At 43.7% G+C, this 144,179-nt stretch overlaps 1 non-coding gene across 1 annotated transcript; it reads left to right on the top strand.

Moving 5' to 3' along the window:
* The first annotated feature begins 27,031 nt into the window (after nt 1-27,031).
* Trnas-gcu (transfer RNA serine (anticodon GCU)) lies at nt 27,032-27,113 on the top strand. The gene has a single exon. It is a non-coding gene; the product is annotated as a tRNA-Ser (tRNA).
* Nucleotides 27,114-144,179: the final 117,066 nt, after the last annotated feature.

Raw genomic sequence — 144,179 nt, 5'->3', positions numbered from 1 at the left:
AGTAATGGCAAAGAATCATTCTTTTCTTTTCTTGTTCCTTCCATTACTAACTGATAAATCAGAATTGCTTATGTAATACTTCTACCTACTGTGAAGTGGAACTGTTCTACACTCTTAAAGTAAGAATAATTGCAGAATGTGGTGCCACACAACGTGGCACTAAACAAAATTGGCGCTAATAGCATAGGCACATAGGGAACACACACGACACAGATCTGTAAGTCCACGGTATTGGTGATAAGTTGAGAAAACCGTACCGAAACACATGTGCTAGAAAACACCGCTGTTTCCTGCGCAAGTACCCCGACATCAATAGGGGAGACGATCACCATGCACACGTACACAGGCCACACAACGGGTTGGCATACTCTGGATCAGGTGGTAGAGCAGCTGCTGGGGTATAGCCTTCCATTCTTGCACCAGTGCCTGTCGGAGCTCCTGAAGTGTCCTAGGGGTTTGAAGACGTGCAGCGATACGTCGACCGAGAGCATCCCAGACGTGCTCGATGGGGTATCTGATATCTTCTGTTTCAAGGTACTCCTCCACGATGGCAGCTCGGTGGGGCCCTATGGTATCATCCATCAGGAGGAAGGTGGGACCCACTGCACCCATGAAAAGGCGGACATACTGGTGCAAAATGACGTCCCGATACATCTGACCTGTTACAGTTCGTCTGTCAAAGACATGCAGGAGTGTACGTACACCAATCATAATCCCACCCCACACCATCAAACCACGACCTCCATACAGGCCCCTTTCAAGGACATTAAGGGGGTTGGTATCTGGTTCCTGGTTCACGTCAGATGAAAACCCGGCGAGAATCACTATTTAGACTATACCTGTACTCATCCGTAAACATAACCTGAGACCACTGTTCTAATGACTATGTACTGTGTTCTTGACACCAGGCTTTACGGACTCTCCTGTGACCAGTGGTCAGTGGAATGCACCTTGCAGGTCTCCGGGCGAATAAACCATGTCTGTTCAGTCGTCTGTAGACTGTGTGTCTGGAGACAACTGTTCCAGTGGCTGGGGTAAGGTCCAGAGCAAGGCTAGCTGCAGTACTCCGTGGCCGTCTGCGGGCACTGATGGCGAGATATCGGTCTTCTTTTGGTGTTGTACACTGTGACGTCCTGTACTGTAACGCTTGGACACGTTTCCTGTCTGCCGGAATCGTTGCCATAATCTTGAGATCACACTTTGTGGCACACGGAGGGCCCGTGCTACGACCTGCTGAGTTTGACCAGCCTTCGGTCGCCCTAGTATTCTACCCCTCATAACGTCATCAATATGTGTTCTTTGAGCCATTTTCAACACACAGTCACTATTAGCACGTCTGACAACGTCTGCTCACTCAATCGCTGCACCGTACTCTGACATGCACCAACACACCTCTGCGTATGTGGACCGCTGCCAGCGCCACCGAGCGACGACCGCCGGTCAAATGCACCGCATGGTCATACCCCGAGGTGATTTAAACCCGCAAACCGCCCACCAGAGCGTTCTTTCTCCATGTATCAGCATCGTCCTTAATTTATGAGCATGACTGTAGTTGCAGTACGTGTGTAACTTCTGCTTTACCGTATGTAATGTAGACAGTAATCTACATGCGTGAAATGACAGACTGCTGACACGTCTGAAACTTATCCGTTCGCCAACCTTCAAATTGACGGTGGGACTCATTGGTAGTGTGTACCCAGCGGTTGAGCTTCGTAAGGCGCTCAGGAACTCTCTCTGACAGCCCCACACCACACGCGGCATCCGGCCGGCGCCTGGTCGCTTGACGTCAGAGGTCTGCCGCTCGCTCCGTTTTGCGGCTCCGCTGGTATTCCGTGTTTCTTTGGCGACCGCACTCTGCTTTCACCCGCTCCTCTCCTCTCCTCTCTCCACTCCTCTCACTGCTGACGTACGCCGCCCGCATCCGCCGTCGCCCACATGACCGACGCAGGGGAAGAGTTGCCCTTCTACTCCGTACTGAATGGTACCACTTGTTGCCCATGGTGGCGCTTTACTTGCCTATCGGTACAGAGTGCTAGATGCGAATCTGGGGAACCCGTACAACCAGATCATGCTGTATTACTGGCAGCAATGCTGAACTGTGAAATTTTGCTGTGCGAACTTAATTAACACTGCCAACAAAATATCCTACAGGAAACAATTGTTAACATTACAGGTATTAAATACATTTACCAAACACACTTACGAGCCAAAACATAAAGACTATCTACTTACACTGAGATGACAAAGCCGGCCGGAGTGGCCAAGCGGTTCTAGGCGCTGCAGCCTGGAACCGTTCGACCGCTACGGTCGCAGGTTCGAATCCTGCCTCGGGCATGGACGTGTGTGATTTCCTTAGGTTAGTTAGGTTTAAGTAGTTCTAAGTTCTAGGGGACTGATGACCTCAGAAGTTAAGTCCCATAGTGCTCAGAGCCATTTGAACCTTTTTGAGATGACAAAAGTTTTGGGAAAGCGATATGTACGCACACAGATGGCGGTAGTGTAGCGTGCACAAGGTATAAAAGAGAAGAGCATTAGTGGAGCTGCAACTTGTACTCAGGCGATTCATGTAAAAAGGTTTCCGACGTTCACTACTGGCTATTAAAACTGCTACAACAAGAAAAAATGCAGATGATAAACGGGTATTCATTGAACAACTATATTATACTAGAACTGATATGTGATTACATTTTCACGCAATTTGGGTGCATAGATCCTGAGAAATCAGTACCCAGCACAACCACCTCTGGCCGTAATAATGACCTTGATACGCCTGGGCATTGAGTCAAATAGAGCTTGGATGGCGTGTACAGGTACAGCTGCCCATGCAGCTTCAACACGATACCACAGTTCATCAAGAGTAGTGACTGGCGTATTGTGACGAGCCAGTTGCTCGGCCACCATTGACCAGACGTTTTCAGTTGGTGAGAGATCTGGAGAATGTGCTGGCCAGGGCAGCAGTCGAACATTTTCTTTATCCAGAAAGGCCCGTACAGGACCTGCAACATGCGGTCGTGCATTATCCTGCTGAAATTTAGGGTATCGCAGGGATCGAATGAAGGGTAGAGCCACGGGTCGTAACACATCTGAAATGTAACGTCCACTGTTCAAAGCGCCGTCAATGCGAACAAGACGTGACCGAGACGTGTAGCCAATGTCACCCCATCCCATCACGCCGGGTGATACGCCAGTATGACGATGACGAATACAAGCTTCCAGTGTGCGTTCACCGCGATGTCGCCAAAAACGGATGCGACCATCATGATGCTCTAAACAGCTGGATTCATCCGAAAAAATGACGTTTTGCCATTCGTGCACCCAGGTTCGTGGTTGAGTACACCATCGCAGGCGCTCCTGTCTGTGATGCAGCGTCAAGGGTAACCGCAACCATGGTCTCCGAGCTGATAATCCATGCTGCTGCAAACGTCGTCGAACTGTTCATGCAGATGGTTGTCTTGCAAACGTCCCCATCTGTTGACTCAGGGATCGAGACGTGGCTGCTCGATCCGTTACAGCCATGCGGATAAGATGGCTGTCATCTCGACTGCTAGCGATACGAGGCCGTTGGGATCCAGCACGGCGTTTCGTATTACCCTCCTGAACCCACCGATTACATATTCTGCTAACAGTCATTGGATCTCGACCAACGCTAGCAGCAATGTCGCGATACGGTAAACCGCAATCACGATAGGCTAAAATCCGACCTTTATCAAAGTCGGAAACGTGATGGTACGCATTTCTTCTCCTTACACGAGGCATCACAACAACATTTCACTTGGCAACGCCGGTCAACTGCTGTTTGTGTACGAGAAATCGGTTGGAAACTTTCCCCATGTCAGCACGTTGTAGGTGTCGCCACCGGGGCCAACCTTGTGTGAATGCTCTGTAAAGCTAATTATTGGCATATCACAGCATCTTCTTCCTGTCGGTTACATTTCGCGTCTGTAGCACATCATCTTCGTGGTGTAGCAATTTTAGTGGCCAGCAGTGTAATTATGGCCGCACGACGGGAATTAACAAACTTTGAACGCGAAATAGTAGCTGGAGCTAAAGGCATGGGACATTCCATTTAAGAATTAGTTAAGTGATTCAATATTCCGAGATCTTCAGTGTCAAGAGCGTGCCGAGGATGCCAAATTTAAGGCATTACCTCTCACCAAGGAAAACGCAGTGGCCAGCCACAGTAGCATTTGCGTAGAGTGGTCCGTGTCAACATACAAGCAACACTGCGTGAAATAACCGCAGAAATCTATATGGGACGTACGACGAACGTATCGTTAGTACAGTGTGGTGAAATTTGGCATTAATGGGGTATGGCAGCAGACGTCCGACGCGAGCACCTTTGCTGACAGCATGACATCGTCCACGGCGCCTCCCCTGGGCTCGTGATCGTATTGGTTGGACACTATACGAGTGGAAAACCGTAGCGTGGTCGGATGAGTCCCCATTTCAGCTGGTAAGAGCTTATGATAGGGTTCGCGCAGGCCTCTTGAAGCCTTGGACTCAAGTTGTCAACAAGGCACCGTGCAAGCTCGTGGTCGCTCCATAACGGAATGGGCTCTGTTTACATGGAATGGACTGGATCTTCTGGTCCAGCTGAATTGATCGTTGACTGGTAACGTTAAGTTCGAGTACTTGGAGACAATTTGTTGTAGCTATTCATGGACTTAGTGTTCCCAAACAACGACCGAATTTTTATGGATGATAAGGCGCCCTGTCACTGGGCCAGACAATTTGAGCGAATGATTTGGCCACCGAGACCGTCCAACACGAATCCCATCGAACATTCATGGGACATAATTGAGAGGTCAGTTTGTCCACAAAACATGCACTGGCAACACTTTTAAAATTATCAATGGCTATAGAGGCAGCATGGCTTGGTATTTCTGCATGAGACTTCCAACGAGCTGTTGAGACCATGCCACATCAAACTGCTGCATTTCGCCGGGCAAAACGAGGTGCGACCCGTTATTAGGAGGTATCCCATGACTTTTGTCACCTCAGCGTAAGAGCGTGTTAGTTCACATTCGGCACGCAACGCAGCAGTGATTCTGCGTGGGAAGGACTCGGGAAGATCTTGGTACGTTTTCCGAGTCATGTTGCGCCATATGTCAACACACAGGTCACGCAGTACCCGTATATTGTGAGCGCAGCTGGTGCTCGATAACGCTCAAAGTGTATTCCGTCAGTCTCAGAGCAGGCGAATTTGGTGGTCAAGACATCAACGTGAGTTAACTATCACGTTCTTCAAGCCACTGTAATGCGATTATGGTTATGTGACACTTACATTCTTCTGCTGAAATGTGACACCGCCGTCGAGGAAGACCTTAATCGTGAAGGAATACTGGTGGTTCGCAACAATGTTCACGTAGTCCACAACTATCATCGTACCTTCGATTGGTACTACAAGTTCTATATGGGAGCCCAGGTTAACGTGCCCAATAGAATAATACTATCTCCACCGGCCTGCGTCCATAGCTCCGTGCATGTCTCGAGGGGGCATTCGCCTTGATGACGGCAATATGCGAACACGACCATCAATCTAATGCTACGATCACAGTGGCACCGACATCGGTGTATTCCGCCGACCACCGATATCGGCCGATCTTTTCAAATTAAGTACGCCATTACATGCACGGTCATAATGCAGCAGATCTCATCACCCAAACGTACACACTTCGGATGAGAATAGGTGAAATACAAATCTGTCTTCTGCAGTCGAATCGGCCGATGTTCTCAGATACGAAATATTGACTGCGAGAAACTGTTAATTAGTCCAAGAAAGAAGGAGTATGTGCCATATTGAGCATGAAAAATATCATAATAGAGATGCAGCTAGGAATCTATGGAATGAAATTGCCGTTTTATTGGAAACCAATAGCAGGCAAAATCTTTATCGGAAATTTTAGACGTATATTACAGTTTCAAAAAAAATTTGTTCAGTTGAGAAGCCTGGCGTGCCTTACGCTTACAGTTACTGCAGTGGATCCTTTTTTGGGTTTTGGGCGGGCAGTAGCTGTCTACGAAGTATCATTACTGCTCACTGGTATTTTTATGCCGGCAAGTTGGTGATAATTTTATATATGGTAGTTTGCAAATGTCGTGTATGTGTTTCCAGTTTCTGTGCTCTAGGTGTTCAGAGTATCTTATTCTAACTTTGTACAGTATTCTTTTTGTAAGCAAAGACCGCCTTCTCTTGCTGCAATGTATTTTACTTCTCCCAGATGTGTTTCGCCTTTTTCACTTTAAGGCATCATCCATGGGATCTAGAATGATACAGTTTTGTTTTGATATGTGTTATTTGTAGATTACAAAACAGGTCGCGCCTCGTTTTTTATGTAAAGAGAACTCTAAGTAATCATCATTGACGATGCCTGAAAGTGAAAAAGGCAAAACTCTAGTAGTGGGACTACACCAATGCCACCCCACATTCCATTGTTGCCAAATTTATTCAAGATAGCGACGATGACGTCATCCAAGATGGCGTCGTGTAGACTTGTCAACAGCACATCAGGTCATCCAAGATTGCGGATTTTGGCGGGGAGTTTGAATTTTGGCGGGAACATAGGACAATTGGGCTACCTCCACTAACCTAATCCTCCAGAAAAAAATTGGCGCGAAATTCAAATTCCAGCAGGTTAATGTGTTACACCACGAAATGGCGGGAAAATATACCAATTGGCCTACCTCCACTAACCTAACCCCCACCTCCTAGAAAATGGCAGGAAGTTCAAATTCCAACAGGATAATGCACCACACCACTCTTATCTCTACTAAGCAAAGTAAATCGTAGGAAAATAGCTCACTTGGTCTACCTCCACTAACCCAAACACCCGACCGCCACCTCTTCCCACGAACTGGCACCAACTTTTAATTTTTTCGGTAAACAAAATTCAATTCCCACACGTCTACTAAGCTAACAAAATGGCGCGAAAGAAAAGACACTTCACTAACCTCAGTCGCCAGACTGCCACTACCTCCTAAGAATTTGTGGGAAAAGGACTTGGACATAATACTTTATTTAAACAATTCCATACATGTGTGTTCACCACAAGGTCAGGACTCCAACTGACTTAATACACTACGCCACCACCAGCGTGCGCTCTCATACGTGACATAATCCAAGATGGCGACACCCAGTGTATTCACCACGGGGTCTGGACTCCAACTGACTTAGTGCATATCGTCGCCACCAGAGAGCGCCACCGTGACGTCATCCAAGATGACGACCGTGACGTCAATCAAGATGGCTGCACCCAGTGTTCCCACCACATGGTGTAAGATTGTAAACTTGGCCTACCTCCACTAACCTAACCGCCCCCCCCCCCCCAAGAAAAATGGCGGTAAGTTCACATTCCAGCACGATAATGGCGGGGAAACCGGACTTGTCTTTATTATTATTTAAACAATATCATGCAGGTGTATCCGCCATGAGGTCTGAAGTTTAAAAAAAAATGGTTCAAATTGCTCTGAGCACTATGGGACTTAACATCTGTGGTCATCAGTCCCCTAGAACTTAGAACTACTTAAACCTTACTAACCTAAGGACATCACACACATCCATGCCCAAGTCAGGATTCGAACCTGCGACTGTAGTGGTCGCGCGGTTCCAGACTGAAGCACCTAGAACCGCTCGGCCACACCGGCCGAGGGAAGATAGGCCAATTGGGCTACGTCCACTAACCTCACCCGCCATAAAAAAAATTGGTCACAAGTACGAATTCCAACACGATAATCGGCCACACCTACGAAAAAATTGTCTGAAATAGGTCAATTGGATCACATCCACTAACCTAAGTCCACTTCATCCTACGAATTCTCGCCAAGTTTGAATTTTGCCTGTCACTTATGTTTTCGCTGCTAAGCTATGAAAATCGCGTCAAATAAAGTACACTTGTACTAACCTAAGTCACCTCCTGTCGATTGGCGGGAAAAGGACTAAAGTCTTTATTTCAAACAGTACAGTCATCACTTATGCTCCAACAGACTTGGTACACATCTTCGAGATGGCAACCCTCAGTGTGCTCACCACTAGGTCCAGACTCCAACTGACTTAGTTCAAATCGTTGCCAGCAGAGGAGGCTATCCCTGGCGCCACCGGTCAGCAGTAGCCCCCGCGCATGCCACTGGTCCAGCGGCCGCTCACGTCACAGCTCTCGGTAGGACGGCGCCAAAGTTGTTTGCTGGAGAGCGGAATCTGCCCTGACGTCACACAACCGCCACTCCACCACGTGGCTTACTCGACAAAGAACGCTCTCCCTAAGTTAACTGACTCAAGATCGTCTGCTCTCTCTCTCTCTCTCTCTCTCTCTCTCTCTCGCGCGCGCGCGTTTAACCAACACCGACTCAAAGGAAGGCCTCGGCGCTTGTTCGTGACGTCACGTCAGCTAGGCACGGCGAACGCCAGGTCTGTTGCAGGCATACTCATAATGGTGGTGTCTCCCTTTCTGACACAGGAAAATGTGAAACTATTGGCGATAGTTGACCAACACACATTGTTCTGAGAGATTTCTGCAGTCAATCAATTGTGCAATTCATAACACTTCTTAACAAATAGTGTAGTCCTGAATTTAAATTTCCACCTGTTTTAAGGACTGGCATACAAAATCAACTTCATGGTCCATGGTTCTCCATGGTACTGCTTTACTTTATTTGTAAATCTGAGAAAGTTACGTTTGTACTGGGTTGCTTTTAAAAGAAACTGTGAACATATTGGTGTTCTTCTTTAGGTATCTTGTTTGACTACGGGGTGAGGAGCACTGAATGTTAATGAAATATCTTGCGATTGTACGCGTTGGGGGAGGGGGTAGGGGACAGAAGAAGAGGAAAAAGAGAGATACTTGTTTTATCAAATAAAATATTTTTATCTTATAAAGTTTCTCCTTTCAGCTGCAAGAGGGAATATTTATCTTTTCTAATGCGCATGTTTAAAAAAGTTTAAGCTCAGCAGTATTTTCGATGTATGAAGCTATTTTGTTTCCTGTTTAGAATTCCTTTCGTTGAAAGCGACTGTAATCTAATGACTGGCAACAGTTGGACATTTACACATGAAAATTAGTTCACATTTCCAGTGACGATGTCAAACGAAAATAAATAAATAAATAAAAGAAACGAGTTAATTGTTAGGGGGTTGGGGTAAGTTTCGATAGGAAAATGCATCAAGTAAATATAGTTACTTGAATGTAAAATTTCCGAAGCTTGCAATGGGGCAAAGGATCTTCTCATACTGATCTACGTTTGTTTCGACAGGATTCAGTAATACAGAGCTATGATCTTCATTTGTAGTTTTACCATAGTAAGAAAATCTTTCTTCTAAATAAAACTGCAGAATCTAAAACAATACCAAACATTTTGTCCAAAAATAAGAGATTTGTAGTGATAAGCACGCCCAGGCGTTTCCGCGTGCAACAGACCTGGCGTTCGACGTGCCTAGCTGACGTGACGTCACCAACAAGCGCCGAGGCCCTCCTTTGAGTTGGTGTTGGTTTATAACCGGACACGCGCCGCGCCGCCGCCCCGGGGGCGTCCGACCGCTGACGTCACACACCGTCGATCACCCCCTCCATACACGCGATGGACATAGTCTTCTGTAAATACGCTAACTCCCACATCGCTCATCTAACCTATCAATTACCTAAGTACTTAATTGCATTTCAATTTTAATTATATTAAATAATTCAATTTACAATTTCATGTAAGTGTGAAAAGGCGTTCAATTATCTAATTTCAACTACCTTTCAAGGCCCAGACCACCACCTCTTCCTAGGAACCAGCGCCGAGTTTGAATTCTGGCAGTAAAGAAAGGTCACTTGCGCTTTCTCTACCAACCTGAGAAAATTGTTGGAAAGAAAGGCATCGGTGTAGTCCCACTACTAACGCTACTGGGATAAAGAAAATACAGTGCAGCAAGAAAAGGCGGTTTTTGTGTGCAAAATAAGTATTTCTGTGCTTGGTGCGCAGGATGGCCACGCAAAGAAACTCATCTAACCTTTATTTCACACTTATGCTGTATGACAGTCATTGAAGGTTAATTAACATATGTCGATTCTGTTGAATTTGTGTGAAGTTGGGCAGAGTGTTTGTGATTTTGATTTTCGCTGTCACCATGAGTCATTTCGAGTATGTAATAGAATGTTCCAGTTCCAAAGAAAGCATGTGCTGACAGGTGTGAATATTACCGAATTATCAATTTAATAGCCGGCCGAAGTGGCCGTGCGGTTAAAGGCGCTGCAGTCTGGAACCGCAGGACCGCTACGGTCGCAGGTTCGAATCCTGCCTCGGGCATGGATGTTTGTGATGTCCTTAGGTTAGTTAGGTTTAACTAGTTCTAAGTTCTAGGGGACTAATGACCTCAGCAGTTGAGTCCCATAGTGCTCAGAGCCATTTGAACCATCAATTTAATAAGTCCCAGTTGCAAAATAGTAACACGAATTCCTTACAGAAGAATGGAAAAACTGGTAGAAGCCGACCTCGGGAAGATCACTTTGTATTCCGGATAAATATAGGGACACGTGAGGCAATACTTACACTACGACTTATCTCAGAAGTTAGGTTAAAGAAAGGCAAACCTACGTTTAGAGATTTGTACACCTAGAGAAAGCTTTTGACAATGTTGATTGGAATACTTCGAAATTCTGAAGGTAGCAGGGATAAAACACAGGGACCTAAAGTTTGCTGACAACTTTTGCGAAAACCTGATGGTATTTGTAGGAGTCGACGGGCGTGAGAGGGAAGCAGTGGCTGTGTTGGGAGTGAGACATGGCAGCAACTCATCTCCGATGTTATTCAGTCTGTACAGTGAGAAAGCAGTAAAGGAAACCAAACAAAAATCTGGGGGATGAATTAAAGTTCAAGCAACAGAAATAAAAATTTTGAGGTTTGCCGATGACACTGTAATTCTATCAGAGGCAGCAAATGACTGGGAAGAGGAATTAAACAGAATGGACATTGTCCTGAAACGAGTATATAAGATGAACATCAACAAAAGCAAGACAAGGGTAATGGAATGTAGTCGAATTAAATCACGTAATGCTGAGGGAACTAGTTAGGAAACGAGACACTAAAAGCAGTAGATGAGTTCTGTTATTCGGGCAGCAAAATAACTGATGATTGCCGAAGTAGAGAGGATATAAAATGTAGACCAGCAATGGCAAGAATAGAGTTTCTGAAGAAGAGAAATTTGTTAACATCGAATACAGATTTAGGTTTCAGGAAGTCTTTGCTGAAAGTATTAGTATGGAGTGTAGCCATGTATGGAATTGAAACATGGACGATAAACAGTTTAGACAAGGAGAGAACAGAAACTTTTGAAACGTAGTGCCACAGAAGAATGCTGATGATTAGATGGGTTGATCACGTAACCAATGAGGAGGTACTGGATAGAACTGGGGAGGAAAGAAATTGGTAGCACAGTCTGAGTAGAAGAAAGGATCGGTTGGTAGGACACAGTCTGAGACATCAAGGGACCACCAATTTAGTACTGAAGGGAAGTGTGTGTGTGTGTGTGTGTGTGTGTGTGTGTGTGTGTGTGTGGGCGGGGGCTCGTAGAGGGAGAACAAAAGATGAATACAGTAAGCGCCTGCACCAAAGAAGTCTTCGGACTGAAGACCACGGCAACAACAACAATAGAATGTTTCTCTCTCTATCTCATATATTCATAAAGCTTGTCTCATTATTCCAGTAACTAAGGGAAGAGTTTACATTACTCGCCAAGTTGATTTCCTGACATTTGCATGCATTCGGCCTCTTTTTAACAGCGAAAGCTGGAATGCAGCACTCGTATCCAAACATAGAGGCGTCATGGCAACCAACCCGTCCCATGACGTTAAAATACTGGGTGTTTCAAAAAGATACACGTAATACAAAGTATTATTTTGTCCAAACTATCGATCGCTGCGCCTCGGCTCTGCTTTTGGAGAAACAAATACATAGTCTGGTTTATATTAACAGCCGCTAGATGTCAGTTGTCTTCCGTTTTGCTTGGTAAGCGTCTTATGTTCAAAATGGCTACTCCACAGCAGAAATCATTTTGTGTTCTCGAGTTTTCGAAGTGCAATTCCGTGATTACAGTGCAAAGACGTTTCACATTGAGGTATCAAATTGATCCTCCGAATGGGTGGAACATTTGCAGATGGTATCGTCATTTCTAGATACAGGACGTGTATGCAAAGGAAAGAGTCCTGGCCGCCCTCGTGTTCCTGAAGTAAATGCTGCACGAATTCAAACTGCTTTCCAAAGTAGTCCTTCAAAATCAACTCGTCGTACCATTCGGGAGTTACAACTGCCTACAATAGCAATATGGCGTGTTTTGGGACGTCGGTTGGTTATGAAGCCGTACAAGTTACAGTTGTTACAAGCTCTGCGTACTGATGACAAACGCAAACGTGAGGCATTTTGTAACGAGATTCTTGATGCTGTTGACAATGATAACACTTTGGCACAACGCATCGTGTTCAGTGATGAAGCGACTTTCCATGTTAGTGGTCAGGTTAACAAACTCAGTATCCGAATTTGAGTCTTACAGAATCAACATGCAGCCATTGAACATTTAGGAGATTCACCCAAAGTCGATGTGTTTTGTGCGATATACCGATCATCTGTTTGCGGCCCATTCTTCTTTGACGGAAACGCGATTAACGGTCAATAGTATCTCGCTATGTTACAAAAATGATTGTTTCCGAGGCTGCACGAATACAACTTCATTTTCAACAAGCCGGAGCACGCCCTCACTGGAGTCGCCAAGTGCGTGAATATCTGAATGAAACTCTACCGAACCACTGGATTGGTCGTCAAGGAGCTGGCGACTTAACATGTCTCAGCGGGGCTCCACGGTCACGGGATTTGACACCCTCTGACTTCTTCCTGTGGGTTTCGTTAAAGGCAACGTTTATGTACCACCACTCCCACAGAACCTGGAAGAGTTGAAGAACCCGATCCGTACTGCCATAACATCAGAGTGACGAAGGAAATCCTTGCCCGAGTATGGGAGGAATTTGAGTATCGATGTGATATTGTTCGTGTCGCTGATGGAGGAAATATTAAACATCCGTAATGTGAGCTTGAGAGGTTCGTAAATATGTGTGTAAAGTTTCATGTTCGTATGTCTTAAAGTTTAATAAATATATGCATTCGAAATACGTTTTGAAACACCCTGTGTATTGCTTCCACCCAGATAGAATAGATTCTAACGTAATCTAAGCAAATCTTCCAGAGCCCGCCAAAAGCTAAAGGAAATGGGACGCACTGTGACTAATCTGTCGGTCGATGTTATCTGGCGGTGCCGCTCTGAACACAGCCTAATCAAGCCAGAGGCGTGATTCATCCGAGCAAAAGGCCCTCTTCCACTGATCCAAGCTCCAATATCGGTAATCCCGCGCCCACTACAATCATGATTGACGATTTCGTTGGGCCAGCATGGAAACGCGTAGCGGTGATGTGCTGCGGAGCACCATGTTCAACAATATGCGTTGAGCAGTGTGCTCAGAAACACATGTGCCTGCACCAGCATTGTGCTCCGTCATCAGATCTGCCACAGATCACCACCTACATCTACATCTACATGGATACTCTGCAAATCACGTTTACGTTCCTGGCAGAGGGTGCATCGAGCCACCTTCACAATAATTCTCTATTATTCCAATAGCGTACAGCGCGTGGAAAAAAAAAAGACACCTACATCTTTCCACGTGATCTCTGACTTCCCTTATTTTATTATGATGATTGTTCCTCCCTATGTAGGTCAGATTCAGATAAATATTTTCGTATTTGCAGGAGAAATTTTGTGATAGAAATTCACCACATTGAAAAATACTTTTGTTTTAATGATGTCCAATCCAAATCCCATATCATTTGAGTGAGACTCTCCTCCCTATTTCGCAATAACACAAAGCGTGCTGCCCTTTTTTGAACTCCGTCAGTTCTATGTGGTAAGGATCTCACAACATGCAACAATATTCTAAAAGAGGATGGACACGCATAGTGTAGGCAGTCTCCTTAGTAGATCTGTTACATTTTCTAAGTGTCCTGCCAATAAAACGCACTCTTTGGTTGGCCTTCCCCACAACATATTGTATGTGTTCTTTCCAATTTAAGTTGTTCATAATTGTAATTCGATGTTTTCTAAATCCGTGTTGATTGTGTGTCAATAAATCATTCTATTTGAGGTAATACAATATGTGTTCCAAAATCCTGCTCCATATCGACATTAATGATATGGACCTGTAATTTAATGGATCACTCTTTCCACCCTTTCTTGAATATTGGTGTGACCTGTGCAGCTTTCCTACCCTGCTTTACAGAGCGAGCAAGCCTCCGACCTCTACGTTCGGTGATGAGGCTTGGACATCCACCGTCTTGTAGCCTACTCGTGGTTCTTCGACCACTTTCCATATTTGCTAACGACAATACCACGCTAACATCCCGCCAGCTTCGCCGTTTCCGAGGTGCTCGTTCCCAAGCGCCGATCTATAACAGTCTGCCCTTTGTCGAAGTCGCTTATGTCAATGTTTTTCCTCATCTGCGCTCCATATCGTAGCTGGAATGATTCCCCATTCGTTTCTACTTCGTTTATACACTTTCCTTTTCGCATCAGGTCCGCACGTCACCAAATGGAATCACTGTCGTGTTAGGCCGCTGTCAGTGTATATTTTTCGTTACCGTTTGTAACTGGAACTGATACATTGTACCGTTGGTATAGGCAGACTCAGTTGGGACGTAGTAAGTTGTGTGCACTACAATAATGTTTGTCTACACTGTGTTCCTTAAACATCAACTGACAGCCAACAAGGGGCGCAGTGACCCGAGCTATTGAAACTGTTAAACGAAGTAGAACAAAATCAACGAAATGAGTCTCGCGAATACTATACACATTTCTAAAAGAGGATACAAGAATATACGCCTCCCCCCCCCCCCAATATTTCTTTTCAAAGGAAGCATGGAATCTTATAAACATCAAACAAAGAAAACTGTGGAATCCCTACTGAATACTTTAAGAGTCTTCTAACTTATGAAAAACCGAATAATCCAATTAGAAGTAATAAATCAAGGGATCAAAACTGGCCGTCTCCACTCTCTAGGACTGCACTAAGATGAAACACACTATCCTCAGACTGAAAAAAAACATCGAAACGCTGCTGTAGAAAGCTCCATAATAACATAATTGTGGAAGCTACCGCCTAAAGAAGAAATAGCTATTTTACATAAAACCGTGATCAACACATGAGAGGAAAAGAACTGTAAGATGACTAGAAATCAGCCTTGATTTATCCTCTGAATAATAGTGTAAACGTTAAGGACATGAATAATTATCGAGGAACATCATTAATCTCAGAAACATACAGGATCCTGTCCCTATGCATCTTAAAACGTCTAGAACAATAAACGTAGTATAAACAGCGGAAATAACAATAAGGATTCCGAACCTTTCGGTCAGTAGTAACCAAATACTAAATGGTTCAAATGGCTCTGAGCACTATGGGACTTAACATCTTAGGTCATCAGTCCCCCAGAACTTAGAACTACTTAAACCTAACAAACCTAAGGACATCACACACTTCCATGCCCGAGTCAGGATTCGAACCTTCGACCATAGCAGTCGCGCGGTTCCGGACTGAAGCGCCTGGAACCTCTCGGCCACCCCGGCCGGCAGACCAAATACTAACTCTGAAGTCATTATTAACACGTTATTTTGCATGGAGAAGACAAAATGTATCTAACATCGGAAGATTCTAAAAAGGTATATGACTTCATTAACTGTGATTTGCTAATTAATATACTGGCATATATGGTACATTACTGGGAATTGTAAGAACAGCCTTGAGTAATACCCAGTCCAAAGTAAAACTGAAAAGATATTTCTCTACGCCCTTTTGAAATCAGAACAGGAGTTTGATTGGGAAATGGACTTCCGGCAATCTTGTTCAACTGTATCGAAAAAATGTAATACAAAAAAGGCGCAAGGAATTAAGGATTGGGACTAAGAAGAGTGGTGTGCAAATAGATTGTTCATATTTTGCGGATTATGCAGCCACAATGGCAGAAGATATTGAAACAGAACAAATTAAAGCACCGAAAAATAAGTCTAGCGTAACGTCAAATAACAACAGCCCAATTAAACAGATGTTTGAAACAGTAAAATGTGTTAATAACTTTGGACGAATGGATCACAGCTAATGGGATAGGTGTCTCGAGGTGAGAGAAAAAAAAATTGAAATAGTTTTCTGAGCTACATTAAAAGTTTATGACAAAAATGATTTTCCATAACTACTGTTAGAAAACCAGTGCGTCTATATGTCTCTGAGAGTCTTATCCCCATTGACTGTTGTTTACTAACTCAGTTAGAAAGAAAAGAGAGAAAGATTTCACATAGTGTGCTGGGTTCAAATTGTAAAAACGGGATCTACTTAAAAAATCAAAACAAGAAATATATTTTAAAACCCAATAAATTAGGCACACAACGGGAAATGCAGAGTTCTGTTTTATGGCCACGCAAGAACAATGAACCATTTTCAGATGGTAGAAACGCATTTTTAACACGTTTGTCTCGGAAGCTAAAAGGGGAATATGATGGTACTCAAACATCAAAAACGATCTAGAAGGAATGGATATATAACCCGAAAGAGCAAAACCGACGCAATTTCGGAAAACTTTAAATGCAAGCATTAAAAAATAATACATGAGGAAATGAAAGCATGCCAGAGAACAGTAAAACTGGAATAGTATCTCTTATATGTAAGAAAAGTTATTACGTGAGAATTACAAAGGCATAACATAATTGAGTAGCATCTACAAGACATTCAGAGAGGTCCCTGAATGAAAGGATAATAGTGAGGTGAAAATATCTTTGGAGAATACCAATGTTTTAGGTTAAACAGAGGCGCTTCGGACCAATTGCATGTCATTAGGCAAATAACAGAAAATATTTATGAATATTATGCAGACCTCCACTACATTATTACATAGACTTCCTCCCATATGTTGGTTTTAAAAGGTTTTTGATAGTGTTAAAAGGCGAGCAGTGTACAAGGTACAGAAAGAACTGAGCATCTGTTACAAATGAATAAGATTAGTTGTGTTCACAAGAGAGAATAAGAAGGTAATAGGTGACCGTGAATAGCAAGATAATCAAGAGCTCTGACTTTACTGCTTAAGTAAAAGTACCCAATTTAAATTAGCACTGCACGGCCTGACACAGATAATAGGCAAGACAGGTACAATAACGATGACATCTAGTTGCACAAATCCAAGTGCAGACGGTACTGCAATTATGGCAAAAGATTTAAACATCTTGAAAGAAATATATGAAGTAGAGGAACCAGAAGGAGCAAAAATTAACGCATTGCAAATGAAGATAAGACAAAAATATCTAAATAAGATGTAGAATCATCAGTCGTCGTAAAATTTTAATTTATATGAACAGATAACCGTTTTTCCCTTCTTAACACTGATGACTGTGAATTATAAAGTTTATTTTGGTATTAAGATCATCGAGATCCTTCAGAGTACAAAGGTACCTCATTTCCTAAAAGTATATCATACTGTCAAATTCTCAGGTCAGCAGAACACCTCATGACCTGAAGGCCGCTAACATAATTCATTGGTGTCAGCTAATTCAAGTACCTAGATGGGCTTTCAACCACTGAAAATAACAGGAAATAATGTGTTAGTGGAAGGATAAAATCAGCAAACAGAGACTATTTTGCAAACTTGCAATCACAGTATTTAAGAACTCTTTAATTATGAGAACAACAAACTGAGAAGTACAAAATTCCCATGTGTGTAAGCAGTTTTTATTTGTGGTGGTGTTGTTAAGTTCCTATGGGACCAAACTGCTGAGGTAATCGGTCCCTAGGCTTACACACTATTTACTCTAACTGAAAATAACTTACGCTAAGGACAAAACACACACCCATGCCCGAGGAAGGTTCAAATGGTTCAAATGGCTCTGAGCACTATGGGACTTAACATCTGAGGCCATCAGTCCCCTAGAACTTAGAACTACTTAAACCTAACTAACCTAAGGACATTACACACATCCATGCCCGAGGCAGGATTCGAACCTGCGACCGGATCGGTCGCGCGGTTCCAGACTGTAGCGCCTAGAACTACTCGGCCACCCCGGCCGGCGCCCGAGGAAGGACTCGAACCGCCGACGGGGGGAGCCGCGCGAACCGTGGCAAGGCGCCCTAAACTGCGGCTACCCCGCGCGACAGCAGTTTTTACGTATGGGTAATAAGTGTGGGCAACAGCAGAATCGGACACACACAACCTACAAAAATTTAATCAGAAAATTCTCCAAGAAGTGTATGGGATTGTGAGAGGCAGAGATTTGTTGAATAAAATAAAACTACAGATATTACACCAGCTTAAACAGAATAAAGCTATAGATATTACGGAACATACGTGAGTTGATACATATGAAGACGGTAACACATGAAAGGATGCCGGAGAGAATAATGAAATAAAGATTGAGTCCCACCAGACGGAAGAGACAGCCAAGACCAAGATCGAGGGGCAATATGTTGACCAATCTTACCGCAGTGAAGGTGAATAAGAGAGAACAGATATGCATGGGGGTATATTACTGAGGAGACCATATCACACAAGAAGAAAAAGAAGAAGAAAGCTGAAAGACATTTGGATTTGATAAATTCGAGACGGAAATGATTTAACAAATACAACTTTTTACGAATGTGTGTGTGTGTGTGTGTGTGTGTGTGTGTGTGTGTGTGTGTGTGTGTGTGAGAGTGTGAGTGTGTGTGTGTGTGTGTGTGTGTGTGTGTGTGTGTGTGTGTGTGAATTCATAAGGGACCCAACTGCTGAGGTCATCGGCCCCTAGACTTACACACTATTTACACTAACTTATGTTAAAAACAACACACACACCCATGCCCGAGGGAGGACTCGAGCATCCGAAGAGAGGGGCCAAGCAGTCCGTGGCATGGCACCTCAAACCGCGCGGCCATTCCGCGCGGCTCAACTTCTTACGAATTTGAGGAGGGGAACAGGAAAGCAGAAAAGCGAAAGACTGAACTATTAGATGACCCGAAGGAAGGTGGGAAATACATCAAACTTTAAAAAGGAAGAAACAGACCGCAAGAATCATAGGCAAAAAGGACCTCTCCAAGGCTTTCAGTGATACGACATGTAAGGGTGGCTGGGCTATTTAAGATTCTCTACTGACAAAAGAAATTTTTGAATCGGCAATTAAAATGTATTTCCAAGTATCTATCGGGGTTTTATTCCGTCCAGGCAGAGAGAGTATTTTCGGAAAGGAGTCTCCTATGAGGATGGTCTCGGAAGAGCTCACGTTGCGTGCCTGGCAGCACACATGTTTACGTACGTCGCACCACCGTCAGCAGCAATGCAAGCCGCAGGAACTCGGGACGAGGAAGCGCAGCTTGCGTTATCCAATTCGCTGATGCGCAGTCCGTGTTTAGAATTCCCGCTGCCTCTGCTGTCGCACTTTCACTGCCCGGCGTGGCGCAAAACTGAGTCGGGCCTGCCGGACGTTATCTTGCCGCACCTCAGCGTTCTCGACTCATCTTTCGCTCTGTGCAGGACTTAACTCAAGAAGGTCTCAGTCTTCCCAGTTTGGTGACGTCTGGTGACGATAGGAACGTTGTGCGGCGAGGGCAGAGAAATGTCTTGGTAAAGCTGTCAGGAGCTTTCAACACCACGACAATGGAACCACTCTGCATGGCTTCTGGAACCTTCCCTATCGACAAAACCATTCGGTTTCGGGCTGCATTGTACTGGCTGAGGAGGGGTAAACGGGATAAGATAATCGAGATTACCAGACGGGACATCACCGAGAAGCACCAACTCGGTAAATGGCAGGTGGGTACCTGGCAAAGGGAATGGGAATCAAGTGATAGGGGCTGTAGGGTGTATCATTTCTTTGCGAACATCAGGGAGAGTATGAGACTGAGCCAAATCAATCCCAGGCAGGGTACGTGTGGTGTGCGTACTGTAAGACCTTCGGTACACACACCATCAGATTACTTGACTTGTCGCTCTAACGAAGTAGGCGAGGGTCAGCAATATGTCTCGTGGTCTTATCGTGGCGTGTTTATCTTCTGCCGTTCGGTCAGACGATAGAAATGCCACTTGCACGCTTAGAGTAGCAGATTGACAGTGACCAACTTTAAACAGAACTTGATTACTTTTCACATACATTTATTGAAATAATAAAAATCATAGACATTACGTAACTTGATTCTGGATGCTGTTTACAATTGACAATCTGAAGTTCCTTTGGTCTTGGTACGTTAATCTTATTCTCACATATCTCTGATACTTGACAAAGTGTCTATTCATTTCTCTTCATGGCTATGTACAGAAATATGGTAATCTTATTAGGCTCAGACTGAAACTTGACTATAGACTGGTACAGACAAATGCAGACTAATGCAGACTGGTACAGATTAATGCATACTGTCTAATCGGAAGTCTGTACACTCGTTATAATACCTCGAGCGTTCAGGTGTGACTGCGCGAGTGTGATCCGCGAGGAGAAAAGGTTCAACGTTTGCAGCAATCTCATTGGCTACGTTACATATTAATACGCGGATCGGCGGAAGCAGAATTTGGTCCGCCTCTAAGACAGCGCCATCTCGTAGTGCAGAGACGGACGAGCGCTGCGCATGCGCTGTTGTGCTTAGCGGGGCGCGCTCTAGTGGGAAAGTTGTGTACACGCTGACTACGCGGAACTATGTACACAACAGTACGGTTCACTTTCTGACAGGTTACGGCTCTTACCCCGCGCCCTTACAAAAATGGTTCAAATGGCTCTGAGCACTATGGGACTTAACACCTGAAGTCATCAGTCCCCTAGAACTTAGAACTACTTAAACGTAACTAAGGACATCATACACATCCATGCCCAAGGCAGGATTAGAACCTGCGACCGTAGCAGGCGCATGGTCCCGGACTGAAGTGCCTAGAACCTCTCGGCCACAACGGCCGGCACGCCCTTATAGTGCGAGCGATATTTGTACCTGTGGGGAACATGGATGACCAATACAGAGCAGAACACCAGACACCAACGCAGAACAACAATGACATGATACAGGCAATAAGAGGCAAAGACCAGTGGGAAATAATAAATAAAATCGCTGATGATGTCTCAAGGGCATTACATGATAGATACAGACAGACATGGCCGTACAACAGAACACTTCAACACACACGAAGCACATAAGACAGCAGTTCCAATTCCTACACCAACACGGACAGCAGTACCGAAACACACACTCACTCAAACTGTGAACACTTTCACCAACACAACAACCTTACACAACATCTAGAATAATTAAACTGTATTAGAATAATAAGTGCAATGCAGTCAACCCTGTAAACCTGTTCTAGCTTAATTATAAACAGCAGGCATATCCACTCCGCGGTCATTATACCGCTGTTGGGATGTAACACTTGCAACTGAACACTCGGTATATAAGCAACATAATAGATTAAATTCAACACACATAACATAGGAACGGAAGAAATAACATACCTTACACTCACATACCACAGCGCTTTCCACAATGCACAAGATAGTTATTGTGTTTTTGTAAGCAGTGATCAAAAATATTAATCCGTAAATTAAACTGTAGTGAACGGGGACTGCAAGGCTCGAAGTAGTTCCGAGGCTTTCAGACCAGGCTGGCTCAGATAGAGTAACATTTCTCTCTATCTTTCTATCCAAGTCTTTCCTATCCTCTATCATCATATCTTCTTAAATTTTGAATTTTTTTTCTTTTCTTTTCCTTCCATTTCTAATCTGCTTTTAATTCATTATTACTTCCATTGTATTGCTGAAAATAGTAAGTACTGTTTGTAACATGGAATATGTTTTGTAATCTACGGGAAAAGCTGTTAAGTGAATGACCTGTTGTAAAATGTAAGGCAACAGGTCTCTAAATGATTCAAATGGCTCTAAGCACTATGGGACTTAACATCTGAGGCCATCAGTCCCTTAGACTTAGAATTACTTAAACCTAACTAACCTAAGGACATCACACACATCCATGGCCGAGGCAGGATTCGAACCTGCGACCGTAGCAGCAGCGCGGTTCCGGACTGAAGCGCCCAGAACCGCTCGGCCACAGCGGCCGGCGGTCTCTAAATGTGCAATAAATAAATTTCATAATTGAGTGGTAACGTAAGAAGGTTGCGCTTCCAGGAGCAGAGAATCTTTCTACCTCGATATTTGTCATTATTAGGTTTCCGTACCTCAGTTGTAGAAACGGAACACGTATAGCATCGCTTTCTTGTCCTTCCGTCCGTCTGTCTGTCTGTCCAATTGTTAAGACCCCTTTTTCTCAGCGGCGTTGTGGGCGTATCAAGTTGAAATTTATGTCACATGCTAAAGTCTGCGGTCCATTGGAGCTGTGAAACATTTAAGTTTCTAAGCCAACTCTATCAGACGAGACGACCACTTGTGTCACAGATTTTAAGGCCCAGAAACTCACTCATCAAAACCTTTAGGGCACTTTCCGTTGACCTAGAATCATGAAATTTGGCAAGAAGCAACCTTTCACAGTAGAAGTAAAGAAAAAATCCGAAAATTGTTCATTTTTGAGTTCATCACACAAAAATATGTTTTGTCAATTTCTTATCCATGTGTCTGTCTTTCCGTTGTGTTAGACCCCCTTAGTCTCAGGAATGAGTAGGCGTATCAGGTTCAGATTTCTATCATGTACTAAAGTCTACTCTTCCTTGGCGGTGTAAGACGTTTAAGCTCCTAAGTTAGTGAAATCACAACATATGGCCATTTACGTCACACATAATAATATTCGCGAACTCTCTCATCAAAACCTGTAGGTAGTCTCCGTTTAACTACACATGAAATTTGGTAAGAAGCAAGGTTTCACAGTCCAAGTAAAGTAAATAATCCGAAAACTGTAAATTTGTAATTACATCACGAACAAATATCTTTTTGACATCAGGACTTACATTCCATTCATCGTCCATCGAAATCATAATAGGAAAATATTAAGATATGCGTACATGAATTATAAGTTGTAACCAAGTGTTATCAGTAAATTTTAAAAAAATATATTAAATTTTCTGTTTCTGCAACTATAAATAGAAGTCTCATGTTCGATTTTTTTGTGTGTATTGGCTAGTCTCCGAAACTACGAGTACTGAGGGATTTCGAAACGTCTTGGAATTTCCGGACCGAGTGAGATGGTGCAGTGGTTAGCACACTGGACTCGCATTCGGGAGGACGACGGTTCACACCCGTGTTCGGCCATCGAGTTTAGGTTCTCCCCGATTTCCCTAAATGCAGGCAAATGTCGGGATGGTTCCTTTGGAAGGGCACGACCGATTTCTTTCCCCATTCATGACATAATCCGAGCTTGTGTTCCGCCGAAACTTTTGTGAACCTTCTGGCAGAGACGTCATGTAGATCGGCCTTGGATAGAAGAGTAAAAAAAATGGTTCAAATGGCTATGAGCACTACGCGACTTAACTTCTGAGGTCATCAGTCGCCTAGAACTTAGAATTAATAAAACCTAACTAACCTAAGGACATCACACACATCCATGCCCGAGGCAGGGTTCGAACCTGCGACCGTAGCGGTCGCTCGGCTGCAGACAGAAGCGCCTAGAACCGCTCGGTCACCACGGCCGGCTAGCAGAGTAAGAGCAGGAGTCAGGGTAAGAGGTTTTCCGCAATTTCAAGTGGCTGTAGGCAACCTAAGAAAACATAATATGCGTCCTGCTCTTCCCCACGAAAACAGAACGGAGATCCTATGATGTACAACCCGTGCAGATGTTTCTGAAAATGTTCGTGTTTAAATTAAGTCAAGCGATTGAGGCACTTAGGGTACTAAATTTGGATGGGATTTAGTGAACTGAAAAATCATCGGGTGATTTATTACCTAGTTCGTGTCTTTCTCTTGTTACCATGTTCCACACCAGTCTGTATTCTATCTAGCCACTAAATAGTACAGGTCCGTAACTTATACCAGCCGGACGAAATAGACAGATGCAAAGATTAGCAATTATAAATAAACGAAAACCATCACTGATTCTGCGTATTAGGGATCCGACAGTTTGTTGGTAGGTTTGTAGAGGTATGTGGCATTAGGTTTCTACGCACGGATCATATAATACGTGTAAATAACGAGCCGCAGACTTTCGTACGCAGTGAAGGCGTCCGATAGCGACCCAGACGGATTCCGTAGGATTTACATCAGGCGAATTTGGTCGCCGAGACACCAACCTGAATTCACTACAATGCTCCTCAAATCACTGTAGCACGTCTCTGGCTCCGAGACAAGACAATTATACTGTTGAAAGATGACATCGTCGTCGGCGAAGATATCAAGCATGAAGCGATGCAAGCGGTTCGCAGCTGTCACCATGTCTTCGATTGCTACCACAGGTCCCACGCAGGCGCAAGAGAATGTCTCCCATAGCAGAATACTGCTCCCACCAGATTGCGTCCCTGGCGCACTGCGCGTCTCGAGCCGCCGTTCACATCGATGACGGCGTTCGTGGAGACGACCATTCGAAGAGCCGATGCGTTTCCATTGATCGACGGTCGTATCCGATGGTCCCGTGCCCACTGTAATCGTAATTATGATGTTGTTGGGTGAATATGTGAACACATAGGGGTGGTCTGCCGCGGAGCTCCATGTTCAACAATGTGCGACGAACAGTGTGCTCCGAAACACTTGAGCGTGCACCAGCGTTGTGCTCTGTCGGCAGACACGCCCCAGATCACCACCTATCCTACTTTACAGAGCAGACTAGACGAAACCCACGTTCTGTGAAGAGTCGTGGCCGTCCAATCATTTAGCGCCTAGTAGTACTTTCACTGTCTTTCTACCTCATTCCGTAGATGCTCAGACAGTAGCACGTGAACATTCGGCCAGCTTCGCCATTTTCGAGATACTCGTTCACAGACTCTGCGTAATAGTAATCTGCCCTTCATCAAAGTCGCTTCTTTCAAAGAATTGCCCCATTGGCAGCCCATATCTTCACTAGGCTGAACCCCCGTCCGTGTCTCCTCCACTTACTTGCTTTTGTTGGCGCGTCAGGTGCCCGCAAAGCCACCACGCGGCATCCAATGTCACGGTGGGCGGTAGTGTTCTGTTTTGGCGTATCAGTGTATATTTTTACGTTGGTTAGTACCTCCGAGTACATGCAGTAAGAGCAAGCCACTAATATTTATTTTCCTCTGGGCAGCTGGTCAGTTCTTGAAGTGTGGATGCGTGGACGCAAAACGGTTAGTCTATACTGACAGATGTAGTCCACTTAGCGGAGCAGCTACTATCGTGCACAAAACATCAGTTAGTAAATCATGTGACGTGTTTGCGAAAGACTCTAAGACAACTGATACACTTCACTGAGTCGGTTGGTTGGTTGGTTTGGGGTTGGGGACCAAACAGAGAGGTCATCGGCCCCATCGGCTTACCGAAGGATGGGGAAGGAAATCGGCCGTGCCCTTTCAAAGGATCCATCCGTCATTTGCCTGCAGCGATTTAGGGAAATCACGGAAAATCTAAATGAAGATGGCCGGACGTGGGTTTGACCTGTCGTCCTCCCGAATGCGAGTCCAGAGTGCTAACCACTGCACCACTTCGCTCGGTCTTCGCTGGGTATATATTAAGGTACCAATGATCACAATAATTGCAGTTATACCCACAAAACTCTGTACATTAGAAACGGTAACGGCTCTACAACACTCCCTTGAGGTGCTTCCTATATTATCTTTCATTTCTTGGTTATGCATCGTAGTGGCTGATGGGAACGCGGCCATATATGACTAGGAATTATACATAAAATAGTTTCAGTCTGCAAGGATCATTTATAATTTTTTTTTTTGTTACGTAATCGATTTCGAGAATTCCATTCCCATCTTCACATCCACCTGTGCACAGTTCCCATTCCCTGTCGTGGAATATACTCTCATGCTCATAAATTAACGATAATTGCAGAATGTGGTGCCACACAACGTGGCACTACACAGAACTGGCGCTAATAGCATAGGCACATAGGGAATACACACGACACAGATCCGAAAGTCCACGGTGTTGGTGATAAGTAGAGAAAACCGTCCCGAAACTCATGTGCTACAAGATGCCACTGTTTCCTGCGCATGTACCGCGACATCAATATGGGATATGATCACCATGCACACGTACACAGGCCGCACAACGGGTTGGGATAATCTGGATCAGGTGGTAGAGCAGCTGCTGGGGTGTAGCCTCTCATTCTTGCACCATTGCCTGTCGGAGCTCCTGAAGTGTTGGAGGGGTTTGAAGACGTGCAGCGATACGTCGACCGAGAGCATCCCAGACGTGCTCGATGGGGCTTAGGTCTGGAGAACAGGCAGGCCATTCAATTCGCCTGATATCTTCTGTTTCAAGGTACTCCTCCACGATGGCAGCTCGGTGGGGCCGTCCGTCATCATCCATCAGGAGGAAGGTGGGACCCACTGCATCCCCGAAAAGGCGGATGTTGTGGACTGGCAAGACAGCCAATCCACTGTGATGGGTAGCCGAAAGGCAAGCGTTTAAGCTCACGCAGGATGGCGTGAGGTCTGGAAAAGGTCAAGGTCTTATAGTAGCAAAAATAGTACGTAGCTTCTGGAATACTTAACTTTAATCCATAATTGGTGAACATCGGTCTGACGGTACATGCATCACAAGATAAATAGCAATTGATAATGGCGCCTTGCTAGGTCGTAGCAAATGACGTAGCTGAAGGCTATGCTAACTATCGCCTCGGCAAATGAGAGCGTAATTTGTCAGTGAACCATCGCTAGCAAAGTCGGCTGTACAACTGGGGCGAGTGCTAGGAAGTCTCTCTAGACCTGCCGTGTGGCGGCGCTCGGTCTGCAATCACTGATAGTGGCGACACGCGGGTCCGACGTATACTAACGGACCGCGGCCGATTTAAAGGCTACCACCTAGCAAGTGTGGTGTCTGGCGGTGACACCACATTCCTCCCCCGCAAATCGGCGAACGGTTGTGGCATAAGGCTTCCGCCCGCCGTGGAGAGGACCCCATGTTGACGTATGCGACGAGGTGGCCGAGTGGTTAAGGCAGTGGATTGCTAATCCAATGTGCTGTGCACGCGTGGGTTCGAATCCCATCCTCGTCGCCAACTGTTGTGGACTGGCAAGACAGCCAATCCACTGTGACGGGTAACCGAAAGGCACGCGTTTAAGCTCACGCAGGATGGCGTGAGGTCTGGAACAGGTCAAGGTCTTATAGTAGCAAAAATAGTACGTAGCTTCTGGAATACTTAACTTTGATCCATAATTGGTGAACATCGGTCTGACGGTACATGCATCACAAGATAAATAGCAATTGATAATGGCGCCTTGCTAGGTCGTAGCAAATGACGTAGCTGAAGGCTATGCTAACTATCGTCTCGGCAAATGAGAGCGTAATTTGTCAGTGAACCAGCGCTAGCAAAGTCGGCTGTACAACTGGGGCGAGTGCTAGGAAGTCTCTCTAGACCTGCCGTGTGGCGGCGCTCGGTCTGCAATCACTGATAGTGGCGACACGCGGGTCCGACGTATACTAACGGACCGCGGCCGATTTAAAGGCTACCACCTAGCAGGTGTGGTGTCTGGCGGTGACACCACAGCGGACGTGGTGCAAAATGACGTCCCGATACACCTGACCTGTTGCAGTTCCTCTGTCAAAGACATGCAGGGGTGTACGCGCACAAAACATAATCCCACCCCATACCATCAAACCACGACCTCCATACAGGTCCCTTTCAAGGACATTAAGGGGTTGGTATCACTGGTCAGACTATACCTGGACTCGTCCGTGAACTTAACCTGGGACCACTGTTCCAATGACCATGTACTGTGATCTTGACACCAGGCTTTACGCGCTCTGCTGTGACCAGGGGTCAGAGAAATGCACCTTGCACGTCTCCGGGCGAACAAACCATGTTTGTTCAGTTGTCTGTAGACTGTGTGTCTGGAGACAACAGTTCCAGTGGCCGCGGCAAGATCCCGAGCAAGGCTACCTGCAGTACTCCGTGGCCGTCTGCGGGTACTGATGGTGAGATATCGGTCTTCTTGTGGTGTTGTACATTGTGAACGTCCCGTACTGTAGCGCCTGGACACGTTTCCTGTCTGCTAGAATCGTTGCCATAATCTTGAGACCACACTTGTGGCACACGGAGGACCGTGCTCCTACCTGCTGTGTTTGACCAGCCTCCAGTCGCCCTAGTATTCTACCCCTCATAACGTCATCAATATGTGTTCTTTGAGCCATTTTCAACACACAGTCACCACTAGCACGTATGAAAACGTCTGCACACTTACTCGCTGCACCGTACTCTGTCACGCACCAACACTCCTCTGTGTATGTGGACTGCCGCCAGGGCCACCGTGCGACGACCGCAGGTCAAATGCACCGCATACCCCGAGGTGATTTCAACCCGCTAACCGCCCACCAGAGCGTTGTTTCACCATGTACAGCATTATCATTAATTTATGAGCATGAGTGTATATAAGGGACGATCAGAAAGTTTCCGTTTGAAGGTGTTGCTGCAGCGTGTATGCAACGTAGCGTGACGCCGATGCCGGTATATAACCACCCACAAGGTGTTAATGTGGCATTCGTGTCCTTCCGATGTGCGTGCGGTTAAATCGGAAACGTTAGCTGTGGCGACGTAATTACCAATGCTTCCTAACAGGACGAATGTGCTGTTATTCTTTTCTTGTCTGACGAACGACAACACCGGCAGACATGCTTAGGAGAATAAAGAATTTGTATTAGGCAGTATGTTTGTCGAAAACCACCGTGTGCTTCATGATAACGCGCTTCCACATAACGCAAATGCCATAAAGCAGAAGCTGCAACTCAAGTAGGAGACACTGGGGCAACTGCCATACAGTCTTGATCTCTCCTCAAGCCTTAAAAAAGGCACTGAATGGTTGACGATTCCTGTCGCACGAGAATGCGCAGCAGACAGTTAAGAACTTCTTCACTCAGCAGGCCACGGTCTTTTACCAGGTGGATATCTGCAACCGGGTTCGTCGGTGCTAGGATTGCCTCAGTGCTCATGGCGACGCTCCGTGGTTGGCACACCGCTTCTGCACTGTATGGCTTTTCCAACGGAAACTTTTTGATCCCCCCTTATATATCTTGAGCATACTAGAGATGGGCAAAGTCGTTCATCCTTGGGAACTAGTTCACTGGTGATCGCTCTTTTTTTAGAACCATTCTTTTTACTCGTTCACCATTCATCATCATCATCATCTTGGACAGTTTCCAGCCACTGGCTGGGTCTGTCGGGAACACAAGCCTCTCCATCGTGTTCTGTCTTTCCACCATTCCCCCTCTTCCACCTTCGTCCAGTTCTCTCCTCTTCTCGTCACACATTCCTTCACTCCCTTCACCCATATATCTCTTGGTCTTCCTCTGGGCCTCTTCCCCTCCAGTTGCAGATCAAACATCCTCTTTGGAATTCTTCCCTCATCCATTCTCTTCATGTGTCCATACCACTGCAGTCTTGATTTTTCTATCCTGTCCTGTACTGGTTCCTCCTTTAGTCTTTCCCTCACATACACATTTCGCAATCTGTCTCGTCTTGTTACACTCAACCTGGTCCTCTGGAACTTCATTTCACTAGCCTGTATTCTACTTTTGTCGCTTTTGTGCATTACCCATGTCTCACTTCCGTATGCCAATATGGGGACAAAGTAGGTTCGGTATATAATTCCCTTGGATTTCTGTGGCACCTCCTTGCTCCAAATAAGCCCCCTAATGCATTTGTAGAACTGCCCTGCTTTTCTGCAACTTTCATTTATTTCCATTGCGTTTCCCCCCTTACTTTCAATCATGCTTCCCAGGTACTTGAAGTTCTCTACCACTTGTAGTTTTTTCCCTCCACAAGTTATATCCACATTTGGCCTATTCTTCTTCCTTGTTGCGACAATTATTTCACTTTTCTTTGCAGAGAAATGCATTCCATATTGTGCTGCCGTTGCCTCCCATACATCTAACTGCTCTTGCACCTCCTTCTCGCAATTTCCCCATAACATCAGGTCATCGGCAAAAAGCACTGCTTTCATTTTATGATCTCCAATTGCATCTGATACTTGCTGTAGGATTTCATCCATAACAACAATAAACAATAAAGGCGAATGTGCACTTCCCTGTCGCAGCCCATTTTCCAGCTTGAACCATGCAGTATGTTCCCTCCCCACTTTCACACAACTCTCACTTCCCTCATACATTTTTCTGACTTTTCGTGTTATCTCTTCATCTATCCCTTTTGCGTTCAGAACATCCCAGAGCTTGTCCCTACAGATACCGTCATACGCCTTCTCAATATCTAAAAAGGCCATGATTAAGTCCTTCCCGTACTCATAGTGCCTTTCCTGCAGTTGCCTTACCGCAAATATGAGGTCCGTTGTTGATCTTCCCGGTCTGAAACCATACTGCTCCTCTTCCAGTCTTCTTTCAATACTGCTTCTTATTCTCTTCTCCAGGATCTTTTCATAGATTTTTCCACAGTGCCATAGCAGGGTGATTCCTCTGTAGCTCTCACATCTCTTTTTATCCCCTTTCTTGAAGATCGGGACTATAATTCCTTTCTTCCAATCCTCAGGAATTCTGTTCTCCTTCCACACCACCCTCAGCACTCTGTATAGCCACTGGGTTCCTACTTCTCCTGCTGCTCGTATCATATCCACTGTTACTTCGTCCCAACCTGGTGCCTTGCCCCCTTTCATCCTCTTTATGGCTTCTTCCACTTCATTCCAAATTAGATCATCAATTTCCCCACTATTATAATCGTCTGCTGCCTTAGGCTCTCCATCGCTGTTAGTTACCCGCTTGGCGGCATTCAACAGTTCTTCAAAGTACTCCTTCCAAATCTTTTTGAGCTCATGCATTTCCTTCACAACTCTTCCATTATTATCCATGATCCTCAGGCACTCGCTTCTGTCGTTCCTCTTATTTCTTACCATGGTGTAAAGTACTTTTTTGTTCCCTTCACTGTCCTCTTCTAGCATTCTTGTCCATTTTTCCATCCACTTCTTCTTCTCCGCCCTTACTATGGTCTGTGGCGCTCTTGCTTTCCTTATATTTTACCCTAGCTTCCTCTGTTCGGGTCTGGAACCATTCTCTGAAGGCTTTGTTCTTTCGAAGTACTGCCTCTTTACATATGTTGTTCCACCATGGGGTTTCCTTACTTCTCCTCTTTGTGCTAGTTCACCATTCATTGTTCTTGATATATAGTTCTCATGAAAAACTGAAAATTAGTAGCATAGGTGACTGAAGATGGAAAGCACCAAGAGTGGGCACTTGCTCCCCCTTGAAGTACAGAGTTTTTATTCGTAACGTAATTCTGACACACTTGTAATTTTAGCGATTTTGCAAAACATCTCACTTAGCCAAATGTAGCGTTATGTGGGTGATCGCAGTGAAATAGTATAAGATGGCACACGAGAAACCGGCCCCGAATACAGCCCGTTAGCCAATTACGCATGATTTGTTGACCGCTACGAGCAGAACAGATAAACATGTATTAATTAGGCATTGAAGAAATAAAAATAAGCTATTGCAAATAACTTCGAAACAATAGATGACGACTGGTAAGCAGTCTAGTACTCAGAGCCGATTTTTCGTGCGCCACCCTGTATCACTGAAACAATATTGTAGGAGTTATCATATTCTCTTTGCAAAATGTGACACCATACACTCGATTATGAAGCGCGGGCTTCGTTCGGTCGTAAGTCGGTCTGCGTTCCATAGCAATGAACATGCTCTTTTACCTTGGATCAAAAAAGACGGAAAATGGCCACTCGTGTGTGCCGTGCCGACGTCCTTTGCATATCTAATAACAGAATATTGCATTTTTACAAATATTTCTTCTGCTGTTTATCGAAATAGTGATTAAGCTGATACGCCGTTTTGTTGCCTGAAAATATGTATGTATTACATACCACGTAATTTTTATGTAATTTGTGTAATTATAAAATACAGGGTTATTACAAATGATTGAAGCGATTTCACAGCTCTACAATAACTTTATTATTTGAGATATTTTCACAATGCTTTGCACACACATACAAAAACTCAAAAAGTTTTTTTAGGCATTCACAAGTGTTCGATATGTGCCCCTTTAGTGATTCGACAGACATCAAGCCGATAATCAAGTTCCTCCCACACACGGCGCAGCATGTCCCCATCAATGAGTTCGAAAGCATCGTTGATGCGAGCTCGCAGTTCTGGCACGTTTCTTGGTAGAGGAGGTTTAAACACTGAATCTTTCACATAACCCCACAGAAAGAAATCGCATGAGGTTAAGTCGGGAGAGCGTGGAGGCCATGACATGAATTGCTGATCATGATCTCCACCACGACCGATCCATCGGTTTTCAAATCTCCTGTTTAAGAAATGCCGAACATCATGACGGAAGTGCGGTGGAGCACCATCCTGTTGAAAGATTAAGTCGGCGCTGTCGGTCTCCAGTTGTGGCATGAGCCAATGTTCCAGCATGTCCAGGTACACGTGTCCTGTAACGTTTTTTTTTTGCAGAAGAAAAAGGGGCCGTAAACTTTAAACCGTGAGATTGCACAAAACACGTTAACTTTTGGTGAATTGCGAATTTGCTGCACGAATGCGTGAGGATTCTCTATCGCCCAGGTTCGCACATTGTGTCTGTTCACTTCACCATTAAGAAAAAATGTTGCTTCATCACTGAAAACAAGTTTCGCACTGAACGCATCCATGAGCTGTTGCAACCGCGCCTAAAATTCAAAGCGTTTGACTTTGTCATCGGGTGTCAGGGCTTGTAGCAATTGTAAACGGTAGGGTTTCTGCTTTAGCCTTTTCCGTAAGATTTTCCAAACCATCGGCTGTGGTACGTTTAGCTCCCTGCTTGCTTTATTCGTCGACTTCCGCGGGCTACGCGTGAAACTTGCCCGCACGCGTTCAACCGTTTCTTCGCTCACTGCAGGCCGACCCGTTGATTTCCCCTTACAGAGGCATCCAGAAGCTTTAAACTGCGCATACCATCGCCGAATGGAGTTAGCAGTTGGTGGATCTTTGTTGAACTTCGTCCTGAAGTGTCGTTGCACTGTTATGACTGACTGATGTGAGTGCATTTCAAGCACGACATACGCTTTCTCGGCTCCTGTCGCCATTTTGTCTCACTGCGCTCTGGCGGCAGAAACCTGAAGTGCGGCTTCAGCCGAACAAAACTTTATGAGTTTTCCTACGTATCTGTAGTGTGTCGTGACCATATGTAAATGAATGGAGCTACAGGCAATTTATGAAATCGCTTCAATCATTTGTAATAGCCCTGTACATTTTAATTGCCGTTCGGGGACGCTGAATAGAATACGAAAAGAACCAGAAGTTCAGAGTTCAAAAAAGGTCTGAAACAGATCTAGAATGGGCGTGCGAAACGAACAGCAACAACTCGATACTGAACTATGAGCAGACGGCAGTGAAACTGCGACGAGTGGCCGCGCGAAGAAGGACGAGTCCGGCCGAGCGAGACCGAGACAGAGACAGAGGGTAACGGGACCGAGGCTGGAACGAGACCGGCCGGCGTGCCGTTCGGGAACGAGACCGACCGTATCCTGTTCTCGGGAACTGTAAGTAGAAAGTCGCGACCGAAGTGAACTATGTAAGACCGTTCCTTAGAATTCGTTCCTCGCTCGTTCCGTTCATCTTGGTGAACCGTTCCTTTGGACCCGTCAGTTCGTGAACGACCCATCTCTAGAGCATACACCGTAGTGGACGGTGGGAACACAGCCGTATATGATAAGGTATACAGCGGTATTCCTTGTTGATGTTAAAAACTTTCGGGGATGATAGAGAAGGGTAACTGTATCAAAAACGTCCACATCTGCTGTAAAATTCATACCTTCAGAGCTATGAGCACTCCTTCATCTTCGATACTGTGAAACATATCTCTTCTGCGGCAAGCTATCTGATTTCCATATTTTGAGAGGTGGTAATGGGTACCAAAACAAGAAAAAATGTCCAGTAAATATTGGCTATTAAATGCATACCTTTAGAGCTATGAGCACTTGTTCATCTTCGTTGCTATGGAACACATTTCTTCTACTGGTCAAGTGCTCATGGTTGTTAAGGTATGCGTTTTATAGCGGTCGTTTACTAGGTATTTTTTCTTGTTTTGGTCATGCGAACTCCTCCTAAAATACGGAAACAAAGAACCTGCGGTAGAAGAGATTTGTGTCACAGTATCCAAGATGAAGAAATGCTCATATCCCTCAACGTATGCATTTTATAGTCTATGTTTCTTTCTTCTTTCGTTTCGCTCTATTTGGGGTACGTTGGATCGTCTTTTTTTTTTTTTTTTTTTTTTTTTTTTTTTTTTTTTTTTTTTTTTTTTTTTTGTTCTTTTCTCGGAGCCCAGTATTTCTTCATTCTTTCTGATCTTCTTTTCCTCTCTTCTTCCGAGATGAAGTGTTTGGGTTATTGTGTAGATTTGTCTTGGAACCGTATATTTTCATCCTTAGTTATGAATTTACCTGTTCGATCGATTAGTGATTTTTCTGAAACCTTTAATTCTAGTAGGTCTTTCTCAGTTTCTTTAAACCAGTTGGGTTTTGTTTTGCGGTTACAGAAAAAGTCGAAGACCTGTTTGGTTAATTTGTTAGAGTTCATTCTGAGAAGATGCCTATAAAAATTTATCCTTCTTTTTCGCATTGTATCTGAAAGTTTTACTATTTTCTTGTAGAGTTACATTTTTGATCCTACGACTTCCCTTAAAATTTTTCTTTCTTTTATCTCAAGTTTCTCTATTTGACCTTTGAAGTTCATGTTTAGTGTTTCTGCTACTTACAGTGCTTCTGGCTTAATCACTGTCTTGTAATGTGTAAGTTTGGACCCCAGTGAAAGGGAGTTTCTGTTGTACGCATCTTTTGTTAGTTGCAAGGGCATGTTTATTAGACTTTTAATATATTTATCCTTCTCCGTCATCCCTGGAAGTTTGTAACGTCATCACGGAATATCCCTGTACGTGCATTTCATACCAGGAAATGGGAACTGCGCACGGGTGCATCTGAAGATGGGAATGGAACTCCCGAAATCGCTCACGTAATAAAAAAATCAGAGGCTCATACGTGGCTCACTGGCTCTCGTTCTCCCTACACAACATTGGCGAGTGGAACAGCGACTGGGGGGAAACGACAGCGGTAGAAAAAAGTACCCTCCGCTAAGCGCCGTAAGTTGGCTTCCGCTGTATATATGTTGAGACGTAGATGTAGAGATTTGATTCTAAGTTATGTCTCCTGCCGCAGCTGCTTCTTTGATTTGGAATCAATTTAGCCAAGCAAAGATAAGATATTTGCGTTTTTCTTGCTTCGATACTAGCACTTGAAAGACGATGTACGCTAGTCGGCTTACGTCTCGTTTTAGCTAAAGCGTTCCAGATATGCTTGAGGAGACAGTGACTCACTGAGTATGACATATTATGACGTCGTTGTCATCCGCCAACACTATAGTTCTTTTGTAGGGTAATGAGATTACGAGTCACGCCGCTTATCTCTGTTAGCAATTTGAATTAGTCAGCCCTCTGCAAACACGGAATGTAGTATGCGCTTCCAACAGATTCAGTGGTTTTAGAGCTACAAGCATAGTCAGTATTCTGTCTAACAAACGACTCCAACTTGTCTTGGTTAAGAGGAAATTGTGCTCAGAAGGAATATCAATTGTTATTTTCGCCTGGAATAATTGTAGTGGATGCAGTACGTTAAATTTGAAGGAAGAAAAGTCGTGGTAATCAAGAATCATTCAGTTAAGGATTTTACTAGGAAGTGTGAAGCCAGTGGTTAGAGCCGCAGTTGATACCACTCTCTGTAATGCCCCTCACCCCTTTAAAACAACTCAAAAATCTTGTTTTATTTATATTAGACATGAGATGGACGAGGTCTATCATAAATGATGAGGTTAAGTTTTCGTCACAGAAACCTCAACTCCATGTAATTAACGTAAGGGAATGGCAAACATAATCGTGCGACTTAAACATGAGTAGGTGATTTAAATCACATACTCTTTTCATGTAAGCGGTATCACGTGCAATAAGTACTTGGTGCACGGTGAAATACCAATATGTCAGCAGTATCACCACAGATCTCTTATCACAATATACAGTTTCAGACAGCTCCACCCTGTGATTAAGAGAAACTGTGTTAACGACGTAAAGAGTACGCAATATCTGATAATAAATCATAACAGCACGTCACGATAACTGGCAAATAAAACAATTCTTTTGTACTAATGACGAATAGAGGTAGATGATAGCATAACTGCACTAATTTTCTTAGATCGTACAGTGGATTGCATAAGGTAAAGATTGAACGATATATAGATATAGTTCGTCATTTAATGACGCGTTCACTTGGGCTATATTTTACGGCATTGTATGGCCGCAACAACGTTGCCTGTAACACATCTGCAAGTGGATCCAGTACGTGCCAATACTGCGGTATGACCAAGCAATGTTGTTGATAGAGTAGGCTGTTGCAGGTAGTTGCCGAAGTACGGCCAAGGTATTGCCGGTGTAATCTACCAGGGGTGGAGAGTACTTCGTTTGGTCGGAACACATCTGCCTCTGTCTCTGTCTGCAAATGCTTCTCTCTCTGTCTCAGTTTTACTTACTCTTCCTCATACCGACACAACTCCAGCGCCAAGTCAAGTAATTTGTGGGACGAGACAATATTATTTTGCTTCGGTTTAAAAGATGGCGTGCATATGTAGGTGTACTTGATTTGTTTGTTTTCTACAAGAACTTGGAAGTGGACAAGCGACAGGAACATGAATTACATATATGGGGTGCGCACATCTGCGACCAGAGCTATGCAGCACAGAAAGTAAGATGTATATAAAGACCGAAATCTGAAAAAGGACCTTCTAGCTCCCACGGTCGTAGAAGAAGATCTGCTGTAGAGAGCCATAGTCGTATTCTGCATAGATTCGTTAGACTTCTGTAAGTTTATTGCAGCTTCAACATGGGTATTTCCACGCTCGTGGCCAGCCCTTGCTTCTGTTCTTTTTGTGGTTCCGTACCTCAATCGCTAGAAACGAAATCTTTATAGGATTACTTTGTTGTCCATCTGTCTGTCTGTGTGAGTGTTAAAACGGGTCGACATATCAGGTTGAAATTTATGTCACATACTAAGATCTGGGGCTCCTTAGCGATATAAAACATTTAAGCTTCTACGTCAGTGCGATCAAAAGATACGGCCATTTACGTCAGATATTTTGATACTCGCAAACGCACTCATCAGAATCTATATGGCACTTCCCGTTGACCTAGAATCAATAAATTTGGCAGGAAGAAAGATTTTGCAGCGGAAGTAAGGCAAAATTTATTAATTTGTTAGTACAACACATTTTCGACATTTGTTATCTGACTGTCGGTCTCTCCCTCTATTAAGACCCCTTTTCTAAGGAACGGCTACAAGTATGAAGTTGAAATTTATGTCGCATACCAAGGCTAAACCAACTCAGTTAAAAGATAAAATTACTTACATCGTATATTTTAATATCTTGCCAGTATCTACACTATTGGCCATTAAAATTGCTACGCCAAGAAGAAATGCAAATGATAAACGGGTATTCATTGGACAAATATATTACACTAGCATTGACATGTGATTACATTTTCACGCAATTTGGGTGCATAGATCCGGAGAAATCAGTACCCAGAACAACCACCTCTGGCCGTAATAACAGCCTTGATACGCCTGGGCATTGAGTCAAACAGAGCTTGGATGGCGTGTACAAGTACAGCTGCCCATGCAACTTCAACACTATACCACAGTGCATCAAGAGTAGTGACTGGCGTATTGTGACGAGCCAGTTGCTCGGCCACCATTGACCAGACGTTATCAATTGGTGAGAGATCTGGAGAATGTGCTGGTCAGGGCAGCAGTCGAACATTTCCTGTATCCAGAAAGGCCCGTACATGCGGTCGTGCATTATCCTGCTGAAATGTAGGGTTTCGCAGGGATCGAATGAAGAAGGATAGAGCCACGGGTCGTAACACATCTGAAATGTAACGTCCACTGTTCAAAGTGCCGTCAATGCGAACAAGAGGTGACCGAGACGTGTATCAAATGGCACCCCATACCATCACGCCAGGTGATACGCCAGTATGGCGATGACGAATACACGCTTCCAATGTACGTTCACGGCGATGTTGCCAAACACGGATGCGACCATCATGATGCTGTAAACAGAACCTGGATTCACCCGAAAAAATGAGGTATTCCCATTCGTGTACCCAGGTTCGTCGTTGAGTACACCATCGCAGGCGCTCCTGTCTGTGATGCAGCGTCAAGGGTAACCGCAGCCTTGGTCTCCGAGCTGGTAGTCTATGCTGCTGCAAACGGCGTCGAACTGTTCGTGCAGGTGGCTGTTGTCTTGCAAACGTCCCCATCTGTTGACTCAGGGATCGAGACGTGGCTGTACGATCCGTTACAGTCATGCGGATAAGAAGCCTGTCATCTCGACTGTTAGTGATACGAGGCCGTTGGGATCCAGCACGGCGTTCCGCATTACCCTTCTGAACCCACCGATTCCATATTCTGCTTACAGTGATTGGATCTCGACCAACGCGAGCAGCAATGTCGCGATACGATAAACCGCAATCGCGATAGGCTACAATCCGTCCTTTATCAAAGTCGGAAACGTGGTGGTACGCATTTCTCCTCCTTACAGGAGGCATCACAATAACGTTTCACCAGGAAACGCCGGTGAACTGCTGTTTGTGTATGAGAAATCGGTTGGAAACTTTGCTCATGTCAGCACGTTGTAGGTGTCGCCACCGGCGCCAACCTTGTATGAATGCTCTGAAAAGCTAATCATTTGGATATCACAGCATCTTCTTCCTGTCGGTTAATTTTCGCGTCTGTAGCATCAGTTTTAATGGCCAGTAGTGTATATCGATAACAAGCAAGAATCGTAGATATTCTCAGTTCCCGGGATGGATGAACTATCTATGTACTGTGTGGATATAATCAAACTTTCCCTGTTTAACACGTCATAAAATGGAAACTAATTACCGTACGAGTACCAACCTTGGTAGCATTAACGTCCAGAATATGGGGTGCATGATTGCCTAGCGTCACAGTGTCACCGTCCTGTTCCAACTACGGCCACCGGGTGCCGTGATCAGTCATCTTCATTCACAGTCTCACACAACTGACCAGTTGCGGTGCACTTGTTGACGTGTGAACACGAGCTTGGAAAAAAAGGAGCATGGCGTTATTGGTGAAGCTCTATTATCAAAACATCAGTAATGCTGCAGCTGTACTTCGAGAATATCCCCGGCTGAAAGGATTAAGGAAGGGTCCTCTTTCTCCACCTGCTGTGCGGGGCATGATGAAGTAGTTCGGTATCCACCGGAGAACTGGGCGTCGCTCCGGGAAGGGGCCGACCACCGGTTGCACCACAGGTTGTTGTTGTTGTTGTGGTCTTCAGTCCTGAGACTGGTTTGATGCAGCTCTCCATGCTACTCTATCCTGTGCAAGCTTCTTCATCTCCCAGTACCTACTGCAACCTACATCCTTCTGAATCTGCTTAGTGTATTCATCTCTTGGTCTCCCCCTATGATTTTTACCCTCCACGCTGCCCTCCAATACTAAATTGGTGATCCCTTGATGCCTCAGAACATGTCCTACCAACCGATCCCTTCTTCTGGTCAAGTTGTGCCACAAACTCCTCTTCTCCCCAATCCTATTGAGTACCTCCTCATTAGTTATGTGATCTACACATCTAATCTTCAGCATTCTTCTGTAGCACCACATTTCGAAAGCTTCTATTCTCTTCTTGTCCAAACTATTTACCGTTCATGTTTCACTTCCATACATGGCTACACTCCATACAAATACTTTCAGAAACGACTTCCTGACACTTAAATCAATACTCGATGTTAACAAATTTCTCTTCGTCAGAAACGCTTTCCTTGGAATTGCCAGTCTACATTTTATATCCTCTCTACTTCGACCATCATCAGTTATTTTGCTCCCCAAATAGCAAAACTCCTTTACTACTTTAAGTGTCTCATTTCATAATCTAATACCCGACTTAATTCGACTACATTCCATTATCCTCGTTTTGCTTTTGTTGATGTTCATCTTATATCCTCCCTTCAAGACATCATCCATTCCGTTCAACTGCTCTTCAAAGTCCTTTGCTGTCTCTGACAGAATTACAATGTCATCGGCGAACCTCAAAGTTTTTATTTCTTCTCCATGGATTTTAATACCTACTCCGAATTTTTCTTTTGTTTCCTTTACTGCTTGCTCAATATACAGATTGAATAACATCGGGGAGAGGCTACAACCCTGTCTTACTCCCTTCCCAACCACTGCTTCCCTTTCATGTCCCTCGACTCTTATAACTGCCATCTGGTTTCTGTACAAATTGCAAATAGCCTTTCGCTCCCTGTATTTTACCCCTGCCACCTTTAGAATTTGAAAGAGAGTATTCCAGTCAACATTGTCAAAAGCTTTCTCTAAGTCTACAAATGCTAGAAACGTAGGTTTGCCTTTCCTTAATCTTTCTTCTAAGATAAGTCGTAAGGTCAGTATTGCCTCACGTGTTGCAGTATTTCTACGGAATCCAAACTGATCTTCCCCGAGGTCGGCTTCTACTAGTTTTTCCATTCGTCTGTAAAGAATTCGTGTTAGTATTTTGCAGCTGTGGCTTACTAAACTGATTGTTCGGTAATTCTCACATCTGTCAACACCTGCTTTCTTTGGGATTGGAATTATTATATTCTTCTTGAAGTCTGAGGGTATTTCGCCTGTTTCATACATCTTGCTCACCAGATGGTAGAGTTTTGTCAGGACTGGCTCTCCCAAGGCCGTCAGTAGTTCCAATGGAATGTTGTCTAATCCGGGGGCCTTGTTTCGACTCAGGTCTTTCAGTGCTCTGTCAAACTCTTCACGCAGTATCGTATCTCCCATTTCATCTTCAATCTACATCCTCTTCAATTTCCATAATATTGTCCTCAAGTACATTCCCCTTGTATAGACCCTCTATATACTCCTTCCACCTTTCTGCTTTCCCTTCTTTGCTTAGAACTGGGTTTCCATCTGAGCTCTTGATGTTCATACAAGTGGTTCTCTTATCTCCAAAGGTCTCTTTAATTTTCCTGTAGGCAGTATCTATCTTACCCCTAGTGAGATAAGCCTCTACATCCTTACATTTGTCCTCTAGCCATCCCTGCTTAGCCATTTTGCACTTCCTGTCGATCTCATTTTTGAGACGTTTGTATTCCTTTTTGCCTGCTTCATTTACTGCATTTTTATATTTTCTCCTTTCATCAATTAAATTCAATATTTCTTCTGCTACCCAGGGATTTCTACTAGCCCTCGTCTTTTTACCTACTTGATCCTCTGCTGCCTTCACTACTTCATCCCTCAAAGCTACCCATTCTTCTTCTACTGTATTTCTTTCCCCCATTCCTGTCAATTGTTCCCTTGTGCTCTCCCTGAAAATCTGTACAACCTCTGGTTCTTTCAGTTTATCCAGGTCCCATCTCCTTAAATTCCCACCTTTTTGCAGTTTCTTCAGTTTTAATCTACACCTCATAACCAATAGATTATGGTCAGAGTCCGCATCTGCCCCTGGAAATGTCTTACAATTTAAAACCTGGTTCCTAAATCTCTGTCTTACCATTATATAATCTATCTGATACCTTTTAGTATCTCCAGGGTTCTTCCATGTATACAACCTTCTATGATGATTCTTAAACCAAGTGTTAGCTATGATTAAGTTGTGCTATGTGCAAAATTCTACCAGGCGGCTTCCTCTTTCATTTCTTAGCCCCAATCCATATTCACCTACTACGTTTCCTTGTCTCCCTTTTCCTACACTCGAATTCCAGTCACCCATGACTATTAAATTTTCGTCTCCCTTCACTATCTGAATAATTTCTTTTATTTCATCATACATTTCTTCAATTTCTTCGTCATCTGCAGAGCTAGTTGGCATATAAACTTGTACTACTGTAGTAGGTGTGTGTGGCACCACAGGTGGGTAATGAAATCGCTGTTGCTATGTCAAACAACGCTGCTCGCAATTTCCGATCGTCAGGCAAGGCGCGTGCTGCGTCAAACGGTTGAACATCCCCTCGTCCACTGTATGGAAGGTGCTTCGAACCATTCTCAAAGGTATGCGTGCAAGATGCATATCGTACAGCAGCTTGAACCACAGAACGCACGACGACGTGGTGACTTCGCTCTCCACTTTCTCGTAAGGATTGAAGTTACCGAGGTCTGGCCCTGAACCTGTGGACAGGCGAAGCTCATTTTTACCTGACGGGTGAGGTGAACACACAGAATTGCCGAGAGTGGAGATCTTCATCTCCAGTCACTGTGTATAAAGTTCCTCCGTATGGTGAACGTGTCACCGTATAGTGTGGCTTCACGGCTGCGTTCATCATTGACCCATTATTTTTTGAACAGGTTGGCGCTCAAGAACCAAAGACGCGCAGTGTGGCTGGCCAGCGTTACTGTGGTATGCTTCGCCAGCATGTCATACCCGTCCTACAGGAGAGAGACGCATTGAACTCAACAGTTTTCATGCATGATGGGGTCCCACCGCACATCGCTCGTGAAGTTCATCTGCTTCTCCGAAACATATTTGGAAACGATCGAATTTCAGCCGATCGTTTCCAAATGCTTAGGCGGAACGATCAGCTCATCTCACTCCCTGTGATTTCTGCTTGTGGGGTTACTTGAAAGGGGAAGATTCACGCATGTGCTGATCTGAGGCGCAGCATATCAAGAGAGGTAGACAGCATACCTACGGACATGCTTCGTTCTGCTCTGCAGAATGCAATTCTGCGCTTACAGATTCTCCTGGACACTCATTGGCGCCATATTGAGCCCCTTTCGTAGCAGTAATGGTACCGACATGTAATGGTATGATGTACCGTGGCAGAACGTTAAAAGTGTTTCAGTTGAATTGATTCTGCATTATTTCTCTTCCCTATATCCTTGACATTAATGCTGCCAAGCCTGGTACACGTACGTTAATTAGTTTCCATGTTATAACGTGCTAAATAGGGACGTAATTAAGTTTCTACAGAACTCTCAGTGCGCGAGTTCCGCTAGCACTTACCCGCATTTTCTTATTACGATATTTCCCTTTATTACTTTTCACGTCCCATAACTCAGCTTGGAAGAACCCTCGACTCGCACTAAACCAACAGTAATGTCTCAGTTTAGCCGTTGAGTCCACTGACGGTGCTGTAAGGGGTGTACAGTATAAATGACCACGCGTTCCCAGTCGAGTTTTGCGATAATTAAGCCAGTCCGTCCGTGAACTGACTTCGTGAGGCGCCGCGTAGGAATTCTTCCTACGTACTATGTGGAGATGCTCGCGTAGCTTTATGTTCCCTTGCAGAGTCTTAGCAGCGTCGTCGGATTGTGGAAGTGCAATACTACTGTCTACGTTCTACGCAATGAAGTGGGACTAAGATTTTTGCGCAAATAATTTTTACGTGGGATGCCTTTGTGGTGCGTTTGTTTAAGAAACGCCGTAAAATGAACTTGTTCACACTGATTATAAGCTAGCTATTAACTGTACTGGCGTACGGTCTGCAACATGACTAGATAGAAAGGTATCCTATCGACGACTACCGACTACGGCGCACAGTCTTTGAGTGTTCAGTCGGTAAACTTCATATAAGATATACATCTTCGGTTTTGCCAAACTTGTTCATTTATTTAGTGATATCAACATTTCCTGGCACTGTAAGATGACTGAAAGATAGTATTTATTACCCACAGACTCCTGCCAATGTCTGAGTGGCAAAAGGTCACTTCTGTTAGGAAATATTTACTAAAAACAATTACTTGAATAAATGCACTTTCCCTACGTAACTCTTTGCTGACGTCACGAGCGATTTCTGCATCGGTACCTCATCCCACTGTCTCTGAAAGGGCCAGGTGGCCAGCTGCCTCTGCTAGTCAGTACGGGAACCTACCGCTCGCTCTAACCTAATTCACCGCTGATACATTCACTTCACGTATGTGAAATATCACAATTGGAAATTAAATAAATCGCTGTTATCTGCAAATAAGGGGTACCTTACAAGGTCACACGTACTGGATGCTGTAGGAGGAATTGTCAGTTATTCAGCGTTGTGACAGGTACGATGATATGAAGCAAAGAAGTCTAGTAAACAAGGTTTCTAAAATGTATACCTTAGGAGTTACGATCCATAGTTCATCTTCGCAACTGTGAAACACATCTCTTTTACCGAACAAGTGCTCATAGCTCTTCAGGTATGCTTTTAGAGCCCATGTTGACTAGACTTTTTTTTTTTTTTTTTGCCGCCCGGTTAGCCGAGCGCGCTAACGCCGTGCTTCCTGGACTCGGGTAGGCGCGCCGGCCCCGGATCGAATCCGCCCGGCGGATTAACGACGAGAGCCGGTGTGCCGGCCAGCCTGGATGTGGTTTTTAGGCGGTTTTCCACATCCCCTAGGTGAATACTGGGCTGGTCCCCACGACCCGCCTCAGTTACACGGCTCGCAGACATGTGACCACTTTCGCACTATTCCATGGATTACACTAGTCGCTGGCAGTTGGGGTACACTAATTCCTTCCCGGGGGGTACGGGGTGGCGGCAGGAAGGGCATCTGCCCACCCCTTCAATTAACATTGCCTCATCCGATTAACCATGCTGACCCTGTGTATCCGCGGGAAAAATGGCACAAGGAAAAGAAAGAAAGTTTACTAGACAATTTTTTTCTTACTTCGCTCCATACCACCACCTCTCAAAATATGGAAAGCAAAGAGCTTGCAGAGAAGGAAATCTAATTCACAGTATTGGAGATGAACAAGTGATCGTAGCTCTTAAAGTATAAATTTCAGATCCCAAGTTTACTAGACTTTTCTGCTTCGAACGAGCGTTCCTGTTATATCCCAGAATGCTGACCATTCCTTCTGGGGCACCCTGAATGCCGCATTTATTAAACTCATAGTTCTCTCACTTTACGATGAACTACAATAAAATATTAACATAAGCGTCTGACTGTTACTGCAAACGACTTGAATGTTATTTTGTGGTCCTTACACCAAAGCGTTGCAAAAGTCTGTTATCAAGAGGCATATCGATGAGATGTGCGCCTTAAAGAGGTACATATCGCTTTACAGACAACAACAGAAGTAAATATGGTCCGGCTGTACGTAATGTTCTCCACCCTTGCTGGACAACACCGGCAGTGCCTTGGGCATATTTCGGCAACTGCCTGCCCACAATGTAAGTCCATTGTGGAGTGGTATGAAGAAATTCACGTGACTTTGCTGGGCTGGTCTGCTGAAACCACAGCCTTGAAACTCCAATATGTCTGGGACATGCTAGGGCTTCTGCTGCTTGCCAGCGTATTCTGCCTTCAGTCTATCTGAACGTGGTGGAAAGCCTTCTCCAGAGATCTAACGCTATATTTGCAACAAAACGACGCCCTTTATTTATTTATTAAATGGTGAAACATATTTGTATTTAAAATAGAGACTGTAACATCGGTCAAAATTGCTTTAAGTATGTTGAACAGTGGTATACGATGTACTGTGCAAAAATAATGACCTAAATAAGTAACATTTGTTAATCTAATTTTAGCTTTGGTCTGACATGGCGTTGTGTGAGAAAACGTCTGATATTCTATTTATTCTTGTATGTGAACTTATTTAGATGAGACACGTTACGGGTAAAAATATTCTAAAGGTGAATAATTCTAGTCTATTTCATTCTAGATCACGCGTTCTTAATCTCCAAACAAAAATTAATTTTACTTGCATAGTGTCACGACCCACGCAAAAAATTCGAGTGATGTCACAAAGTGACCTAAATTTTACGTGTACAAAATTCTGGGATTAGTGGGAAGAAATCTACTTTAAAACGAACAACATAATAATTTTAAACAATAGACATTAAGAGAAGGAGTTGCAAATATTGATCTCAGAGAGCAAACTAAACCATACTTCTCTAAAGCCCGCCCGGCTAGCCCCGCGGTGTAACGCGCTGCTTCCCGAACGGAAAGGCGTGCCGGTCCCCGGCACGAATACGCCCGGCGGATTAGTGTCGAGGTCCGGTGTGCCTGCCAGCCTGTGGATGGTTTTTAAGATGGTTTTCCATCTATCTCGGCGAATGCGGGCTGGTTCCCATTTTCCGCCTCAGTTACACTGTGTCGGCAATTGCTGCGCAAACACAGTTTCCACGTACGCGTACACCATAATTACTCTACCACGCAATCATTTGGCGTTACACTCATCTGGAGTAAGACGTTGCCGGGGTGGTCCACTGGTTGCCGAACCGCACAATAACCTTGGGTTCGGTGTAGGGCGGTGGTGGCGTGGGTGGACTGCTGTGGCCTGTTGTGGGGTTGTGAAGCACTGGGGGCTACGGCGTGACGAAGCCTCTGCGTCGTTTCTAAGTCCCCGGTTTCATACAACACAATACAATACAATACTTCTATAATGTTCTGGGATTAGTAGAAAGTAATCTGCTTTCGATAACAATGCAATAATGACTCTTATCCCGAAATATAATTTTAAACAACAGACACTAAGAGAAGAAGTTTCTAATATTGATATCACAAAGCAAACTAAACTAGTTCTACAATGTTCTGGGATTAGTAGAAAGAAACCTACTTTAATGAACTAGGCAATATTGACTCTTGGGACCAAAAATGACTTGAAATGGTAGGCGCTAAACAGAAGAAATTTCTAACATTGAAAGTGCGCTAAGTTAGTCTGAAACAGGTTCAACTGCGGCCTAAATTAAAGAACGGCATGAAATACGCGCAAAACAGAAATCCGCCCGCGTGAAATCATCGACTAATGATAAGCCTTAAAAATATAAATTTAACTTTCTTTTATAAGGAAGACGTACATGTAAAATACGATAGCTTCGCCATAGATCGCTACATTCCCAGACAGTTCGACACAGGTACACAATAAAACCTGATAAGCACATCGTGAGAAACTGGTACGATAGACGTACTACAATCTGCTACTGAACAACTCGATATTAGCATAATTATACACTGATGTCGCAGTTTCCCATGAAGCAACAAAGCTGGATGAACAAAAATCTTCGGTACAATATTATTTCCATCAACAGTACTCACGACTGTTATCTTCTGACAAGCAACAGAGAAACTTTTCAGGTAATTTAAACAAGCGTATGAAAAATATATTACAACTTACACGTGGAAGTTATCAATAGGTGATGCATTCGTAAAAGTACAACACATAAAGGGCAGCTCTACGTTAAATGCCAGCTTATGCGAGACGGAAGAGAATAATTATGAGGACTAAGAAAGGAAATACGGGGAACACGGCGAGAGAAGTGGAGATCGACAGACAGGTTGTTGTTGTTTTTGGAGGAGGAGACCAGACAGCGAGGTCATCGGTCTCATAGGATTAGGGAAGGACGGGGAAAGAAGTCGGCCGTGCCCTTTCAAAGGAAACATCCCGGCATTTGCCTGTAGCGATTTATGGAAATCACAGAAAACCTAAATCAGGATGGCCGGACGCGGGGTTGAACTGTCATCCTCCCGAATGCGAGTCCAGTGTGCTAACCACTGCACCACCTGGCTCGGTGGACAGAGAGGGAAGTTTTGTTTCATTTCCATGTATTTTTCTAACAGCAGAATGCACATACACTGACTGGTCAAAGATCTCCAATACTCATTGTCTTTGTTTTATTTATTTGACAGTGTGCTTTTGAACTTATTGAGAGTCACTAACCGCAAGAGGATATTTTTTTCTTTTTAGTCTGGCAAGAAAACACCTGTTAGTGACGGGAAAAAGACGTCGCATACGTCATATAGTTCAGGACGGTCCGCCATTGTAGTAGCAGTGGAACAGTGGACGATAGAACATCGCGTGTTCGGTTACGATACCTTTCTCCTGATTGCCGAGTCTGCTCTTGCAACACGACGGATGTTACTGCGCCATTTTAATCGCACAGCTCCTAGTCACAATACTAGCCTACGATGAGATACATCTTTCAGAGCAACGACTTACATTACTAAGAAGAAGCTGCCAGCCCCGATTAAAAAAAATTGAAGTCACCTGAAAACAAAGACATTGTAAGAGAAGCAATTGTCAGGAATCCAAGACGATTCACACGTCAACATGACCTCCGTCTCCAGGTGAGCTGTGAGTCTGACAGAAAAATGTGCCTTCGATCGAAAATTCAGTCCGTGTAAACTGGTGATGGTTCAGCAGATCAAAGACACGGACTTTCAACAACGAGAGAACATCACTGTGCGTATGCAAGTAATCTTGGAAGACAGTCCAAACAAATGTAATATTGTGTTTGAGTGGTGAGACGCATTTTCACCTAAATGGGTCATTTATCCAACGGAACTATCGTTTATAGGCCCCTGAAAAGCCTTACGCAGTTCATGGGAGACCACTTCACTCGTTTGACTGTATAGCTGCTGTTAGTATAATCGGATCTTATTGTTTGAGGAGGACTGCATGACAATGAAAGTGAACTCCGAACGTTACGTACCCATGCTGAACGCGTTCATTTTATCAGAATTGCCGAGACGACGGATAAAGACGAGAAGTGTTTATTTTCAGCAGGACGGTACAACATCGCACACTGTAAATGCGTCTATGGTAGTGGTGAGGAATCTTTTCCTTGGACGCTTCGTTTCGGTGACCTGTCGTTGCCACCAGCGTCACAAGACTTGTCCGCTTGTTGCTTTTCTTGTCGATATATTTGAAATAGCGTGTCTACGTTACGCGATCCCCAAATTTTAATGGAATTGAAAGCTTCCACTAAAGAAGAGGTGCCCGCATCTCGTGGTCGTGCGGTAGCGTTCTCGCTTCCCACGCCCGGGTTCCCGGGTTCGATTCCCGGCGGGGTCAGGGATTTTCTCTGCCTCGTGATGGCTGGGTGTTGTGTGCTGTCCTTAGGTTAGTTAGGTTTAAGTAGTTCTAAGTTCAAGGGGACTGATGACCATAGATGTTAAGTCCCATAGTGCTCAGAGCCATTTGAACCATTTGAAAGAAGAGGTGGCTTTGATTGACCAACGCCTATTGGCACGTTTTATGGGCAACTTCCGGCAGAGATTTGAAAACTTCTTTTCGAGTTAATGGCCGCCTCTTGGGTGACATAGTTTTTCGTAAGTGAACTTGTAAATTAAATAGAAGATGTTCATCTTTTTGTATAAATAAAATCTTTATTCTTAAAAAGTAGCAGACGTCTGTTCATTTGAAAACCGCTCGTTTCCCTTAGGTCACGCTGTATAACTTCTCTCAACCCTTACCTAGTGTGGTAAGCCAACTGCATGTCCGTTTATTGAAATAATAATTTTTTCCCCTTTGCCTTATGTATGTTTATCAATCACACCACAAGACGACAGCTGCTGGGCTACTCAGTTTTTAAATTTACTGCTTTTAACAGTCTACATATTAAGGACAAACCTGTTAACACACGTCTGCATTTAGCTTTTGTGTATGTGTGTAGGCGAGTGAGTGAGTAGGTGTATGTGTATCTGTGTGTGTGTGTGTGTGTGTGTGTGTGTGTGTGTGTGTGTGTGTGTGTGTGTCGTTTTTGGACGTGCAAACTGAAGGTAGAATGATGAGCGTGAAACTGGTGAAAGCGGGAGGCAACAGGAAGAGCAAACGAGAATTGGTTAGCAGCGCGAACGAGTCTCCTTCCAAGTAGCGGGCCAGTGCACTGGCTGACTCATTCTCAGCTGGAGGACCAGGATACAAGTGCGAACAGGATGCTAAAGCGGACCTGTGGATCAATACCAGAAGCCAGCTCCTCCTACCGTTCATTCACTCATTCATCGCGTCCAGTACGTTCCATCACGAAGGAGAACTCAGAGATGCGAAACATTTTAAAGTACACATCAAGATAAAGAAACAGACCTTTAAATTGCATTCATGCGAATTACCGTTTAACAGCTACAAATTATTTTTGTTTTTTTCAAACGTAATTTTACAAAGTAAAATTATTTGGTAAATCGCTACTTCTTTGAAAAAAGTTTGTGACCCCCAGGTATATTTAATAGCTTCTGTTTTCCTATTTTTAATTGCTATTATTTATCTTCTACTGCTGGTCAACTTGTACTCTCTTTATATTATTACATTAATAATTATCATTACTGGAAGTTACGTACATGGTGTTAGGACAGATGTCCAGCTGTAACTAAAACTACTATTTGTCATATAACTAACAAAAATCTTCAATTTAATTAAATCCATCTGATCACATAATTTATAGGAAGACCTCTTCACTACTCTGAACCTTAGAGTAGGAGTCATATCAACAAGACAAAAATTTTTTTCTCTGTATTATCATCGTCTAGGCCACAGTTAATGTACAACTGATTTTTTAAATACCATTTGCTAATACCTTCAATGAGTAAATGTGCTGGCAAGTGAGTATAAGAATTCCAAGGTATCTGTATAGATTCTTGAGGGTATTTTTGTTCTGTCGTTGCAAGTACAAAAATGCGTGATATTTTGCAGCAGAAGCGCCGGCCAAAGTGGCCGTGCGGTTAAAGGCGCTGCAGTCTGGAACCGCAAGACCGCTACGGTCGCAGGTTCGAATCCTGCCTCGGGCATGGCTGTTTGTGATGTCCTTAGGTTAGTTAGGTTTAACTAGTTCTAAGTTCTAGGGGACTAATGACCTCAGCAGTTGAGTCCCATAGTGCTCAGAGCCATTTGAACCATTTTTGCAGCAGAAGCGTTCCGCCTTATTGAGGAAAAGCATCATCAGTGGTCTGTAATAAACTTATTTACATTTCGATTTGCTTTAAGATCAAAAAACAGTTCGTGAAAAATATATTGATTTGTACTTACTGTGATTTTCGCTTAACGAACTGTTTTTCGCTTTTAAAGCAAATCAAAATATAAATAACTTAATTACAGACCACTGATGATGCTTTACTTCAATAAAGCGAGATGCATCTGGTGAAAAAAATCACGCATTTTTGTATTGCAACGACAGAACAAAAATACCGTCAAGAATTGTAAAACAAGTACAGACAATATGGCCGCGCAATTGAAGAATCTGAATAGATGTCTGTAAGATGTTTAGTTCAAATGGTTCAAATGGCTCTAAGCACTGTGGGACTTAACATCTGAGGTCATCAGTCCCCTAGTCTTAGAACTACGTAAATCTAACTAACCTAGGGACATCACACACATCCATGCCCGAGGCAGGATCCGAACCTGCGATCGTAGCAGCCGCGTCGTTCCGGGCTGAAGTAAGGTGTTTGGTTATCTACATTATAGAGGAGCGTTATTGCTCGCTTCGCTGAATAAACGAATGCATTACAGCAGAGGATAATTCCTTTAGATCATAAGAAGTGTGAGTATGTAAAATAAGTGCGCATCTTGGTCTTAGACGCAACACAACGAGAGATTCTGCTCAGGATAAAAAAATGATGAACTGTCCTTCTTTATCAGTTTTTCTACGCATCGACCCTTTTTTAGCTTGATCATGTTGAGCTCTACAGTTTATTCACACTAATATTAATGGGCAATGAGAATGACCACAGTCGTATTAATAGATAGTGTATTTATTGTGTAACAGTCGGTTTTCATTCTTTTACAAGACCATTAGGTTGCCAAGTCGGCCCAACATCATGATATAAATCTCTGGTTGTCATATGTAACGTTAGAGACAAAACCTGGAAACGACGCTCAGAGAAACATTCCGTGAACCACGTGGTGAAAGAATGTCGAGCCGTAAGTGCATGTGACACGGTGTGCTGTGTACACTAGACCGTGTAAAATTTGTTTATAATCTAGTGTACACAGTACACCGTGTCGCATTCACTTACTGCTCGCTATACATTTGCCAGGCGGTTGGCAGACTCTTTCTGTGATCCTCACTTCCAGATTTTGCCTCTAGCATTACATACGGCAACATACTCGTAGTATGACAACCAGCCTATGACTAGCTGAGTACCACGTGTTGCCTGTGGGTACGTATTTACTCCAGTTCTATTAGTCCACCTCCTTCTCCCTCTCTCTGTCCATCTCCTCTTCTCCCTTCTCTATCAATCTCCTCCTTTCCCCAATCTCTCTATCTCCTCCTCCGCCGGTCGTTGTGGCCGAGCTGTTCTAGGCGCTTCAGTCTGGAACCGCGCGACCGCTATGGTCGCAGGTTCGAATCCTGCCTCTGGCATGGATGTGTGTGATGTCCTTAGGTTAGTTAGGTTTAAGTAGTTCTAAGTTCTAGGGGACTGATGACCTCAGATATTAAGGCTTATAGTGCTCAGCGCCATTTGAACCATTTTTTGTCCACCTTCTCTTTTTGCATCTGCTCTTTCCTTTCCCGTCTCTATTTCCTTCCCCTGCGCCTCTGTCCATTTCCTCCCCACCCCTCTCTGTCCGTTTCCTCCTCCCCTCTCTTCAAGTCCCCTCCTCGCCCTCTCTCTGGCCATCCCCTCCTCTTTCCTTCCTTTGTCCGTCTCCTCCTCTGCCCTTTATCTGTCCAAGTCCTCCTCTTTCCTTTATCTGTCCATTTTCCCTTCCCCTCTATCTATCTCCTCCTCTCCCATGCCCTCCTTCACCCCTCTGTCTGTCTTTCCCTCCCTTCTCTCTCCACGTTATTACCCTCCACCCAAATAGAAGATTGGTGGTTCTTAACCTCACAGTGTTTCTTTCCAAATACTAAGTAATTTATGTACCAAGTTTGGCTGAAATCGATCCAGGGGCTTAGGAGCAATTTTTTACCTGCGGCTTTGACCACACACGCACATATTACATGTATTTCACACATATTTGTTCACATATTTCAACTGTATCCCTAGCGAATTCGCCCTGCAATTTCGTTTTCAAGCAGCTCGATGTTTGTGACGTCGTATGTCCTGACCTTTGCATTGTACAATAATATAATTTTGTAGGTACGGTCAGTGGAGTATGTAGTTACTGTCTGTGATATGTGTTACGTATAGAGATGCTAGCAAACAAGTATTAAATTTAAGCGTCGTACATGATGCGGCAGTTTTTTTCGCATCTCCGCGTTTATGATGTCATATCTCTTGAACTATGTGCCGAACAATGATATAATTTTGCAGGTACTCGTACATTCAGTCCTATATGTGAATATCGTCTGCGAAATGTGTCCGAATACGGTTAGTAGAAAACTAAACTAAACTTCGCCCGAACAGGCCATGAAGTCCCAGCTGAACCGACCGGCCGCCGTGTCATCCTCACCCACAGGCGTCATGGAGGGACATATGGTCAGTACACCGCTCTCCCGGTCGTATGCCAGTTCACGCGACCGGAGCCGCTACTTCTCGATCATGTAGCTCCTCAGTTTGCCTCACAAGAGCTTTGTGCACCCCGCTTGCCAACAGCGACCGGCAGACCTGATGATCACCCATCCAAGTGCTAGCCCAGCCCAACAGCGCGTAACCTCGGTGATCTGACGGGAACCAGTGCTACGACTGCGGCAAGGTCGTTGGCTCAGTTAGCAGTACAGTAAAATAAATTGAAACAGCTTACCTGATGGCGCACTTTTCTGCATGAACAGCGAAAACGTAGTAAGCAATAAACTTTTTTCCTTTCATCATTTTGTGGGGGTTGTCAGCTAGAAAAAGTTTCGTAAAAGTTTGAAATTATGTGTAAAGTTTGTTGCAAATCACTCAGTGCTCTCATTCTCAAATAAGGGGTGACTGAAGTCTGGGAATTCGCGGGTCGTAGGCTTCACTTCTTTTTCGCCACCATCCCCATCCCTTTGATAGGTAGGTGGTTCTTACCCCACAGCGATGAGTTCGACAGTAAGCGATGTATTTGTACCAAGTTTGGTTGAAATCGGTCCAGTGGTTTAGGAGGAGATGCTTATTTACACCCATATCCATGGATATTGATAAAACGCGGCAACCTGATGACGTTTCTTAAAGTCGAAATCTGTAGTGACACAATAAATATGTATTAATTTGGCTGTCGTGGTGAATATCATTTTAGCTTATTACCCTGCTGGACACAAAGGAATTTCACATACTGAAGTCACTGACCGCTGATGTCAAACTGCAATATTGAACAAGTGGAGACTTATACGAATTCTGAGTAACAAGGAATATTTGAATATGTACAAAGAACAATTTACTTGGCCCATGGAAGGAAGTCACGAAAATGCAGTCACTTGAAGACAGATGTTAATTAAACCTTCTTACAGAGTTTCAAGAACCAGCATCATGGGCAAGGCTCATCCAAAACGGTCGAAAATTCGATTTTTATTGCAGTTTTTGAAAGATATATATGTATAGAATATTGGCGCGAAAGGGCTTTTTAATCCGTGCGTTACAAAAGTTTCCACAGCATATTGTTCGAAGCAGTGTCACGGCCGCTGTAGTACACTCTCAGCCGGAGACGCACGACTGAGGTAGAAAACTTGTCGTGCCCTGACGTAAGTTCACAAAATGATTTACATTGCAGGATACATGCAAAAATATTCACCGAAAAAGCTGACGAACAACATGCGCAGGCTGCTGAACGCAGCATATCCAGCCCAGCCGGATCGGCTTTTCTCGCCAAGAACAACGAGGGAATTGCTCTCCAGATATAATTCGAGTTCGAGAAAGGGGTGATATATGGTCCTGGAACTGCAGACTAAACGTAAGTAACGAAAACACTGTTTTGGTAAAATTTTGGCCAGAATTGGACAAAACATAATTTTTGTCCCGCATGTTGGATTAGCCATTTTGAATTTTGGCAATATAACTTCAAATTTGTGCTCAGTGATATCAAAAATATATAGTATCACGTAGTTTTCATGCAGATTGAACAAATAATACATAAAGAAGTTTTCCCTAAATTTTAAACAGGTTTATCTTGAGAACCGAGTTTTCAAAACTGCGTGTAGTATAGAATAAAAACGGATCAACCTAAAAAAATCTTCTACTTTTGACCTCCGAAAAGTAAGCACTTTTCTTGGGCGCTTGTAGGTGCAATATATGAAATTTGTTAATATTAACTTTTTTTGTAAAGCCGTAAAGAGTGAAATGAGCCACCAAAAATCAAACTCAAACTTCGCGTTAGCACCATATTATTAAATTTAATGTTATTTCATTGTGGTTAGTTACAAGCTCCCATAAATACAATGTAGCCTCACCAGATGTTATCCATTTTTGATCTCAGGTAATTCCTGCGGGGCTAACTGCACGCAGTCTGCGTACTTCAAACTCACAGGCCCTTGATCAAACCACAATTACGAGCGCCATTTTTTTGTATTAAAAATCTAAAATAAAGTTCAAAGTATGATCAATCATAATCCCCAAACAGATTCTTTTTATGTCTTTTCATTGTCTAAAAAAAATCAAAACTTTGACTGTTTTTTGCTCGTTTGAATGAGAAACTGGATTCAAGTAAGAAATCTATAACCACACTATAGCTCCCTTAACTCCCAGGAAAGCAATGTTAGAGTAATTCTAGTTGGGACAGAAGCACTGAAGCCGTCACTGTTCCCGTACTCCATACAAAAAAGCCTAATGTATGGTATATTGGCAAGTACCATCCGACACGCAATTCAAAAAATGTTTCGAGAGTCAGTCTGCTGATGAAAATCTAGAATAGCAACAAAATGTTTTTATCTCAAGGCGGAATCGTCAGTATATATTTCTAGAAAGAATAGGTTTCATAATACGACCAGTATTTTGGAAATCGACGTTGATTGGGGGGAAGAGTTATTACACGTGGTGCGCGAGATATAGGCGAAATACCCCGAGATTTCAAGAATAGCTGCAATTTCCAAGAAGGCAAGTGACAGACTGACAAAGGTAAACCTACATTTATAGCTTTTGTAGATTTAGAGCAAGCTTTTGACAGTCTGGACTGGACTATACTCTTTGACTATACTCTTTGAAATTATGAAGTTAGCATGTGCCGAGTCCGATCACCAAAGGGAGGATCATCATATTGTGCACTTTGCACATCGTAATCCCTTCACATTTGCGCCTGCCATCCGAGAAAAAGAAACAGACTATCTGCAACATTTTGCGTTCGGAGTGGTATCGTAAGAGGTGAATCACGGTTCTGCGCTACTCCGGAAGAACATCGTCGGCGAGTATGGCGGCGTCATGGGAAGATGTTCCACTCCTGAACGTTTTGGAGACGGGCATGACGTTACTACTAGCGTCATGCTGTGGGGAGTCGTCGGTATGACTTCAAGTCACGGCTGATAGTGACTGAGGGAAGTCTAAAGGCACAACAGTATGTACAAGAAATAACCTTATAGGTCAGGTAATCACAGCTAGAAAGGAATACATAATGTGAAGGACAATGAACCGATTTTAAATCAGACATGGTAAAATATTATGTATTAAAATGGAGTGAAAGCCCAAATCCGCAATAGCTGTTTATTATGTTTTCACCGTATGACGACTGATTTCATACTCTGGAGGTATATACATACAAACATAAAAAAAATTGTGCATCACCCCGGTTCCCAAAACTCCTGAAGACAGACGTTAACTGTGGATACTGTATCACAGACACAGTCCCTTTGTCACTAAACCCACCCAAAGATGCAAACAACCCTGCATGAGCGGCGCCTATTAGACGGAGGGGGTCCGGCAGTTGATCAGTTCCAAGAATTCCACCAGGAAGGAGGTACACGGCTTCTGTTGCCTATAATCAACCATGCCTAGACGGTCAATACCGCGGTTCGATCGCGTCCGCATTGTTACTTTGTGCCAGGAAGGGCTCTCAACAAGGTGAGTGTCCTGGCATCACGGAATGAACCAAAGCGATGTTGTTTGGACATGGAGGAGATACAGAGAAACAGGAAATGTCTCTGACAAGCCTCGCTCAGGCAGCCTATGGACTACTACTGCAGTGGATAGCCGCAACCTACAGGTTGTGGCTCGGAGGAAAACTGACAGCAACGCCACCGTGTTGAATAATGCTTTTCGTGCAGCCACAGGACGTCGTGTTATGACTCAGACTGTGCACAATAGGCTGCATGATGGGCAACTTCACTACCGACGTTCACGGCGAGGTCCATCTTTGCAAGCACGACACCATGCAGCGCGCTACAGATGGACTCAACAACATGCCGAATGGACCGCTCAGGATTGGCATCACGTTCTGTTCACCGATGAGCGTTGCATATGCCTTAAATCAGACAATCGTCGGAGACATGTTTGGAGGGAACCCGGACAGGCTGAATGCCTTAGACACACTGTCCAGCGAGTGCAGCAAGGTAGAGGTTTCCTGCAGCTTCGGGATGGCATTATGTGGGACCGACGTACGCCGCTGGTGGTCATTCAAGGCGCCGTAACGGCTGTACGAAACGTGAATGCCATGCTCCGACCGATAGTGCAACCATATCGGCGGCATATTGGCGAGGCATTCGTCTTCATGGACGACAATGCGCTCCCCCACCGCGCACATCTTGTGAATGACTTCCTTCAGAATAACGACATCGCTCAACTAGAGTGGCCAGCATGATCTCCAGACATGAACCCTATCTAAATGCCTCGGATAAATTGAAAAGGGCTGTTTATGGACGACGTGACCCACCAACCACTCTGAGGGATCTACGCCGAATCGTGGATAGTATACCACGACGACTACAGGCATGCATCAATGCAAGAGGACGTGCTACTCGGTATTAGAGGTACCGGTGTGTACAACAATCTGGACCACCACCTCTGAAGATCTCGCTGTATGGTGGTACAACATACAATGTGTGGTTTTCATGAACAATAAAAAGGGCGGAAATGATGTTTATGTTGGTTCAAATGGCCCTGAGCACTATGGGACTTAACTTCTGAGGTCATCAGTCCCCTAGAAATTAGAACTACTTAAACCTAACTAACCTAAGGACATCACACACATCCATGCCCGAGGCAGGACTCGAACCTGCGATTGTAGCGGACGCGCGGTTCCAGACTGTAAAGCCTAGACCCGCTCGGCCACCCCGGCCGGCCGTTTATGTTGATCTCTCTTCCAATTTTCTGTACAGGTTCCGGACCTCTCGGAACCGAGGAGATGCAAAACTTCTTTTTATGTGTGTATAACCAAATCATATAAAACTAATATTTCATGCGCCGCGAATTCCAAGGTACAAGTGCGCGTAATAACATATCACTCCTCGGTAAAACCTTGGATGAAACGGCAGATGATCATACGATCAGAATCATGCATGATCACTAATACATCTCCAAAACACAGTGGAAAGATGAGCCCGGACAGCACGTGACAACCCACGTGTAATAGGATAAAACCATCGTCAAAATCCGCGGAAGAAACAAAGAATTAATAGACCCAGGACTGTTGGGAGTTGTGAACATACTAAAGTACTGGCATGCGTCAAATAGAACTACACGTTACAGCGCTAGCCAGACCAGCGCTATAACATCCTTTCCAGTCTAATCAGTACACGAATCTGGGCCCGTGTGAGTGCAACGCCATAGCCGGCCGTAGTGGCCGTGCGGTTAAAGGCGCTGCAGTCTGGAGCCGCAAGACCGCTACGGTCGCAGGTTCGAATCCTGCCTCGGGCATGGATGTTTGTGATGTCCTTAGGTTAGTTAGGTTTAACTAGTTCTAAGTTCTAGGGGACTAATGACCTCAGCAGTTGAGTCCCATAGTGCTCAGAGCCATTTGAACAATTTTGTGCAACGCCATACTCATAAGTGGGCTCATACTGTCACGTTCACTGTAAATTTGGCTCCACTTTGTAATCTCAGCAATAACATCACGTACGGTCTCAAACATTTTTCATTTCGTTGCTGCTCCACTTTGGGGTACTTCACTATTTTTGCCAGGCAGGAGTTTTATAGCACGACTTGAATTAAGGAAAGGATTGGTTCATGCGACTCTCCCTGAAACATTAAGGAAGTATGAATCTGGTAATGTAGGGAAGTGAAGCAGGGATAAGGACCAGAGATTGGTGTAAAGAATGGCAGCTAAATCTAAATATAGGTAAACGTAAATTAATGCAGATGAATGGGAAAAAGAATCCAGTAATGTTTGAATACTCCATTAGTAGTGTAGCGCTTGACACAGTCAGGTCGATTAAATATTTGGGCGTAACATTGCAGAGCGATATGAAGTTGGACAAGTATGTAATGGCAGTTGTGGGGAAGACGGATAGTCGTCTTCGGTTCATTGGTAGAATTTGGGGAAGATGTGGTTCATCTGTAAAGTAGACCGCTTATAAAACACTAATACGACCTATTCTTGAGTACTGCTCGAGCGTTTGGGATCCCTATCAGGTCGGACTGAGGGAGGACATAGAAGCAATTCAGAGGCAGGCTGCTAGATTTGTTACTGGTAGGTTTGATAATCACGCGAGTGTTACGGAAATGCTTCAGGAACTCGGGTGGGAGTCTCTGGAGGAAAGGAGGCGTTCTTTTCGTGAATCGCTACTGAGGAAATTTAGAGAAACAGCATTTGAGGCTGACTGTAGTACAATTTTACTGCCGCCCACATACATTTCGCGGAAAGACCACAAAGATAAGAGAGATTAGGGCTCGTACAGAGGCACATAAGCAGTCATTTTTCCCTCGTTCTGTTTGGGAGTGGAACAGGGAGAGAAGATGCTAGTTGTAGTACGAGGTACTCTCCGCCACGCAGCGTATGGTGGATTGTGGAGTATGTATGTAGATGTAGATGTAGATGTAGATGGGTGGTGATGGAGTGGGGAGAGTGCATTGTACAGGGAGACCGATGCTTGAGTACAGGACCAGTTTGAAATACATGTAGGTTACGGTAGTTATACACAGATGAAGAGGCTCGGGCAGGACAGTCTGCTGTGGGGACCTGCTGAAGAAAAGCGACAACAATAGCAACCTTTGCAAGAGATATTTCCGTCGCAGGTAGGGGGACTCGGTGTTTAAACTCTGCTACAGACTGGAGAGGCGCGTGAGAACGGCGGGAGCGGAGGACAGCCCGGCCAGCGGTGGGCAGCGACCGTGAAACGCGGCAGGAAAGCCGAAAGCCGGCCAGCGCGGTGGAGAGGACGGGAGAAAGCCGCGCGGCGCGGCACGTGAGCGCAGCGGCAGCCGCCTCTGCTGCCGAACAGCGGCGGGTAAAAGCGGAGGCCTGCGCTGAGGCCGGCGGCCCGACCAGCCCGACTGGCGGTCAAGGTGAGCCCCGGCGAGCCGCTGAGCCACCGGCAGCCGCCGCCCGAGGCTACACCAGCCGCTGCAGTGACCGACACACAGTGGCGCGTACAGGGTGGTCCATTGATCGTGACCGGGCCTAATATCTCACGAAAAAAACGTCAAACGAAAAAACTACACAGAACGAAACTCGTCTAGCTTGAAGGGGGAAATCAGATGGCGCTATGGTTGACCCGCTAGATGGCGTAGCCGCTGCCATAGATCAAACGGATATCAACTGCGTTTTTTGAAAAATAGGACCCCCATTTTTTATCACATATTCGTGCTGTATGTAAAGAAATTTGAATGTTTTAGTTGGACCACTTCAGCAGGATAATGCACGACCGCATGTTGCAGGTCCGGTACGGGCCTTTCTGGATACAGAAAATGTTCAACTGCTGCCCTCGCCAGCGCATTCTCCAGATCTCTCACCAACTGAAAACGTCTGCTCAATGGTGGCCGAGCAACTGGCTTGTCACAATACGCCAGTCACTACTTTTGATGAACTGTGGTATCGTGTTGAAGCTGCATGGGCAGCTGTACCTGTACACGCCATCCAAGCTATGTTTGACTCAATGCCCAGGCGTATCAAGGCCGTTATTACGGCCATAGGTGATTGTTCTGGGTACTGATTTCTCAGGATCTATGCACCCAAATTGCGTGAAAATGTAATCACATGTCAGTTCTAGTATAATATATTTGTCCAATGAATACCCGTTTATCACCTGCATTTCTTCTTGGTGTGGCAATTTCAATGGCCAGTAGTGTATGTAGGAGGTGGTGTTAGGACGAAGGGGTGCTTCTCGTGGATAGGGTGTAGCCTCCCTATCGCATTTAATAAAACGCTAAATGCGGAAGAATATGACCACATTAATAGCGTCGTCTACTGTATACAGCATCACAATGCACCCTGTCATAAAGCACCACCTGTGAGGCAATGGTTTGTGGACATTTCTGAAATGGCGTGGCCTGCCCAGAGTCCCCATCAGAATCCGATGGAACACCTTTCCTATGAGCTAGAACTTCGCCCCAGATCCAGTGTTCAGTATCACTACCTTCTCTGGTTTCTCCGCTTGAGGAAGAATGGGCTGCCATTCCTTCAGAAATATCCTAACACATATACACGCTGTTCTATTGAAATACTGTTAATTAAATTTTCAAAAGTTCTCACGATTTGCTAACTTGACCAGAAACAAATGCGAAGATGAAAATCCTTCTAACTGCTCTTCTCCGTTTGCCATATATTTACATTTTCCATGCTGCGTGTTGTTCAGACTTTATAAATACCTTCAATAGTAAAAATGGCTTCATATTGTTCTTTAATTTGAAATCATTATGTCACAGTAGCAGTTGCACAACATAACTGTGTATAGAAATCGGATGACTTCGGGCCAGTATGTATTGTTTGTGCCCGTTGCCAACCCTATCTACCATACAACACATCACTTTAGCAAAACAGAATTGTAGCAGGCGTTGTGAACGCAACGCTGATTCCCGTGTCCTACTTGCCGTGTGAGGAGGAGTCGGAACTCGTTCTACATACACATCTCCTCTCCCGCAGCGCCCGTCTTCGAGGCGGCGACAGCACGATTACTCTCGCACTATCTCTCACGAAACGTGCCAAGCAAGTTATATTGTGCGCATGGTAAAGTTAAGAAATTAAGAAGGTGGAAATAGAATAAATTGAAAGAACCAGAGGCTGTTGAGAGCTTCAGAGGGAGTATTAGGCAACGATTGACAGAAAAGGGGTTAAGGAACACAGTAGAAGACGAATGGGTAATCTTAATTGGCGAAATACTGAAATTGAAAGTAGCAGAGGATCAAAGACGCAAAAGACGATGCCCATTAGATATCCTTAGATAACACACGAAATATTGAAGCTAACTGACGACAGGAAAAAATATAAAAATGCAGCAGATGAAGCAAACAAAAAAGAATACATACGTCTAGAAAATTACGAAGCAGATAAAAAAAGAATACATATGTCTAGAAAATAACGGAAAGTGCTAAATGGGTAAATATAAACGGAAATCCGAGGACGTAGAAGCATGAATTAAAGGGGTAATAATAGATGTCGACTATAGGAAAATCAAGAAGACCTTTAGAGAAAAGAGAACGAGCTGTATGAATATTAAGAACTCAGACAGCAAGCCAGCGCTAAGCAAAGAAGATGAAGTTGAAAGAGGCACGGAATATATATAAAATTGAAGGAAAATGAGCTTGATGGCAATATAATAGAAAAGGAATAGGAAATAGATGACGATAAGTTGGAAGATATGATATTGCGAGAAGAATTTGACAGAACAGTGAAAGACCTAATCGGAACAAGACCCCGGAGCAGACAAAATTTCCTAAGAATTTTTTAGATCCTCGGAATAGCCAGACATCACAAAACTATTCCACCTTGGTCGAGATGTATGAGACAAACGAAACATCCTCATGCTTCAAGACGAATGTACTCGTAATAATTCCTTGAACAGAAGTGAAACGTAGACGATAAGCATTTCCGACAATAAGAGGACAGAAGCGAACAGAAGCTTTTTAAATGTGTTTCAAAAGAATGCCAAAGGTTAGATGAGTAGTTCGAGTACCTAATGAGAAGGTACTTAATCGAAATGGGGAAAAAGATATTTGTGGCAGTACTTGACTAAAAGGAGGGACACATACTGATAAATGAAGGAATCGTCAGTTTGCTGATGGAAGTGAGTCTGTGGGATAAAAATTGTCGGGGGAGTGCAAAAGATGAATACCGTAATCAGTTTCTGATGGTTGTAGGATGCAGTAGTTATGCAGAGATGAAGAGGCTTGCACAGGATACACTAACATGAGAAGCTGCATCAAACCAGTCTTCGAACTGAAAACCAAACCACAACAACAGTAATGATGAAGTGAAAGCTACTTCCAGTAAGAAATATTGCACCTTTCATACTCAACTTTATCTGCAATACATAAAGAACAATATCCTACAATGACATAAGAAACTGAAGACAGGAGAGGAGAGCGAGATAAAGGAATGCTTGCAACCGACGAGACGGTTAGGGAGGCGGAAAGGGTAGTGAAGAGATGTAACTAGTGTAAGATTAATTTGATCATACACAGAATAGGAATTCTGAGTCAACACCTAAGTCTACTGCCTTCTTGCCTTACGTAGGAAACACGTCCAATAAGATCGGTCGTATTTTACGGAAATACGATGTGAAATGTGTTTTCCGACCTCCATCTAAAATTAGAGCACTTTTGAGTTCCGTTAAGGATGATCTTGGACTGCGTAAGACGGGTGTATATCGTGTCCCTTGTAGCTGCGGCATGGCATATATTGGTCAAACTATCAGGACCGTGGAGGACAGATGTACTGAGCATAAACGGCACACACGATTACAGCAGCCAAATAGATCTGCTATTGCCGAACATTGCTTGGATACTGGTCACCCCATGTTATATAATAACACCGAGATATTGGCATGTACGTCCAGCTATTGGGACAGTGTGATTCGGGAGGCAGTTGAGATTAAATTAGCGAGCAACCTTGTTAACAGGGATGGAGGTTTCTGTTTAAACTCTGTTTGGAATCCGGCTCTCTCCCTTGTCAAGAAACAGAGGGACAGACTCAATGCTACCTCACCTGCGAATTCATAGTCTCACTATCGATAGCTCTGACTTTGGCCATCTTTGGTGGCACTAGTGTTCAGTGTGTGTGTGTGTTATCTTTCCTCCTTGGATCCGAGAACCGAGGTATTAAATTTGCATGTACGCCGCCTGTCCGTTGCAGTTTGCCTTGAAAATGGCGGGGTGTTCTCCCGCCGAAATATCGGCGGTCGCTGAAAGTGTTACCTGGCTGAATTCCCGGAAGTTATTTGAAAGAATAGGAAGGTCGTACCTCTGTCGTATCAGTAATGGTTATTTTTAAATAGGTGAAGTCTGTGGTTCAAATGGTTCAAATGGCTCTGAGCACTATGGGACTCAACTGCTTAGGTCATTAGTCCCCTAGAACTTAGAACTAATTAAACCTAACCAACCTAAGGACATCACACACATCCATGCCCGAGGCAGGATTCGAACCTGCGACCGTAGCGGTCTCGCGGTTCCGGACTGCAGCGCCCAGAACCGCACGGCCACTTCGGCCGGCGAAGTCTGTGTCTTATATATTATTGTCTTTAGCGGCAAAAGTCTGCTATTTACAGTGAATGACTTGCCGTTGTTATCATATATGTGATTTTTATTCATTTTCAGTCTTGACGCCATATAATCATAGGCTGCGTTCACATGCGCGGAAAATACACACTGATAAGAACAAGATTAATTAAAGTATTGAACAAGTCGTGTATAGCACTGGGTATTTAGATTCAAATTTAACGATAGTAAGAGAACAATTATTGCTGACGTATATCACATCATAAACTGATCACAAAGTTATTTCTGGCAATGATTCGCATTGTCAAGTGCGTTTTGCGTGATGTTTGCGATATGTGAACTGCTCCATTATGCCGGTGCCTTTACTGTAATACATAAAATATGCGCCATTCTTTCCTAATTTTTATTGATTTTGTGACCTATTGCTGTTTTTGTATTTGCATTCAATTTTGCAGCAACAGCTGCATTTTTAGTTGCAACTACGAGCTTCTTCTGTGTGTAGTTGTTTAGGTTTGGTTTTTTGTTGTATTTTAATTCTGTATGGGGCGTACTGTTTTTCCCTTTACTAGAATTTTATGTGGGTGTTGTTCTCCATTCTGCTGTAAAATTTGTGTGAGATTTTGTCAGTCACTGGAAGGTTAGAACTGTTAATTTGATTGATGGAATTGAAACTTAACGCACTATAATATTACGCAACGTGTTACTAGAATTAAACTGAATGAAAGTCCATATAAACGCATTAGCTGTTTATTGTGATCCATTCGTGGACTTTCATTTATTTTAATTCTAGTTTGCTAGAAATACCATGTGTAGTGTTATGGTATGAAAATTCTGTTTCCATCAATCGCGTATTACTTTAGCCGTAGTTGCCCAACCTATAGAGCAGTTTGTGAGAGTTTTTAATTTGTTTGGATGGCAAAGTCTGCAATTTCTTGTCACGTGTACTGCAAATGTACAAGCACTCCTTATAGACTATGTCTTGGGTGTGTTTACATACACCGTCCCATACAACATGCAGGGTCCCATGATATTCGCTTCTTCTATCTGCAAGCTGAGTAGCTGTCCTTCTTCGGCTTCCACTCTGAGTTTATAATACAGGTACCACAATAATGTAGTAGCTCACAGAAAAATCGCACTTGATAACGAGCATTATTTCCCGAAACGCGTTGTGCAAGAAGTAAATAGAGGAAAATCGTGACTGGCGGTAGCAAATGGTATTTTATAGAAACAAAATCATTGTTTCCATGGTAAAGTCTTCCATGAACAATTACTAAAGGGTAAAATAAAACTACAGTCATAATTTTTCATTCATTGAGTTAACAATATTTTCTTTGTATGTGTACAGGTACTATTCCTACTATGATTACGTTCTAAATACGTAAACTACTTTTCTTAAGGTATTTCATTACCGAGTCATAGACGGCAACTATACCATATTCCAGAAAAGTACTTCTGGGCGCAGGGAGAGATACACATTTCTTTATGTGTATGTGATCAGGGGCATTCAATCTTCTTTACTACTGCACATTTCTGTACCTCTATTAGTTGTAAAATTTTCTAACCGTTCACCAGTTCCAAAGCATTGGTAAGCTATAGAGTAGGGAAGTAACTTTATAAAATTTGTAAAGCAGAGTTACAATAAGTTAAAGCATACAACAGTAGTTACTTATCAAATACTTAATGTCAAAATTTTACGAAAACCTAATGAAAATGGTTTTCAAACCCCTGCAACCTTCCGCACACCATGAAAGCTGGAAAGCCCGTTAGTGGACGATGGGGACCAGGTTGTCTACCACTGCAAGTGAATCACATCGGCAGCTGTTTCATTTACTCACTCGCAGTAGAGCGTCACTCGAAGATGAAGACGGTACAGAGGACCAGATGACTCGGAAAATTCCTACGTTTTAACCTCATCCTTACAAAGCTGAAGGCGCTTCTTTGTGCTGTAGTTGCTTTGCAGGACCTAGGTTTCGATGGGATCTTATCTGGAACTGCTGCGTAGTGACACCCTTTTAAATGTCTATGATAATGTTGTAAAAGTCTACATGTGGCAATTTCGTGTTTAAATGTTTTCCTGTTTATACTGCTTTTTTCGCAAGTACGTTCAGTTCTTGGTTTCACATGATTCCGAATTGTACTTTCACGAAACTCTATGAGTTTTAATTTTGTGTTACATTGAATGCACTGCTCTAATACACTGCTGATCCAAAACATCATGATGACCTGCTTAATAGAGGGTTGGTCCAGTTTTGGAACGCCATACAGTAGTGATTCGCCAGTGCACAGGTTCGAGAGTCTTAGGTAGGTTTCTAGTGGTCTCAGAGTTTGGTGGTTAAACACTGCGTGATTTTTGTAACTTATTTTTGTAACTTATTATTAAAATGTCTGAAGTGTACAGTAATTATTTTTCGTCAGAGACATATTCTGAACAATATAGCTACCATCCCTGCAATTATAGATCATAATATTTTTCCTATTCTGCAAAAGAACCGGTCGTAATAGCCGCTATTTCCTCTGTCTGTCTTACTTTTTGTTTTCGGTGTTCCTGAGGAAAGACTCATTTACGTTGAGGAGATGTGTGAATTGTAATTGTTAATATGAGGGGCGTAAACTAATTACGTGTTTGGGGTAAACCTTTTTTGTTTTTCGACATGGTCTCCTTTTAGACTTATACACTTCGTCCAACGCTGTTCTAATTTGTTGATTCCTTCCGAATAATAGGAATTGTCCAAGTCTGCAAAATAGCTATTAGTTGCTGCAATCACCTCCTCGTTTGAATAAAATCTCTGTCCCGCCAGCCATATCTTCAAATTGGGGAACAAATAGTAGTCCGAGGGAGCCAAGCCTGGAGAATAGGGGGGATATGAAACGAGTTGGACTCCTGTTTCCAATAACTCTGCGACCACAACTGCTGAGGTGTGTGGTGGTGCATTGTCGTGACGGAAAAGGACATTTTTCGCGGTCTAGTCGCTGCCGTTTTTCTTGCAGCTCGGTTTTCAAACGGTCCAGTAACGATGAATAATATGCACCTGCAACAGTTTTACCCTTTTCCAGATAGTCGATGAGGATTATCCCTTGCGAATCCCAAAAGACAGTCGCCATAACCTTTCCGGCCGAAGGAATGGTCTTCGCCTTTTTTGGAGCAGATTTTCCCTTGGTAACCCATTTTTTAGTTTTCTGTTTGGTCTCAGGAGTATAGTAATGTATCCATGTTTCATCCACAGTGACAAAACGACGCTTAAAGTCCTGCGGATACTTCCTGAACAGCTGCAAACCATCCTTGCAACATTTCACACGATTTCGTTTTTGGTCAAGCGTGAGCAGTCGTGGAACCCATCTTGCGGATAGCTTACTCATGTCGAAATGTTTATCCAAAATATTATGTACCCGTTCATTCGAGGTGCCCAAATCACTAGCACCTGAACTCTTCTGTCATCCATCACCATATCATGGATTTTATCAAAGATTTCTGGAGTCGTAACCACCACAGGGCGTCCAGAACGATCAGCATCACTTGTGCCCATACGGCCACTCCGAAAGTCTTGAAACCACTTATAAACTGTTCTAATCGAAGGTGCAGAGTCACCGTAATGTTTATCGAGCTTCTCTTTAGTCTCCTGAGGCGTTTTGCCTTTCATAAAGTAATGTTTAATCACCACATGAAATTCTTTTTCGTCCATTTTTTGACAATCACTCGACTTCCTTGATTCACACGAATGCTGAACACAAAGAAATAGACCAATATGGCTGAAAGTTGGTGTGCGTTCTTCCCAAAGATGCTACTAACTAAACATGGCCTCGATACGCGCCAGTGGTGCCATCTCTCGGACTTTGCACGGACTTTTCGAAAGCTCTTCGTATATGTGTGAAATGTTAGCTTTTTTGTTGTTGAAAGTAACCTTCCGACCCCTCATGACAATTTTTGAACGCTTAAATAATTTCTAGCAATTTCTAGCTGCCGCGCCGCCAGTAAACAGAAAATTCGCTGGGATGCAACAATCAGCCGCCATTACGCGGCAATTTCAAATGTAACAAGATATTTCATGTCCTTTTCCACAGCAGCAGCCACAAACCTATTCAGAGCATTTCATTTAATAGTAGCGTGCATATCAAAGCGTTTTTTATTACAGCGTCAGTATTTACAGTATTTTAGATCCAAGTAGATACAGCAGCTTCGTCCTTGACTACGAACGAAAGACTCTTAAAACATGTATATTTTTTGGGCGCCTTGTACGGTAGAAGTGAACCCACCAACAAAAAGTAAATGCAAAGCTAGTGTTTTATTCTCTTTACATATACTTATTTCATTGGCTTGCCTAGGAAGTCTGACCTCTATTATATGCACGTTTACCTAATTTATAGGCTGGCTTGGTGTCGGAATATCAGTTAACGGACCCGTAAAAAAGAATAAAATGAAATAGTATGTGGCGCCTGATGTCTACGCGTAGATCACGCATTTCCCGTAAATTGCGGGCCAGTGGATAGAGGGCGCCGAGCTGGCACCCGGTAACTCCACAGATGGCTTCAGTGGTTTCAGATCGAGCGAATATAGTAGTCAAGAAATCAGTGTGAGTTCAGTATCATGCTCCTCAAACCACAGTACCACGATTCTGGTCTTGTGACATGGACAGTTACCCTGCTGGTTAATGCCGTCACTGTCGGGGAAGACATCAAGCATGAAGGGATGCATGTGGCCCGCAGTGGTGTCCACGTAGTCCACAGCTGTCATGGCGTCTTCGGTTACTACCACAAGTCGAATGGAAGCGCGCAGTACAGGTTGGCGCATGAGAAACCGGCGCCGAGTACAGACAGCTCGCCAGTTACGCATGAATTGTTGTCCGTAACGAGCAGATACGACAACATGTGGAAATACATGCAATAATGTGCTGACCACATGCCCCTCAATACATATGTATACAAGCGACGTGTGTGCATATATTTCAAGTTCTAGCCAAAACTATTCACTGTAGACCAATTGCGGTTATGCATGGGGGGAGCCTTGAGTCTCTCATTGTGCACTATGGTGTTTTGGTCGCGATGCATGAAACTGGGTGTTTGTGGGTGGCAAAAATTGTAATGTTAACGTAATTAAAACTCGGCGCTGCCAATATTAATTAAGTGGTGTAATCTCTGCCTAGTGCGTCTCAGTGTTATTTATAATAACCGCAGGGTAAAAATAACGAAGGAAAAACTGCTCGCGAAAACTATGATTCAGTTGCAATTCAACTGTTAAAGAAGGAGTAATTAATAAATACTAAACTGCTCCCGATCAGGCCATGAAGGCCCAACGGTACTGACCGCCCGCCGTGTCGTCCTCAACCACAGGCGTCACTGGATGTGGATATGGAGGGGCATGTGGTCAGCACACTGCTCTCCCGGCCGTAAGTCAGTTTACGAGACCGGAGCCGCTACTTCAGTCACGAAGCTCATCAATTTACCTCACAAGAGCTGAGTGCACCCCGCTTGCCAACAGCGCTCGGCAGACCGGATGGACACCCATCCGAGTGCTAGCCCAGCTCGACAGCACTTAACTTCGGTGATCTGACGGGAACCGCTGCTACCACTGCGGCAGGCCGTTAGCTTAGTAATTAATACCTGTGTGTTGTAATAAAGAACGTGAAAATGTATTGGAGCAAAATGCCCAAAAGTAAAAGCAACTGTTCGCCACCCCGTTTAGTGTCGAAAAGACAAATATGACGCGGAACAACGAAATCGACCAAGAAAGAGAAGCACGTCTAGCAACGTTGCGACAAATTTCTCAGCGAAGAAGACGTAATCTGACAGAAGAGCGACGTGAAAATATGTATTAGGAAAACAGATCGCAGAAGAAAGCAATCATATAGAGAAACAGGAAAGAGATCAGATAGCAACAAAAGTGAGGAATGGAATACAGAAGTAATCTCTTAGGAAATCAGGTCACAGCACAATCATTGAAGACATCTTCAAATTTTGGATGCGCAAGAGGCAAGGACGTCACTGTCTTAAAAATGAGGCATTCCATTACGATCCAACTATAAAATACAGGGTGTTATAGAAAGGTACAGCCAAACTTTCAGGAAACATTCCTGACACACAAATAAAGAAAAGATGTTATGTGGGCATGTGTCCGGAAACGCTTAAATTCCATGTTAGAGCTCATTTTAGTTTCGTCAGTATGTACTGTACTTTCTCGATTCACCGCCAGTTGGCCCAGTTGAAGGAAGATAATGTTGACTTCGGTGCTTGTGTTGACATGCGACTCATTGCTCTACAGTACTAGCATCAAGCACATCAGTACGTAGCATCAGCAGGTTAGTGTTCATCACGAACGTGGTTTTGCAGCCAGTGCAATGTTTACAAATGCGGAGTTGGCAGGTGCCAATCTGATGTATGGATTAGCACGGGGCAACAGCCGTGGCGCGGTACGTTTGTATCGAGACAGATTTCCAGAACGAAGGTGTCCCGACAGGAAGACGTTCGAAGCAACTGATCGGCGTCTTAGGGAGCTCGGAATATTCCAGCCTATGACTCGCGACTGGGGAAGACCTAGAACGACGAGGACACCTGCAATGGACGAGGCAATTCTTCGTGCAGTTGACGATAACCCTAATGTCAGCGTCAGAGAAGTTGCTGCTGTACAAGGTAACGTTGATCACGTCACTGTATGGAGAGTGCTACGGGAGAACCAGTTGTTTCCGTACCATGTACAGCGTGTGCAGGCACTATCAGCAGCTGATTGACCTCCACGGGTACACTTCTGCGAATGGTTCATCCAACAATGTGTCAATCCTCATTTCAGTGCAAATGTTTTCTTTACGGATGAGGCTTCATTCCAACGTGATCAAATTGTAAATTTTCACAGTCAACATGTGTGGGCTGACGAGAATCCGCACGCAATTGTGCAAGCACGTCATCAACACAGATTTTCTGTGAACGTTTGGGCAGGCATTGTTAGTGATGTCTTGATTGGGCCCCATGTTCTTCCACCTACGCTCAATGGAGCACGTTATCATAATTTCATACGGGATACTCTACCTGTGCTGCTAGAATATGTGCCTTTACAAGTACGACACAACTTGTGGTTCATGCACGATGGAGTTCCTGCACATTTCTGTCGAAGTGGTCGTACGCTTCTCAACAACAGATTCGGTGACCGATGGATTGGTAGAGGCGGACCAATTCCATGGCCTCCACGCTCTCCTGACCTCAACCATCTTGACTTTCATTTATGGGGGCATTTGGAAGCTCTTGTCTACGCAACCCCGATACCAAATGTAGAGACTCTTCGTGCTCGTATTGTGGACGGCTGTGATACAATACGCCATTCTCCAGGGCTGCATCAGCGCATCAGGGATTCCATGCGACGGAGGGTGGATGCATGTATCCTCGCTAACGGAGGACATTTTGAACATTTCCTGTAACAAAGTGATTGAAGTCACGCTGGTACATTCTGTTGCTGTGTGTTTCCATTCCATGATTAATGTGATTTGAGGAGAAGTAATAAAATGAGCTCTAACATGGAAAGTAAGCGTTTCCGGACACATGTCCACATAACATATTTTCTTTCTTTGTGTATGAGGAATGTTTCCTGAAAGTTTGGCCGTACTTTTTTGTAACAACCTTTATAATGAACATTCAGATATAGCAATCGGAAAAAATGGGTAAACTTATAAACTATGTAAATATTGTAACGCGAAAAACTTTACAGCACAGACACCAAGTACATGCTGCTCAAATGGTAGAATTACATTGTCCGCTCTGAAATTACCTCCACCTGAATTCTTTGAATATATGAAAGGTGGACCTCTGATATCGAAGGACTTTTTGAAAAAAATAAGACACTATAACGCATGCTACCAAATGACATCATTTGGAGCAACACCAATAACCGAGGAGGAAGGATTTAATCCGGTGTTTAGAATCCAAGGAGGAGTGTGTCATAAATTTGAGTCATTCTTACTATTTTGAAATGAAACGGTGAAGTTTCTACAAATTTACTTTGTAGGAAACGAAGATGATGAAGCCGATCAGAACTCTTTGAACATCACTGGATTGCAATGAGATATAACTTTGGATCTACAACGTTTCATACGTAAAAATAATGAATTGGTACGAATGCTTGAAAATTACCTCGAAAAAATAGTCTCAGATAATTAAAAAATAATAATTCGAGTCTGCTAAGAGACCAATGGACGAACATGAAAGACGGTAAAGTGCACCTCAGTCAAACGAAGTGGTCATAGTAATTGTGGACAATGAAATTAGTTATCGTGATATTGTGATACAGCGAAAAATCAAAAAGAAAAAGTCTTTCACTGCAGTTTTTGTCAGTTTTTACGTTAATAAAACTAATAACAGAAAACCAAAACCCCAGCAAAGAGAGTTGTTATCGGCTAGTAACAAATAAGCTTGTCATTTATATTACATTATGTGCTGATAGTGACCTCGTCCTTCAGTGCAGTTTTGCACCCATCAGTTTTCAAAATTCCATCACGAATATTGCCCTTCAAGTCTTCTAACGTAATACACAAGACTGTCTCACAAGCGAAATACACAAGCGGTTTGCTCTGGCGAACGCGGCGGCCACAATCCTTTTGCAGACAATTCTTTCTTCAGTGAATCTTTTAGGAATTCGTGAGACTGACTCGCAAGCAGTGTGACAGGTCGCCCCATCCTATTGAGAGACAGCATACGTACGTTAATGTGGGTTAACTGTGCGTAAAATTCCTAGAAGGTACACATATACACAGCGATGTTATTGTTGTTTTTGAAATATGGGACTCATACTCCGATTTGCTCACATGGCACACCGCACTCCGATTTTCTCAGCGTACAGAGGGTTCTCATTAATCGCATAGAGATTGTTTGTTGACCAGCACCTGGTGTCCTGGGAATTTACATGTCCTATCAAATGGAACTAGGCTTCATCACTCATGAAATACAGCAAAGGATCCAACATTCCACTCTCAATTGTTTGATGTAGTCACGTACACTAATTCACACGTTTTGCCTTATCTTCCTCCTTCATTTCTATACATATGTCTTTTGTAGGGCTTCATCCCTGTATGGCGTAAAACGGGTTGACCTGACCTACACGAAACGTTCACTTGTTGCGACAATTCTTCTTTGAGGGTGTGGATCATTCGCGCAGTAAGCCACTTTCTCACAAAATCCTTTCTACTGCTCTTTGGGGGAAATGGATACGTCCGGAATTTCTTTGCAAAAATGTTCCGCGTTTTCTTAAATGAATTGGTAGAATTTTATGTCTCCATTACTGCGACACTTTCTTGAAAAGGATGCACCTCAGTGAGATATTTTCTGCACAGGTCTCAACCAAGTCGCAACGGCTTCGTACTGCCAATGCAAAACGTAGTCGCAACGAATGGGTGACCATTGCGCAGGCATTCGGGGCGCGTTTTTCCTGAGCCACCCTGTATGATACTACCCCCCCCCCCCCCCCACCACCACCACCACCATCACCACCGTAACTGACAGTGTCGTTGGCTCAACATAAGAGCACGCAGGGATCGTGTGCTGCCTAACACCATGTTCAGCAGAGTATGCACTGAACAATGTGCCCCAAAATAGTTGTGCATGCGCCGGCTTGTAGACCGTCGTCAGATCTGCCACAGATCACCGCCTGTCCTGCGTTACGGAGCAGGTAAGCCACCGTCCTCCACGTTTTGTGGTCAGTCATAGACGTCCAATACCTTGCTTCAACCACTTTCCGTAGCTGCTCACAACAGTAGCATGTGAACAGCCGAGCAACTTCGCCATGTCCGAGACGCTTGTTCCGAGGTGACAGATCGTAACAATCTGCACTCTTTCAAAGTCGCTTTTCTATTCTCTACCAGTCACATCGCCTTCTCTTCCCTTAGATTATGAAATATCCATAACATTGTCTTTATCACTGGCGCGCGGATCACAAATGAGTGGGTTACACTAGATCAATTTTCTCGAGATTGGTGACAGGTAGAAACCTCCGCCAAAGTTTTAAAAAAATTAAGTATGTTAGCTAAATTTCATATGTAGCAACATACTAAGTTATAATTAATATTGATTTAAGCCCACTAAGAAGCGCTTATGACTAGTCCTTCTTCGATGCTCTCTTATGTTCCCAATATCTCTTGAGCCCTGTTGATAATTTCTCCTTCCGCTCCTGTGAAAGGGGCTTCCGACTTTTAGGGACTGCAGGTGGTGGGGTCCAAGACTGTACCATAGCACAAAATTTGTACCTCAAGATCAGAGATCCCAGCCGAATCCAAGTCCTTTAGTACTTAATTAACCCTCTGACTTCCAGTCTTGTAGCTTTTAACCAATGAGAAGATCTTGGTAAGCCTATTGTTGTTCATTCGTTGTATATGTCCACAGAGCTTGAGCTCCTACGACACATACTTGTGTTGGCTGATTCTAACCGTTTATACAGTTCATAATTAGATTTCAATCGGTGGGTTCCATCTGGGAGCAATCTCAGGCCATGAATTTTTCTGAGAATGCGTCTTTCGGCTTTCTCAACGTCATCCATCGTGCATTTTTTGTTCATCAAGAGGGGCTCTGTGGCATGCAGAAACTGTGGTCTGACAACAGTTCTGGAATGGCAGACCTTAGCGTTCTTCGAAATGCACTTCTTGTACAGATTGTAGGACACATGGTATGCTGCGTTGAGTTTGTTACACCTTTCTAAGATGAAGGTGCCGTCTCTACCATTGAGGTGGACCCATTCACCAAGATAACGACAGCGATTGACTCTCCCAATAGTTCCATGTATAGTTGTCAAAGAGGTGTACTGTGTAATATGCATCAAATGCAAAATTGTAGGGACTCGGATATTCCATTGCAAACTTTTGCTAATTTCGCATCACGTCATACATTGTAAGAGGTATGCGCTATATGCGCTGACTGCAACAGGCAAGGCATAGGAGAGTCTCTGACCAGAGAGCAGTATGTAGTTAGTTGTTGCTTGTCGCTAGTCGGCAGTAGTCTGTGTTAGTCTTCAGTAGTCTTGAGTAGTCTGCGTGAGTCGGCAGTAGTCGGCGGTAGTCGGCGCGTGTCTGCGATTGTCTGCAGTCTGCTCTGGTCGGGACTCTGGAGGATGAGTATTATTGTAGAAGGTAAAGAAGCAGCCTTGCGCATATCTAGTAACGTATGTTAACTGTCATCCAATTTCTTTTAATAAATGCCCCAATAATAATTTTTATAATATAAAGTAATTTTTTAAAAAAAGCATTCATTTCAAATTAAAGATTTTATTCAATGGATTATCTTTCCTTTCACGAATCACAAAGCATAGGCAAGCATTGCACGGAGCTGTGCCGAAAAATTTTTAGGGAAGAGCAGATATATTCGCAGTTTTTATTGAGGTAAGAATTTTTGCTTTTTTTATTCAGAATACAGGGCCGTGGCGCAGCGCTGCTTCGTCATAAAATTTACCAGGTTACTGAGTTTTTTATTATTTCGGGGTTTAGGAATTGAATTTTGTGAGTACATCAAGTGTGAATGCATTTCTGCACAGAGATCATAAATGGGAACCAATTTTGTTCAGAGGTTACAATATTTAAAAATTCATTTAATTATTGTTTTTGTGGGAAGGTTACACTTGGTTCACTTTAATATTTTGTGGGGAGGTTACAACATAAACGCTAATACCACAATAACTAGGACCATTAACGAAATGATGGGCGCGTGGTCGTCATGAAGCTGACCTATAAAGCTATAAGAACGCATAAATGATTTTTTTTTTTTTTTTTTTTTTTTACCGAACAGTTTCTGTAAAATCGGTTGAGAAAAATTGCAGGGTGTATGCCTCGATTCTGCCATCGCACCGTGTCCCCAACCGGCTAAACGCGGGCAAACAATGTTGGTCTTCCATCCGAACAAACGAATGAACTCGTCCACCGCTTCGGACGAAAAGTGGTCACTGCAAAACCGGCCACGTATCCTGGGCAGACTCTGCCTGCCACCAGAGGACACTACCATTTAGGCAGAACCACTCGCCTGGCACCTCTCAGTTCTGTGCAGCAGCCTCCAAATGGAGTTCATAAACCTGGACCTCTTCCTGCTTCCAGCCACTTCATCCAGCGTGTCACATACTTTCACTGATAGTGTGGCAGCCGCCATAGAGAGTACTGTCAACCGCCGACTACATTGCTGCTGCCTTGTACCGGCTGACATATAAATCCTTCCACCGACAGGCTGAAAACACGACGGTCTCCCAGTACCGCACCAGCAGTTAGACAGTTCATTTCAGTGCTTGCAGTCAGCTCAGCACAGTACTCCGAAAACTACTTATTAACCTAGCAGTTGCCATTTACAGAGAACTGTATCATTAACAGAGCTTCTGCACGATTACATTGACTCATAGTGACAATATCATAGATTACCAAGAGACAGCCAAGTTATTTATACTTCACTGTATTAGGTATAGGACATCAAGTGCCATGCATTAAACTGTACCAAAGTCAAGTTCTCTATAGCAACATACTCTCAGTAAATATTACTGGTTATTTATTATTGTATTGCCACATTTCTGTTCTAGTGCACCCAGCCAGTCAAGTGTTGATTAGCAAGTATGTAAGCAGGGAAACATTTTTGTGCTACCCTGAATGTTTCGGCTCAATTAATAGCAGCATTAAGTTACTACGTTCGCAACACTCCGTGCCCATTGTTGCTAGCAGTCTTGACTGAAAATTTACTTTACTGCAAGTTCTCATTATTCCTGTATTTAACATGTACGGAAATAAATCCGCTCTATTTTAATTTTCTAAATGTAGTATAACATCCTTACTGTAATATATGCAATTTAAAATATGTACAATGCCTGGTTAGACGCAAAAGAGGTCCTAATGCCGGGTTAAAGAAATAAAATATGACAGTGGACTTCTCCATTCGTCTCTGTTCCGCTTGTACGAGGTATGTGAGAAAAAAATGCGTCTGACAGCAGTGTGAGCGATCTGGCAACGCTGTGCTGTTCTACTTCTGTAGCTTGGTTATTCCCTTCCAGCTGCTCAGTCCATGTTTCAGCTCCATCCAGCGATCGCGTGATTTTTGAGAGTGCCAACAGTAAAGTTGTGTTTTTGGTATGTGTTACGAAAATGCAACAGCGGAATTAAGAGCAACGTTATGCCGTCAACTTTTGTGTTAAGCTTGCGGAATCCGCCAATGTGACCATTGAAAAGTTGAAACAGGCATGTGGGGAACATTCCTTATCAAGAGAACAAGTTTTTCCGTGCCATAAATCATTTTTGGCGGGCTGAAAACACGTTGAAGATGAACCTCGCTCAGGGAGTCCTTCAAATCATGACTAAAACGTCGAACGTGTTTGGGGCGCTTGTGAAATCAGACCGAATCTGTTCTTCGAGGACAAACTGTCAACCAAATGTTTTACAAAGATTTCCTTGAAAGGCTTAGGAAAATGGTGAATCGAGTTGGACCGGATATTGCAGACAAGTGGATGCTGCATCATGACTATGTCCCATGTCACGTGGTCAGTTTCATCACGGATTTTTTTTACCTCAAAAGCCATTCCTGTTGTTCCACAGCCTCCCTGTTCACCTGATCTGAATCTTGTGACTTTTTTTCTTGTCCTGAAACTGAAAAATATTTCAAAAGGACGTCATTTTGGGAATCTGGAGAACATTCAAAGGAATATGACCGACATGTTAAAGGCCCTACCAGTTGAAGACTTTCAGCGCTGGTACCAACACTGGGAACAACGACTCCGCCCGTGTATAGATGCCAAAGGGACCTGCTTTGAAGTGGACAATATTGTTGCCTGAACAAAAGAAGTAAAAACTTCGGTAGATAAAAAATAAGTCTCATTACTTTTCTTACACGTCTCGTCTACATTCTCTGCTATGCCACGCATGGGCAACGCCACCAGGTGTCACCGAGTCTTGCACTGGGGAGTGGTGATAATATTTTGGCTCTTTACCGTCTGTCAATTTCGTATTCCAGTGCTTCAAGCAGTAGTTTGAGATGCTAGCAGCTGACTCGTAACGTAAAACAGCCACAGTAGAACACTGACAGTTTTATATGCTGACAATAGGCGCTGTCTGAATTCCCAGTAGTGAGGTCGCCAGCTGCAGGTACGGACAGACCCTTGGCTGCGTGCCAGCCGCCGCTCAGCTGTCACTCGACTTGCAGGCCGCTCGACACGAATGCGCGCGCTGGAGGTGAGCGGCGACCTTGTTCCAGTTGCTCCAGCGGGCCACGTATCAATGCCCGGAATCGATCGGCCGCCCTCTGGACCGAACGCAGGCCGCATACGTAGGACTCTGTTCACACGACAGCGATCGCTATAAAAGCCGGGACAAAACTTGTGCTTTCACGGGCGGTATTTGCATTGTTGGTGGTTTCAGTCGTGCACTATATGATCGAAAGTATCCGGATCCCCCCCCCCCCCCCCAAAAAAAAAAACGTTTTTCATATTAGGTGCATTGTGCTGCCACCTACTGCCAGGTACTCCATATCAGCGACCTCAGTAGTCATTAGACATCTACATCTACATACATACTCCGCAATCCACCATACGGTGCGTGGCGGAAGGTACCTCGTACCACAACTAGCATCTTCTCTCCCTGTTCCACTCCCAAACAGAACGAGGGAAAAATGACTGTCTATATGCCTCTGTACGAGCCCTAATCACTCTTATCTTTGTGGTCTTTCCGCGAAATATAAGTTGGTGGCAGAAAAATTGTACTGCAGTCAGCCTCAAACGCTGGTTCTCTAAATTTCGTCAGTAGGGATTCACGAAAAGAGCGCCTCCATTCCTCTAGAGACTCCCACCCGAGTTCCTGAGGCATTTCCGTAACACTCGCGTGATGATCAAACCCACCAGTAACAAATCTAGCAGCCCGCCTCTGAATTGCTTCTATGTCCTCCCTCAATGCGACCTGATATGGATACCAAACGCTCGAGCAGTACTCAAGAATAGATCGTATTAGTGTTTTATAAGCGGTCTTCTTTACAGATGAACCACATCCTCCCAAAATTCTACCAATGAACCGAAGACGACTATCCGCCCTCCCCACAACTGCCATTACATGCTTGTCCCACTTCATATCGCTCTGCAATGTTACGCCCAAATATTCAATCGACGTGACTGTGTCAAGCGCTGCACTACTAATGGAGTATTCAGACATTACGGGATTCTTTTTCCTATTCATCTGCATTAATTTACATTTATCTATATTTAGAGTTAGCTGCCATTCTTTACACCAATCACAAATCCTGTCTTCGTCATCTTGTATCCTCCTACAGTCACTCAACGACGACACCTTCCCGTACACCACAGCATCATCAGCAAATAGCCGCACATTGCTATCCACCCTAACCAAAAGATCATTCATGTTGATAGAAAACAACAGCGGACCTACCACACTTCCCTGGGGCACTCCAGATGATATTCTCACCTCTGATGAACACTCACCATCGAGGACAACGTACTGGGTTCTATTACTTAAGAAGTCTTCGAGCCACTCACATATTTGGGAACCAATCCCATATGCTCGTACCTTAGTAAGGAGTCTGCAGTGGGGCACCGAGTCAAACGCTTTCCGGAAGTCAAGGAATGTGGCATCCGTCTGATACCCTTCATCCATGGTTCGCAAGATATCATGTGAAAAAAGGGCGAGTTGCGTTTCGCAAGAGCGATGCTTTCTAAAGCCGTGCTGATGCATGGACAGCAACTTCTCTGTCTCAAGTAAATTCATTATATTCGAACTGAGAATATGTTCAAGAATCCTGCAACAAACTGATGTTAAGGATATTGGTCTGTAATTTTGAGTATCCGTCCTTCTACCCTTCTTATATACAGGCGTCACCTGCGCTTTTTCCCAGTCGCTCGGGACTTTACGTTGGGCAAGAGATTCGCGATAAATGCCAGCTAAGTAAGGAGCTAATGCAGTAGAGTACTCTCTGTAAAACTGAACTGGAATCCCATCAGGCTCTGGCGATTTATTTATTTTCAACCCATTCAGCTGCTTCACTACCCCAGGGATGTCTATCACTATGTCCCCCATACGGGAATCTGTACGAGACTCAAACGGCGGTATGTTTGTACGATCCTCCTGCGTGAAAGATTTCTCAAATGCTAAATTTAAAATTTCAGCTTTCGTTTTGCTGTGTTCCGTTGCCAGGCCAAAGAGCAGAATGGGGCGCTCCGCGGAACTAACGGACTTGGAACGTGGTCAGGTAACCGGGTGTCGCTTGCGTCATAGGTCTGTTCGAGAGATTTCCACACTTCTAAACATCCCTACGTCCACTATTTCCGATGTGATAGTGAAGTGGAAACGTGAAGGGAGATGGACAGTGCAAAAGCGTACAGGCTGACCCCGTCTGTAGACTAACAGAGACCTCCGACAACTGAAGAGGATTTTAATGTGTAATAGGCAGACATCTACGCAGACATCACACAGGAATTCCAAACTGCATCAGGATCCACTGCAAGTATTATAACAGTTAGACAGAAGGTGAGAAAACTTGAATTGCATGGTTGAGCGGCTGGTCATAAGCCACACATCACGCCGGTAAATGACAAACAACGCCTCGCTTGGTGTAAGGAGCTTAAACATTGGACGATTGAACAGCGGAAAAACTTTGTGTGGAGCGACAAATCATAGTACACAAAGTGGCGATCCGATGGCAGCGTGTGGTTATGGAGAATGCTCGGTGAACATCATCTGCCAGTGTGTGTAGTGCCAACAGTAAAATTCGGAGTTGGTGGTGTTATGGTGTGGTCGTCTTTTTCATGGAGGGGAGGTGGTTGCACCCATTGTTGTTTTGGCTGGCACTATCACAGCACAGACCAACATTGATGTTTTAAGCACCTCCTTGCTTCCCACTGCTGAAGAGCAATTCGGGGGTGGCGATTCCATCTTTCAACACGATCGAGCACCTGTTCATAACGCACGGCCTGAGGTGGAGTGGTTAATCGACAATAACATCCCTGTAATGGACTGGCCTGCACAGAGTCCTGACCTGAATCCTATAGAACACCTTTGGGATGTTTTGGAACGCCGACTTCGTGTCAGGCCTCACCTCCCGACATCGATACCTCTCCTCAGTGCAGCACTCCGTGAAGTATGGGCTGCCATTCCCCAAGAAACCTTCCAGCACCTGATTGAACGTGTAACTGCAGAATGGAAGCTGTCATCAAGGTCAAGGGTGGGCCAACACCATATTGAGTTCCAGCATTACTGATGGAGGGCGCCACGAACTTTTAAGTAATTTTCAGCCAGGTGTCCGGATACTTTTTATCACATAGTGTATGTGCATTAGGCCGTGGTCCAAGGTATGTTTCAACAAGAGTAAATCTCCAGTAGCAGGGACCTGGGAACCACCATGTTCCCTCTCTGATACTGTCGTTTTACCACGGTCAAGTCGTTTTTACTGTGTTAAGATGTACAGAGAAGAATTGTTGTTGTTGTTGTTGTTGTGGTCTTCAGTCCTGAGACTGGTTTGATGCAGCTCTCCATGCTACTCTATCCTGTGCAAGCTTCTTCATCTCCCAGTACCTACTGCAACCTACAGCCTTCTGAATTTGCTTAGTGTATTCATCTCTTGGTCTCCCTCTACGATTTTTACCCTCCACGCTGCCCTCCAATGCTAAATTTGTGATCCCTTGATGCCTCAAAACATGTCCTACCAACCGATCCCTTCTTCTAGTCAAGTTGTGCCACAAACTTCTCTTCTCCCCAATCCTATTCAACACCTCCTCATTAGTTATGTGATCTACCCATCTAATCTTCAGCATTCTTCTGTAGCACCACATTTCGAAAACTTCTATTCTCTTCTTGTCCAAACTAGTTATCGTCCATGTTTCACTTCCATACATGGCTACACTCCATACAAATACTTTCAGAAACGACTTCCTGACACTTAAGTCTATACTCGATGTTAAAAAATTTCTCTTCTTCAGAAACGCTTTCCTTGCCATTGCCAGTCTACATTTTATATCCTCTCTACTTCGACCATCATCAGTTATTTTACTCCCTAAATAGCAAAACTCCTTTACTACTTTAAGTGTCTCATTTCCTAATCTAATTCCCTCAGCATCACCCAATTTAATTTGACTACATTCCATTATCCTCGTTTTGCTTTTGTTGATGTTCATCTTATATCCTCCTTTCAAGACACTGTCCATTCCGTTCAACTGCTCTTCCAAGTCCTTTCCTGTCTCTGACAGAATTACAATGTCATCGGCGAACCTCAAAGTTGTTATTTCTTCTCCATGAATTTTAATACCTACTCCGAATTTTTCTTTTGCTTCCTTCACTGCTTGCTCAATATACAGATTGAATAACATCGGGGGGAGGCTACAACCCTGTCTCACTCCCTTCCCAACCACTGCTTCCCTTTCATGCCCCTCGACTCTTATAACTGCCATCTGGTTTCTGTACAAATTATAAATAGCCTTTCGCTCCCTGTATTTTACCCCTACCACCTTCAGAATTTGAAAGAGAGTATTCCAGTTAACATTGTCAAAAGCTTTCTCTAAGTCTACAAATGCTAGAAACGTAGGTTTGCCTTTCCTTAACCTTTCTTCTAAGATAAGTCGTAAGGTTAGTATTGCCTCACGTGTTCCAACATTTCTGCGGAATCCAAACTGATCTTCCCCGAGGTCCGCTTCTACCAGTTTTTCCATTCGTCTGTAAAGAATTGGTGTTAGTATTTTGCAGCTGTGACTTATTAAATTGATAGTTCGGTAATTTTCACATCTGTCAACACCTGCTTTCTTTGGGATTGGAATTATTATATTCTTCTTGAAGTCTGAGGGTATTTCGCCTGTCTCATACATCTTGCTCACCAGATGGTAGAGTTTTGTCATGACTGGCTCTCCCAAGGCCATCAGTAGTTCTAATGGAATGTTGTCTACTCCCGGGGCCTTGTTTCGACCCAGGTCTTTCAGTGCTCTATCAAACTCTTCACGCAGTATCTTATCTCCCATTTCGTCTTCATCTACATCCTCTTCCATTTCCATAATATTGTCCTCAAGCACATCGCCCTTGTATAGACCCTCTATATACTCCTTCCACCTTTCTGCCGTCCCTTCTTTGCTTAGAACTGGGTTTCCATCAGAGTTCTTGATATTCATACAAGTGGTTCTCTTCTCTCCAAAGGTCTCTTTAATTTTCCTGTAGGCAGTATCTATCTTACCCCTAGTGAGACAAGCCTCTACATCCTTACATTTGTCCTCTAGCCATCCCTGCTTAGCCATTTTGCACTTCCTGTCGATCTCATTTTTGAGACGTTTGTATTCCTTTTTGCCTGCTACATTTACTGCATTTTTATATTTTCTCCTTTCATCAATTAAATTCAATATTTCTTCTGTTACCCAAGGATTTCTATTAGCCCTCGTCTTTTTACCTACTTGACGTCTGCTGCCTTCACTACTTCGTCCCTCAGAGCTACCCATTCTTCTTCTACTGAATTTCTTTCCCCCATTCCTGTCAATTGTTCCCTTATGCTCTCCCTGAAACTCTCTACAACCTCTGGTTCCTTCAGTTTATCCAGGTCCCAACTCCTTAAATTCCCACCTTTTTGCAGTTTCTTAACCAATAGATTGTGGTCAGAATCCACATCTGCCCCTGGAAATGTCTTACAATTTAAAACCTTTTTCCTAAATCTCTGTCTTACCATTATATAATCTATCTGATACCTTTTAGTATCTCCAGGATTCTTCCAGGTATACAACCTTCTTTTATGATTCTTGAACCTAGTGTTAGCTATGATTAAGTCATGCTCTGTGCAAAATTCTACAAGGCGGCTTCCTCTTTCATTTCTTCCCCCGAATCCATATTCTCCTACTATGTTTCCTTCTCTCCCTTTTCCTACTGACAAATTCCAGTCACCCATGACTATTAAATTTTCGTCTCCCTTCACTACCTGAATAATTTCTTTTATCTCGTCATACATTTCATCTATTTCTTCATCATCTGCACAGCTAGTTGGCATATAAACTTGTACTACTGTAGTAGGCATGGGCTTTGTGTCTATCTTGGCCACAATAATGCGTTCACTATGCTGTTTGTAGTAGCTAACCCGCACTCCTATTTTTTTTATTCATTATTAAACCTACTCCTGCATTACCCCTATTTGATTTTGTATTTATAACCCTGTATTCACCTAACCTAAAGTCTTGTTCCTCCTGCCACCGAACTTCACTAATTCCCACTATCTCTAACTTTAACCTATCCATTTCCCTTTTTATATTTTCTAACCTACCTGCCCGATTAAGGGATCTGACATTCCACGCTCCGATCCGTAGAACGCCAGTTTTCTTTCTCCTGATAACGACGTCCTCTTGAGTAGTCCCCGCCCGGAGATGCGAATGGGGGACTATTTTACCTCCGGAATATTTTACCCAAGAGGACGCCATCATCATTTAATCATACAGTAAAGCTGCATTTCCTCGGGAAAAATTACGGCTGTAGTTTCCCCTTGCTTTCAGCCGTTCGCAGTACCAGCACAGCAAGGCCGTTTTGGTTAATGTTACAAGGCCAGATCAGTCCATCATCCAGACTGTTGTCTCTGCAACTACTGAAAAGGGTGCTGCCTCTCTTCAGGAGCCACATGTTTGTCTGGCCTCTCAACAGATACCCCTCCGTTGTGGTTGCACCTACGGTACGGCCATCTGTATCGCTGAGGCACGCAAGCCTCCCCACCAACGGCAAGGTCCACGGCTCTAGGGGTGGGTGGCGGGGGGGGGGGGGGGGGGGGGGGGGTAGACAAGAAAACAAATTCAAAAAGTAACCTTAGTAGGAAATAGGAAAGAATGAAATTAGGCAAGCTGTGAGCCTCTGTGTTAAATAAAGCAAGCGGCACCAACACCCCTTCAGTATACATTGTGCAGAACTGGACGGCCCGATATCGCGATCTGTGGCAGCGGCAGGATGGCATCACCAACCGACCGTTGTGTGTTATGTGTAAACAGTTGAGCCGGTGTGAGTTCGAATACCAACTCACGAGGTCTTTATGACCTCTGAGGATGTCTGAGTATTAGGAGCTGAAACATCAGGCACAGAAATATGCCTTAGACTACAAACTGATTCCCAAACAACTAAAATCACCAAGAGAAATCCTGCAATTCCAGTTTCATCTGTAGTCCGCTTTAAAGTAGCTTACATTTTGACAGCTAGAGGGATACACAGTTCCCGCCACCAATAGGAGCTCCACTTTGTGCGCACATTCACTACGCCAAGGATTGTGCCTGCCATTTCTCAAGTATGAAACTTTTACGGGTGCGATAGTTTCGCCCCTATCCACAAAAGACATAACTTCGGTACTGAGAAAAATTATGATCAGATTTTTGAAATAATTACACTACAGAGATCTGTACGAAATGTGAATTCCATAATCTTCACGTAGTTTTTAAAGGAGATTAACATTTCAAACTTGTTATTTGTTACGAGTTAATAATGGCAAACCTCTGTGAAAAAAAAGCTTATACATAGAAAACGCAGTTCGATACGTAATACTGGACGCATCCGTAGCCGATCGCGGTATTTTGGTAATGGACGAAAAGCAAAAAAAGACTTCATTGAGTTCAATGGTTTTCGAGATATGACTTGATAAGTTTGAAGCAGTTTTCCGTACAAAATAATTTAACCAGTTTCAAATAAATTACCATAAATTCAGCCTTAATTAAAATTAAGAACATATATTTGACATTCTATGAGGAGCTATAGAGATGTACAGCATACATCAATTTCAGATGTTTTAAAGTGACTTTTGCAGGAAGTAGCACCTTTAAAATGATTCTCTGTCACCGCATGACAAATAGCAATGTACTGTATATAGGAGGCAGTATTAAAAGATGTAGGAAAATATTTTATTTGAAAATCTCTGTTGTGATCAAAAAGTATTAAGCTACTGATAGCATACAAACACTAGCTACGTAGTAAAACTGAGGAGGCAGCAGCTGTTTTCAAATTATCAGCTTCCTTACTAATTAACCTGATTAAATTTAGGTAGTATAAATATAGAGAGTATCAAGCAGTATAGTGGTACGAGGGTCTTTCAATAATGAAACAGAAAAATAACTGTACAGAGAAAATGGTTTTGAAATCTGTACAACTTTTGTCTGTTTTTGCACGTAATCCCCAACAACTTCTGTGCAACTGTCCATCTGCTTACGAGGTTTCTTATTCCTTCAGCGAACAACTCTTTACCTTGATCTCTAGGTTTTGTAACTTTTTCCTTGTCTCTTGACTTGATGTCATGTAAAGTTTCTTTCATCGTACCAACCCGATAAAATTCCGAAGAAACTAGGTCAGGACTGTAAGGAAGATGAGGTAGCAGCTCCCAACCTACTTTGCCAACAGTTTTCAGCGTCAGTTGTGCCGTATGAGGTGAGCGATGTCATGAAGAAGCACGTCTTTCTTCTGCCATAACAGATACTCCCTCTTCGCCGCAGGCTTGAATTCGATCTCAATTAAAAAAAAAAAAAATCGGATCAAGGGCATTCCAAAAGATCGCTATAACTAACTTACAAACGGATGTTGAACTTTGAATTTTTAGGACAAATAATTCAGAGCGCATGGTTTGAAACTTGGACTCTGGCTCAAAATAGTGTATCCAAGTTTCATCATAGATTAAAATCTTGTCCAAAAATGCATCACTTTCGCTACTGAAACCCTTTTTGAACTCGATCCAAATGTGGAATCCCTGTTCTTTGTAATCAACCGTAAACTCTCTGGAAACCCACTTTGTGTAAGTCTTATGGTAGTTTAGTTTGTTTTCAATGGTGGATTAAGTTGTGCGAGAGACCGTTTCCAGCGATTAGTTCGACTATTAGTCGTCGGTTTTTTTTAGATAAGTGAATCGATATCAATGTGCAACACCGAGGTCGATACTCCTTCCGTTCATCCGGAGCACTGTTCGTCGGTTATGATTTTGTGGCCACTTTTAAATTCTTCCACCCTCGCTTTAAAACTCGCACGGTTCATGAACTAATGCCGTTCTTTATGTCCATCTGAGGGAACATTTCTGATGACTGTACACCTTCCGGAAGTAAAGAACACAGTTCATCAAAAGCGGGCACACCTGCGTAGCTAAGCCCCTGGATGTTTTGTTTACGTAACTACTCGTATTAATCGAACAAATGGCTAACGCCCTTCACAGGGTTGGCAACTAACACTTTCAGCCGTTTCAGTTCCCTACATTAGACATTGCCTTCACTATATATTGGGTTGGTGGATAAGTGCGTGGAGTTTTTCTACAAGTTTAATTAACACATTACATATACTTAGTAGAGACTTCAGTCATCAGTAATATATTTTTCTTCACTGTTTACAAACTTACTGCCAATGCGGGGATAACGTTTCGATTCCGCGACTGTAGTAAATAAGTGGTTTTCAGGCGAAGAACTCATCGAACCATGCTCGGAGCGCATTTTCATCTGGAAAAGAAGTTCCTTGAAAGTTGTTCGGCAGAGAGCGGAAAAGGCGAAAATCTGAGGGCGCAAGATCAGGTGAATAAGGTCTCAGTCGTTGACAGTAAATGTCATCAGTGATCGTTATACCTTGGGGAAGCAATTCGTAGCACAACATACCGTCACTGTTCCGCTAAATGCATCAAATTATCTTTGGTGGATGCGCGCAGATTTTTCTACGGGGAGTTGCTGCTTTGTTTGGGCTCAACCATTCCTTTCTTTCTCTTATGTTAGCACAAAGACACCATTTACCGTCACCAGTAACGATACAGGAAAGGTATGATCGCTGTTGTTCACGATTTAATTGATGACGAGCAAGTAAAGATGCACATATGCCCATCCGGTGATTTTTGTGATTTTGGTTTAGAGCATGCCGTTACCCATTCACCCTATTTTTGAACCTTCCCCATTGTATGCAGATATCATGTCACAGTTCATTGCATTTCCCTGTTGTCGAGTACACTGACGTGGGTCATTGTGGATTAATGCGTTCAAACGATCTTCGTCAAACCTCGAAGGTCTTCCTGAAAGTGGAGAGACGCTAATGTCAAAACGATCATCCTTAAACGAGAAAACCATTTTCTTGCCGTGTTCTGTCCAATGGCATTTCCCCATGTACGGCTGAAATGTTTCTGGCTGTCTGCACTGGTGTCAACCTTCTGTTGAATTCAAAGAGAAGTTTATGTCGGAAATGTTTCGTTTTCTCCACTTTGGCACTCCATTTCCTAGCGGCCGCAGCTCTACACGCTACTTCCAAATGACAAAATGACAATAAGTAAACTCAAATGGCAACAGTAAACTACATTAGAAAATGACAATCGATAAATAAACCAGTAGCAACTGGAACACCAACATACAAAACAAAACCGCTAGGAACGTATGCACCAACCTAATATGTTTGTTTAATTATCGAATCATCCTCGTTGTTTATTGTTAATTCAGTACTCGTCTTTTGTTAATGTCTATTTTTACTCGTCCCACACCCCTGAAGGTTCTTCTTTGTGCTTGGGTGTACGGGGACACGATGAATGAGCGAATACCCTGCAACAATTCTTGTCGCGACAACTCGCAACTTTGGACCTTAAACGGCAGATGCCAAATGATTTAAATCGGACTATATAGTTATCCTGTCCGCCTCCATAGTTGATCGGTCAGTGCGGCTGACTGCCATGTGGAGGACACGGGTTCAATTCCCGGTACTGCCACGGAGTCTTCCTTCGTCAGAGGACTGGAATGGGGGTACACTCGAGATGCCACCCGAGAAGCCACTTAGAGAGAGCGCTTGCAAGGTCTGCAAAGCCGATAATGGCCAACAGCGCAGTGTGCTGATCACATGCTCCTCCATACCGCATCCAAATGAGAACACTGGCTGAGGATGACGCGGCGGTCGATCGTTCCCGATTGGCCCCTCTGTGGTAAGAGCGGTTGTTTTCTTCAATAAAAACCCATTTTCAGAAACGCCTTTTTATACGCTATTGATTACGAATGCTACGACACGTGAAAAGTTCATTACTGCGAGTACCTGTAGACGTATACACGGAGGTGTCAAAAGTCATGCGATAGCGATGTGCACGCATGCAGATGGCGATGGTATCGCGTACACAAAATGTAAAAGACCTAGAGCAGCGACGTTTGTGTAGAGTTGTCTGTGCTAATAGACAAGCAACACTGCGTGAAATAACCGCGGAAATCAATGTGGGACATACAGTGAACGTATTGGAAGGCGCGTGAGACGAAATGTGGCATTAATGAATGGGCTATGGCAGTAGACGACCGATAACAGCACATCGCCTGCAGCGCCTCTCCTGGGCTCGTGACTACATCGATTGGACCCTAGACGACAGGAAAACCGTGGCCTGGCCAGATGTGTTCCGATTTCAGTTGGTCAGAGCTGATGGTAAGATTCAGGTGAGGCGCAGATCCCACGAAGCCATGGGCCCAAGTTGTCAACAAGGCACTGTGCATGCTGATGATCGCTCCATAATGTTGTGGGCGGTGTTTACTTGGAACTGAACTTATCATTGACTGGGAGTGGTTACGTTCGGCTGCTTGGAGAGCATTTGCAGCTATTCATGAACTTCGTGTTTCCAAACTGACGGAAATTTTATGGGTGACAATGCACCGGGCCACAATTGTTGACGATTGGTTTGAAGAACATTCTGGACAGTTCGAGCGAATGATTTGGCCACTTGGATCGCCCGATTTGGATCCTAGAGAACATTTATGGGACATAATCGAGAGGTCAGTTCCTGCACGAAATTCTGCACCGGCAACACTTCCGCAATTATGGACGGCTATAGAGGTAGCGTGGCTCAATATTCATTTCCTAGCGTCCGAGGGACTTCCAGCGACTTGTTAAGTCCTGCCACGTCGAGCTGCTGCACCACGCCGGGCAAAAGGACGTCCGACACGATATTCGGAGGTATCGCATAACTTTTGTCACCGCTGTTTACATCGTGTGATAAAAAGTCTTCGGATATTCTTCTGCAAACGCAGATGAATTTCGTTTTGTTACATCCCACCTCATGAAGTGTCATTTAAAGGCTTTTCCTGTTTTGTGCATCTATAATAGCCTACACAACATATTCTCAACTCTAACATAAAGAAAATAACGAGAAAAAGAAATTTCTTTCAACGAAAAAGCACAAGTTCAGGAAAAATCACTCGTGTCCAGTTCGCTTCTCTTTTTCGCAAACGATATCTTGCAACTAATGAACGCTGGCAATGAGTCAGGTAGAGTCTTCACAAAATTCTGAAACGTGTTCAACATTACCACGCTCTCGAGTCAAGCGATGTGGGGCAATAGCAACAAACTCGTTTCACTGTCGAGAAGACGACGATTCAAATCCCCGTTCTACTATCCAGATTTATGTTTTCTTGATTGTTTTCCTCGCATTAATGTCAGTATCTGCATGCTCCTTTTGAAAGTCAAGGCCGTTTTCCTTCCTCATTCTTCAACATGCTCTGACTGCAATGATCCCGTTATCGACTGGACATTAAACCCCAGTCTTCCTTCCCTCTGATCACACTGTCGACGGGCAACGAAGACGCAGTCATACAAAGCAGCTCCTTAAGTGTCAGATTATTCAGGACGAAGGAAAATAACATCGGGTGCACCGAAATGAAGACAGAGAATCATCGACGGATGTAGAAGCAAATTCTTGTGTATCCTAGGGAACTGCATTATGTCGCTTGCTGTTCATATCGTACATTAATGATCTTCCGGACAGACTATTCGCAGATGATGCAGTGATCTGCAACGAAGTACAGTTCGAACAAAGTTGTAGAGATATTCTTTCATACCTTGATAAAATTTCAAAATGGTGCTATGATTGGCAACTTGATTTAAATACTCAAAAATGTAAAACTGTGCACTCCGCGTAACGAAAAAACATAGTATCGTATGAAAATAACGTTACTGAATCACAGTAACATATTGTCAAATTATACAAATATTTAGGTGTAACACTTATAATTAGTAAGGATATGAAGTGGAACGATAACATAGGTTCAGTCGTGGGTAAAGGAGGTAGCAGATTTCGGTTTATTGGTAGAATACCAGGGAGATGCAATCAGTCTACAAAGGATATTGATTACAAATCACTCGTGCCACCCCTCTTCAGATATTGCTCAAGTATAGGAGCAGCAGGTGATATTGAAAGTATACAGAGAATGGCAGCACGAATGCTCACAGGTTTCTTTGACCCGCGGGAGGGTGTCAGTGTGATGTTGAAACAACTGAACTGGCAGACTCTTGAAGATGACGTTAAATGTTCTGAGAAAGTCTACTGATCAAGTTTCAAGAACTGGCTCTAAAAGGTTTAGTACCTGACTGTAAATTAGACAAGTAACACCCAGAAAAGAATTTCCACAGGGATCGTGAGGATGGGATTTTATTACTTGCAGCACACACATACGCATTAAAACGATCATTTTCCTGCGCACCGTACGGGAATGGAACGGGAAAAACCCAAATAAGTGGTACTGTCAGACATACACTCGGCCAAACACTTCACGATGGTTCGCGAAGCATCGGTGCAGGAGTACATGTAGAAGCGTATGAGGATACCAGCTTTTTAAATGAATGGTAATGATTTATGTTGTAGGGTGTGGGCTTTCAAATACAATAATGAAATGACCCTCAACTACATACCCTCCGACTCAGAGTTGAAGTATTAAAAGTTTTGGCTGGTTTCGTTGTCTAGGGGCTGGGATACGTAGTTGCCGCATTACAAGCCAAATACTGCTGTGTTTATAGTATAGAATATAAATATACACATGAAACGCTTGGTCGAAGGTTCCTATCTCTCGGCAATTGCTAATTTTGAATGTGACATAGAAATTCATAAATGAAAGACTGCAATTAAATAAAATCTGCAGGTACTATTTTAACGCCTTTAAATGATGAGTGCGTCAGCAGAAGTATCTTTAAGAATACAATTTATTACTGTAAAACACTTATTGGTGCCGATGGTCCAGCAATTAAATAAAATATAAGTTGAATAACAGGGAAACAATAGATTCCTGCTTCACATAATTAGTTATGAATAACAACATAGTTCGCGAGATATTCACTTCTAAACGCATACTACGTCTTCTCCCGCGACCACGCGCAAACTGCTCCACTCTCCACGTAGTTCCTGTGACCAGCCATCGCTGCTTCCCGTCCAGCACTGTCCAGCATTCCTCCCCCACTTCCATCCAGTCTCCCCATTAACGAGAGCTGTGATGGGCTACAGCACTCTCGCCATTCCTTCAAGCCAACGCACACTCACAAACATATTGAAACACATACGAAATACTGGATTTACATTTAAGTAAATATTCCTACAGTTGGACCATAAATACGCTCTAACACACATTATTAAATACATAAACAAATCAAATAAACACATATCAAAGGAATAGAAACAAAAGGTAGGCCAGCGCCATAACGTCTCTGTGCTCTATAATACACGATAAATATTTAACCAAATTCTTTATGAATAGTGGTATATATCGGATATAAACAAAGACATAGACGAAAAAACATATTTATAAGCATGTTGCTACCGTTTTTTCGTGTAACTGTGGAGTGCTTGTGGCCTGACGCGATCAGTGGTAAAAAAAATGGCTCTGAGCACTATGGGACTCAACTGCTGTGGTCATTAGTCCCCTAGAACTTAGAACTACTTAAACCTAACTAACCTAAGGACACCACACACATCCATGTCCGAGGCAGGATTCGAACCTGCGACCGTAGCGGTCGTGCGGTTCCAGACTGTAGCGCCTTTAACCGCTCGGCCACTCCGGCCGGCGATCAGTAGTAATCGGCCACTTTAACCTCCAATAACACATGTACTATTCAAGTTACGTGCCTGTAATTCATATCAATTTATGTTTACACTAATAGTTTTCTAAAGACATGTTGATCGATAAAATCGGATGAACCGTTTAGATTTTGGAAATTCGTTTCTGTGTGTTACTTGTCTAATTTACAGTCAGATACTAAACCTTAAGCTAATAAAGATATTGAAAATCTGATTACACCATCAGAATCGTCGTGCAAATAATGGTAATGTACATGTTTCTTTTTAAGATATCATGATTCCTCTGGCTATTATTAATTTCTACATGACCTGTGAAATGTCTGCCATTATGGTTTCACAAAGTCCGCCATCTTTGGCACTCCTGGCATACGCATCTCGTTCATCGACACAAAGCGCAGTCCTCGTCACAGCGTCAACACGGAATTCCCAGCCACGCGGTCGGCCTGGACTACGCGCTGGGGCTGCCCCTCTTGCCCCGGCTAAGGTTCGGCACCACACGGTCGCCGGCGTGCCACGGCCCGCCGAGAGGAACCCGTGCGGCCACACCAAGTCCGAACTTAAAATTTTTTCAAGGCGCCACAAATCGCCCGTTACCCCCATAGAGTAAATATCTCTGGAGTGAACATTCACATGCGCAGAACAGATTTTGTGTTGTCAACATACATTGCCGGCGTGGTCACGTGTTCTCGGGACGTCATGTGTTTGTCCGTATAGCGCCCTGTATATTTAGAATGTCACATCCCTAATACAGACGGATTCTTTTCGTACGTGTCGTAGATTATTTATATATGTTGTGCAGACATTTTAACAGTGTCCATTTGATACCGGGAATAAACCAGCTACGTAACTTTTAAGGGAAAGTGATATTACATCCTGCTTCTTTGCGATAGGTGTCACAGTTCAGATGCACTCGATTTTTGGTAGTTTTCGGTATGATACGGCACTTTATAGTAGTACAGATCCTACGTACAGTTTTGCAGTGATAGTCTTGCAAAACGACTTGACAGTACGCTAGTACTTTTGCAAGTGTCCGAAAAACACCGAATTTGCCACACATTAGCGATTATATCCCTGCTAATTCGTCCTTTTTTTCTGCTGTTTCTGCGTATTTATTTTCTCGTTTTTGCGACCTAAAGCACAATTTTTCTTACTGGTGACACTTTGAAGTATTTATTTAACGCATTTTACGTACTTGCTCCCAGTTTATTAAATAAATAGTGGACTCAGTAATCTATATACATAATCGGCAAGTCACTGATAAATTCATGGAGGATAGTATTTGCTGAAACAACTAACCATTCCCTTTCCTGTTCCACCAGCAAATTTACGAGAGGAAGCGATTGTTTGTAAGCTTTTGTACAAGCCGTAATATCTGTTATATAGTCACAAAATCGTAGAAAAATAAGTCTACAGAATAAAGCCTTAATTATAATGCGTCTCGAAAATTTTAAACATATACAGTGTGTCTTACTAATTTGATAACTATAATTAGAGCTACATGGTATGTACCCATGAAAAGTTACTATCCCTCCTTTCACATATTTCCTTTGCATCCGTAGCAACAACAGTAATTCACCATCGCTATTACACTATCAACAAACGGTGAAACACAACAAAAACTCTTGATATTATAAACTTCAAACGCTGCAGAAAGCACACACGCACAGCGAAGTCCCGAAAACACGTGACAATCCTGGTTTAATGTTGACAACATGCGCAGAACGCAATGCTCACTCCAGAGATATTTACTCTATGGTTACCCCACAAGGATGAGAGAACTCTCAGATTCCTTGGTGACGATGCTATTGTCCGTAGGATAATATCATCGCTGGATGATCGTAATGAAATGTAAAATTATTTAGAGGTTATTTCCATTTGTTGTCTTAGGTTAATGCTCTTTATTATATGCGTGTAACTGCAAGATAGAATTCACAAATAAAAGAAAGAGCACAGCAATTTCACAAAACAAACGATTGGTATACTTACCAAGCCCATCGTTTAACCACCCAGGGAAAACATTAGAAAGCAATGCGAAAAGGAAAGAACTCATGAAATCACAAGTATCCCAAAGTGCTACCAGCTAGCGCTACGACTGTGTAATCCGCCAGCCTTTTTATCAGCAAACTGATGCCGATATTGCGGCAAGTGAAAGAGAGAGATAGCGAGAGGTATTTATGTCTGTATGATAAATCCCTTCCCTCGTAAATTTCCTTCCTTCATACCTCTTCTACGTTATCACGGATGACGTGTCACTGATGTAATTTGTACTATAGTACACGCGAGGTGTCTAGTTGCTTCCAACGTCCTGAATGAAATGCGTAAGTTCTGAATAATGTTCACGAGCTTGCAGTATTCTATAGTTGTTCTCCTCGCGCAGAAAACAGCACGTTCGAGGCTGTAATAAACTGTTAGTGAGGAACTGCTATTGTATAAATAATTAAATTTTGAATTGGTTTCTTTATACGGGAAATCACTCGCTTTTTATCAGCAGAATACGAGAAACTGCGCGATTAGAGTCCGTTTTATGAGTCACAAACAATTTCCTCTCATCACACTTTCACAGAGAATAAACAGTGGTGAACTGCATGTTTGTGTGGTTACTATGAAACTAGCTCTCAATTACATGTCCAACAACAGAGGTTGCTAGTTAAAGTTCTTAACCGACGCCGACCGCGGCAGACAACATGTCTGTCCTCCGAGACTGCCGAACCAGCTCTGATCTGTCAGCAAAATCACTGTGAACGCCATCCAAGTTAGGCGCAACTCGAAGATCTCCGAAGTGCTTCGTCTGTCCTTTCCTTGATCAATTGTTTATTATTCTGCTGGTAATCAACACTTTTGAGATAAAGGAATGATAACTTGTTATTGAGAGACTCTTTTATATCAATCCCAAATAAATTTAGTTTTTCATTTTGACGAGCTACTTCGGAACACAGCAGCCAGTAGCGGAGAAGGATCACAATTTAGACGGTCTTTCTTACGACACACGTGCCGAATAAATCACCTGTCTCCGGTACCTCATACCACATTACGTGATCCACCCACTGCTGCTCTTCAACTGTTCCAAGAACAGTTTCTTGTAGCTGAATATGATGGCTGTAATGCCAGAAATATTACATCATTCATTATCAGAGATACTCTCACTGCTGTTGGCAAGTTTTTAACGACCTCTACAGTCGTCAGCGTAGTGGTCGCGTCATATCCGAAACACGTTTGAGCTTTCGGTGCCTTCCGTCGTCGTCACCATGTGGATGGTAAAAAGCAATCAAATTCAGAAATCCTAGATTTTTGTTTTCGGTGGCCACTTATCTCACTAGAATCGTGTAAGTTATCGAAAGCACAACATGTCAAGTATGAATAACGTTCGATATTTTAACGTTTGCATGATTGTTTTGAACTGAATCGTGGGGATTCATTTGGTAATTCACCCACACATCATGTTCTGTAACTTTCATCACGAAAGAATGTTTTCAGTGAACGAGCTAGGTTAAACATCAATAGGCAAAAGTAATCAGTTCAGTCTACATCTGCAAAATACACTAACAACTAATTGTGACCAGAGCTAAGATACTCACAGTGATAATTATAGGTATTACCTCTAGATTTCATTGTAAGTGTAGCCACGAATCCAAACATTCTAGAAAATTATAGCTGTGGTTAAGAATGTACTTTTCTGATTTGTTTTCGAATAGAAGATGTGGTATCGATAGCTACGATGCCACAACGTAGTTCCGCTCTGCTAGGTTAGCACTACGAGAGACACCGACGACAGCACCCTCTAGCTGGCGCTGTCGAGGTCTACGAGCTCCGCGACTGCTTCAGCCCATTTGATCGGGTGCAGCCAGCCAGGACTCTTTGCTTCAAATTCGCACCACCTTGGAAGTTATGTAATATGTTTGCATATGTTTATCCACTAGTAAAGGTGCTTAAACCGTATTTGCAGTACCGAGAGATTAGTACCTTTTCCTGTTCCTGTCCCTTACCCACGTGCCGCCTCCCAGGCGGGATACAAAAGATTTTTCAGTTTCTTGTTTGATGTCTGCCGACAATCTTTAATAGGCTTCAGCGGAGTAAAAAAAACCTGTGCTGTGAAACCTGGAAAGGAATGGAAGTATTTTTGCTTTTAGCTATGTGATTGTAAATTTCACAATTCATCCTAAATTTACTCTTATTGTTAATCACATATAGCATTACGGATTAAATTTATTTCTACATACAGGGTGACAATTATTGAACTATATGAAAAAAAGTAAATTAGTTACTAAGTGCGGCGTGCGAACGCTTTATTCGACATGTACACGTCACTGCAGAAATTCGAATTTAGGTTATAACATGTTCGATATACTTGCCATTATTGGCGATGATGTGGCGCGGACGAATAACGAAATTCTGCATGACCTGCTGAAGTATCGGAAAATCGATGCTGTCGATGACGTCCTGAAAGGCTGTTTTCAGCTCAGCTATGGTTTCAGGATTGTTGTACACCTTGTCTTTAATGTAGCCCCACAAAAAGGAGGCGCATGTGTTCAGATCCGCAGAATACAGCGGTCAATCGCGGCCCGTGCCAGTGACGTCTAGGTACCCCGAGGCAGAATGTGGTCCCCAAAGTGCGTCTCCATGACATCGAACACTCTCCTGCTTCGATCGGGTCGAACTCCGTCTTGCATGAACCACGTCTTGTGGAAATCAGGGTCACTTTGGATAATGGGGATGAAGTCATCTTCCAAAACCTTGAAGTACCGTTCGGTAGTCACCATGCGATAAAGGAATACCACACAGATTATTTCGTGACACACTGCACACCACACCGTCGCCCGTTGACGGTGAAGAGACTTCTCGATCGCGAAATGCGGATTCTCAGTCCCCCAAAGGCGCCAATTTTCCATATTGACGAACCCACCCTATTAAAAGTTGGCTTCGTTGCTCTACCAAACCACATTCACATCAAAGTCCTGTTCATCAATTCTGTGTTAGCGAAACACAACCGCTGCTCCATGGCCCTGGAGCTTAATGGCTGATAGGTTTGAATTTTGAACGGGAAGAGTTGCGGGTCTTCAACAACAATTTGTCGCAGTGTCTCCCGGTTGATTCCCACCTGCTGTCCAGCTCGTCTGACCGATTTCCTGGGGCTCTTTTGAAACACAGCGCGTGTCTTCCCGATAATTTCAGGCGTTCTCACCCTTTTTGGACGACTGACATTGCCAATACTGTCATCACGAACACTACCCGTTCTCTCTAACTTGCAAATCAAATTCTTGATTGTTAGCACACTTATACCGGTTATCTTCAACTTGAAATTTCCTTGAGCCGCAGTTGGGCTGTTATTGCTCGCATAGAAGGCTTTCACAAGCACTATACCCTCAGTCACGCTGTACCGTGACATTTTCACCTGCAGATGCCCGACAACAACAAGGCGCGTGCGTATGTATATTGTGATTCCCATCATGCACCGCGACCAGCCGTGCAATTTGAACGTCCTAAAGCAAACCGTTCACGAGTTAAGAAGATTTTATTCCATATAGTTTAATAATTGTCCCCGAAGAGGCTTCAGCAAGATGTTCGGTTACCAACTTTACATAATATTGTTACTACACGCTTCTATAGACTAAATAGTTTTCTCCCCTAAGAAGCATTACTCCAGAATATTGCGTCACAAGACAGTATTAAGTCGAAATATGCAAAGAATGTTACCGCGCCTATTTGGAGGTCAACACAAAGAGTAATGAGTCAGATTTATTTTTATTAAGTTATTCACGTTCTGTTGCCAATTCAGTTTTTTATCCATTTATATGTCTAGCAACCTCACCATGGAGCGTCATCCAGTGTGTACCCATTTATCTCTACTTCTGATGCCTGGAAGTGTGTTTTATTTGTTTGTTATTGCATCATATGAATCTTATTTAAGGCAAATAGTTGAAAGGTCTAGTTTTTCCTAAAAACTAGTGTGTCAAGCAGTGGCTTATATTGTGCGCTATGAAAGCTATCACCGAAGCCCATATCTAAAGTACACTAAAATTAATTAGTTTACTAATAATAAGTGCAAAACCCGCCAGTTTCCCCCCATGGAGAATTAGCGTGTGAGGTGTTGGAATGTCTCGTCCTCTCCTGTAGAACAGAGGGCACAACAGAGCTTCAGATGGTTACTGCAGCAGTCTACACTACGATACGTGGATGAGGTGGTGGTGGTTAGTGTTTAACGCCCCGTCGACAACGAGGTCATTAGAGACGGAGCGCAAGCTCGGGTTAGGGAAGGATTGGGAAGGAAATCGGCCGTGCCCTTTCAAAGGAACCATCCCGGCATTTTCCTGAAACGATTTAGGGAAATCACGGAAAACCTAAATCAGAATGGCCGGAGACGGGATTGAACCGTCGTCCTCCCGAATGCGACGATACGTGGAAGGAGGGCCGACGTGAAGAGAGGCGGGAATCAGCTCGCCAAGGCATCGGAATCCCACGTTGCCATACACACATGACCGTCTCCGAAATGTACCAACGATCACGATTGGCTTTTGGAAATTTGCATAGCACGTATAATTAAAAGCAACAAAGAACGTGTTTGTTCGACTGTTACAGTCCTCAAAGGCTTTGTTAGTATTAGTGTTAGTACTATTGCCGGTCCCTATGGCCGAGCGGTTCTAGGCGCTTCAGTCCGGAACCGCGCTGCTGCTACGGGCGAAGGTTCGAATCCTGCCTCGGGCATGGATGTGTGTGACGTCCTTAGGTTAGTTTGTTTAAGTAGTTCTAAGTCTAGGGGACTGATGACGTCAGATGTTAAGTCCCATAGTGTTTGGAGCCATTTGTGTTATTCCTATTTATTTCATAGTGTGCAGTGTACCAAGACAGTTGCTAGCGATAATTCTTCGAAATGGATAAACAATGTGGAACAACACGTTTAGTGAAAAGACCGTTCTCGTAGTTGAAATACGAGGGTCAGTTAGTGACAGTAAAACAGGCACAGACCACTCATGCTCTTCCGCTCTTGCAACGTGAGCAGCCGGAAAAAATAAGCATCCTTACAACAGATATTTTCATATAAATAATTAAAGTTTATTTCTGGCCTTGGTTGTTATTTGCAACTGAGAAAACGCACTGGAATACGACAGGTTTCGAAAAATTTGCCGAATTCAGTCACAGTTTTTAATAAACATAACAGATAAACAACGCCTATAAAATCTTTCGCAGTATTACAAACGTTTAGCACTACAGATTAGACCACTCATTCAATTATTAGAAAAAAATTTATGACTGTTTGGACAGTGAAAAGGTCAAAGGAAATAGAAAAGTATTGCACAGGTTGACTGATGCAGTAGTATGTCTCGCAAAATAAGAATGTTCTTTTGGGGGCCACGATGAAAGTGAGAATGCTCTTAAAGAGTTTACTGGAAAGAAAATGCCCAGTGTTCGCATCTACACGATGGCATTCTACTTCCAGGCTTGTAAGCACAGGTAATAACTATTGAAGTTGTTTCCTTACTTCAGTGGCTTCAGGCTTTGCGTGATTTCCGTGATTTGTTTCAAGGACTAGAACCGAATTTTTCTTGGTTTTGTTCAGTAATATGTTTGCATGTTAAGGTATTCTTTTTTAAATTTTACAAACCAAGAGCATGGACATCTCTTACTATAAGATAACGTTTACAAATTTATTACCACTCTGCAAAGTGTTATAAACATAGGATTTGAAGAAGTATGGACGGAAACTATGAGCATTGCAGAAGACGAGAACGAAGAAAGGCCTAGAAAGAGAAGCTGTCGTGAAGATGAAACCCATTCTTCGTACTTCGTATTTTCTGAAAGCTCAGAAGCTAAACTAAATCATGATTTGAATCCTGCCCTGCATCTACGATATTTCCGAACCGGGGCAAAAACTTGATAGTGACGTTCCCCCCTCCTCCCCCTGTAGCGTTTGAGATAGAACGTCAAAAATCTATTTTTTTTAAATATGTTCGTTTGGTAGCCACGTATTTCTGAAGAGCTTAATATATGAAACATACATGTTCGAGGAAATCTAAGAGGCGTTATTTGGTCTTCAGTATGCCAAAGCGTACTGCCATGCCTCTTCACACAACGCTCTTCTATTGCACATCGTTGTATTTCTCCCTGTTGAAGTCAAACATGTATACTTCGTAATGGAAATCATCAGGCCTATATTCAGGACAGTGGAAGTTAAAATGTCCTGTAGTGTCTGTTCTGCTCCCAGTCGGCCGGTTTGACATCCTACCCTCCTAAAAAAAGCTCACAATTAATACTGGGTGGGATTGTTTGTGACCGGAAGATTAAGAACTCGTCAGGAAGATTAAGAACTCGTCAGGAAATTTGCAGTCTTTATTGCCCATTAGCTAATGACTTTCTCTTTTATGTGACACAAAATGAAATATAGGAAACATAAAACCAGTAAAGACAAGAGACAAGCAAAACAGTACACATTTCTTCAATCCTTAGGTCCCAGCATTTTTTTTTTCTCTAATCTTGCTTCAGCTTTTTACACGGCTGCTTTACTTTCTGCGAAAGAACCTATTACTTCATGAAAGTGTGTGAAACGTTTTGCTACATGAAAAATAAAAATGTCGTTGTCTAATTCTGAAAAAGCTGTTAATACGAATAGTACCCAAGACTGGTAGGGCTTCCCGATTTCATTACGTCTATTTTGTCACTCTCTGCTAGATAAAATAGGCCTTTCGAATGTTGAAGAAACTGAAACACACGCCTAATAAGCCAGACTGTTTTGGCACAAATAGTCATTTCTATCTATCTCATTTACATAATTAACAGGACAGAATATAATTTACGAAGTACCAACATCGAGTGCCTACTAGGCCTACCACAAGCAAAAAGTTTTATGTTAGGAAATAGTTTCATATTTCATTCATATGCTTCACATTCTCAAGCATGAGATCGAAAAGTAGTACTAGTACGAAATTTTTACATAAATTTGGAATCGTCATATTCTTCCATACAATTTGTGCGATGTTCCCGTTTCTCCTCCTTCTTCGTTCTAACAAACATTATTCTTGCCATTGTCAAAACTTATTGTGTGGTTTACTGCACTAACCCTGCCAGAATCACCGGTTCAGTTAATCCCGATTATTCTCCGGTTAGGCGTTATTACGTGTTTCGTAAAACGCGTTTTGACTATAGAACTTAAGCGGCTGCTAACTGGAGACTGTACAACTGGCCCTTAGTAGTGTAGCAATCTGACAAAAATTTTCAGTAAAAATTTCCTTTTCTTGGATATATCGAGAAGATAATATGTAATCTTTCTTACCTGTTATTCACGTTAGTCGTTTATTCCCACTCTGGTAGTATGCGTCTACAGATTTCGCTTATAATTATAATAACGTCTAAACATTCGAACACCCAGTCAACCACATAAACGAAAAGCGATTGGCATTCGCCCGATCGGGTTTATTCAGCTCTGGTCGTATAGGCCCGCCCATTTTTGTCTGCTGGACAGTTCTTTATTTCTAGATGCGACGGGGATTCCCCCGGAAAAGACACCGCGCACGCATTCAAAAATTAACTAATGATTCGTTCAAAAATCGGCTTAGCATATGTTCAAAAATGTTCAAAATCATATGAATAATCGATAGACCAACATGCGCTAGATGCTAGGGACTTTGTGAAGCAAAGTTTTTTTTCTTCTAGAATATGAATTTGGTGCCCCAAGAAATTGCTGCCCGAGGCAGATACCCCGGTTTGCCCCTCCACCCCCCCCCCCCCCCCTTTCTAGATCCGGGCCTGTTTGCATCACAGAAACAGTTGAAATATCTAGCATTACTGGATTCTAAACATTTTGCGAGTTACGGCAAATTTTTTTCCAACAAATGTATTTTGTGAACTGAGAGAAGTAGTGCTGGAGGGAACGCATACCATGAACCGGCAGGGCTAAATACGTAAGAGGGATTGGAGATCTCTATTGCCAGGCATCTCACATATGTTCTATAATATTCATGTCTGGGGAGCTTTGCGGCCTGCGGAAGTGTTTAATCTCATAAGACTGTACCTGGAGCCTCTCTCTAGCAATTCTGCACGTGTAGGATGTCGCATTGTCCTGCTGGAATTGTCCAAGTCCAACGGAATGCACAATGGACACGAATGGATGCAGGTTAACAGACAGAATGGTTACGAACGTGTCACCTGTCAGAGTCGTATGCAATAGTATCAGGAACCCCATATCACTCCAACTGCACACGTCCCACACCATTACATTGCCTCCGCCAGCTTGAAGAGTCCCTTGCTGTGTCCATGGATTCATGAGACTGTCTCCATACCCGTACACGTCCATCCGCTCGATACAATTTGAAACGAGACTCGTCCGACCAAGCAACATGTTTCCTGTCATCAACAGACCAATGTCGGTGTTGACGGGCCCAGGCGAGGCGTAAAGATTTGTGTCGTGCAGTCAAGGGTGCACGAGTGGACTTTCGGCTCCGAAAGCCCATACCGATGATGTTTCGTTGAATGGTTCGCACACTGACACTTGTTGATGGCCCAGCATTGAAATCTGCAGCTATATGCACTTTGTCACTTTGAACGATTCTCTTCAGTCGTCGTTGATGCCGTTCTTGCAGAATCTTTTTCCAGCTGCAGCAGTGTCGGAGATTTGACGTTTTACCAGATTCCTGATGTTCACGACATACTCGCGAAATGGTCGAGAATATCCCCACTTCATCGCTATTCGGAGATGCTTTGTCCCATCGCTCGTGCGCCTACTGTAACACCACGTTCAAACTAACTTAAATCTTGATAACCTGCCGTTGTAGCAGCAGTAAGCGATCTAACAACTGCGGCAGACTCTTGTTGTCTTATATAGGAGTTGCCGACCGCAGCGCCGTATTCTACCCGTTTACATGTCTCTGTTTTTGAGTAAGTATGCCTGTATCAGTTTCTTTTGCGCTTCAGTGTACAATACAAGAGGCGACGTCGTGAAAACCTTCGTTTCCAACACCTCTCCTCGTTTTCCCGCCAAGTTCCGCCAGTGACGACCACTTGAACCTCCTGGATTCGATTCGGCTAGCTCCGGGTCGGGTGCCAACGAGTCACCGCCCCGAAAGCAGCTGATGTCGTAACACGAACTGATTAGAAGGCGGTGACAGCGGCGAGGGCGGGGAAGGCAAGGAACCGGGAGGCCCGCGGCCGGCGCTGACGTCCAGCGCCGTGCCGGAGCTCGACTTTCTCCATTGACGTCACAGAGGCATTAAAAAGCAGTCAGCGTGCCGGCGCGGGGGCGGCGGTACTGGGGGGGGGGGGGGGTTAGAGTTTGGCTGGCGGATGTTCCCGCGGGCGGGACACGTGGGGCGAAACAAAAGGCGGGGGCTGCTGCCTCTGGGACTGCGACAGGCCCGCAGGAAGAAAGCAAGACGGAGTGAGCACGGCCGGCAAGAAAGCGTGCTGCTGGCAGGAGCGTGGCGCGCGTACCTGAGCAGGACCGCCGCTAGCGAATCGCCTCAGCGACGGGCTCAAATTAGTTGCCGGTGGATCCTCCGCTGCGGGATCTGCAGGGAGATACGGAGTGGATAACAAATTCAATCACACAGTGCAGGCTTTCGCGGCCGGTATGTAAGCCGCTAGCAATTTTTATTTTATGAGCCAACAATCCAGTCAGATGGTCATTCTTTGTGGAAAGTTTTGTAATAGCTTTTTTGGAAAGCTGACATACCTTTTCGAGGTTGCTAAATCCGAATTTTCAAAGTCCTACCAAAATTTCGAACCGGAAATGGGTAAAAAATGAAACAAGACGGAAAAAGGACTTTCTTGCCAAAAATTCGGAAATTTCGGTAAAGCAAACGTTCAGTACAGCTTGTAGCTCATGTTGAAGTTAGAGTTGCCCTTTACAGCTTGCAACAATTTCACGAGCTTTTCGGTCAGGGGAGTCCAAACTGTGGCCCGCATGCTGTCAAAAAATGGTTCAAATGGCTCTGAGCAGTATGGGACGTAACATCTGAGGTCATCAGTCCCCTAGAACTTAGAACTACTTAAACCTAACTAACCTAAGGACATCACACACATCCATGCCCGAGGCAGGATTCGAACCTACGAGTATAGCAGCAGCGCGGTTCCGGACTGAATCGCCTAGAACCGCTCGGCCACAGCGGCTGGCGCGCATGCTGTCCAAACCAAGCATCAGTGAGGCCAACCAAGTGATCATCTACCACAAAATCGGAAAAAATTACATAAAATTCCGTTTATGTATGGCTATGATAAAGTGAAAATGTTCAGTTTGCCACTCCCGCCACACGATGCTACTCTCTCATTGGTTCATCCCGGTTTTTTTTTTTTTTAGGTATGTTATGTGCGACCCTAAATTGCTCCTCTTCTTCCAATATGGCCTAGGTAAGCTAAACGATTGAACGCCAATGTTTTAAATGCGGTGGCTGGTCAAAGGTCGTATGATTCCAAACCTGACACTTCTCAGCAGCATATATGACAAGGTTGTGCACACTGTGTCATAAATGCTGGGTGGAGCTGATGTGATGGGCTGGCAGGAAATGAGGGTTTGTTGATATGGAATATTTATGGCGGCTTCCCACATGAACACATTCCACCCGGGCGTACCTAGCACTTGATTGACTGGTGACATACAACCGAAGCAGGTCTGGTGGGAGTGGAATAACAATATCCAATTACGAAGACAACTTCAAGCAGTCTCGAATAATGCTGACCTTAATGATTCACAAACTTGTAGCATTATCATTTTTCTCAAAATTTCAACTTCACAGAGCTGAACTGCTCAATCGCCTCTGGTGAAGGTAATTTTCTAGTAGTGGAATAGGATCCTGTAGAAGTGCGGCAGTCTTTGGTGTGGTACTTCGGATTCCCCCCATGCATGGAAAGCTTTGTTTCCACCAAGAGTTTGGGTCGCCTAGCTAGTGTTGTCAAAGAAAAACTGAAATGACATAGATGGACCAAATGCTAGTCCCTTGGCCATAATCGCTGACACCTCAAATCGTAATGTTTCCGTGTGGGAAGCACTCTATCCTAAAGCAGACAATACATCAACTACTTTCCGTGCTGTGGCTATACTTTTGATCTTCCTTTTACTCAAGTTTCCTCACTTCTTCTGCATCATTAGTCGAGTAATCAAATTTTTGGCAGTATCACGGCTGAGGACCTCGTTCTCCAAAAGAAACTGGTCTGGAGGGGATTTTACGTTGCACTGTAAATCTGCGATCGAGCAGCTTCAATAATAATGTCTGCTGCTGTCTCACCCCACGTCGACACTCTTCCTCCAGAGATGACCTTAAGGGGAGGTTTACTATCTTTGGTCCGGAAAAAGCATGTTCTCCGAGAATTTTTTTATCGGAATGTGTAGTAGATATCAGTGTCAAATTTGGTCATAACGTTTATTGATATTTCCTCTAAACACTGGAACTTTTTCGACCGGAAATATCGAAGAGCAAAGGTCAAAGTGCCGTCGGAACGAAACAAAATTTCGATGTAGACCTCCACGAGCGGTATGTCACAGGTCAGCCGGCTCGCCTGAAATCAAAATTGAATTCACGTTAGCGAAGTATATAAGATTCTTTAGGAGTTGTACGTCGCTTAAGTTATTTGGACCATAGGAAACATAAAGGCGGCCATTTGAAAAAATAGGGTTTTTTCATCGATTTTTCGAATTCGTCGGCCAAGTAAAAATACACTCCTGGAAATGGAAAAAAGAACACATTGACACCGGTGTGTCAGACCCACCATACTTGCTCCGGACACTGCGAGAGGGCTGTACAAGCAATGATCACACGCACGGCACAGCGGACACACCATGAACCGCGGTGTTGGCCGTCGAATGGCGCTAGCTGCGCAGCATTTGTGCACCGCCGCCGTCAGTGTCAGCCAGTTTGCCGTGGCATACGGAGCTCCATCGCAGTCTTTAACACTGGTAGCATGCCGTGACAGCGTGGACGTGAACCGTATGTGCAGTTGATGGACTTTGAGCGAGGGCGTATAGTGGGCATGCGGGAGGCCGGGTGGACGTACCGCCGAATTGCTCAACACGTGGGGCGTGAGGTCTCCACAGTACATCGATGTTGTCGCCAGTGGTCGGCGGAAGGTGCACGTGCCCGTCGACGTGGGACCGGACCGCAGCGACGCACGGATGCACGCCAAGACCGTAGGATCCTACGCAGTGCCGTAGGGGACCGCACCGCCACTTCCCAGCAAATTAGGGACACTGTTGCTCCTGGGGTATCGGCGAGGACCATTCGCAACCGTCTCCATGAAGCTGGGCTACGGTCCCGCACACCGTTAGGCCGTCTTCCGCTCAAGCCCCAACATCGTGCAGCCCGCCTCCAGTGGTGTCGCGACAGGCGTGAATGGAGGGACGAATGGAGACGTGTCGTCTTCAGCGATGAGAGTCGCTTCTGCCTTGGTGCCAATGATGGTCGTATGCGTGTTTGGCGCCGTGCAGGTGAGCGCCACAATCAGGACTGCATACGACCGAGGCACACAGGGCCAACACCCGGCATCATGGTGTGGGGAGTGATCTCCTACACTGGCCGTACACCACTGGTGATCGTCGAGGGGACACTGAATAGTGCACGGTACATCCAAACCGTCATCGAACCCATCGTTCTACCATTCCTAGACCGGCAAGGGAACTTGCTGTTCCAACAGGACAATGCACGTCCGCATGTATCCCGTGCCACCCAACGTGCTCTAGAAGGTGTAAGTCAACTACCCTGGCCAGCAAGATCTCCGGATCTGTCCCCCATTGAGCATGTTTGGGACTGGATGAAGCGTCGTCTCACGCGGTCTGCACGTCCAGCACGAACGCTGGTCCAACTGAGGCGCCAGGTGGAAATGGCATGGCAAGCCGTTCCACAGGACTACATGCAGCATCTTTACGATCGTCTCCATGGGAGAATAGCAGCCTGCATTGCTGCGAAAGGTGGATATACACTGTACTAGTGCCGACATTGTGCATGCTCTGTTGCCTGTGTCTATGTGCCTGTGGTTCTGTCAGTGTGATCATGTGATGTATCTGACCCCAGGAATGTGTCAATAAAGTTTCCCCTTCCTGGGACAATGAATTCACGGTGTTCTTATTTCAATTTCCAGGAGTGTATTTATAGTTGATGGATCGGAATAAAAGTGGTACAACTCCTAGACAATTTAGTTAGCTTCGTCGGAAACAAAGGATCCTGCCAATCGGTTCTGTAGATTTGAAGTTACCATACCGTGCGATAAAAAAAAAAAAGTCATTTCGAGAAAAACGCGTTTGAAGTTTTGACTACATATAAACGCAATATTATGAAACGTACGTTCAATCTGCTATTCCGGGTCCATAAACTAGCCCTTCCTCTTCCTCTTAGAGGGCGTTCTGCTCGATCTGCGCCATCCTGCGCTGCTCCAGAGCCGCTCGTACGGCCGGTGACAAGCGGTTTTCGGCCGCTTGAATCCGGTGGGCGTCCGAATGCTTGGCGAACTGCGTCGAATAGAGTCCCAGGGTGACGTCCATCGTTGTCATGGTCTTCAGAATTGCTGAATACCCTACGCTGAAGCTGCTCACTGCCAGGAAAGTAGCAATCTCCACAGTCTTCGCACCAGAATGCTTGGGAGCTAACTTCCAAACACACGCTCTCAAACTATCATTTGAATTTTGTGTGTTTCCTCCCAAGCACCGGTACAATAACTCGTCCTCAGAAAGAAAAAAACTGGTACGTGAAAAAGGCCGATTTCAGGCAGGTGCATTTTGTTTGTTCGAGCGCGAATAACAAACATTTCCGTTTCGTATTCCGAAAAACCGTTTTAGGCGTGGATTCTAAACACTTTTATGGATCCAAGAATGCAATTTTAAAAAATCGACTTTTTGAACCAAAAGATAGTAGACCCCTTAAGACTGGCACCACCAATCTGTAAGAAATTTGTACCAAGTGAGATTCTCGTCAGGCGGTGAACACCCAATGTCTACCGGCCCACGTGTCATCCTCTGCCTTGCGGCGTTATGCGGATGGAATATACAGCTGCATGTGATCAACACACCGCTCTCGTGGCCGCTTTGCAGATTTTCCAGACCCACTCAACTACGGAGGTGAGAATTTTGTACCTACTATGTCAGTTCCATACTTCAACAGTTGAGCTTTCACAGTCTTGACATCAGAATGGTAGTCACCATGGATATAGTCAGTCAACTGCCGAAGATAAAATTGACTCTCCTCATTATTTTCATTGAGGGAGTTAGAAATTTGATGTATCGCACCATCAGTTTCAGTATATGCTTCTCCTGGTTTTTTTGTTTTTTTTGTGTTCTATCTTTGCCCTTGCCTGCCGTGCAGGACCTTCGTGCGTTTTACGTAGTACTGGGTATCTGCCGCAACCTAGTCAAGAACTCGTCCAATCCGACACGTTACTGAGCGATCTCATTCATTGTTTTGTATCTCATCAAGGTTCAGAGCAGTCTCTCGGAGTCCCAGCTTACACACACAATACACTATGTTACATCGACTGGCTGGGAGCTCGTTTTGTTGAGCCAGAAATTCTAGCGTAAAAGCCGACACGCACACACAAAAATTGGTTTTGAAATCAAAATCCGGTTGAGCAGATCGTGTTTTTTTTTTTTTTCGGCTGCAACCAGGCGCAGCCCTTATAGTCTCTGCAGCAATTAATTTTTCATTACTGTACTCTTTTCGACTTGGCTAATGAACCTTAACTGTAGTTTTGCCCTTCAAAAGAACAGCGTTCCCATCCTTCCTCTTCTTATTTGCTTCGAGAACTTTCTTCAGGCCCACTTCGGGACGGAATGACTACACTTTGTGACGTAACTGGTTAGTCATATGTCGCTAAGCGGCCTTAAGTATAGTCATTGCTGTTGTATTAACGTAAAGTTTGTGGATGGAAGAATAGGGCTTGTGAAGTCTGGAGTATTGAGCTCGTTAAATTTCCCGTTGCTGGAACTTAGTGAGAAAGGCTACCTGCTAGCTATGTTAATACAATTCATCATCACATAGAGCTTTTCATAGAAATCTGTGAACTCTACCAGCAGAGTCGGAAGGGCTACAGAAAGGACATAGCAGTATAACTAATGATTTCTTCTGAATTTAATTCTCGATGCCTGGGTAATCTAACTAATTTTCAAACTCATCCAGATGCTGAATATAAATTCCTTCTAGTATATAAAGATCACTAGACTAAATTTGTTTTACTTAAAGCCCTTAAAATAAAAGCAGCTGACAAACTAGCGTACCACTTGATTCATCCACCCTTCTCGGAGGTACATCAATCCTCCAGACAACTGGAGGGAATCTGACAACAAAGAGTTCTGGTTGCAAGTGAAAATCATACAAGGGAAGCCTCATCATAGCCAAAGTCAACGAAGCGCTGAAAGAGCAAACCATATTCGGAGAATATGCTGACAACATGGATGCAGAGAGAACAAAATGATAATTGGTGTGTGGGTTTATGGCTCGTCCAGTTAATGAACAACCGAGCATATCATTCCGGTGTCAAGATATCTCCATATGAGGCTCTATTTGGCTGCAGAATAACACGAAAGTTCTGCCATAAGAGGTTATAAATCGTATTACAAGAGAAGAAGAATTGGAAGAGATTGGCGATTCATTAGAAAAACTGGCGAATGTGAAGACGTCTGTGAAAATTCGGCAGGAGTCCACCTTCTGGTCGGCAAGAGTCAACGAAGAATCTAGAGTGTCAGGCGTAGAAAATGAAAGTGTTCTCCAACAAAAGTTCCCGTTAGTCGAAAAAGGATCTGCAGTTAGATTCCCTGTTCCTGAAACTGATAACATCATGGTGACGCTCGCAACATTTTTGGCTGTCGTGCTTGATGTGATAAATGATGGTTTTTATAAATTGTGTACCAAAGAAGGAATTCTAAAGCAGTTGTACACAAGGTTACAATTCACAGGATGCAAGAAATTTCGCCTAAAATCCGAAGATGTACCGATGGACAGAGAAGTATATCTCAGGTCATCTGCAGCTCAGCAATCTACTGGGACTGGACAGGAATTTATGAAGTGCATGTGCAAAAATAAATGCCAGAACCTAAGACGTTTGTATGTAAAAATAAAAGTTATTTGCAATTCAAAATGTCATTTCAGTTCTGCTTGCTTCAATAAATAAAATAAAACATAAAAGAAGTACAGCTTCGAAGTATATAAAAATTAGTTGTGTTTATTATATATTTGTAATAACTGTTAAAAAACGGGTTTTTGATTGTTTATTACATATTAGTTATTGTTTTTATATTTCTTAGGAAACGTATTAAATTAATTGTAAATTAAACACCTCGCCAATGGTTCTAGATATTCTAGATACTGCCTAGGCATTCTACTCGTTTATATTGCCTTTATTTGACACTTTGCCGGTAACATGTATAAGGAAGGGCACCTGATGGTTGCAGCATGTCATCCAAACAGACAAGTGTGCTTCATTTATTGTAATTCAATATGCACTCACTGATTTCACACAAAATTCCATCTCTCTGTGATAAAGTTAATGAAGCTGTTAAGTTAGATGCACAGACACATACAACGTTAAGAAGGTAAAGTTAATGCAGTACTTCCGTACACCCTGTTGATGGCTTAATGCCTCAATTTCAGTGGCGTCTCTTCTAAATCATCTAGTTTTGTGTTTGTAAAGAGCAACACTTTCTAGAAAGGAGCATTTAAGTTACGTTTGTGATGCTGTCAATATTTCATTAGAAATTTCCTACTGGTAAGCGATCAGACTGAGTATCATACGAAATTACTGCATTAAACTGAGAGTGTATATTGGGCACCTTTTTTTTTACCACACTATTTCAATTTCGGTAGCCCCAACATCAAAAATACATGTGAGTATGAATTAAAAAAGCCTTCGGTCACAAATTTTCTGTTTTATTAAATACGCGCTGCATTTCGGACCATGTGTATCCATCATCGGGTGTAATTGTCTTAATACATGATTTATTTTTGCTCTTGAATGAGGTTATGTGCATGTTCCCCTCATGAAAAAGTTTGATGTTAGTTATGAATTTCGGTAGTCAAATGCGGAAAATGTGTGCGAAACAGTGCAAACTTACCACATAATCCAAGAAAAAAAATAAAAAGTACCTACCTCCTGTGCTTAGTGGCACAATGATTATGGCAGTACTAGCATTCAAGAGGACTGGGTTAAAATCCTGGTCCAGGCAAACAGATTTATCTTTTTCGTAGTTTCCCGAAACTGCTAATGACGAATGCCGGAATGATTCCCTTGGAAAGGGTGGCTACACTTCTTGAGGACTGTTCCAACGAATCGCAGTCTGGTGTCTCACTTATCTGTGTTTAGTTTTACGGGGTCATTCCACTTTAAGTTGCTTCGTACCCATACTACTAGATATACTATGGATGTGACTGCTTGCAGTAAGTGATGTGCAACACTTCAAACAGCTCTTTAAAATAATGATCCATCATAAAAGACATTACTGCCGAGATTAGTTACGAGGAGACTTCAGAAAGTGAGTTTCACATTATTATAGCAGGCCAAATACATCTTATTTAGTGCTGCTCTACACTTCAGAGTGACACAGATACATGAAAATATTTTTCAACGTAGTCATCAAGTCTCTATAAACAACAGTCTTAACATTTTACCAATAATTCAATTCTTCGAGGATGGAAATCCATTCATTTGTCTCGGAGCTATTCGAGAACTGGCCAACGGCCTTTTCTCAGTGACAACTAGGGCCCGGATTTTAATGACAAGTCATATTTTTTTCTGAACCAAAGGGTGAATTTTAGAACAATTTATACACAAATCTAGGCATTTTAGTGTCGAAAAATGTATTTTGATTGTGCATATAAAGTCACATTTCAACAAAATTTTAGTAATAGGTCATATTTCGGCTAACTTTCAATATAATAGGTCATATTACCGCCAACTTTTGCCTAAAATGCATATACCGTTTTTCTCATATCTTACCGGACACACGAATAAGAAAATGAATATGTTGCTGACGAGACAATATTTAACGTGCTATTATGAAAGATAAACAGATAAATTAGTACACAGCTTTATTTCTCAGGACTGTAGCAGAAAATCGGTGTACCACAACAGTCGTTTCGCGAACATAAAACATTGTTGCGCAGAGTCGACAATACGCTCTCAGAGCCAACAAAGGCGGCTTCTGCCGTAATAATCGTCGCGGTCGCACAGGTGTTCCTAGTAACCAGTTTGAACACAGCCTTTGCCTTGTTCAATCTGCCTAAACCAAAGTGCTCCGACAGCGTGAAGTTGCGAGGATATGTTTGAGAATTTGGAGAGAAGTTCTTTAGTACTCATGGGAAAGCCGGCCGGTGTGGCCGAGAGGTTCTAGACGCTACAGTCTAGAACCGCGCGACCGCTACGGTCGCAGGTTCGAATCCTGCCTCGGGCATGGATGTGTGTGATGTCCTTAGGTTAGTTAGGTTTAAGTAGTGCTAAGTTCTAGGGGACTGATGACCACAGAAGTTAAGTCCCATAGTGCTCAAAGCCATTTGACCCATTTGAACTGATGGGAAAATATTGTTTTGTAAACTGTGTGAAGTTAAAGTAAGTGAAGAAAAGTGCTTTAATGTGCAACAACACTGTAATACCGCTAAATACAGCAGCTGTGTGAAACGAAGTGCTGAAAATAACAGCAGGCAAACGCTGTTATTTGAACAGACAGGTCAATCATCAACTGTGCAATCATTCTGCAAGGATTTGTGTGAGACGATGGTGTCCTGCAACATCCCATTAGAAAAGCTGAAGAATCCACGCTTCAGACGGTTCTTGGAGAAGTACACAACACACCCAGTTCCAGATGAATCTACACTGAGAAAGAACTATTTATCCGTATGCTACAATGATGTGCTCAACAAAATACGAATTACTATTGCTGATCAAAAGATCTGGCTGTCGATAGATGAAACGACGGATATTAATGGGCGATATATTGCAAATGTTGTTGTTGGTGTTCTAAAAGTTGATGGCCCTGGAGATGTGTTTCTACTAACGTGTGAAGCTCGATAGAGTAAACAATTTGACGATTGCTATTTTGTTTGACAAGTCTCTGAAGCTACTGTGGCCAGATGGTGTGAAAAGAGACAACGTTTTGCTGCTTGTAGCAGATGGTGCTTTATTATGGCTAAAGCAGCCAAAGGGCTTCAGATTCTCTATCCCAGTATGGTGTACGCCACTTGCCTTGCACATGCGTTGCACAGAGTTGCCGAAGAGGTGCGATCAAATTACCCTGACGTGGACAAATTAATTTCCTGTGGCAAGAAATCTATATCAAATCTCTGCTACGGGTGCAGAAATTCAAGGAACAAGCACCTTCAACGCCCCTCCCACCCTAAACCTGTTCTTACACGATGGGGTTCTTGGCTTAATGCTGCTGAGTATTACTGCACCAACTACACCCAAATAAAGACAATCTTCTGTGAGCTTGATAGCGATGAATCAAGTGCTATCAAAATTGTGAAATAAGTATTTACAGATACATTGTCTCGAAACTTGGCATACATCAACGCTAATTTTTCAGTGATATCCAAAGCCATCAAACGACTGGAAGCTGTTGGCACTCAGCTATGTGAGGCCCTGATTATTGTGCAACATGTGCAGAGTGAGTTGGGTCGAGCTCGTGGCCATGTGGCTGACAAAGTGAAAACCAAATTGCAAAGTGTTCTCCAACGGAATCCTGGATATTCTACATTGTGCAAAATTAGTGACAGTCTTTCAGGGAATGGCGAAACATTTGAAGACACTGAAACAAAGCTGATCTCCAGTGACCTGGCTACCTTCAAATACGCTCCAGTGACGTCTTGTGAAGTGGAGAGGAGCTTTTCCAGGTAAAAAACTATCCTCAGCGACAAGCGTCGATCTTTGAGAATGGGAAACCTGAAAATGCACCTTGTGATCCAGTGCAACTTTGCAGATACTGGAGATTGACATACGCTATTAAATAATGTTAAATGCTTTAAATACTATGTAGAAACAAAAACACTGTTTACTGTTTCAATAGATGATCTTTTCACTGTACTTTGTGTTTAGAAAATAAAACATTCAGACATTCAAAAAATAGGTGCAAATTAGCCACAAACCCTACAGCAAGAAAGAACTATAGTTACAATATTTTGAGAAGTGAATTTTGTATTACTTTATGGTGAATGAAAAATTAAATAAACAAACAAGAATGTTTTAAATAAACTTCTATTAAGTCATATTTTATTTTTTAAGATCTTATTTATGTAAGTTTTAGGTCATAAATGCTTGCATATTTCACTGTTTTTTATGTAATTAAAATCCGGGCCCTAGTGATAACATCGGTTCCGGTCAGATCACCGAAGTTAAGCGCTGTCGGGCTGGGCTAGCCCTTGGATGGGTGACCATCTGGTCTGCCGAGCGCTGTTGGAAAACGTGGAGCACTCAGCCCTTGTGAGGCAAACTTGATTGAGAAGTAGCGGCTCTGATCTCGGGAACTGACATACGGCCGGGAGAGCGGTGTGCTGAGCACTTGCCCCTCCATATCCACACCCAATGACGCCTATGGGCTGAGGATGACACGACGACCGGTTGGTACCGTTGGGCCTTCATGGCCTGTTCGGAAGAAGTTATTCGAGAAATGTTTGAACATCTGCATCGTTGAAAAATCTGCGATTGCTGCGAATCAGTTTCTCGATTGCCTGGAAATTTTCGTCTGTGGTCAATATCGATGATCTTCCTTCCTGTTCAGCATCACCCACATGTGTGCGGAGCTGGTAAACTGTTGGCATCATTTCACTACGGCTGGACGCGACACTAAATTTGATCCATATACCGAAGAACACGTTCCTTATTGTCATGTCATTTCACTCCCACACCATGATCCACCTGCTGGCAGTGCCCCATCACAACCGTATCTTTAGGAAACCGAGAAGTTGTACTGTCTTCCGACGATGCGCCACCCTTGATGCGCAGTGGTCTTGGCATGAGGCGACATGTGCAGCTTACTTTTTGAAGCCCTCTCGTACTTCGTTATTGATTGCAACAGAAAACGGTGGTTCTTTTCAGTCGTACAAAAGGATTTTTGAAGTTAGACGAAAATAGAAAGAAGATTGGGATGTATCGTTCGTTCGACATTGAGCTCGTTAAGGAGTTGTTCTAACTTGGTCGGACAATGACGGGGCAAGAAACCGATCGTGGATTAATTAGAGGGCTCATCCTGCCACTAGCCAGAGGCGATATAAGAAAATCACATTTAACGATGACGATTAAGATCCTGAAATTACTTGTACTAGATGTATTACAGATAATCTTGCTCTGAAATAACATTATTTTGAAACTCCTGTTGCCCTCAGCGTTGAGTAGCTGACATATACGATGACATGATGAAAAGTAATGCCTCCGATTTTTTAATGTACAAACTCATAAAGCTTTTTAAATAAAACAAACGTATTATTATTCTACGTCTTTATTCTTCATGTCTACGTATTTGCAGTCTTCTGAAAATCTGAAGACTGGAAAAACTGCGATCAGAGAGAACTCCAGTCCAGTGGCACCCACAGCCCCTTTTTGCTGAAGCAGTTCATGTGATCAGTTATAGGAAAACGCAAAGTTTTTACGTGGAATTCTAAATATGACGTGATTTGAATATTTCACATCCGAATAAAATCGCCAAAAGTAAACGTGACCAAGTGACAGAAGTAAATTTTACGATCGCTTTCGACATTTTTTGATTTGTTTATAATCTTACATAAACCAAGTAACTGAAGAGGTGACCATTTATTTGTACTAGCGTAATTAACAGTGTAGGCCTTATGAGATCACTCCAATAAATAAAACAGATGTCACAGGATTAGCACGCGTAGCCTCCTGATTAGGGTATATTATAGTATTTTTCACCGCCGATTTCATTATCCCCATCTGTACCGCTGTTATATGCAGTAACAATCCAGGTAGTTCAATTGAAGTGCTAGTAACTGCGTGATAGTGCAGAATAATCTAGCGGTGCTTTTAATCGTTCTCGCATTTTCTGGTTTCTTTACATGATTTTTATTTTTAGCCACACTATATGTACGTTAACTCGAACAGGGTTCGCATTCTAGGTTAAACTGAAGGTTCCTTCCAAAAGTGGGTGCGAGAACTGGTTCTCAGCTCGGGGCAAAACAAGGATAAGCTCAGGGCCATACCTTACAAAGCACGCTGGTGCTCAAAGCAGTAGTCTAATTTGATAAGTGCTTCAGTATATACAGGGTGTTTCAGAATGGTCAGTATTCAGGGATATGACAAGAATGATCGTTCGAAACAAAAATGTCACGTAAGTATGGACTCGAAAACGCATATCTTAAGAGCTATGAGCAATTCTTGATGTACCATACTGTGAAACAGATCTCTTCTACTGCAGGCTCTTTGCTTTCCACATTTTGGAGAGTAGTAATATGGCCCAAAACAAGAAAAAAATGTCCAGTAAACATATGCTCTAAAATGCACGCCTTAAAGAGCTATGAGCACTTGTTCATCTTCGCTACTTTGAAACACAACTCTTCTAATGAACAAGCGTTCGTAACTTCTACGGTATACATTTTAGAGCATCTGTTTACTGGACATTTTCTTCTTGTTTTGGTCCATACTACCACTTCCCAAAAGTATGGAAAGCAAAAAACTAGCAGTAGAAGAGATTTGTTTCACAGTATCGAAGATCAATAATTGTTCATAGTTCTTAAGGTATGCCTTTTAGATCCCATGTTTACCTGAATTTTTTTGTTTCGAATGATCATTTCTGTCCTATCTCTGAATATTGACCATCACTTCTGAAACACCCTGTATAGCAAGGATGTTTTTAATCCCACACAGGTTTCGTATTATACGAATGCACTCCTGCAGCTTAAGCATAGAAAGAAAACTGAGCTTTTCAACGGCTGCAACTGGGCATCTGTATTAAGTAAATTAGGAAAACAGCAGAAAATCTAAATTTGGATGGCCAGAGAGGGCTCTGAACCACACTCTTCCCAACAGTGAGTGACCTCCCATAATCAATGCGCAGCCTCACTCGGTCATTCAGGCGTGGATCACATTTTTTAACACGCGATTCTCGGAAGACAGAATGCATCAGTTATGCCTAGAATTTCCTCTACAAAAATGAGCTACTACAGAAAAGCAAGAGGCAGGCCTCAACGTTCTCTTCTCTGCAAATATGCAGAGTATTAGGGGTACAAATGCAGACATTCTTACTGGCGACTGAAGACAGTGTAGTGAACAACATTACATGAGTATTTACATCATTTTCAGACTAATAATTATAGCTTACAAGTCATATATTTTTTGGTCGATTAGTACCTCGAAGTACACGTGGCACAAGCAAGCCATTAACGCTTAGTTTCCCCTGGGCATCAGGTCAGGTGTTGAAGTGTGGATACATGGATGCAAAACGGGTAGTCTGTACTTAGTTCACTTAGTGGCGCAGTTATGACCACACAGATAACATCAGTTAGTAAAATTATTTGGTGTGTTTGGAAGAAGTCTGTTAGATACAGAGAAAAAACAACCAACCCACTTCAGTGGGTTCACTTTACGGTACCAATGATGATAGTATGTGTACTTATACCCGCAACACCCTGTATATACTCTGCTGGCCATTATAACTGCATCAAAGTGGAGGATAGTAAATAACAAATTTTACGTATTACATGTATAGAGTATAGTTCGAAGAATATATAATTAAATTTATGGGCCATACTGGAACCATAAAGGTGGGTAGTGAATACTCAAGAGTTTTTTGACGCGACAAATGGGGGTCAGGCAAGGTTGTATACTGTCACCACAGCTCTATAACATCTAGCTCTATAACATCTATGCATAGTATTTCATCGGCAGTATACTGGCTGCCTTGAGATGGCGTAATTTCAATTGGCGGCACAAACATCAACAATACACGCTTTACGGATGATACTACCCTAATTCCAGGAAGTGAAGAAGAACTTAGTGGTCTACTCTCCAGAGTGAAGACTATAATTTTAAATTTCGGTCTAGAGATAAAAATGAGATGACCAAACTATGGGTTATTATTCGCCAAGGTTTAGATCAAATTCAGCTTACAGGTTGGCTAAAGGATCTGGAGGTAATGAATGGTTGTGTGTATCTAGGATCTCTGGGCAATAAAACTGGAAAGTGTGATTAAGAACTACAACGACGAATCGTCCTCGGCCGAACCGCAGTGATTAAATTCACTAATATTTAGCAGAAGAGGGCAATATCCGAAACAACGAAGACCCGTTTAGTGGAATCATTGTTGGTCCCTGCGTCCCTGCACGACTGTGAGGCCTAGACCGTGAAACATAGAGACTGGAGTCCAATTCGACATGTGTGTGTAAGTGGGGGTGTATGTATGGGGGGGGGGGGGGAAGGAGGAAGGGGGAGTTGGCGCTAATATGTTAAGAAGAGCCTAAGATCGCTGTGGATGGAAAAGTCTAGTCGAAAACTCAGTTATTTAATAAATGAATAAATAAGGTCACAACACTCAACAAAGAATAAACCGACTAAGGATGATGAGGGAGTCTACATTATGCGAAATTTACTGTACGTAACTCCCAGTTCTGCCAGAAACAATGGCTCAACAGGTCTGGACATCGAGTCGAACTGAATTTTGATGACAGATACGAGTATTTTTCGGAAAGAACGATATTTCACTCATACTGAAGATGTTAGTGGCAGTTCAAACACTTGTCAGTCAGTGGTTGGAGTTAATTATTGTATCCATCTTAAGGTCTGAAGACAGCCGCTACATCCGAAATCAACAATTTCTTACTGAAACTGTGTGCATTTTTCGCCGAAAATAGACTGTTTTCAAAACAAAGGTACGGGTACATCACACCATGCAGCTCAAAAATTATGCCTGAGTTCACAGTCGTAATGCGTGTAGAGTGGTGCCGCACTAGTCTCTGGAAAGCTCATGACCAGATGTTCCCAGTGGATGGCGATCTGGGGAACGGGTTGCCCAGAGCAGCAGCGGTCGGACATCCACTTTATCGAGGTGGGTCAGCACGGCAAATACGTGGTCTTGCGTTATCCTGTTGAAAGATAACATCACGGAGACCTCGAAAATAGGGAACAAACATTGGCCAAAAGACGCCAGAAATACAACGGTTCCTGTCTAATTTATTGGCTGTCATAAAAGGTGACCTCTTTGTGTACCCAATGCCCTCACGCCAGCTGCTAGGTCCGTATCACGATGACGAATGTAATCTGGCAACGTCTGTTCCCCTCGGAGACCTTCCATACGGATACGTCGATAGTGATGCTGTACGCCGAACTGATACTCATCTGAAATGAGGACGTGGCGTCACCCCTACGTCCAGTGTTATCGTTGGGACCACCGCTGTCAGCGCTCCTCTCTCAGCTGCGCAGTCAAGGAAAACCGCAACAATGGTTGTCGTCCTGATAAGAGTTTATGGTGCTCCAACCGTCGTCGCATTGTCAGTGTATATACATATCATTCTGCAAACAAGCCCATTTTCAGACTCAAGGTGCGCGGCTTAACTGTACTATCCAGCGCTGCCTTGCGTGGCGATGATAATGCCCCTCCCCCCCCCCCCCCCCCTCCCGCAGCCTATCGAATGACAGTTCTGAGATCCAGATCAACGTCAGCAGCAATATTGTGGAAGTGTAACCCGTATTGTATAGTATTGTATTGTATTAAATCGGGGACCTAGAAACGACGGAGAGGCTTCGTCCCGCCGTAGCCCTCAGTGGTTTACAAACCCCACAACAGGCCACCCACCCCACCGCCGCCTCACACCGAACCCAGGGTCATTGTGCGGTTCGGCCCCCTGTGGTCAACCCCGTGAAGTCTCATATCAGACGCGTGTAACCTAAAATGTTTACATGAAGAAGTAATTATAGTGTACGCGTACATAGGAACGGTGTTTGCTGCGCAAACACCGACACAGTGTAGCTGAGGCGGGATAAGGGGAACCAGTCCGCATTCGCCGAGGTAGATGGAAAACCACATTAAAAACCATCCACAAGCTGGCCGGCACACCGGACCTCGACACCAATCCGCCGGGCGGATTCGTGCAGCGGACCGGCACGCCTTCTCGTTCGGGAAGCACCGCGTTAGACTGCGCGTCCAGCCGAGCGAGTGTAACATGTAGTTTCGATAGACAACATTCTCGTCCACATCTAATGCCGACGTGTGCCAGCAGACGTTTCCCCTTCTTACACGGCGCATAACATGATCTTCTCGCAAACAACCAACATTCAAATGCGATTTCGCAATTACAAACCCGGTGCATAGTCTTTCCTTTCATTCAGGATGAATACGACATTACAATTACCTATTATGTGCAGTTGTATTGAAACGCTAATAATTTGTATATCCAAACATGACACTTCGACGTTTGTTGCATGTTGCCTCCGTGGTGTAGCAATTTCATAACAATAGCTAGCTGCGCATATACGTAACATATTCTATCGTAAGTGACAATTCTGTACCGAATCGTACAAACATACCGTCATTTGACCATCGGACAGATTCCCGTAAGGACGACATGCACTCTGTGATCAAAAGTATCCGGACCCCCCAACCCCCCCCAAAAAAACATACGTTTTTCATATTGCCGCAGAATAAGCTGAGTAGTACAGTCCCTGCAGTGTAGTGGTTATTATATTAGACTGTTGTAAGGAGGGTCAGAAGTTCAAAACTCATCTAACTTGTAAAATTTTGTGATTCTTGAGTTTCTCCCGGCGTATTTGATAGTCAAAATATCCACGGGTGTGCTGCCGGTCTATAGTGTCCAACGGGCACAATATTTCGGCGTGATCACTCCGACGTCATCTCAGACGCCGTCGCAATCTGTTCCACCGCGCGACCGTGAGGCGGGGCGCGGACGGCGGAGGGAGCGCGCCGCGGGCGGAGGGTATTTAAATTGGCCGCCGCCGCGACCGAACCCAGTTCCCTCTGAGCAGCCATAGCGTACGGATCTCCGTGCCGGCACGTTCACAGGAGCTCAGTCCGTCAGTTCACCTGATGGCGACATGTATGATCGCCGAAATATTGTGCCCGTTGGACACTATAGACCGGCAGCACACCCGTGGATATTTTGACTTGTAAAATTTTAATTTCTACATTTGGTTCGAGTACATTCTAGAAGTACAAATGGCAAGAACCATTGTACTGGAATGTTCTGTAGCTGTATATACAGGGTGTTACAAAAATGTACGGCCAAACTTTCAGGAAACATTCCTCACACACAAATAAAGAAAAGATGTTAAGTGGACATGTGTCCGGAAACGCTTAATTTCCATGTTAGAGATCATTTTAGTTTCGTCAGTATGTACTGTACTTCCTCGATTCACCGAAAGTTGACCCAATTGAAGGAAGGTAATGTTGACTTCGGTGCTTGTGCTGACATGCGACTCATTGCTCTACAGTATTAGCATCAAACACATCAGTACGTAGCATCAATAGGTTATCGTCAATCACGAACGTGGTTTTGCAGTCAGTGCAATGTTTGCAAATGCGGAGTTGGCAGTCGCCCATTTGATGTATGGATTAGCACGGGGCAATAGCCGTGGCGCGGTAAGTTTGCATCGAGACAGATTTCCAGAACGAAGGTGTCCCGACAGGAAGACGTTCGAAGCAACTGATCGGCGTCTTAGGGAGCACGGAACATTCCAGCCTATGACTCGCGACTGGGGAAGACCTAGAACGACGGGGTCACCTGCAATGGACGAGGCAATTCTTCGTGCAGTTGACGATAACCCTAATGTCAGCGTAAGAGAAGTTGCTGCTGTACAAGGTAACGTTGATCACGTCACTGTATGGAGAGTGCTACGGGAGAACCAGTTGTTTCCGTACCATGTACAGCGTGTGCAGGCACTATCAGCAGCTGATTGGCCTCCACGGGTACTCTTCTGCGAATGGTTCATCCAACAATGTGTCAATCCTCATTTCAGTGGAAATGTTCTCTTTACAGATGAGGCTTCATTCTAACGTGATCAAATTGTAAATTTTCACAATCAACATGTGTGGGCTGACGAGAATCCGCACGCAATTGTGCAAGCACGTCATCAACACAGATTTTCTGTGAACGTTTGGGCAGGCATTGTTGGTGATGTCTTGATTGGGCCCCATGTTCTTCCACCTACGCGCAATGGAGCACGTTACCATGATTTCATACGGGTACTCTACCTGTGCTGCTAGAACATGTGCGTTTACAAGTACGACACAACATGTGATTCATGCACGATGGAACTCCTGCACATTTCAGTCGAAGTGTTCGTACGCTTCTCAACAACAGATTCGGTGACCGATGGATTGGTAGAGGCGGACCAATTCCATGGCCTCCACGCTCTCCTGACCTCAACCCTCTTGACTTTCATTTATGGGGGCATTTGAAAGCTCTCGTCTACGCACCCCGGTACCAAATGTAGAGACTCTTCGTGCTCGTATTGTGGACGGCTGTGATACAATACGCCATTCTCCAGGGCTGCATCAGCGCATCAGGGATTCCATGCGACGGAGGGTGGATACATGTATCCTCGCTAACGGAGGACATTTTGAACATTTCCTGTAACAAAGTGTTTGAAGTCACCCTGGTACGTTCTGTTGCTGTGTGTTTCCATTCCATGATTAATGTGATCTGAAGAGAAGTAATAAAATGAGCTCAACGTGGAAAGTAAGCGTTTCCGGACACATGTCCACATAACATATTTTGTTTCTCTGTGTGTGAGGAATGTTTCCTGAAAGTTTGGCCGTACCTTTTGTAACACCCTGTATACCGTATGTGTTCTTGCCGGAAGCAGTTCGCTCCGCGCATGTGCAAGTGCTGAATAAACCTTCGTTAAGTGAAGCTAGTGTTCGTCATTCATCTAATTACACCTTCTTCTACGTGACATTATTCTGGTGGAGGCGCCGGGTATTGCAACTTGTGATAGCCCACATTATCGACGACACAGTGGCTGCCATGAGGCCACGACAGAGCCGCCGTTTACGTGGCGAAAAACAGGAGTTCGAGCCATATTCAACAGACCGCAATCTATCGGAGACAGAAGAAGAAGAGGATGTTACGATGACAGCAACTGTGTGCCACCACATGAGACATCCTTTCGGGTTCTCTGGTGACGATGGTCAAGATCCCAACAAGTGGCTGAAGGCATATGAGCGTATAGCAAAATTTAACAAATGGGATGATACCGTGTCTTTCGCTAACGTATTTTTCTACTTGGAGGGCACAGCCAAGCAATGGTACGAGAACAACGAGGAGAAGTTCACAATCTGGGAAGTATTCCAGGCGGAACTGCGCAAGTATTTCGGCGACACACAACGACAGAAGTGCAAGGCTGAAGATAAATTAAAGTGCAGGGCACAGCGTCCAGGAGAAACGACAGCATCCTACATTTAAGACGTCTTGGAGCTATGTAAAACAGTGGATCCTAGAATGAAGGAGGAAGATAAGGTTGCACATCTCATGAAGCGTGTTGCTGAGAACATGTATCAAGCCCTACTCCTGAAGGAGGTTTCGATAGCAGACGACGTCATAAAATGGTACCAGTATATCGAGACAATGCATCAAAAAAGAATTACATGCAAGAAGTTTGAACGGCTTCCAAACGTCGTATCTATGTCTGTGATGGAGGTAGAAACTGATTTCACGTGTTCTTCGTCAGATAGTGAGAGAGGAAGTTCAGAAGGCACTTGGATTGCACGGCGAGCAAAAAACCGAGACGCTTCAAGAGGTCATAAGGGAGGAAGTGGAACAGGCATTGAACCCAATCTGTCGTCCTTCATTTCCCTTTAAAAAGGTAACAAAGTCCAGACCCAGGCTAAGTTAGATTCCTACAATGCCGCATGAGGAACTTGTTTGGGCACCAAGGAAGACTGCGGACGACCGGGACATGTGGTGCGCTATTGTCGAGAAAGGCGGCGGATATTTGATGGCCGGCCGCTATGACCGAGCGGTTCTAGGCGCTTCAGTCGGGAACCGCGCTGCTCCCACGATCGCAGGTGCGAATCCTGCCTCGGGCATGGATGTGTGTGATGTCCTTAGGTTAGTTAGGTTTAAGTATTTCTAAGTCTAGGGGACTGATGACCTCAGATGTTAAGTCCCATAGTGCTTAGAGCCATTTTTTGATATTTGATGACGCCCGCGCCAGAAAACAGCAGATCGATCTTAGCCGAGGCCAAATCCGGGACGACGAAGATGAACAAGAAGATGTGGGTGAAGGATGACGTAGGTCACCATCGCCGCTAGCTAGCCGCAGGAGAGGACACTCCCCAACAAGGCGATCAAGGTCTCCATCGCCGTTTAGAAGCTCCAGCCGATCACCTAGCCACCGCAACCTGGAAAACTAAAGGATGCGAACTTCCTTGGAGGTGAGGCCGCCGAAGAGAAAAATCCTCCGCCGTCGATCACTACAAAAATGATAGGAAACTACGTCGATATCCTCATGCATGGCCGATCAACCCAAGCTCTTGTGGACTCTGGAACATCATATTCAGTCATTTCGGAGAAGTACCGTCGCCAGTTGCAGAAAACCGTATTAGTCGACAGCAAAATATCTCTGCTGATAACTGTGGATAACGGGAAATATGTAAAACCTACAGGAAGATGTGTCATTCGTATGGGTATAAGTGGCCATACACAGCCCTTAGAATTCATCGTCTTACAAGAGTGCAATCATGACGTCATTCTCGGATGGGACTTTTGAAAGCTTCTCAGGCAATTATGGATTGTGGTCGTTTCAAGATTATATTAGACGAGATGAGAAATTGTGCACAGGAAGATGCGCATCCGAGTCTGTGGATACTATGTGTGCTGTATGAAGTGATCATTCCCGCAGTCAGCGTTAGAAAGGTAACTGTCATGTATCATGGTATGCATCGACCCATGTATGTTGTAGTGGAATGTAAGAGAAGCGTACCAATGAAGAATAACTTGGTCACCCCAGCCTTTGTCGTCTCGTTTAAGAACGTATTCGGTGAATTGTCGATAGTTAAGTGTCGCCGAGAACCACAGAGCCTTCCAAGACGCATGTGCGTAGCAAACGCTGAGCCGTTAATTGCAGAACAGCTGAGCGTCATAGAAACCTCCCATGCCGAGTCTGTGTGCAAAATTAGCGCTACCACTTCGAGACAAGATTTTCTAGCTCGACTATCACCAGATCTCACTAAAGAACAACAGAAGAAGCTACTTGCCATTCTTCAAGAGTTCTCTAAATGCTTCAATCCACAGGTGAAGAGAAAATTAAACAAATCGACGGTGAAGCACCGGATTAGCACTGGAGACCATCAACCAATAAGCCAGAGAGCATACCGTGTGTCAGCAACAGAACGTCGAATAATTCGCGACGAGGTAGAGAAAATAAGGAAGAATGAAATGGTTCAAATGGCTCTGAGCACTATGGGACTCAACTGCTGAGGTCATTAGTCCCCTAGAACTTAGAACTAGTTAAACCTAACTAACCTAAGGACGTCACAAACATCCATGCCCGAGGCAGGATTCGAACCTGCGGCCGTAGCGGCCTTGCGGTTCCAGACTGCAGCGCCTTTAACCGCACGGCCACTTCGGCCGGCAGGAAGAATGACATCATTCAGCCTTCGCAGAGCCCATGGTCGTCACCAGTGGTTCTAGTCAGGAAGAAGGATGGCAGTTGGCGCTTTTGTGTTGATTACAGGAAGCTTAATAAGGTAACTAAAAAGGACGTTTACCCTCTTCCACGAATGGACAATACACTAGATTGTCTGAAGGGGACTAAGGTTTTCTCAACCATGGACATGTACTCGGGATACTGGCAAATCGAAGTAGATGAGTCTGATTGTGAGAAAACTGCATTCATAACCCCTGAGGGCCTGTATGAGTTTAAGGTAATGGCGTTTGGTTTGTGTAATGCACCAGCAACTTTTGAACGGATGATGAATAATCTTCTACGTCACCTGAAGTGGACAATGTGTCTTTGTTATTTAGATGACAGTATAGTGTTCTCAGAAACATCTGATGAACATATAAAAAGCCTGAGGGCCATTCCTAACAGTTTCCAACAAGGTGGACTGAAACTTAATCCAAGAAAGTGTCTCTTTGGAGCAAAAGAAATCGAAACACTTGGACACCTTGCGTCAACCGAAAGTGTGCAGCCAGACCCAGAAAAGGTGAGATCTATAATGGAATTTCCTATTCCTAAAAGTATTAGAGATGTGAGTAGCTTCCTCGGATTATGCTCTTATTACCATTGTGTTATCAAAGACTTTCGTATCAAAGTCAGGCCACTCTAAGAGTTGTTAAAAGCTGATTTTAAATTTATCTGGGGCGATGCTCAACAAGATTCTTTCGATGTGCTGCGGAAGGCTCTGATGACTGATCCTATATTTGATATGTATGATGAGAGAGCACCTACAGAACTACGCAAAGATGCCAGTGGGTATTGGATCGGTGTTATTCTGGTGAAAATTTCGGATGGAAAAGAGAAGGTTACACCCTGTGCTTCTAGGTCACTTACAAAAGCAGAGAGAAACTACTCAACTACAGAAAGAGAATGACTTGCTGTGATCTGAGCCATGTGCAAATTTCGGCAGTATCTCTATGGTATGCCATTCACAGTTGTTACAGACGTTGTTGGCTGACAGGTCTTAAGGATCCAGCAGGACGACTTGCCAGATGGGCACTACGTCTTCAAGAGTATGACATTACCATAGTGTACAAAAGTGGAGGAAAACACCAAGATGCCGACTGTCTCTCAAGAAACCATGTGCAAGACCATCAAGACTTTGATGAAGATAGTGACTGTCTCACTGCACTCCAGGATCTCTCTGCTGAGCAGAAGAAGGACGCCAAGATATCTCAAATTATGCTTGCCTTAAATCGGTCAGAGGACGTGAAAGGACAATTTAAGGTAGTTAATGGATTACTTTGCAAGAAAAACTTTGATCCGTTTGGAAAGTGGTGGCTACCAGTGATTCCTAAACACATGCGCTTAGATGTTCTACAGAAATTCCATGACACACTTGAGGCCGGACATTGAGGATTTATTAAGACTTACGATAGGATCCGCAAGAGATTTTTCTGGCAAGGTTTATTTAGGAGTGTCCGTCACTATGTGTCGCACTGTCGAGAGTGCCAGAGGAGAAAGGCAGATCCTCAGAAACCATCTGGCCGACTAATACCCATTCCACCAGCCGAAACGCCTTTTCAGCGTGTGGGATTGACCTTTTCGGACGATTTCCAACGTCTGTTAGTGGCAATAGATGTTTGCACTGATTATCTGACACGCTATGCCATTACAAAAGCCGTGAAAACAGCCGAAGCATTCGAGGTAGCCAAATTCATCGTAGCAGACATTGTATTAAAACACGGTGCCCCAAGGTCGTTAATTACGAATCGAGGGGAAGTTTTTCAATCGAATCTTGTGACAGAGATAAAACGTCGATGCAACATTACTCATCACATGACGACTGTCTACCATCCGAAAACTAACTGAACGCCTTAATAAGACCTTGGCCGACATGCTATCAACGTTCGTCAGTGTTGAGCAGAGCAACTGGGATGAGGTGCTACGTTTCGTGAAGTTTGCCTACAACACCGCCAAACAAGACACCACAGGATTTACGCCATTTTTCCTGGTGCATGGGCGTGGGGCGACGACGACGATGGACACTGTGTTTCTGTTACATCCTGATGACGTGGACGACGTCTACATCGGCCAGGTGTTAACCAGAGCTGAGGAAGCTCGGCAATTAGCTCGACTCCGCACGCTGCAGGCTCAAGAAAACGATCGCCGAAGGCATGACGCGAGCCACCGCCCTGTTGTTTACAGCCTGGTGACCTCGTCTGGATCTTCACTCATGTTCGGAAGGTTGGTCTCTCTGAGAAGCTCCTCAGGCGCTACTTTGGACCTTATAAGGTTGTAAGACAGTTGTCTGATGTTACTTAAGAAGTTGAAGATTTCGACCCCGACACAAGACAACGAAATATCAGAGATACGGTCCACGTCCTTCGAATGAAGCCCTATAAGGATCCTGCAACCCAGGGTAAATTCGAAGTTCCAGAGACAGGCAACAAGCGGAAAGGTGACGAAGAACATAGCGGCAAGGGAAGTTCTAAGAAAATCACCGCCAGGGCGAACATCAGTCATCGGGAGTCGGAGTATGCATGACCGATGACTCGTTCCCAGACTAGGAGGACGCTGTTCTGTTTAAGGAGGGAGCAATGTCGCAGAAGAAGCTGAGTAACACAGTCGCTCTAGTGTAGTGGTTATGCTACTACACAGTTACATGGAGGGTCGTGAGTTAAAACTCATCTGAATTGTAAAATTTTAATTTCTATATTCGGTTCTAGTACATTCTAGAAGTATCCACATATGGCAAGAATCATTGTAATGGAATGTTCTGTAGATATATATACTATATGTGTTCTGGCCAGAGGCAGTTCGCTCCGCGCTCTTGTATGTGCAAGTGCTGAATAAACCTTCGCTAAGTGAAGTTAGTGTTCGACATTCATCTAATTATACCTTTTTCTACGTGATAATATTAGGTGAATTGTGCTGCCACCTACTGCCAGGTACTCCACATCAGTGACCTCAGTAGACATTGGACATCGTGAGAGAGCAGAATCGGGCGCTCCGCAGAACTCACGGACTTCGAACGTGGTCAGGTGATTTGGTGTCACTTAAGTCATACGTCTGTGCACGAGATTTCCACACTTCTAAACATCCCTAGGTCCACTGTTTCCGATGTAATAGTGAAGTGGAAACGTGAAGGGACACGTACAGCACTAAAGCGTACAGGGCAACCTCGTCCGTTGACTTGCAGAGACCGCCGACAGTTGAAGAGCGTCGTAATGTATAATAGGCAGACATCTATCCAGACCATCCCACAGGAATTCCAAACTGCATCAGGATCCACTGCAAGTGCTATGACACTTAGGAGGGAGATGAGAAAACTTGGATTTCGTGGTCGAGCGGCTGCTCATAAGCCACACGTCACGCCGATAAATGCCAAACGACGCCTCGCTTGGTGTAAGGAGAGTAAACATTGGACGACTGAACAGTGGAAAAACTTTGTGTGGAGTGAAGAATCACGGTTCACAATGTGGCGACCCGATGATAGGGTGTGGGTATGGCGAATGCCCGATGAACGTCATCTGCCAGCGTGTGTAGTGTCAACAGTAAAATTCGGAGGCAGTGATGTTATGGTGTGGTTGTTTTTTTTCGTGGAGGGGACTTGCACCCCTTGTTCTTTTTCGCGACACTGTCGCAGCACAGGCCTACATTGATGTTTTAAGCACCTTCTTGCCTCCCACTGTCGAAGAGAAATTCGGGGATGGTGATTGCATCCTTCAACATGTTCAAGCATCTGTCTAGAATGCACGGCCTGTGGTGGAGTGGTTACACGACAATAATATCTCTGTAATGGACTGGCCTCCACAGAATGCTGGCCTGAATCCTATAGAACACCTTTGGGATGTTTTGGAACGCCGACTTCGTGCCAGGCCTCAACGACCGACATCGATACTTCTCCTCAGTGGAGCACTCCGTGAAGATTGGGCTGCTATTCCCCAAGAAACCTTCCAGCACCTGACTGAACTTATGCCTTCGAGAGTGGAAGCTGTCATCAATGCTGAGGGTGGGCCAACACCATATTGAATTCTGGCATTACCGATGGAGGGTGCCACAAACCTTTAAGTCATTTTCAGCCAGCTGTCCGGATACTTTTCATCACACAGTGTGGTAATAAGCATTCCTGGCGTAGAGAAATTACCGAAAGATTTGAAAGCAAATAATTCATAACGTCCGGATGGAATTCCAATTTGGTTTTACAAAGAGTACTTTACGGGAATGGTTCCTTAATTAGCATGCATTTATCATGAATCTCTCGTCCAGTACGAAGTCCCAAGCCACTGGAAAAAGGCGCCAGTGACTCCAGTTCATAAGAAGGGCAAAACAACGGATCCGCAAAATTACACACCAATATCCCTAGCTTAAGTTTTCTGCAGAATCCTTGAACATATTCTCAGTTTGAATATAATATACTTTTTTTGGAAATTTGTGGTAAGGTCTTATGGGACCAAACCGCTGAGGTCATGGGTCCCTAAACTTACATACTACTTGATCTAACTTAAACTAACTTTCGTTAAGGACAACACACACACACACACATGCCCGAGGGAGGACTCGAACCTCCGACGGGGGAGCCGCGTGGATCGTGCCAAGGCGCCTTTGACCGCTCGGCTACCCCGCGCGGTCTAATATACTGTCTTGAGACAGAAGCTAAGGTCCCCCGAATCAGCATGGTTTTAGAAAGCATCGCTCGTTCGCAACTCAGCTAGCCCTTTTTTTCACATGGTATACTGCGAACTTTGGGTAAAGGACAACCGGCAGATGCCATATTTCTAGATTTCCTGAAGGCGTTTGACACGGTGCCCCATTGCAGACTATTAAAATAGGTACTAGCATATGGAATAAGTTCACAGATATGTGAGTGGCTCGAAGACTTCTTAAGCAATAGAACCCAGTATGTTGTCCTCGACGGCGAATGCCCATCAGAGACAAGAGTATCGTCAGATGTGCCCCAGGAAAGTGTGATAGGACAGCTGTTGTTCTCTGTATGCGTAAATGACATGCGGGACAGGGTGGGCAGCAATTTGGGGCTGTTTGCTGATGATCTACATCTTCATCTACATCCATACTCCTCAAGCCACCTGACGGTGTGTGGCGGAGGGTACCTTGAGTACCTCTATTCCAGTCTCGTACTGTTTGTGAAAAGAAGGATTGTCGGTATTCCTCTGTGTGGGCTCCAACCTCTCTGATTTCATCCTCATGGTCTCATCGCGAGATATACGTAAGAGGGAGCAATATACTGCTTGACTCCTCGGTGAAGGTATGTTCTCGAAACTTTAACAAAAGCCCGTACCGAGCTACTGAACGTCTCTCCTCCAGAGTCTTCCACTGGAGTTTATCCATCATCTCCGTAACGCTTTCGCGATTACTAAATGATCCTGTAACGAAGCGCGCTGCTCTCCGTTGGATCTTATCTATCTCTTCAATCAACCCTATCTGGTACGGATCCCACACTGCTGAGCAGTATTCAAGCAGTGGGCGAACAAGCGTACTGTAACCTACTTCCTTTGTTTTCGGATTGCATTTCCTTAGGATTCTTCCAATGAATCTCAGTCTGGCATCTGCTTTACCGACGATCAACTTTATATGATCATTCCATTTTAAATCACTCCTAATGCGTACTCCCAGATAATTTATGGAATTAGCTGCTCCCAGTTGCTGACCTGCTATATTGTAGCTAAATGGTAAGGGATCTTTCTTTCTATGTATTCGCAGCACATTACACTTGTCTACATTGAGATTCAGTTGCCATTGCCTGCACCATGCGTCAATTCGCTGCAGATCCTCCTGCATTTCAGTACAATTTTCCATTGTTACAACCTCTTGATGTACCGCAGCATCATCCGCAAATAGCCTCAGTGAATTTTCGATGTCATCCACAAAGTAATATATGTATATTGTTATCTAGGAACTCTTCAATCCAATCACACAATTGGTCTGATAGTCCATATGCTCTTATTTGTTCATTAAACGACTGTGGGGAACTGTATCGAACGCCTTCCGGAAGTCAAGAAACACGGCATCTACCTGGGAACCAATGTTTATGGCCCTCTGAGTCTCGTGGACGAATAGCGCGAGCTGGGTTTCACACGATCGTCTTTTTCGAAACCGATGCTGATTCCTACAGAGTAGATTTCTGGTCTCCAGGAAAGTCATTATACTCGAACATAATACGTGTTCCAAAATTCTTCAAGTATCCCATCAGGTCCAGCGGCCTTTCCTCTTTTGAGCGATTTTAATTGTTTCTCTATCCCTCTGTCGTCTATTTCGATATCTACCATTTTGTCATCTGTGCGACAGTCGAGGGAAGGAACTACAATGCAGTCTTCCACTGTGAAACAGCTTTGGAAAAAGACATTTAGTATTTCGGCCTTTAGTCTGTCATCCTCTGTTTCAGTACCACTTTGGTCACAGAGTGTCTGGACATTTTGTTTTGATCCACCTACCGCTTTGACATAAGACCAAAATTTCTTAGGATTTTCTGCCAACTCAGTACGTGGAACTTTACTTGCCTCTCGCATAGCCCTCCTCACACTACATTTCGCTTCGCGTAATTTTTGTTTGCTGTGAAGTTCCCTTTGCTTCCGCAGCAGGTTTCTAACTCGGTTGTTGTACCACGGAGGCTCTTTTCCATCTCTTACGATCTTGCTTGGCACATACTCATCTAACGCATATTGTACGATCGTTTTGAACTTTATCCACTGATTCTCAACACTATCTGTACTTGAGACAAAACTTTTGTGTTGAGCCGTCAGGTACTCTGAAATCTGCTTTTTGTCACTTTTGCTAAACAGAAAAATCTTCCTACCTTTTTTAATATTTCTATTTACGGCTGAAATCATCGAGGCAGTAACCGCTTTGTGATCGCTGATTCCCTGTTCTGCGTTAACTGTTTCAAATAGTTCGCGTCTGTTTGTCACCAGAACGTCTAATATGTTATCGCCACGAGTCGGTTCTCTGCTTAACTGCTCAAGGTAGTTTTCAGATAAAGCTGTGGTATACAGTAAGCTGTCAAAGTTTAGTGAGTGTAGGAAAATACAAGACTACTTAGACAGATTATCTAGTTAGTGTGATGAATGGTAGCTATCTCTAAATGTGGAAAAATGTAACTTAATGCGGATGAGTAGGAAGAACAAAACTGTAATGTTGGGATACAGTATTAGTAATGCCCTGCTTGACAATGTCAAGTCATTTAAATATCTGGGCGTAACGTTGCTAAGCGATATGAGGATGAACGAGCATTTGAGAACTGTGATAAGGAAGGCGAATGGTCGACTTCGATTTATTGGGAGAATTTTAAGAAAGAGAAGGTTAATCTGTAAAGGAGACCGCATATAGGACGCTGGCGCGACCTGTTCTAGATTACTGCTCTACTGTTTAGGATCTGTACCAGGTCGGATTAGTTAGTTAGTTAATTACTTTCATGTTCCATGGATCATTTTGCACGATAAATCGTCATTATGTGGAACAAGTAATTTTACATTCATATTGCAAATTAATTTGTACATTTATTTGGACTCTAAACATCACCATATAATTATTTTCCCCCAAATGAAAACAAAATATACATATCGAGTTAACAATTCCTACCCACCACCTTTTACACATTACAAATACAGAAATTCTTCCACGGAATAGAAGGAGCTGTCAAGGAGAAATTTTCAATTTATTTTCAAATTTTACCTTGCTGTCTGTTAGACATTTTATATCGCTGGGTAAGTGGTCAAAAATTTTTGTTGCACCGTTGTGCACCCCTTTCCGTGCTAAAGACAACCTTAATGTTGAGTAATGAATATCACTTTTTTTCTAGTATTGTAATTATGTACCTCATTGTTCCTTTTGAACTGTAGTGGATCATTTACTACAAATTTCATGAAGGAATAAATACACTGTGAAGCAGTAATCAGAATGGCCAACCCCTTAAACAGATGTCTACAAGATTATCATGGGTGAGCACCACATGTTATTCTTACAGCATATTTTTCGGGAAAGAGGACCTTCTTTCTTAAATATGAGTTACCCCAGAAAATTATTCCACATGACATTTCTAAATGAAAATAAGCAAAATATGTCAACTTATTGATTTCATTCCCCAAAAGTCGCTACGATTCTAAGTGAAAATGTGGAAGTTGTTTTAGGAGTTCCAAAATGTGTTTTTCCAATTTAAATTCTCATCAATATGGATACCTGAGAATTTTGATGTTTCCACCCCATGTATTATTTGATCACCATGTGTTACACTATCACTGGTGCAGGACCCCTAGAGGTGCAGAACTGAATACGTTGTGTCTTTGTGAAATTCAGGGTGAGACCATTCGCAGAAAACCAGTCAATGATTCTTTTGAGAACTTTGTTCACCATTTCTTCCATTTCTGTAAGTATACTGGGAGTGCTTACAATACTGGTGACATCTGCAAAAAGAACCAATTCTGCTTGTTGTATATTAGACGGTAGATCATTTACATATATTAGAAACGGTAGTGGACCTAAGATTGAGCCTTGGGGAACCCCAAACGTGATTTCTCCCCAGTCAGTATTATGCCCCTGGATTCTGTTGGTTGAATTACTACTAAGTACAACTTTCTGCATCCTTTTGGTTAGATGTGACATGATCCATTGGTTGGCTATACCATCAATCCCATACAACTTCGATTTGTCTGGGAGTTTGCTATGATTCACACAATCAAATGCCTTGGATAGGTCACAGAAAATACCTTCCGGTGCTATTTTGTTATTTAATGCTTGTAACGTATGGTCTGTGAACATGTAAATTGCATTCTCAGTAGAGCAACCCTTCTGAAACCCAAACTGTAATTTGAAGGGTATCATTGTTGCCAAGGTGAGATACTCGTACTATCTAGAATTTAACGCTTTCTCAAAAATTTTGGAAAATTATGTCAGCAGTGTAATAGGTCGGTAGTTACTGACTTCTCTCTTATCACCTTTCTTACAGAGGAGTTAACAGCAGTATGATGCCTTGAGTTTGTGATGCATTACATATTTCTGACAATACCGAACTTATATAATGGGAACAAATCTTTTGTACTCTATTGGAAACACCATCAAAACCAGAAGCGCTTTTATTCTTGAGAGAATGTATGCCCCTCTTAATTTCAGGAGTAGAAGTTGCTGATAAAAATGGTTCAAATGGCTCTGAGGACTATGGGACTCAACTGCTGTGGTCATAAGTCCCCTAGAACTTAGAACTACTTAAACCTAACTAACCTAAGGACGACACACAACACCCAGCCATCACGACGCAGAGAAAATCCCTGACCCCGCCGGGAATCGAACCCGGGAACCCGGGCGTGGGAAGCTAGAACGCTACCGCACGACCACGAGATGCGGGCGAAGTTGCTGATACATTCATATGATGTACACTACTGGCCATTAAAATTGCTACATCAAGAAGAAATACAGATGATAAACGGGTATTCATTGGAAAAATATGTTATACTAGAACTGACATGTGATTACATTTTCACGCAGTTTGGGTGCATAGATCCTGAGAAATCAGTAGCCAGAACAACCACCTCTGGCCGTAAGAATGGGCTTGATACGCCTGGGCATTGAGTCAAACAGATCTTGGATGGCGTGTACAGGTACAGCTGCCCATGTAGCTTCAACACCATACCAAAGTTCATCAAGAGTAGTGACTGGCGTATTGCGACGAGCCAGTTGCTCAGCCACCATTGACCAGACGTTTTCAGTTGGTGAGAGATCTGGAGAATGTGCTGGCCAGGGCAGCAATCGAACATTTTCTGTATCCATAAAGGCCCCTGCAGGACCTGCAACATGCGGTCGTGCATTATCCTGCTGAAATGTAGGGTTTCGCAGGGATCGAATGAAGGGTAGAGCCACGGGTCGTATCACATCTGAAATGTAGCGTCGTCATTGCGAACAAGAGGTGATCGAGACGTGTAACCAATGGCACCCCATACCATCACATCGGGTGATACGCCAGTATGGCGATGGCGAATACACGTTACCAGTGTGCGTTCACCGCGATGTCGCCAAACACTCATGCGACCATCATGATGCTGTAAACAGAACCTGGATTCATCCGAAAAAATGACGTTTTGCCATTCGTGCACCCAGGTTCGTCGTCGAGAACACCATCGCAGGCGCTCCTGTCTGTGATGCAGCGTCAAGGGTAACCGCAGCCATGGTCTCCGAGCTGATAGTCCATGCTGCTGCAAACGTCGTCGAACTGTTCGTGCAGATGGTTGTTGCCTTACAAACGTCCCCCTCTGTTGACTCAGGGATCGAGACGTGGCTGCACGATCTGTTACAACCATGCGGATAAGATGCCTGCCATCTCGACTGCTAGCGATACGAGGCCGCTGGGATCCAGCACGGCGTTCCGTATTACCCTCCTCAATCCACCGATTCCATATTCTGCTAACAGTCATTATGCATTTGCTACCTGTGACCTGTTTTTATAACCCTTCCATTCAGTTCAATAGTAATGTTATCGTCTTCTCTTATTTGTTGTCCTGTCTCTTGCTTCATTATATTCCTTAGTGCCTTAACTTTCTTGTCAGTCGTACTGATTTCTGACATTATGTGCATGTTTCCTGATTTTTTTTAATAACCTTTCATTGTAATTTTGAAGCTTTGAGAACTTTTTGTAGTGCACAACTATTGCAGGGTCTCTACTTGTTCTTGCCATTGAAGGAAGACACTGAAGCAATTTAGAGGCGAGCAGCTAGCTTTGTTACTGGTAGGTTCGAACAACACGTAAGTGTTAAGAGATGTTTCGGGAACTTAATAGGGAATCCCTGGAGGGAAGGCGACGTTCTTTTCGAGGAACACTATTGAAAAAATTTAGAGAACCGGCATTTGAAGCTGACTGCCGAATGATTCTACTGTCACCAACATACGTCATGGGCGTAAGGACCACGAACATGCGAGAAATTAGGGTTCATACGGAGACGTACAGGCCGTTGTTTATCCTTCGCTCTATTTGCGAGTGAAGCAGGAAAGGAAATGACTAGTAGTTGTACAGGGTACCCTCCCCCGTGCACTGTACGGTGGCTTGCGGGGTATCTATGTGGATGTAGATGTAGATATAGAACTCTGGTCCTAACCACGATTACTGGTGTTCATTTAGAAGCACGATTTATTTACTTATGTATTCTTCGTGTTCGGGTTAGTAAAACTGACACAGCTTGATTCATTATCAGAAAGTAGGAAGGATGTCAGCTGCACTACCCGACGACGATGTTAATGCACTTAGCCCCTTGTGGCCGTTGCCGGAAGCAAGCGGTGACGTTACAGTAAACAAGTATAGATGTGGCAAAGGTAAACGCGTTACACTGTGAATCTTTTCAGGACAGTTGTGCATACACTACCAAGGGGTTCAGAGTGTTGTTTTGAAATATCACAAAAAATTCACGATAAGCGCCCTCAGTCCCAGGTACAAAAATACTGCGGTCGACTAATATTATCGTTATTGTTGTTGTTGTCCGCAAAAAGCCGTTTTGATGCAGTTCTGCAAGCTAGCTTATCCTGTGTGAGCCTCTTCATCTCCACATAACTACTGAAATCTAGATCCACTTCAATCTGTTTGCTGTAGTCAGGCCATGGTCTCCCCCTACAACTTTTATCCTTTACACGTCCCTCCAGTAATTAATTAATAATTCCTTCATGCTTTAGTTTGTGTCCTTTCAATCAATACCTTCTTTTACTGAAGTTGTGTCATAAAGCTCTTTCCTCCCCGCCAGTACTTCTCCGTGAGTTATCCTATCTACCCATTTAATCATTGGTTCAAACGGCTCTGAGCACTATGGGACTTAACATCTGTGGTCATCAGTCCCCTAGAACTTAGAACTACTTAAAGCTAACTAACCTAAGGGCATCACGCACATCCATGTCCGAGGCAGGATTCGAACCTGCGACCGTAGCGGTCACTGCAGCTCCTAGAACCGCACGGCCACACCGATCGGCTATCCAATCATTTCAAAACTTTCTGTTCTCTTTATGTTCAGTGTTTATCACCCACGTTTCAATTCCACTCCAGAGAACTACTTTGTGAAGACTTTCTAACGCTCAGATTTATCTAAACTGGATATATTTGTGACCGGGTGTTAGCAGAGATCCTTATTTGTACAAGATAGGCTTATTTCTTGACTGTCGATCGCTGTTTATTCCCGAATGACCGGTTTCGCGCAGTGTCGTCCATGCTCAGATCGTATGTCGTAGTTACAGAGTAATCTTCCCTAATAGAACTAGAACAGTATATGACACTGAAGTGATAGTCCCATTACAAGTTACTCTGTAACTACGACTTATGATCTGAAGGTGGGCGACATTGCGCGAAACCGGTCATTTGGAAACAAACAGCGATCTAAATCCTCATCGATACTCAGCAAATCACATTTAAGTGCCTGTCAGACAGGTTATCGAATCACCTTCACAATTCTCTATTATTCCACAAAAACCAGCTGACCGCAGCGGTGGGAACGACTGTCGTAGGAGCCAGCGAGGTAAGGAACCGAAATAAATAGCCACTAAAGAGCGGGAAACGCGCTTATATACGATCTCAGGACGAAACGCGTCGCTCTTTGTTGGATGTTCACTGTCTCTTCCTTATAGCTCCAGAATGTTGTGCAATAAAAGATAATCGATCGAACAAACCTTTTATAAGCCACAGGCATTTTTCTCGTGTGTGAATTAAACGATATTAAAGAGTCCCGATGATTCTCTGAGCCTGGTATCTACTTCTCTACAATTAGTTGTATGAGGTCATTCCTCTTTAGATGGCTGCAGACGGTTACTCCAAGGCATTCTACGATTGTTACTATTTCCAACAATTGTTGGCCAGTAGTGTAACTGATCAGTAATCAATCTCTGCTTCTATTAATGCTCAACATGTTACATTTATTTACGTTCAAGGTCGACTGTTGTGCACCAGTAGTCGATTCTCCGCAGGTCTTCCGCATTTCATTGCACTCTTCTTGCGTAGCAACCCTTCCATAGACAACAGCACTGCCCGCTAACAGTCCCATGCATAAAGAACGCACTCTGGCCATTCACACTGGTACATTTAGCACAGCTGCTTTTCAGACATTTCTCATCTACGATGAACTGTGTGAGCAACATTTGCTGAGATGTCCACTGCGACCGCTACCCTTACTGTTTCAGTTTCTTTCGAAATTTCTGCCGATTCCCGGGGGGGGGGGGGGGGGGGGTGTCACGTATTTCCTTTTCTCTGCCTCGTGATGACTGGGTGTTGTGTGATGTCCTTAAGGTAGTTAGGTTTAAGTAGTTCTAAGTTCTAGGGGACTGATGACCATAGATGGTAAGTCCCATACTGCTCAGAGCCATTTGAACCAAATTTCTGCCAATACGGCTGGTTTCACACAGCACAAACCATTTCGAATACATCACAGATAGAAATCAACATATGTTAAGTTCAGAGAACGTTAGAAATCTGAGTCGCACCTCTACGTCCAACCGAGAGTCTTGAAGACTATTTTCAAGATAATCGCGCATCTTCGCGGCATCGTAGTGTCCACTATCCTGCTGGAAGTAAAGTTTTACAACAATAGAGTGCACGAAAGGTGGATAAGGCAAGTGTGTACTTTCATTACATATAAATGGGATTTGTTCAGTTAAACTCGTAAATGTAAATACACACGAGGTATTTGAGTTCCCAAGAAAAGCGTGTAAATACAAGTTGAACAAATTATAATCTCGCATTTTACAAAGCTTCTATTTTTTGGTATGTATTCGCGGAGATACGGAGATCAACTGCCACTGCCATTTCATTTTTCGTAGCAGAATTTCTCAACACAGTGGCGTTCAATATACTGCTTGAAACTGATTCGAATCCTGCCTCGGGCATGGATGTATGTGATGTCCTTAGGTTGGTTAGATTTAATTAGTTCTAAGTTCTAGGCGACTGATGACCTCAGAAGTTAAGTCGCATAGCGCTCAGAGCCATTTGAACCATTCAGAACTTTCTGCTTCAATTCGAAAAGACAATCACTGCTCCGTTTTGTTTGCTGGTTACCAGTCGCTACTAAGATATGTATTGCACTGCGACTTCTACAGCTATTTTGTAGATATCTCGTGTTAGAGTGCGTACACATATATTCTGGCATTCTCTTCATGTGTCGCGTTGTAATATGTTACCCCATCATCACAAAATAAATTCAATAAATTTGTATTGAATGTCCAGGGTAATTATACAGACAACTTCAATTCCCTTACTGACACAAACTTAATGCGATAATATTAACTAGACCACAGGATCGAGCCGGCTTGGCCGTAATTTGAATTCCTATAGACGGGCAAGAGACCGCGGAATTCATGTTGATAACTCATGTTAATTGTGGCTCCATCTCTCTATCGGAAGTTGTAACGTTATTTCTATCCTCTACCGTTACTTGAATGCTGATCACGAGGTAAACGTTTGATAAATTTTCTTCACGACAAACGCCGTTTCGTGTGGCTGGTGCATGGTACTGCACAAACACTATTTTCGACTGATTACTGCTAACTGGCAGCTCGTCAGAATGAGAAGACAACGAAACTAAATCCTTTTTCAAGCCGTTTATTCAGGATCAGACACGATTCCCTATGAAACTGGACTCTAAGTTTTGCAGAACCAATTTTCACGTCAGAGAAGCCAGTTTCCTAATTTTGCTTTCACAGGAACCTTTCGTAATTAGTTTTTCTTCAGATATTTTATTTTGAGCGCAGTGTTAACCAGCTGAACTTCACAATTGCTACAACTTTTGTACGGTCATTGCGATTGCTAATATGGGAACTGCTTTAACAACTGGTGTGGTTACTCATTATTATCTCTAATTGCTGGAATCGGCTGCAGATACATGTCAGTTTGATAAACAAAAAACAGAATATTTAGCAAATAAAAACACATGGTGTTTACAAATAGCAGTTAGCAGGTCGTGATTAAAAGTCACCTAGCGAGCTAATCACTGCCCCAGTACCAACAACATTACCGGTTCAAGAAACGGATAAAATTTACTAAGACAAATGTAAGATAACAGCTAATAAAACCATCTATGAAAGTCAGTGATCTCTGATGGCTGTTACTTGCACCAGGGGCGACAATATTATAAACCCAAGAAACAGACCAAATTTAATAAGCGGGATCTCAGGTCAAAATTAATAACGACCTGTTAAGACGGAATCTCTGGAAAAATTAATAAAACCTGTATGAAATCCAGCGATCTCTTACGAAATCTTCTACGACTTTCTGTCAGCGAAGATAATAAATGAATCACTTGCATAGTTTCCAGGTTAGAGTAAAAGCTATATAATAGGCGGAGTAGCTCAAAATGACCAGAAGGAAGCTGTAAATTGTTGCGCATGAATTCTGTAATTTGTGAGAATCATTTCTAATTAAAATCAGGTGCCAACAATAACCTGGCAGCACTTCGAGGTAAGCATACAATACAATATCACACAATAAATAAAACAATGGAAAGTTTGGAATAGTATCGACAGGAATATCGTCCTTATTTGCCTATATCTGTTGCTAGCCGCCTGCAAATGTTTTTTATGTTTTTTATGAGCAGTACATTTTAAAGGCTGTGAAGAATATAAATTATGGTTTTTGAAATAGTAAATAGGAGAATCATTACGTCTGGTGACAACAAGCAGACTGGAATAACGTGCTTCTAAACAGAGACGTTACATGAAAGATAAAAGGTAAGCACCGAAATGGATGAGCTTTGATGCTGATTCTTCAGTCACGCAGCATTAAGACCTACGATGCCAGAGTATTACGCTAAAAGTCAGAGATTGTCTTAGCACTTTCGTCATTATAACGAGGTGCATAGAGCTTATAGCAGGACATCGTACCGTCGCTGGGTGTGCTGTGAGACATGCTGGATGTCGTGCTGCGACTTTACATCATCTGACACAACCGACTAAGACTGTTGGGCAACTGAAACAAACAACATGCTTGATAAGCCACGATTATACACCTGAGCCTCCTTCAGAAGATCTATAGTCGGCATCAGCTTCTGGAGAGCATGTAAGTCCCGCCACTTTTTCACCATTGACATAACGACTAATCTAGGTACAAATGCTATTTCAGCGAACATGATAATATTCGTTAAAATTTTGTTTGGGTAGTGTTACAACCAAGGACGCATTTTTCTAGAATTAAGATGAAGGGCTCGCAGTGAAGAAAACTGAATACGGTCACAATAGATGTTTTTTTAAACTGTCTCAGAAACATGCTAAATGAGACCTATTTCCTCACGGAGTTTTCGAGGACGTGTAGTTCAACAGACAATCGAGATGGCGTTAATAGCAAGGACTGAAGGAAGATTAAGTGGGAAAATGCGAAACAAATTGCAATATGTGGTCAATATACAACATAATTTCACGTCACTGTTCAGTGTAATGCGATTTGGTTCCAAACCCTTTCGTAGTGTGCTTGTATGACATTTAGGTAGGTTGTTTTGGCACATTTCATCCCCTCCCTTATGGGGAGGGCGGGCATTTTTAGAGCTTGCTATTTACTCTTTTTCGGCCGTTGGTGTTCAATACAATTTTTGCTTTTTAGAGTTACATTTGCTTGCAATTGTGCCAAGCATTATTATTCTGGTATAATATGGAGTTTACATTATTGTTTATGAGCAGTACAGGGTTTATACTATTTTGATATTCAGGAGACATTTATGAAGTTCTTTTAGGAGACATATAGTTAAGTGTATTAAAAAAGAGATAAATGAATAAATTAGGGTATGAGAAAAAAAAAATATATATATAAATATAAGTTTAACAAAAAAAATAAAAATAAAGCGTAATGACGGAGATATAGGTTTAACAAAAACATAATAAGTTTAACAAAAACATATAAGTTGAAGAAAAATAATAAATCATATAAGTTGAGGAAAAATAATAAAACATATAAGTTGAAGAAAAACATATAAATTATAAGTAGCATAGATTTATAAAAATAACATGTAAATTTGAGAAGTTTATATGACTATGAGAGTCATATAATTAAGGAGATGACATATATTTAAGAGGGAAGTGTATCTATTCAGATTTTCGTTTTATTGCTGTTGCTTGTTTGTGTATGTGATCGTTTTGTTGCGGTGTGTGTGCGCATGTGTGACTGTGTGTGTGTGTGTGAGTGTGTGTGTGTGTGTAGGGCCGTTGCCTACATCCTGGCGTCGAGATGGGGGGGACAGTGAGTGCCGCTTACGAGTGGGATCATGGTGGGAGCAAGGTCGGGAAAATGGGAGGTCGTATTTTGTGCCACTGTACGCGCTGGTTGGGTGTATTTGAACGTAGGGCGCCTCCTTTCCCGGATTTCAGAGGTCAGTAGGTCTTCCATGTCTGGTCGTTTCGTCAGTATGTGCTTGCCGTAGTTGGCGCGTAGTTTCGTAAGTCGAGTTTGTAACGGTTCTATGTTTGTGATGTCGTACACGTCGTTGCTCGGCGTCTGGGTGGGGAGTTTGGTGATGCTGCGAAGTAATCTTCTTTCGGTTCTGTAGAGTCTGTCCGTTTGGCTCTTCGCCAGACCAGCCAGGGGTGCGGCTGCATACCCATGACCGGCCTGACGAAGGTCTTGTATGTGTGCAGGGCCGTCTCCAGGCGGCAGCCGTGGAGGCGTCCCTGCACCTGTCGTATGAGTCCTTGTCTTTTTCTTGTTCTGTTGAGGAGGTAGTTGATGTGCGTCTGCCAGTTTAGATGCTTGTCTAGGAACACGCCTAAGTATTTCGCGGTGTTAGTGAGCGTCA

Source organism: Schistocerca serialis, chromosome 5 (assembly GCF_023864345.2).
Source record: "Schistocerca serialis cubense isolate TAMUIC-IGC-003099 chromosome 5, iqSchSeri2.2, whole genome shotgun sequence".
NCBI classification, from domain to species: domain Eukaryota; kingdom Metazoa; phylum Arthropoda; class Insecta; order Orthoptera; family Acrididae; genus Schistocerca; species Schistocerca serialis.
The sequence above is the reverse complement of the archived record's forward strand: the minus strand, read 5'-3'. Positions and strand labels throughout refer to the sequence as shown.